This window comes from Xenopus laevis, chromosome 4L (assembly GCF_017654675.1).
Source record: "Xenopus laevis strain J_2021 chromosome 4L, Xenopus_laevis_v10.1, whole genome shotgun sequence".
Lineage (NCBI taxonomy): Eukaryota > Metazoa > Chordata > Amphibia > Anura > Pipidae > Xenopus > Xenopus laevis.
This window is the reverse complement of record NC_054377.1, coordinates 113,009,067-113,152,400: the sequence shown is the minus strand read 5'-3', so window position 1 is coordinate 113,152,400 and position 143,334 is coordinate 113,009,067. Positions and strand designations below refer to the sequence as shown.

Genomic DNA, 143,334 nt, shown 5'->3' with positions numbered 1-143,334 from the left:
TCATTTTATCTTTCTATACTGATGCTCAAAATGGCAGGTAAAGGATACATCACACTTTATATTTCACATGCTCATTGTCATCATGTTATATTAAAGGACTGGAAACACCACCGGGAGAATTTAGGATTGCAGTGGGCTAAATGTCATTTAGAGTGTGACTCCACTAGTCCAGGGTAATTGTGGTTGCCAGGGAAGTTGCAACCGATGCAGTTCCCTTGCACTTTGAAACTAATTGGACACATTTCGCTGAAAAATTCCTTTTCAGTCGGTGTCATTTCCAGCGTTACAGTGCTACTGTATGGGGTATAAAACTGCTGGGTCTGTATATTATCCATGTAAGGGTATGTAGCAGACCCAAGTGGTTAATTTCCCTACAAGCTTATAAAGGCCTGGTAGCTGTAACCTATGTCCTGGTAGAGGGATGTGTTCCTATAGGCCCAGGTAGGATTGCCACCCGGCCTAGCTGGTAAAACACCTGCCGGGGCAGGTAAATTTGTAATACCCTAAACAAAAGACCTAGGCCAGCCCCCGATCTGCCCGAAACGTAAATTTTCTCTGCCTTCTGGCCATCGCTTCAACTGGCTCCACCCCGTTTTACGTCACAGTCCACCCTTTTTGTTCCCGCCTCCACCACCGGCCGGTATAAATTTTATGAAAACATGGTAACCCTAGGCCCAAGGGCAGAGTGAGTTGTTCCTAGCCATAGTTTATTTAAAGCAAAAGAGCACATGGCTCTTCATCTTTGACCCCACTTAATTTGATACACTAAAAAACTCTTCAAAATATCAATGTACAATGATACATGTAAAAAAAAGGTTTAATTGCTGGTGTTGCTGGTATCTCTTGAAGAATGGGGTGGGTTTGCAGGGGAGCCTGGAGTATAAGCCCTTAGTGAGAAGCTCTGTGCCCTAAGGAAGGGAGGACACGGGGAGGCACATTCATCAAAGGTCAAATTTCTAATTCATGTGAGTTTTTAAAAACTCCCAAAAATTTGAAATTCGACCAATCGAAATTTATTAAAAAAAATCAAATTTTTAAAACTCTGATGAAGTAAATCAACCCGAAAACTCGAATCGATGTCTCCAAAAAAACCTTGAATGTGAGAAGGCTACAAACAACTCAAAATTGATCCCTGGATGTCTCCCATTGACTTAAAGGGAAATTGTCATGGGAAAACATGTTTTTTTTCAAAACGCATCAGTTAATAGTGCTACTCCAGCAGAATTCATGGGGCTAGACATATTGTCAGTTACCCAGCTGCCCCAGTCATGTGACTAACAACAGAACAATGGGAAGGTAACGAGATAGCAGCTCCCTAACACAAGATAAAAGCTCCCTGGTAGATCTAAGAACAACACTCAATAGTAAAAAACCAAGTCCCACTGAGACACATTCAGTTACATACATAAAGTTGGAGAAATAACAGCCTGCCAGAAAGTAGTTCCATCCTAAAGTGCAGGCACAAGTCACATGACTGGGGGCAGCTGGGAAACTGACAATATGTCTAGCCCCATGTCAGATTTCAAAATTGAATATAAAAAAAAATTTGTTTGCTCTTTTGAGAAATGGATTTCAGTGCAGAATTCTGCTGGAGTAGCACTATTACCTGATGCGTTTTGAAAAAAACTCATGACAGTATCCCAGTAATTTGGCAGGTTTTAGGTGTCGAAATTTGAGTTCTTAAATGGCCAGTGTATGATAAATCTTGAAAATCTCATTCAAATTTTTTTAAAAAAACTCAATAATCAAATTTGAATAATTCCCTAGTTGAATTTGACCGTAAATAAATTTTGAAAATTCAAATTTTGGATTTTCAATTTTGCAGATTTATCCAAGGATCGAATTGAGAATTCGAATTTTCAAAAGTGTCATTCAGCTAGGGAGCTATTCAAATTCGATTTCGAGTTTTCAGGTCAATCCTATTCACCTGAGTTTAAAAAATTGCATTTTTATAATTATTTTGATTGGTTGAATTTCGAGTTTTTGATAAATGGGCCCCCCCAAGAAATGCCCCTGGTTGATGTGCCTGAATTACTGAATGTCGTTGCCATCTGTTGATAAATCATTCATTTGGTCCAAGAACCATTGGTGTTCTTTATTCATATGTGTTAAGAGTTACATGTAAAGCTCCGATCGTTCGGTGACGTCGACAAAACAAGCAGATCGATATTGGGCTGATCCAATTATTTGCTCATGGGGCCCAAGATCAAATCACAATTGATGGAAATGTAGGCCATTGGATTGAGGACCGAGTCAATGGCCGACCAATGCTGCGATATCTGGCGGTTTTTTCAGACAGATGTAAGTTGTGTAGGACTGCTGGAAGGCCTCATACACCATACACTCACTTTAGCAGCTTTTATTGCCCATGTATATCCACCTTAACAGTGTTTTGCCTGAGAGTAGTTGGATTTAGGCAATACAGTCAAGAAAGGGTTACAGATACCTTGTGTTTTCTATCAGTACCATAAAAAATTGTTACCAGTTTGGAAATGTTCTCTTGCTTCTGTAGAGCAATGGCACATGGGGAGATTTTTCACCTGGCCAAATCTTTTTTTGGTGCCTGTGCATTGCAGACAAAGTGAATTGGTGCATGCAAGCCAGTCCAATAGTGTCAAAATATGCATTAGTGCATTTTATCTTGATTAGACTGGTTTGTATACAGTTCAGGAATCAGGCAAAAGTTTTATAACTTAATTAGAACATTATCAATTGTAAGCTCTTTGGGACAGGAACCACATGCCAACAGTATATTCCTAGCACTTAAACATATGTATAGTTGTACTGTCTAATTGTAATATTTATAACACTCTTTGGGTTTACTCTTTGTAAAACGCTGTGTAATTTGTGGTGCTATCCAGGAACAAGCAGAGCAATGTTCAGGATACAGGTAGGGTCGGACTGGCAGTCTGGCTGATGGGCCACTCTACTTTATGTTAAGTGGGCCACTTTAAGGGAGCCGAAGTGAAGCTGCCAAAGGGACCTGAAGCCACCAAAAAGAGCCAAAGCCGCCAAATACAGCCAAAATTAAAACTGCTGAAGGGAGTCAAAAAATAAACTGCCAAAGCCTCAGAGGAGAATGAAGATGCTTATGTCACCAAGGAGAAAGAAGAATGCCTGCCAAACTTTAAAGGTAAGTTCCACCGAACACCAATGGAACTTTTTTATTATTATTGTTTCAGTTATTGTTAAAACTTACAATTACTGCAATATTCACTTGGAAAACCGTCAATTACACTTTTTTTTTTTTTGCTACCGCCATTTAACCTGAATGTACCACTTTGTAATCCTGATGTAAGGGAATGACACTGATATGTACTATGTCAATTTACTTTTATAAAAAGGCAATGTTTAAAATATATATATTTTTTTTTTCAGCTTTGCGCCCTAGGCACGCGCCTACTCTGCCTACCCCTAGTTCCGGCCCTGGTTCTGGCCCTGTGTTCCTGTCTCTGGTGTTTGAGTCTATCAGCTCAGTAATTCAAGTGCAGATTCTGAACTGTTACATTTTGCTACATTAGTAAAAGAAGCAGTTAATACATTTCTTAGCAAAAATTGTATCCATTTGAAAAGCTGCTTTTCACAAACTATCTGCTCAGCGGGAACAAAGATAGGAAATGTGTCAACTAAATGTATCTATTAACAACAGTTACAGAATCGGTGACCCCCCTCCCACAAGCTGCTTTAGAAAGGCATAAGAAATTGAAAAATGAAACGTTAAACTTCTATATTAGAAAAAAATGGAAAATAATTGAAAAAAAAAAAAAGTTAATTTCTGGTGAACTATCTGAGACCAACTGAATTGAAATACGTTTTTGTAAGGTGAACGATGCCTTTTAGGTGGGCGATACCAGGCTGATCCAATAGTTTGGCCGAGACCCAAATGATCAGATCTTAATGCAATGTAGGCCATTGGGGCGAGGACTGCATCAACAACATGATGTGGTCCTCATCCAGAAAGGGTTTTTAAACCTGCCTAATCAATGGACAATTTTTGGCCTGATATCAGTAGGGCAGATCCATTGAAGGAGCCCAGGCATGCTGCCAACTTAAAGGCAGCTTAAATTTGCTTGTGTATGGTCCCCTTAATCCTTGCCACTGAAATCACTGTGATAAAGCAAAATAATGCAAAAAAAAAAAATGCATTTTACCACAGTATGATTGAACTTATGAAAAATAATGGGAAAAAAATTTAATTTTGCAATCACACAAGGGTATAAAGGAGAAACTTAAATCTCTGATCTGAGAGCACAGAAAATGCTGGGAGCTGAGAAACATTCTGCTAACAACACCCACACCAAACCAGCCAACTATAATGCACAGACTGGGTGAACATACATATAAAGAAAGTCAGAAAATATCCAATTAACAGCATTAAAGTGCACCTAAAGCCTACATTTGCAAAACGATTACAGTTAGAGATAAGCTAAAGTGAAATTACTGTGCATAGAGTAATCCTTTGTGGCCAAAGTTGTTACAGTTTTGTATAAAAAATGTTCGCAAGGGCCCTTACATATAATGTAGGTATTTACAAGCTCAATTCCAAGCGCTGGCTTTTTTGTGCTGCATGTTGCATTTCATCTGCATGCTCCTTTTCAGTGTGCTTTTGTTGGTACAGTCCACATAGAGTGATCAGTTAACTCACAATTTCCCATGATGCTCCTCCTCTGCCAATCTCTGCACTGGCTTCTGCTACCATTCAGAATACAATTCAAACTAATGATCCTGAAATTTAAAGCACTTCATAAATCTGCCCCAGCATACATCTATGAACTCATGTCTAGACACACCCCTAACCACTTGTTACACTCCTCTAGTGACCTGCTCCTCAACTCTTCTCTCATTCCCTCCTCACATGCAGGGTTGGACTTGACATTGGGGGGGGGGGGCACCGGGTTACAAACCTCCGAACGCTCACATGGTCATATTCAAGACTGTGCAAGAGCTGCACCCTTTCTTTGGAATTCGCTCCCATAGTTGGTCCGACTCTCTCCAAATCTTTCAGCCTTCATAAGAACTAAACCCTAAAACTGAATATGGCTAAAAATGCCATATTTTATATACTGAACTTATTGCACCAGCCTAAAGTTTCAGCTTTTCAACAGCAGCAATGATCCAGGACTTCAAACTTGTCACAGGGGGTCACCATCTTGCAAAGTGCCTGTGACACTCACATGCTCAGTGGGCTCTGAGCAGCTGTTGAGAAGCTAAGCTTAGGGGTCGTCATAAATTATCAAATAGAAAATGAGGTTGGTCTGTAATATAAGCTGATGCTACAGGGCTGATTATTACATTCTGATGCTAGTTGAGCTGGTTTCTGAGCTGCCATGTAGTAATTATCTGTATTAATGATTAATCAGTCTTATAATGTAACATTAATATTCTATATTTACTGTATATTGTGAGTGGGTCCCTAAGCTCAGTAAGTGACAGCAGCACAGAGCATGTGCAGTGAATCAGCAGAAATAAAGATGGGGAGCTACTGGGGCATCTTTGGATACACAGATCTTTACTACTAAAGGGCTGTGGTTGCCTTGTGCTGGTACAGAAGCCCAAAATATAATGTTTCTGCCTTAATTCTTTAGTTCTCCTTTTAAGCACATCTATTTAGAGTAGCTTAAACTCACTTCATTTAGCACAGGGGTGTCCAAACTATGGCCCGCGGGCCAACTGCGGCCCGCGATCCATTTTTAATTGGCCCGCAGCAAATTCCAAAAAAATACTAGAATATGTTAGCAGGCATGGCCTGGGCAACCAGCTCCGCCCTTTTCCGACCTAGTACCCTAGCCGAGCCCCCTTGCCTCCAAGTCACGTGATCCTGACATCACAGCAGTCCGTTCACTCTCCCAGCGCTGGAATATGGTTAAAGAGCGATGTCTGCGCTGTGTGCGTCCCCACTGTCCGAGTCTGTGGGCGCGCACTGGAGCGTGCACTGGAGCGCGCACGCAAGGTACGGATCATGGGAAACCTTCCTTCATGTTTCACCTGACGTTGGTTCCATTGCTCAATTTAGGAACATAATGCAAATGTCTTCGCATCTTCCTCTGCTCTTTCGCAGTGAATGGGTTGGGCTGAATCCGCACGGTGGGGAAAGGCAGCAGCGGTCAAGGCGAATTATTTGCCCGTTAGGGGTTAAAATAGAGAAGGGGGCGGGATGATAAACCAGACCAGGGGAAAGCTAGAAAAGGCTTGGCCTAACCGTCAGCCAAAGGCTGTCAAAAGTCCTATTTGTTTTTTGCCAAACCGCAGGTTGGTCATCCTAAGCCCTAAGTAGACATATTGTTCAAAATGTGATGATGGTTGAAACTATTGCAAAAATATGCTATACCTGAAATTGCAATTGTGTCATTGTGCTATGAATTCTGGGGGTATTTATAAATGAAATTGCCATTGTGCGGTGTTAGTGTTAATGTGACCTGTTGAAACTAAGTTGTTGTGATGTTAATAAACATGGAAATAGCGAAATGGTTTTGAATTAAAGTGGCCTTAACTAGAAAGTATTGGTGGGCGAGGCTTATAATAATGGTAGGCATGGCTTATATTTGTGGTCGGCCCCCACACATTTTCACCTCACCAAATTTGGCCCTCGTTGCAAAAAGTTTGGACACCCCTGATTTAGCATAACTTCAATGTGCTCCTAATATGCTACTTCTCTCGCCATGCGCAGCTTACTTCTGCTCTTACCTATTCCCGCACGTTGTGTCTCATTCCCTTCTTTTAGATTGTAAATTCTTTTGGAAAGGGCCCTCTCCGTCACCTCTTGTATCGGTTATTGGTTGCTTTGTATTCAATTCTGTATGTTTAGTGTATGAACCCATTTATTGTGCAGCCCAGAGGAATATATTGGTGCTTTATAAATAGATGTTAATAAAAATAATATTACTGAGGTGAATTGCACAAAAAAACCACCAAGCAAGATAGCAGTTGTAAAGATCCACGAGTAAGAGTCCTAAAGGGGCAAGAACATAACCCAGAATAGTGCTGAGTATTCCCAGCTGAAAGCCCAGCTTATGATATGTTTATAATGAGAATACAAACAAATGACATTGATTACAGGGGATGGGGGAGGCATACAATTAAGCCTTTTATTTGCTGTGTTCGTGTTTAGGGCATGTGTAATATATTAATAACACTTTAATTACATGGTATAAAATGGAAGGCAAGTATCTTGCTTTAACAGAAAATCGCAGCTCATTACTGAAAAGGAACAGTCACAAAGGACTATAAAGCAGTAAATGTTCTTTTCCCCAGGGGGCATGCGTCTACGCCTTTAAATAATTTCTCCCTTACGCTACACACCGCAGCTCTTCCTTGTTACCGTCTTCCGCCCCCACACACTACTGACCCGCCCCAAACTCTGCGCCTTTAACGGCAATCACATGATCAAGTACCACGCCATCACATGGCGCATGCGCAATATAGACCCGGAATTTCCTCTTTTCAAAATGGCAGCCGCAATGGATGTAGACACACCAAGCGGGGCGAATAACAGCGCTGGGAAGAAGCGCTTTGAGGTTAAGAAGGTAAGTTTTGCTTCTTGCGCATGTTATTGACGTAGCGAAAGATTGAAACAGGTTTTTAAAACGATACATAGATCAGCGCAGCGGACTATTCTGATAGATTAATTGATCCCACCTTTTAGTATGGTTGATTGACGTGTTTTCCGCCGAATCAATCTCTGAGGGCGGGAGCATATTTGCTGTTTCGACTGGCCAATAGCCGACAGCTGCTCATGTAGCAAATGATTGGATACAGTATAACCAATACGAGTGTCCCTCTCAGCTGCTGCCTGGCAGGCGAGATCCAGTAGCCGCAATTGCAGGCGGAATGTTTGCTTTCAGAAGTTTCCTGTCCTTTGCTCGCCAAACCCCGACTCCTTTGTTTCCCTGGTTACAACATAAGGGGAGCCGGCAGGGAATGTGGATAGGGATTGTAGTGGTATGAGAATGGGGAACAGCCACTTTCAAGTTGCAACACAAGTATATATTATATGTAACAGACAAACGTGTGTGGAGTGGGCTCAAATGAGGTTTGAACTTCTAATTCACAGAAGCATCCCTGCTGCATAATGTCCCTGCCTCCATATTACTGGTGTGTAAAAGGGGAACTCCACACAAACAAGCTTTTTGAAAAGTAAACCTAATATTAAGCTACTTTGCAATATACATCCATTAAAAAAATATGCAGACTTTTCATGAATTTTATGGTTTCTGACAGTTCCCTAGGCCTAGCCCCCTGTTCTTCTGCTGATCTGTCTGACTACTTTGCTGAGCTGGCTGACTACTGTTACTTTATATCAACAGCCAGCTGTCCTCAGCCTGCATCCTCCAAACCCCACAATTCCCTGCACACATGATATCAATAAGGAAAGGAACATCACAGTGCAATGCATTGTGGGTCATGTCGTTCCTGCATGCTGTCTGTAAGCTGTTTTAGTTTATCCTTCTGTGTCAGGATTTCAAATGACGCAGAAAGAGAAGAACTTAAACAGCTGGATGTCAGCATAGAAAATGGCATTTATTCATACTTTTTGAAGAAACTGGTAACAGTGATGGATATATTAGGGGTTTCTGGGTTATGTGGGCCTCTTTATCAAATTTTGGTTTGGAATCTGGAGTTCCCCTATAAGCTTACAGCTCCTGAAGGGGTGTTGGGTACATCCCTCTTCTGTGACCTGTCCCTAGTCCAGGCCTTTGTCCCCCACACTGCTTGCTGGTCTTTCCTCAAGCTGTCCTGAAGTCAATGCACGAGTATTCCCTGGGTGTGCAGGTGGCCAGCTAGTTTGCCTAGGGAGCCCAGTCAGCTTGGCCCAGCATTAAATCCTTTGTGATTCAATAAAACATCCATAACCACTTTATATTTATAACCACAGTGTATATTACAAAGGACCGTAAGATAGTTTGATGGAATTACTAAAAAGTAAATGGTTATTGTGATGGAATTATGGTATTGACACAATTGTGTATAGGTTTCTGAATAGGTAATCTCCACTCTGGCTCACCAAATGAAGTAGTGCTTATCAAGGGTGTCCCAAAAACCCACTGGGTGCAGTCTACTCCAAGCATCCCAAGCTGTACTTGCATCTAGGGTGACTGATGCTGCTGTTTGCATTTGCTTCATTTACACCGGAGCTTTAGAGTTTGGAGACCTTCTTTCTGATAGAATTTAAATAGTCCTATCCAAGATCTGACATTTGTCAGGAAAGGAACTCTTGTATGGTGCTATGGGGGAAGTGTTTTTTTTTTTTTTTCACTAGAATCCATAATTCTATCAAATGTTTTGCAATGCCAAGGCATTTCCCCAAACAAGAAGTCTTAAACTCCCTGTTTTAAGGGGTTGTTCGCTTTCCAAACACTTTTTCCAATTCAGTTGTTTCCAAAATCTAAGTTTTAAAGTTGAATGTTCGTGTCGCAGGTGTTTCAGTCTGGCAGCTCAGTAATTCAGGTGCAGACTCTAAACTATTAAAATTTTGCAACACTTAGTTGATACATTTCTCCACAGCTCTGGAGTATTAGCAACTATTGTATCAATTCTAACAGCGGCCTGTAATGCATCCAGGACCGCATTGGCTAGTTAATGAGGTCTTACAACCCGTCGGAGCCCATTCGTAGGGCCGAGCGTTCACATTCATCCGATATCGCCCAGCCGTTAGTGGGCATATCGGGTTAAGATCCGCTCACTTGGTGACCTTGCCAAACTAGCGGATCTTATAGTGTATGGCCACCTTAAGGCTATAAAGCCATTGTCTGGTAAAACGGGCTAAACTAGTAAATAGAATATTATACTCTATGCGTAAACCTTCATTGAAAAATATTCAATACAGCCTGAGTCATTCGATTATTTTTAAAGCATATTTAAAGTATTGCCAACATTTACATTTCTGACTTTTTTTTTTTTTCCGCAGTGGAATGCAGTTGCTCTTTGGGCCTGGGACATTGTAGTGGACAATTGTGCCATCTGCAGGAACCACATCATGGACTTGTGTAGGTTTTCTTTACTGAACTATAGCCCATAAAACAACTATTGTCTGTGAGCAAATTGTTAGTTCTTCTCCAGTGCTTCTATAAAAATATAACCACGTTTTTTAACTTAAGAGACCAAGGTGGAGAATTCCAATATGGAGTGGAGAGTGAAAAGGGTAGTAGTAAGAAGAAAAAAAAAGGTGTACTGCCAAACAGAGCCTCCTGTAGGCTGCCAGTCCATATAGGGGCCACCAAATAGCCAATTACAGCCCTTCTTTAGCACTCCAGGAAGTTCTTGCATGCCTGTGTTGCTCCTCAAATCTTTTTATTTTTGAATGTGGCTCACGGTTTAAAAAGGTTGGCGATCCCTGATATAGAGAGTAATATTCTGAGGCAACTGGTTTTCATTTTTTTATTTGCGTTTTTTGACTTAGCTTTTCATTCAGTAGCTCTCCAGTTTGCAATTTTAACAATCTGGTTGCTGGGGGTCCATATTACTTAGCAACCATGCATTGATTTGAATATGAAACTGGAATATGAAGGGAGAGGCCTGAACAGAAAGATGAGTAATAAAAAGTAGCAATACATTTGTAGCCTTACAGAGAACTTGTTTTTTTTTAGATGGGTCAGTGACCCCCATTTGAAAGCTGGAAAGAGTCTGTTGAAAAAGGCAAATAATTAAGAAACTATTGAAAAAAATGAAGACCAATTGAAATTTTGCTTAGAATTGGCCGTACTATAACATACTACAAGTAAACTTACAGGTGAATCACCCTTTAACTAATGGCAAAGCTATAATTGGATATTGGGAAAAACCTTTTGCTTGTTGGTCAGCTTATTGATCTGCCACCGTCATGTAAAAATCTACGTGGCATCAATCAAACAGCTGGTCACAAATATAAGCTATAGATTTTATGATGCACAGCAATACTATAATTGGGGAGATATTAACCTTTGGAAGCCTTTTTTAATATTGGCACAAGTGCAACCAAGTTTCTGCTTGTTTTTCTTCTAGGCATAGAGTGCCAAGCAAACCAAGCTTCTGCTACTTCTGAGGAATGTACTGTGGCGTGGGGTGTGTGTAATGTAAGTAGCTTTCATGGATTACCAATAACTCGCCAGTACCAAATATGTGTAGTGTTTTGGAGATTCCTGACTTGTGCAGATCAAAAACTCAGAGCAGTACAATATGGATTTTTTTTTTTTTTTTTTTAAAATATGAAATACCTTAAACGATATGAAAAGATATGAAATACTTTAAAATATGCCAAAGTGGACTCCTACACTCAGCTGACCCTAGAAAACCATGTACTTTTGTACATTCTGATGTCTTCACAATGGGTAAAGATTTCTACCCCAAACTGAATTATTACTAAAGCTCGTCGCTTTCACAGACTTGCACCTGACCTCTCGCATGATCTTCAATAAAAAGGCAAAACAACATACACTGACAGGTTGCGTATTGAACGATTTGATGCCCAATATACATAGTATAAGTATGAAATCTATTATCCGGAATGCTCAGGACCTTAAATCTGTAAAAATAAATGTAAACATTAAGTAAACTGAATCAGTTTCTTCTGCTACCAATATGGATTCATGCAGCTTAGTTATGACCAAGCAGAATTCTTTGCTTAAAATGGACTCTCTGGGAGATGGCCCAGGAATCCCAGAACTGTATTTCTCAACTATGTGGCATGTAGAGACCTCAAACTGAAAATAGTAGTACATACTGTATATACTGTATATTTTTTAGGGATGCACCAAATCCACTATTTTGGATTCAACCGAACCCCGGAATCCATCGCAAAAGATTTGGCCGAATACCAAACCTTAATTTGCATATGCAAATTAGGGTGTGGGAAGGGGAAACATTTTTTCTTCCTTGTTTTGTGACAAAAAGTCACACGATTTCCATCCCTCCCGCCCTAATTTGCATATGCAAATTAGGATCCGGATTTGGTTGGGCATGGCAGAAGGATTCGGCCGACTTCTGGATTTGGTTCATCCCTAATATTTTTATGATTGACCGTCAACTCCTGCAGACACACAACATTGCCTGCATTTTATGTTTTTTAAAAATAAAAACCTTCAAACTAAGAAACATATATCTCCACATTTTTGGATACAAAGATTAGCATTATAAATATAAATGACAGGAGTCTTCCAGGATCAAATAACTGGTATGTAAAGACCTCAAAATCATGGAGAAAAGCTTTAAGGCAAAAAACAAGTAATCAGAACAATACAGAATGCAGTATAATCACTAATAATTCTGTAGCCAATAAAAACCCCTTGCACATTGAGATAGGTGGTCACATTTTTTGGAACATGTATTGAACAAGACAGAGTTGACTTGTGCAGAGTAATTGGTATGTGGGTAATCTCTAAATTGACTTGAGATGGTCAGGCTACAACTGTATATACTGTCCCTAATACTATTCTTTGTCTCTTTACAGCATGCATTTCACTTCCACTGCATTTCCCGCTGGTTGAAGACTCGGCAAGTTTGCCCACTGGATAATAGAGAGTGGGAATTTCAGAAGTATGTAGGAGTTTATTTTTTATCCCATAGGGAAAAGTTTGAACTCGGTCAGGGAGGAGACCTGCATATTAATTTTTTATGCCCCTGGGGCAGCTATGCATCCCCAACAGCTGCTTTACTATCATAGAAGCTACCTAAAATGCATAAAGATTCCATTTATCCAAACCTGCCTCGAGCTTCTTAGATCTCATCAGTGTCCTCTCCTCTACAGAGGAATCAAAGAGGTTTGGCTGAGGAAGGCTAAAAGCAGCCATAAAGCCTATCCACTATGCAATAAATACAATGAAAACCTCCTTGTAACAGAATGTATTCCAGTTGCCCTATGGAATATACATATCATATTAAAACCAAGTGAACTCTGAGAGAATATAGGAAAAAGGCTTCCATCTTAAGGGAAAAGATTTATAACTGTATGGGGCAGATTTATCAAAAGTGAGTTTAGGTTTTAATAAATAAGAACTCACCCACATTCTTTTCATCTATATGGGATCTTTGGAAGCGTATTTATCAAATGTTGAGTTCTAACTTTTACCTATTGATAAATATGCTTCTAAAAATCCCATAGGAATGAATAGAATGTTGTTGACTTTTTATTTATTAAAATCTAAACTCACCTTTTGATAAATCTGCCCCTAACTGTTAATTTTCAAACGGGTAAATTACTAGCCTAGAATGTACTAGCATATTCACATTGTCAGGCTGGAGTTGATGGAAGCAACAATACACATAAGCCTACTGCCTGCCTTGCATTTTTTATTCTGACGAATTCACCCTCAAAAGACATCCACTCATTTACTATAAGGACAGGAACATACGTATGTGGGGCTAAGGGAGCATCAGCCAAGTAGTGACACTTCATATTCACCACCAGCCTCACCATTACAGTGCCTCACAGACGTTTGTATGTCTTTAAAGTCCATAAACTACTATAGTAATAATAATAATCAGGTTTTATGCTGTAGAAGTTTAGTATTGGTGGAGATGCTTGCATGCCTTGCATATTGTAAGTGTTGCTTTTCTTTCATAGGTATGGTCATTAGAAGCTCAGCATGCAGGGATGTGTGGCAGTGCTATGGCTGCAGCTTTCTTCAATGAGGCAGAACGATCAACTGCTTTCCAGCGCAGTACCTTGTTGATCCTGAAATTTGAACTTTTCCTCATGTTGACACACAACCCACCCTACTTTTTTTTTCTTTTAAATAGTTTAATAGTTATGTGTTTAATATCCAAATAAACTATTGGAATGTATGCAAAGCTGCCTGTATTTTATATTGATTTGCTTTAAAGGGGAACAAATAGCAGGTATAATATCTAGTAGAGCCCCCCCCTCATACTGCCCTGTTTTGCACGTAGTGCAGTGGGGTTGGTGGGTGCCATCTCTCATTAATTAATCTCTCTAAAGCAATCACTCTCATGGATACCTGTCAGTTGGGAGCTCATTTTTCATTAAAAGTCTTAAATGGCTTTGCAAGAATGTTTTCACTGTAGTGCCTTGAGCTGACAATATAACAGTTTATATAGTGAAGTACCCACTCTTGTAAATTATAAGGATATTATAAGTCACCGAGGAGTTTCACGACCATATAAAAACATGATGCCGAGTGCTTTTATACAGGTCATGGAACTCCGAGGTAACTTCTAATATCCTCATATTTTACAGGGGGTGCTTTATCTATTATAATACACAAGTTTCAGTGAGTCTTGGGACAGAAATGACATCACTACTCACCATTTATAACTGATGACATTACTACTCACAGTTAATAAGGATATAATTTACAAGATATTCATGGCTTTTGTGTATTATATACAAATATATGTATAATAGCAGTTTATATAAAATACATGTATAATCGCATATTACAGACTCCAGAAACACTGCTTGAATATCTTGTTTTTTTTTAATCATAAAATCATTTTAACAGTGTGCCAACACAACTGCCAGACGTGAGCAAATAACTGTGAAGTTTTCTATATGTCTCTTCATGAAGGGCAATGAAACATGCAGAATCTTTACATCTAGAAGCAGGTTAAAGACTTTTTGTTCACAAAAAAAAAAGTCCCCCACCACATTACTACAGATACAGACTCTGCAGCACATATAAAACGTATGCCTAGGAGATTTTTTCAAGAGCTTGGATTTGCTGTCCATTTGGCTTTAGATTTGATTCATTTTCAAGGTAAAGCTGGGTGCTGGTCTGTTGGCCAATTGCACAAATGAGACTGAACTATGCAGTATTCTATTTGGAGAGAACTTGTGGTGGCGGGGATAAGCTTCCCTAGATGGTGATCTCTGGCAGCTGGAAAAAAGACCAGCTTTGGGCCCACATAAAGAAAGGTCTGGGAGATGGGGATCACTGAAAGCAGCATATCTGTTTCAAGCTTCTTATGAAGTAAAATAACTACTAACATAGACACATACTTGACTGCTTTACTGGGAGCACAGGGAACCCATTTATCTAAGCAGATAACCCAGTAGAAATTAGGAAAACAATGGTAAGGCTTGTGAAGCAGCCTGCTATGCTTTCTGGCTGTGCTTGATCAGGAACAAAAGATTAAACAACCGCTCTGTAAGGTTTGTATGGGAGTCAGTACATTCATAACTGTGAAACTGGGGTAAAACACATAAAGAAGCCTATATAGTTCAACAGGGATGAAGGTCTTCTTTTATTCTACAAAAATAGATTGATTCACAAGCAACTGGGAACTATAGTAAAACAGGACAGGTCATGAACATGACCACGGTATTAAATTCCATTTATAAAGGTGAAGTAGCATACAATGTTTCCTTCATACATAGGTGACTCTTGCACCCTCTGACAGGGTTCCTTGTTCATGGTGGGTGCAGAGAAAGACAAACATGTTTAGAATTAAGTTGACCATATACTGACCGTTTCGGGCCACCCACACACAGCCAAATTGGGCTTATTAAAGCATTGGCCTAGGCCCTAGGCCTAGAGGATCATATGCCTGTTATACTGAGGCCTGTCAGACAAGGAATGCACCAATGTGGTATGCCCAAATTTTTGGGCCAGATAACAGTTGGTGGGCCGATATGGATAACAGGTTCTGGAAGGGCAGAGTCAGCAGCTTTTATTTTCCCTTACGGAAGGACACCATGGAGCTCCCAAAAAAGAAACAACCCCATTAAAACAAATTTGTCGGTTGATGGGACAAAATAAGTACGTGACCCATACCTAGAGGAACTCATTCCACTTTCTTATACTATATACCCATGTCGCCCCTGCAACAAGAAGAAGTGTGGAAGGAAAATACGTAACTCTGTCTGTTAATTGGCTCATGTGACCTATCTAGCATGTATGATTTGTTTGTGTGCAGGGTCAGTCCAGGTAGAGTTCAAGCACAGTCAGTATACAAGCAAAGAAGACAGCAGGAACTATGAAACAAACCTACAAAAGGGCACTGACATACTGCTGAACTAAGTTTAAATAACCAAATTTTTACATCAAGATGATGTCACTGTGTGCTGCGAAACGACGTTACTTACGCATGAACGTATAGAGGAAAGAAACGTTCATGTGCGTATATGTTGTCGTGAACAAACAGACTGAGGGTGTCACCCCCATTGGGGTCCCTGTTGCTGCCCCACAGAACCATCAGGTAACCTTACATAAGCATCCAGCACATCGTTCCAAATTCCACCTGGGGCTTACCATCAGTCATAGTCCATTCTTTTTGTATAGGTATATGTAGTCCTGAAACAGATACAAATAATCACAATATAACTATAAAGACAGGAGAAATGCAGATTGACACACAACAAGGAAAATCACTGAGTCGAACATAAAATATCGAAAAGACATCCTATCCAAACACTGTAATTGGATTCTCCAAACCACAAGATAAGAGAACGGATACTTGTGTCAAAGTTATAAGGCAGACTAAATAACAAAAGTCTCAAAATATTTCTAGCAACATCAGGCCCCAGTGAGCATCCCACATTATGAAGAGTTCAAAATAATGGTGAAATTGGTAATGTCTCATTTAGTCTAATTGGCAAATTCACTTAAGGGTAAGTTGCCGTCGCTAGCAAAAATTCCCCAGAAATACCATGCACAGGCACATCTGCAATTTACTAACAGGCATAGAGTACATTTCACTAGCGAAAGAGACCATCGCCAACACAGTTTCGCACCCTTTCGCCAGCCGAATTTTTGCTCAGGCAAACCATTACTTCACAAATTCACTAAAGTGCGAACTTTCCATTACGTTACCCCTTTCGCCAAAGTTTGCTTTGCCAGGTTAAACCTGGCAAACTGATAAGATTAAGCTACACCCTCCTCAATCTTATATCAGTGACATCATATCCTGTATGCAGAAAAGTCATTAAAAAAAGACAAAAAGCTGGCGGTTTTTTCATATTTTAAAGGGGAACTATCCCGAAAATTAAAATTTTATATAAGCTTCCTTATACTGAAGTAAGAAACTTTATAAATACAATCAATTAAAAATTCTGCAAAATTCAGTATATCTTATAGGGGGGCTCCCTTTCCTAGTAGATGTATTAGAGCTCACTCAAATAACTGATTCCAGTGCAAACAAAATTTTACAAAATAACTGCCTTTAGCACAAATTCTGCATGTAGAGACACCAGGGGGTATATTTAGAGTGAAGTTAAAGATCACCACCGTTCTCTAGAGTGAAATTCCGCCACTCTCCATTCGTTTCTATGGGATTTTTAAAAGAGTATTTATTTATCAATGGGTGAAAGTGAAAGTTCCTTTGGTAAATACTCCCATAGAAAATCCCATAGAAATGAACGGAGTGTGCCGGAATTTCACTCTAGCAGACCGTAACAATCGTTAACTTCCCTCTTTGATAAATATACCCCTTGATGTCTGGTGATTTTTGATAGAGTGAACTCTAATACATCTTCTAGGCAAAAGAAGCCCCCCTATAAGATATATTGGATCTAACTGTCAATGAATATCTGACACCCAACTCCTGCATGTAGAGAGAATGAAGAAAAACAGATGCTGAGAGAAATAGTGAAGATTAACTTGATTATTTCAGAAACGGTACAGAATATTTAATTGTTTGTATTTAAAAAGTTTCTTATTTCAGTATGCTGGAGCTTATATTCGATTCTCATTTTCGCGATACCCCCCCCCCTCCCCCCCCCCAGCCTAGCTGCTACCCTGGGCAAATGCCCCTAAAACTTTACTTACCCCCCGGTGCAGATTCTGTAAAATGGAGTTCACAGAGTTCATGGTGTTTGGAAGGTGAACAAACCATTTAAGGTCAGTTCTTTGCCTTGGATGACCGACTTTATGTTTACCTTTAGCACTGTATATGCCTGACTAAATGTTGGACTGAATACAGAAAGTTTGAAATAGTCTTGTTTAGAGATGGGAACTCATGTCTATTTATTTTCCTGTGCTCTGCAGACTGCTGAGTTCAGTTGCAACTGTATTTGAACTTTCTTTTTTGTTTTGGTCTCGTGCCTTGTCTCCACTTATGTTCTGGAAATGTATTCTAGGTTACAGCCTTCAGTTTTAATTTAGGAAAATATACTCCCTTATTGACATTAGCCCATTCATTTGGCTTATGTAGAAAAGGTACATTAATACTTTTTTGCAAAAAAATGTTTAATATACTGTGCGGAATGTAAACTGTTACAATTTGTTACATTTAATTGATACATTTCTCAGCAGCATCTATGGAGTATTAGCAACTATTGTATCAATTCTAACAGCTGCCTTTAATGATACTCAGGTATTCTGCTCAGCAGGGACAAAGATAAGAAATGTATCAACTAAGGGGCAGATTTACTAGAGGGCCGAATTTCAAAGTTAAAAAAACTTCGAAATTCGACAATCTAATTGAAATCCCTCGATTTTTACCGTATTCGATCAATGGAACGATTCAAACAATTTTTAGCGATTGATCGAAGGATTTTTATTGGACCACAAAAAACCTTCCAGATCAAAAGTGATCTGGAAGGTCCCCATAGGCTAACACTGCACTTCGGTAGCTTTAATTTGGCAAAGTATGAAGTCGAAGTTTTTTTAAAGAGACATTATCAAATGGTCGAATAGTCGAACGATTTTTACTTCGAATCAAAGTCGAATGGTTGAATATAGCCTATTCGATGGTCGAAGTACCCACAAATTTACGTCGAAATTCGAACTTTTTGAAATTCGAACCATCACTCGAGCTTAGTAAATCTGCCCCTAAATGTATCAATTTAGAACAGTTTAGAAAGTCCGTGAGCCCCCCTCCCCAAGCTGCTTTAGAAAGGTGGAAAATTAGACTTACACTTCAATATTAGAAAAACACATAATCACACATAGGATTGTCACCTTTTTTGGAAAAAATACCGGCCTTCCTATATATTTATCTTTTTTCCCTATTAATAACATTGGCAACAACCATGATTTTTACCGGCCAGGCCGGTAAAATACCAGCCAGATGGCAACCCTAGTCACACATAGAAAATAGAAAGTAATTGAAAAAGTCTTTATTTCTGATGAACTGTCTGAAACCAACTGAACTGAAAAGTGATGGAAGGTGAACAACCCCTTTAAGACTTGGTGGCCTATATCACTGTTATTCACTGTTTTGGGCATAATTAAGTAGGGCAGCCGCACAGTTTGGGGAACTCTGACATATCCCCGACTTGAAAAAGAAGCACAAGAGCACTAAGGAGCACAAGTGGGCAGCCAAACACAGTGAGCAGTGTATTAATGCAAAATGTGGGAAAAAAAAGTGTGCAACGTGATGTAGAATTGTAGAGTTCATTGCTACAATTTAAGTTCATTGCTACAAGTCCATCTCTAGATACCTTAAAGGAGTGGTTCTGTGATACTGACACTTAAAAACGGCTTCCTAAAATATGAATGTACGTTAAAAGTTACCTATAGGTTTTTGTTGAGAGGTCCGTTTTTGTAAGTAATTGTTAGTTGAAGTTCCTAAACCTGACTGTTTTGCCAACATGACTGTCCCATCTCAGCCTGTCAGTTAAAGTTTCTAATTCTAATGGACTCCTGCTGCACAAATATGGCAGCCCCCTCATAGACAAACACAGGGAGTCAGACAGGTAATGTAAAAGCATAGGGAAAATACTTTTTTGGTAAAATTATAAGTAGCATGCAAAGCCAATAGTATGATAGATGTAAAAAAAATTCCGGTATCAGTATCTCTTTAGGTTACGTTTTAGTATGTTTTAGGTAGAAATAGACAAATTCTAAGCAACTTTTCAGATAATTTTCATTGCATTTTTTTTATAGTTTTTTTTCATTTCTTCTTCTGACATTTCCCAGCTTTGAAATGGAGGTCACTGACCCCATCTAAAAACAAATGCTCTGTAAAGATACACATTTATTGTTATTGCTAATTTTCAATTACTCATCTTTCTATTCAGGCCTCTCCTATTTATATTCCAGTCACCTATTCAAATCAATGCATGGTTGCTAGGGTAATCTGGAACCTAGTAGCCAGATTGCTGACATTCAAACTGGAGAACTGCTAAATAACTCAAAAACACAAATAATAAAAAATTAAAACCAGTTGCAAATTGACTCAGAATATCACTCTTTACATCATCATAAAACTTAACTCAAAGGCATGGGCGTCCACAGATAGGGGCAGGGGGGCACTTACTAATAAATGATATTCTCTTGCCATATGTATGCATATATATTGTTTTGTTCTCTTTTATATGAACACATTTTGTAAAATTACCAATGAGAACCTGCAATAAGCTTATGAAAAACATACATCTTGTCTGGTCAGCACCCCTTCAAATAATGGATCATCCCAATGCCTATTCTACTGAGCAGCAGTCTGGATTTAGCTTCCACCATTCCCTCTGTGAGATGCTTCCTGCTTCTCAGGAATGAGAGAATCAGAGTAGAGAATCTCCACCTATCAATGGCCTCACTCTTTTCATTCTCCTCTTTTACCCTTTCCCTTCTCATTCTGCTGAGTTACCCCCACACTCACCTTTCCATCTCTTATAAACCTCTGCCTCACTCTATATATATATATATATATATATATATATATATATATATATGTATATATATATATATATATATATATATATATTAGTATAATGTATATTTTTGCATCTCACCCCTTTCCTGCTCCTGTCCTGTATCCACCTTCTTTTGGATGACTCTGGTCTTTTAACCCTTATGCCACTCTGGGAAAAAAATTTAGCTTTCCCCTAGATTGAAATAAACTGTATAAACATATATTCTATGATAGTGACATATTGTTGTGCACAACCTCTTCCAGCTGTTGTTACTCTACTTTATGTACAGTAGAACTCCCATTTTACATTTTTCAGGGGACCACAAAAAATGGTGTTAAGTCAGGGAAATGTATTTTGCATTATATATATTGGGTGGGACCACAAAAAATAATAGAACATATGGGAAACCTTAAAATTAGGGTAAGTAAAATGGAGGCTTCACTGTATGTATCCAGCTGTAACTAGAACTCTAGAGGGAATAACATTCTACAAACTGCTGGCTAGTAACTGTGCTAAGAAATAGAAAATACTGCTGTCCTGGAAAACAGGAGTTTGTGTCAATAATAGAATGCTATACATGTGCAACACTTACTACTTTATATATTTATAGAAAACCTGTTGTTAGGTTTGTGTGGAAACCAAAATATGGGTGCAAGTAATTTGTTTATTATGTTTTCTTCCTTGCCCCCCCCCCTGGAAATTTTTCTGCGGATGCCCATGCTCAAAGATGAACAACCCCTTTAATGTACTTGAGTCCACCATATGCAATCAAGACATTTTATGCACGTGGTACGGAAGCCAATCTCCCTCATTGTGGACTCGAGAAAAACAATTGAAATATTGCATAAAAAGATTGCTTGATTGGAAACTCGGAGTCTCTATGATATAAGGCCCATAAGAACTGTACCGATGAGGAATATAAAGCCCAACTGGAGTTGAGATGAGATGAAATTAGAGCCTTTTGGAAGAAAATGGTATTGCTTACAGGAAAATATAAAGCCTTCAAAGAAAATAACACCATCTCAAACACTGAAAGGCTTTGGTAATGTCTTCAAGTTGCATTGCTACCCCTGGAAATGGGTGCTTTGAGTTTATGAATGGCACCATTAGATCAGAGATTACCCAGGTATATTGGAAGGAAGTATTGAATCCAGTGTCATAAAGCTAGGTGTCTGTTGCAGATCATCTCCCAGCAAGTTTATGACCTGAAGTACACAGTAATGGTTCAAGACAAAATGTTGAACTGTTCTGAAGTGGCCAGTAATGGGTTCAGATCTATGTTCGAATAAACACTTATGGAGAGGTCTGAAAACATCTATTATTATTATCCCCTAAGGTTAGGGCTACATGTAGTGGATCTTGGGCTGCAGTGAAATTCAGAAAGAGAATCTGCTCGTCACGGCCGGCACCCGATACCAGAAAAAATGCTAAGTACCCTGGTCTCGGCTCGGCTTCACCAGTAGTGTGACCACCATTGGGCTTCGGGAGGAGCCCTCAGCTTACTTGGGTGCCACCTGGATTTAACGAGGGGTGCAAGGTGAGATGTTCTGGCTGGCGTCTTTAGGCCGAAGGTCACGGTACAAAGTTCAAGGCAAGCGGATGGTCAGACAGGCTGGGTCGAGGCAGGCAGATAACAGAATCGTCAGGCAGGCAAGGGTCAAAACCGGGTATCAATCAGGTAGAAGGGATCAGGCAAAGAGTGGTCAAAGTTCAGGCTGGGTCAATATTCAGAATTCAGAGTAGTCAGTATACAGGCAGGGTCAAACACGGATAACAAACAAGAACAAGGTTTTAGGAACAGAAAGCACAAGGCTAAGAAGCACCAGGATACAATCCTATCACGGGCAATGTCTGTACACTGAAATGCCCTTAAATAGGATTCAAATTTCGCAACAAAAACGTGCTGGCGCAGGTATTCTTACACTACCCCCCTCTCCGGGGGGGGGGCACTGGACCCCCAGGCTTACCGGGAAATTTTAGATGGAATTTCTTCCTAAGTTTGTCAGCCTTGATGTCCCCTACTGAGACCCAAGAGTTCTCCTAAGGGCCATAGCCCTTCCACTTAATAAGGTATTGTAGCTTAACTCGTACGAGGTGGGAATCGAGGAACTCTTGGATCTCAAACTCAGGCTGACCTTCAACCAACACTGGGGGAGGAACAGACAAAGAACGAATAACAGGAGCAGGTTTCAGGAGGGATACATGAAATTAATTGGAAATCTTAAAATTAACAGGTAATTGCAGGCGAACAGAAGATGGGTTAATGATTTCAGAAATGGAATAAGGACCGATAAACCTGGGTCCCAGTTTGAGAGAGAGCACCTTTAACTTGATATTTTTTGTAGACAACCAGACCTGATCCCCCACTTTATACTGGGGTGCCTCTCTACGTGATCTGTCAGCAGCCTTTTTTTTGAGATGAAGTAGCTGCTGACAGGGATTCATGCACTTGTGACCAAACCTTAGAGAATTGTTCGACAGAAGAATTGGCAGAAGGTACAGGGGAACCAGACCCAGAAAAGGAAAAAGCTTTGGGATGTAACCCATTTACAATAAAGAAAGGAGACTCCCCAGAGGAAGAATGGGTAGCATTATTGTATGCAAATTCTGCCCAGGGTAACAGTTCCGCCCACGTGGACTGGTTGTCAGACACATAACACCTGAGGTACTGTTCTAGGGACTGGTTTACCCTCTCAGTTTGAACGTTGGTTTGGGGGTGTTAAGCAGAGGAAAAGGCTAACTCAATCCCAACCAAAGAACAGAATGCACGCCAAAACTTAGAAGCAAATCGAACGCCCCTGTCGGAAACAATATTTTCAGGAAAACCATGAAACTTAAAAATGTGGGTAACAAATAGGTCAGCCAAAGTCTTAGCAGAAGGGAGGTGAGGAAGGGGAACAAAATAGCTCATCTTGCTAAACCTATCCACTTCCACCCAGATCACCGTTTTCCCCTGAGAAGGGGGTAAATCCACAATGAAATCCATTGACAGATGGGACCAAGGTTTTTCTGGAATGGGTAAGGGGATTAACAGACCCTGGGAAGAATTTTGAGAAGACTTTGATGTTTGGCAGACCGGGCAGGAATTAACGAAGGCCTTCGCATCCTGTTTGAATGATGGCCACCAAACATGACGGGATAACAGGGACACCGTCTTTGAAATGCCTGGATGCCCTGCCATCTTAGAATCATGAACCTCCCTCAATACTTGCTCCCTTAACTCCTGTGGTACAAAACATCTCCCCGAAGGGGTATCTGTAGGAGCAGATGTTTGAAGGGGAAGCAAAAGAGAAGAAAGGTCAGATTCAAGGGTTGCTATGATCATTTCCCTGGGAATAATGGGAGTACACTCACTAGAGTCAGAAGAAATGGATTCGAAACTCCCCTAGAGAGTGCATCCGCCTTGGTGTTTTTAGTCCCAGGCTTGAAAGTCAGAGAAAAATTAAACCTTGTGAAAAATAGAGCCCACCTAGCCTGCCTAGGATTGAGCGTTTAGCAGACTCTATGTATAGTAAATTCTTGTGGTCAGTATAGACCGTCACCAGATGTTTTGCACCGGAGGAGGTGCCGCCATTTCTCAAAAGCCCATTTGACTGCCAACAATTCCCTGTTACCTATATCATAATTCACCTCTGCGGGTGAAAACTTCCTGGAGAAGAAAGCACAGGGATGCAACTTGTTGGTAGTCGGGTGCCTTTGAGAAAGGACTGCCCCAGCTCCCACCTCAGAGGCGTCAACCTCCACAATAAAAGGTAGTGCAGTATCGGGGTGTCTGAGAATGGGGGCTGAACTAAATTCCTTTTTTAGGAAATCAAACGCTTGAACGGCCTCAGGGGGCCACATACTGGGATCAGCGGCCTTTTTAGTCAGATTAGTGATGGGGGCCACAATGAGGGAAATTTTTTTGATAAACTGACGATAATAATTAGCAAAACCAAGAAATCTTTGGGTTGCACGTAACGAAAGGGGTTGGGTCCAATCCAGGACTGCTCTCACCTTGCCTGGATCCATTTCTAGACCCTTGCTGGAAATGTTAAACCCCAAAAACTGAACAGAAGAAACCTAAAGTACATTTCTCTAGTTTCGCATAAAGATTATTTCCCCTTAGCCTTTGTAAGACTTCACAAACATGATTTTGATGTTCTTTCATGTTGGAGGAAAAAATAAGAATATCGTCCAGGTAGACCACTACGAAGATCCCCAGCAAATCCCGGAAGATGTCATTGACAAACTCCTGGAACACTGCGGGGGCATTACAGAGACCAAAAGGCATAACAAGATACTCGTAGTGGCCATCCCTGGTGTTAAATGCAGTCTTCCACTCATAACCCTCCCTGATTCGAATCAAGTTATAAGCCCCCCTAACATCAAGCTTGGTAAAGACTTTTGCATTTTTAACTTGATCAAAATGTTCAGAAATTAGAGGGAGAGGATAGCGATTTTTTATGGTAATCTTATTGAGCCCCCTATAATCAATACAGGGGCGAAAACCACCATCCTTTTTCCCAACAAAAAAGAAGCCCGCCCCCGCAGGGGAACTAGAAGGTCTGATGAAACCCCTTTCTAAATTTTCTTTAATATACTCTCTCATTGCCTGGGCTTCGGGCAAAGAGAGAGGGTAGGATCTACCACGAGGAGGAGTTGACCCAGGGACAAGATCTATAGGGCAGTCATACTGCCGGTGTGGGGGTAAAGTTTCTGCTGCTTTTTTAGAGAAGACATCAGCAAATTCTGCATATGCAGCAGGTAACCCCTCAAGAGATGTAGTTGCTACTACAGAGGGAAAGCATACCCCACCACACATAGTGCCCCATTGTACCACCTCCCTTGAGATCCATTCAATCAGAGGGTTATGCCTCTGGAGCCACGGTAACCCCAAAATAAGAGGAGAGGAAGCACCCTCAATAAGGTAAAAAGCTACCTCCTCACAATGCAAATTATTAATACACATAGAAAGAGTTATCGTCTCCTTAGAAATTACACCCTAAGGGTCTTTTGTCTACTGCCATTATTCTCATCGGGGCACTTAAGAGGAACTAAAGGGATACAGAATTTAGCTGCAAAGGCAGAATCCAAAAAATTACCCTCTGCCCCTGAGTCCACAAATGCAGACACCTTGACAGAGCCCGTAGGCCAGGTTAGTTTAACTGTTAACAAAACCTTAGAGGCAGATTGGGGAGAGGAAACTCCTGCACCCAAATGGGGCTCCCCTTCTCCATTTAGGCTTCGGAGTTTCCCGGCCTCTTAGAACATTGGTTCAGAAAATGTCCCTTTTCACCACAGTACATACAGAGACCCAAAGAACGCCTGCCTATGCCTAATTGCATAGGCTCCTCCTGAGGTAGAGGCACAAAGGGGTTAGGAGATTTTACATTGGTCACAACATTGGATTTTAAATTAGTAACCCCAGAGAAGTTTGAACTCCTCTCACCCCTTCTCTCCCTTTGCCTTCTATCTACCTGGATGGCGAGGGACATGAGACCATCCAGGTTAGAAGGTAGGGGGGTAATTAACCAGACTATCTTTTACAGAATCAGATAACCCCAAACAGAATTGACTCCTTAGAGCCAAATCATTCCACTCAGTTTCCACTGCCCACCGGCGGAATTCGGTGCAATACACCTCTGCATCCCTTTACCCTTGGCGCAACTTAAGAAACGCGGTATTGGCAGACGATGCACGATCCGGGTCATCGTAAAGAATGGCCATGCTGTTAAAGAAAGTATCTAGGGAATAACGAGCTGGGTCTGAAGAAGGCAGCCTGAGGGCCCAAATTTGGGCGTCACCCAAAAGCAGGGTCATTATGAACCTTACTTTCTCCTCATCAGATTGGAAAGAATGAGGAAAGAAACTAAGGTACAGCTTACATGCCTCTTTGAAGACAAAAAATTTAGTGCGATCCCCACTGAACCTTTCTGGGAACACAATTTTGGGTTCATGGGGTTTAGATGAGTTACCCCAATTGGCAGAAGAACCCACAGGAGATGCAGGAACAGGATTAGGCGGCTGCTGCGAAGGCCCCAACTGGCGGGTCAGATTGTGGAACCCTTGAAGCAAGTAGTTCTGTTTTTGCTCTTGCTCTTCCATACGTTGCAGCAAGGTAGTGAGCAACATCTCAGTGGAAGTTTGAGGAGATGGTGTAGCAGAGGCAGCAGCAGCTTCGTGACCGTTGTCCTCCATTGGCCCGTGATAATGTCACGGCCGGCACCCGATACCAGAACAAATGCCAAGCACCCTGGTCTCGGCTTCACCAGTAGTGTGACCACCGTTGGGCTTCGGGAGGAGCCCTCAGCTTACTTGGGTGCCACCTGGACTTAACGAGGGGTGCAAGGCGAGATGTTCTGGCTGGTGAAGGGGCACGGCAGTTAGTAGAGTCTTTAGGCCGAAGGTCACGGTACAAAGGTCAAGGCAAGCGGATGGTCAGACAGGCTGGGTCGAGGCAGGCAGATAACAGAATCGTCAGGCAGGCAAGGGTCAAAACCGGGCATCAATCAGGCAGAAGGGATCAGGCAAAGAGTGGTCAAAGTTTAGGCTGGGTCAATATTCAGAATTCAGAGTAGTCAGTATACAGGCAGGGTCAGACACGGATAACAAACAGGAACAAGGTTTCAGGAACAGAAAGCACAAGGCTAAGAAGCACCAGGATACAATCCTATCACGGGCAATGTCTGTACACTGAAATGCCATTAAATAGGATTCAAATTTCGCGCCAAAAACGAGCTGGCACAAGCACGCAAGCAACATGGCGCCGGCGTTTAAAGGGACCATGCGGCGGGCGGGTATTCTTACACTGCTCCTCTGCTATCACCAGAATACATTGCCTCTGGTCGAGTGCAGGCAGACACAACAGATTTTGATTTTGAGTGGAGGAATTGTATACGGAGGCATAGAATTTTGTCCTGCAGTCCGACATCAGCTACATTTGTCCATAGCCTTAGAAGCCATGTTCCATTGTCTTGCACTGATAAGATCAAAATAGATTGAACAGGTTATCTGGCTTATATTGTAAGCTCTACTGGGTAGGGACCTCCATCCTCTTATTTTGTTCTTAATCCTGAAAGGGAACGTCAACCCCAATAAAAAATTTTGCCTTAAAAAAGAAACATAATTGTAAGCAACTTTGCATTATACTTTCATTACAAATTATACATTTGCATTATACCTTCATTAAAATGTTTTTTAAGTTATGTGTATATGTATCGCTGAAAACAGGGAAAGCAGTGTTTGTCTGTCCCTCAGACTATTGATACAATGTAAGACAAGGCAGTTGTTTAACAGACCTGTCTTTGCTAGGGAACTAAGACTTTTGCAACATTGTTTAGAAGGTAATGCTCTGTTGTTTTTAGATACTGGTCTATAGGAAATATGTAACTAAAGTGCGAAAGAGGAAAAGAGCCTAGTTTGCCTGGGTTTAGTTCTTGTGGTGTATATTAATATGGGGTTGGGTACTTTATTTTAATGTGATTGCTTATTAATTATGATACCTGATAGCTATATTTCCCGATATCATAGTTCTGCTCTGATTAGACAGTTTTCTATAGATGGAGGAATTGGCATGTGGTCTTAACACTGGATCTTTGAGAGAAGACATGTTATACAGTCAGGGTCGGACTGGGGGGGTCAGGGCCCCTCTCCCCAGTTGAAGGGCCCCCTCTGGGGAGGTCAGGAGGTCTAGCAGGTCGGCCCAGTCCGACGCTGTCCACAGAATCCACCTCATGAATAAAAGTTTGGGTGGGATTCTGGTAAATAATAAGAACACTGTGAATCTCTTTTCATGAGTTTTTTTAATAGGCTGATTAGTAAAATGAGTCTTTGAAATAAGCTCAAAAAAAAAAAAAAATACAATTATTCTGAATATTCAGGCCCAGGATTTATAACATATAAGTCATATTAATTTAAGTATGCCAATAAGAATTAAGCCAGTGTGTTCCTGATGGGGGTTCTTGTTTAAAACAGATTATTTGAAGGACACAGAACTCAAGTTTATAGGCATTCCACTGGCCATTTGGATGAGCATAGGCTGAGATTTCAAATGTAGAAGAATATTATGGGTTTTGACACCCATCTTTAATGAAAGCTTTAATCCATGTATTCTATCTATCTGCTCTCTAAAACAAAGTACAGAGGCCTGTGTCTATCTGCGTAATGTTTCTTCCTTAGACTTTACTTTGGCATGTAACTTGGCATGGCAAGCTAAACTCCATTGATTCCTTTATCTCCAAGGTAGTAAATCGGATGGCTGGTGAATCTCATGGCATAATCCATGACATTTGGGAATATTATTATATATAATAAGATATTTATAAAGCAGTAACTATGCAGCGGAACTGTGCAATTACTCTTAACATGGCAATCTATATAATCTTGCATTTTTATGGAAGAGTGGCAGAAAAAAAATATTAATAACTAAAACTCACATGAAATCCTGCTGGGCTAATGACACCACATTGAGCTTTTTGCCCGATGAACACCATGCTTGGCATAGGGAGCAAAACACTGAACATCATTACAAAACACAACCCCCACCATGAAGCATGGTGTTGGCAGCATCATGATGCTTCTCTGCAGCAGACCCTGAAAGGTTTGTGAGGGCAGATGGCATGATGAATGCAGAAAGCACTGATACATGCTGCAAGAACCTGAGCCTTGGGAGAAGATTTATGTTCCAGCAAGACAATTACCCCAAGCATGAAGCCAAAACTACACAGGAATCGCTTAGGGACAACATTAATGTCTTGGAATGGCCAGATCTGCATCTAACAAAGGGGTATATTTATCAAGGAGTATTTATCAAAGGATGAACTTTCACTTTTACCCATTGATGAATACTCTTTTAAAAATCCCATGAATGGAGAGTGGTAGAATTTCACTCTAGAGGACTGTGGCGATCTCTAACTTCACTCTTTGATAAATATACCCCAAAGAATTTGTGGTTGAACTTGAAAAAAGACAGTTCCCTAACATCCCTCATACAGCTTGACAGCGGTTTAGCAAAAAAGACTGGGGAAAATTTGCAGTGTCCAGATGTGCAGATGATATAGAGACCAATCCACACACCTATCTACCAATGGCCCACTACTAAAAACTAACTTGAAGGGGGTGTAAGCTTATGCAGTCTATTATTTTGCATTTTTTTTTTAACTGAAATTAATTTAAATAACTTTGAGCATATTTCCATTTTGATATAACAGAGCCCATAACTGTTGATCAGTATAAAAAAAACGAATTCACTATAATTACATGCTCTTTGGTAATAAAACATGAAATTATCTGCCTGGGACCACTGTCCCCTTAGGCTGGCAGAGTCATTCAACCCCACCCTCACATTGTACCATGTTGTTGTGGAATCCTGGTATTTAAAATGTCTCTGCTTTCCATAGTGGGTACTAAACAGATTATTTGGAAAGCAGAGAAACTTCGAGTCCAAAAGTCATCACTTCAGCATTGAACAGAAAAATGGAAGGGGTGGATGATTGAATGCCAGTCAAAGGAGGATGGGGATGTGGTCCAACGCTTCATACCATTTTGGCTGTTTCCTATTTCAGAACAAGTAGCTCCATCACAGTTAATGAACTGCCCATTAACTTAAAGGGACTGTCAATCCAACATTGTTGATACAATGTAAGACAAACAGCTGATTAACTGTCAGGAGTGCCCAATGGTGCTCCCATTTCCGTCGGTACTGCTCCCAAGATGGCGGCACCCATGGCCGCCATGTGGGTAGTGGCGCCGGCGAGATGACGTCACCCGTCCAGCGTGAAGATTTGAAATAAAAAGAAGCCGAGGTCACGGGTTCAATGCCCGATAATAGGATTTTATTTCTGCATTCCTGGGTGTTCTATATTTCTTCCTGAATTGATTCCTGGACTCCGGCCTTGCCTAAACCTTGACCTTGCTTCTAATCTGCCTGCCCATTGAACCTCTGCCTGGAATTTGACTATGTTTACTCTTGATCCCTATTGGTGCCGCGAACTTGGACTTTTAACCCTAAGCTTCCTTCTTGGTCCTGACTACTCCCCGCTGCGAACCCCTGACATTAACAGACCTGTCTTTGTTGGGGAACTAAGACTTTTGCAACATTGTTTAAAAAGTAACAACCAGGAGTTAAGCAAAAGCTGCTTTCAATAACAATTGTTTTTATAAACAACTTTAAAAGCACTGGAAATTTTTAATAAATATATTTTGTAAAGTTACTTAGCATTATGTTTTCTTTTATTAGGTAGATGTTTATTTTGGGGTTGACCAAATCGCGTGGCCGTAAAAACAAAAATACTAACTAGTTAATTCATATGGTTGCTGCACATACTACTCATGGCATCATGCTAAGATTTTATTCCACTTCAAAAATACATCTGTGTGGCTTTCCCATGTTGGCATGATCCCAAAGAAGACCACCTTCATCTCTACTACAAAGTGTTCCTGGAACAAGCAAACCTAGGACCCTTAAAAACAGATGGCCTTATAGAGGTCCTCTACCCCATAATGAAAAAATGTTTATGCCAATGAACTTTCCAATATAAATTAAGTACTTTTTTCAATGGTTTTTCACCTTGCAAATACTTTTTTTCAGTTCAGTTGGTTTCAGATCATCACCATTTCATCAGAAATAGAGGCTTTTTTTAAAAATTGCTAAAGTTTTATTTTTCCCCTTCTTATGTCTCCCTGGAGCAGTCTCCTACTCTCTCTCTAGATTTTTTATCTTTGGCCCTGCTGAGCAGAAGCTCTGAGTTTCATTAAAGACAGCTATTAAAATTCATACAATAGTTGCCAAAATTCCATAAAAGCTGCTGAGAAATGTATCAACTAATGCAGCAAATAGTTCAAAGTCTGGTCCTGGATTACCAAATTGCCAGAATGAAACACCACAGGGAAGAACGTTAAAAAGAAAACATGTTTTTTTCAAAACGTTAATAGTGCAACTCCAGCAGACTTCTGCACTGAAATCCGTTTTAATTTTGAAATCTGACATGGGGCTAGACGTATTGTCAGTTTCCCAGCTGCCCCTGTCATGTGACTTGTGCTCTGATAAACTTCAGTCAGTCTTTACTGCTGTCCCCCTCCCCAGCAACCTAACAACAGAACAATGGGAAGGTAACCAGATAGCAGCTCCCTGACACAAGTTAACAGCTCCCTGGTAGATATAAGAACAGCCCTCAATAGTAAAAATTCATGTCCCACTTCGACACATTAAAGGGATACTGTCATGGGAAAAAAATTTTTTTCAAAATGAATCAGTTAATAGTGCTGCTCCAGCAGAATTCTGCATTGAAATCCATTTCTCAAAAGAGCAAACAGATTTTTCTATATTCAATTTTGAAATCTGACATGGGGCTAGACATTTTGTCCATTTCCCAGCTGCCCCATGTCATGTGACTTGTGCCTGCACTTCAGGAGAGAAATGCTTTCTGGCAGGCTGTTGTTTTTCCTTCTCAATGTAACTGAATGTGTCCCAGTGGGACATGGGTTTTTACTATTGAGTGTTGTTCTTAGATCTACCAGGCAGCTGTTATCTTGTGTTAGTGAGCTGTTATCTGGTTACCTTCCCATTGTTCTTTTGTTTGGCTGCTGGGGGGGGGAAAGGGAGGGGGTGATATTACTCCAACTTGCAGTACAGCAGTAAAGAGTGATTGAAGTTTATCAGAGCACAAGTCACATGACATGGGGCAGCTGGGAAATTGACAAAATGTCTAGCCCCATGTCAGATTTCAAAATTGAATATAAAAAAATCTGTTTGCTCTTTTGAGAAATGGGTTTCAGTGCAGAATTCTGCTGGAGCAGCACTATTAACTGATTCATTTTGGAAAAAATTTTTTTTCCCATGACAGTATCCCTTTAAGTTACATTGAGTAGGAAAAAAATTAACCTGTAAGAAAGCAGTTCCATAGTGCAGCACAGGCTCTTTCTGAAAACATATGATCAGGCAAAATGACCTGAGATGGCTGCCTACACACCGATATAACAACTAAATAGGGACCGAAACGTCGGTTTTACATGCAATACAATATATTGCTTTTTTGATGTAAAAAGACCCCTGGTGCTGGTGTTTTCTTTCTCTACAACTAAAAAATATATACTTGTTTGTTCAGGAATGAAATTGTACATGGTACAGTGAATTAGGTATAATGTATGCAGTGTAATTTAGAAAACTACACCATAAAAATTATGACAGAATCCCTTTAAAGTTTAAAGACCAATTTTTGAAAGCCATTTAAGTTATTTGTAAATGTACCTGCAGTTGAAAGCAGTATCTGATTTTATGTTTATATTCTCTGCATTCCTGGCTCTGACTCCTCCTGACTATGATGGAGGCTGATATTTTGAGATAATTTGCAACTGGTTTTTATTATTTGTGTTTTTTGAGTTATTTAACTTTTTATTCAGCAGCTCCCCAGTTTTAACAATCTGGTTGCTAGGAAGAAGGCAAATAACTATAAAAAGGAAAAAAAATGAAGGCCAATTGAAAAGTTATTAAGAATTAGCCATTCTATAACATGCTAAATCTCTAAATTAGAATTAGAATTAAAACTCAAATTGAGTTTGGATAATTCACAATTCGAATTTGAGAGTTTTGAATAAAAAATAAATGAAAATTTTAATTTTCACTTCTACCCTTAAAGGGGTTGTTGCCCCATGAGTTAACTTTTAGTATGATGTAGAGATTGATATTCCGATGCAATTAATTGTTCATACATAGAGCACTTGTGTCAAGGGCAATAGCTGCTTTCTGTATCATGTGCCAAATTAAAGCTCCTGCACCTTATGGCCATTCTGTGCATCCTGGCAAGCATGTCTAAATGACGTGCTAACTAATGGGTGTTCCTGGGGACACCCACCACCTGTCTCCTCTGAATACAGTGATGTGAACACAGGGTGATCCATGCTGTTTATTGCACCATGCCCATTTTTTAGTAAATGAGTCTTACAATCTCTGTGCATTTTGTTCCCTTGTTAAAAAGGAATTTAGCACCCAGTGGAGCAAGGCAGCAATGCTATCTCCTGCTCCACCATACTCTCCAAACAGTCCATGTTTTCTCTACATGAATGAATAATGGTTCGGCTGCGTCGTCTAAAATGAAAAAATGCCGACGCTAATCACTTTGGGCGACTTCTGAAAAAAAATCACCGCGTGTGATTAGCACCGGCGTTTTTCATTGGCTTCAGAAGGGAGAAACTAGTAAATAGTAAAAGCCTCTTTCAAAGACCAAGTAGCCACTAGTATCTATGTATCAGAATTGGGGAAACGCTTGCATATACTTATTTTCAGATCTTTTATTTTAGTGCTTAGAATATCAGTCAGGGAAGGCGTTTGGGGAGATTGGTCGCCGCAAAAACGAGGCGATTAGTCGCCAGGCAACCAAATCTCCCCAAAACGCCCTGTGTGGACTTACCTTAAGGAATGGTGGCTTAATTCTGATATTGTATGATGTCCTACTTGTCAACAACAGATGTCATTAGCTGTTTTTCAAAGAGTCATAGAACCAGGAGCTGGACAGCTATGAACAATGTGTCCTTGAAATGCCAACTATCAAAGCAGATAAATTACATGGATTTCACTGAAGACACACAGAGCTACTAGTAGCAGCTACTTGTCACGGCTACGAAATAGACAATAGTGATAATCAGCTTAAACAACATATGTTTTAGCAGAGGCAATTGTCAGCATTGCCTATGACAGGGTATTTTGAAGCATCCAAGGTATAAGCAAAATTCACTCTGGAGAGCCAAATTAAATTCAGTGTACTTTATTCAGACACAACATGTTTCGGACAGACATGTCCTTCATCAGGTGCTAATTTGATGATGGACATGTCTGTCCGAAACATGTTGTGTCTGAATAAAGTACACTGAATTTAATTTGGCTCTCCAGAGTGAATTTTGCTTATACCTTGGATGTTGTGTGGCTGGGACGGTGCCACTGACTCTGTTTGATAGAGCCCTGATGCCTTTGGAGTGAGGGACCACCCGACAAACAATTGAAGTATTTGGGTATTTTGAAGCCACAATCAGCTGCTACTAGTAGTTCTGTGTGTCTTCACCCTAAACGTTTCCTGAGATAAGGTCCATGAACACTTCTCACATTCCCTTGTACTCACCCATATGCCCAGGCCCAGCAATCTGAGAGTTCTGGCAGATCCCAGAGGGGGCTGCTGTAAGGTGCCATAGACAGTCACTAATTATTGGGCTGGCAGGGACTCCGTGGTGTAACTATATACACAGCAAATTATTTTTCAGGCCCCACAAATGTCTAGAGGTTGACTTGTTTTACCAGTATTTATTCAAAATGTATATGAATTAGGACCTCATTGGGCCCTCCTGCAGCCACAGTGTCTGCTTCCTCTATAGTCCTGTTTGGGCCTCTATGTACTTAAAATGCCAGGGCCTATTTTAAATCCCAGTCCAGAGCTGTATATGCCTGTTTGCCATTCTCTCTTTAGTAGTCTCCCATGCCACTGGTATGTCCATAATCTTACCCATCATTCCTGCCATGTGCACAGCTTAAAGCCTGCTGAAAAGATATACAATAGCGATTGCACCCTCGGTTCCATCCTGGTGTGAGTGAGGATGGGACCATTTTTACAGGATTTCTGACAGTAATCACAGGGTTTCCTCTAAACCTATTGGTTCAACATACACGACGACACACTAAAAGTGCCTTCATTATTACCACCCCTAAATTCAGCTAATTTGGTCTGGCCAGGCCTCGCAAAGTATACGGCAAGGAGCACGGGATTCCATTTAGCGGGGGGCGTGCATCTCCTGTTTTTATTTCCCAGCGGGATTCATTTGGATCCACTTAGTGTAACGCCATTCAAACTTGGTTTATTGCTTAGTAAATCCGTGCAGCGGAGAGCGGATTCAGACGCCACGGCCCTCGTGCTCTCGCAAACGCGGCGGTAAAATAGTTGTAGGCCAGGGCCGCAGGTGGATTATCCTAAAATGCGCCACGATACAGACATTTAGTTCCCTGCAGGTGATGCTATATACGTCTTAAACGAATTCGCTGCCCTTCTACTGTACGCGACTCCCCCCTTTCCCCCAGTTATTGAGCTGACGCAAGCTTAATGGGCTTTGTTGTAGCCCTGTTTGGCACGATGGCTTACATTTTCCTCTTTTACTTATTAGTCAAACTTGTTCGCCGACAGAAAATGACCAAACTAATGGGGGAGGGGTAATGAAGGAGGATACATTCCCCCTTTGCCCGCTCACTTGCCTTTAAGGAGAAAAAGCAGCATGACGTAACGACACGGTGGAAGCAAATCTAGCCAATAACACAGCACTTCCACTGCGTGTCGCCCACCCACTGCTTCTGAGCCGCTCTGTTTCATTGTGCGCCGTAACCAATGGGATGATGTCTTTCCGAAGCCCCGCCCTTCCATCGCTTCACCTCCCCTTTCAGCATTACACCGCCCCCCCGCTAGAAGCTTTGCGTCGTTTCCGGCTGCTGTACTCAAGCTTCCCTCAGCCGAGTGAAGAAACAACAGCCGCCATTTTGTTTGTGTGTGAGGGACGGAGCCCCGGCCGGAGTCCGGCACGAACCGCAGGACAACCGGAGGAGGTAGAAGGCTGGACACAAAGACAAGCCTTCCCGTAAATTATCTCTGGAAACAGATACACCTCGGGCCTGTGCCTCCATGACTTCTTTCTAAAGCAGTCTAGGGCTACTGCGACCCCTTTAACTCCCCCGAGAGACAAGGCGGTAACACCGGCTACTGTGGGACGAGGATTTCCGGTTGGTATAGGCCTGACGACATCTAGCGGCGGCCTCACCTGTGTTGGCCAGATCTACCGTGAGCTGAGTGTTCAGAGCCGGAGACCCTCCCTCCTGAGAGACTGCGGGAGAGGCCGCGGGGGAAGGGAGCAATTATACCGACAGGCCGCGAGATCTTGCTGTAGGCCTGCGCCGGTACTAAAGCGCTCACCTATACACAAAGGTTTTCCTGAAGGGGAGGGGGATGCGGCCGTGGCTGAGTTTAAAGCAGTGACACCGGCAGATACGTTCGCTGCGATGCCGCCCTCTGAGCAAGGCGAGAGCCCGAGGCTGTGTTGCTGAGCCGCCTAAAACACTATTCCGTTTTCGATGCTCTAAGCACCTTTACACGCAGCTTTGTGCTTCTCTTCCCGGGCTTGTCTCATCTGAGCCCATTTAAAAGACCTACAAGATCTTCTTACTGGTGGCAAGCTACTACTTGGCCTTTTCATCCAATTTTACCCGTCTCCACCCCCCCCCCCACCACAACTGGGGGTAGAGTAGGACGATGGGTCAGAAGAGGCCCAGGTATTTGGCGGAGGTTGGCGTCCTGATCGTTGAGGACCGCATTTGTGAGGGAAAGGAGAACGTTAGCACCTGAAGCGAGGAAGGGGATCACCTACCTACATTGAGTGTTCAGTGAGTGAATTTATAGGAGTAGGGGAGGGCTCACCTCCTGGCACCCAGGCCTTTTTTAGTGACTGCAGCATAATAGTGAGCCTTGGAACGTATTAGCGAATCCCCACAAGTGGCAACCATGGCTGACAATTTGGTGGATCCTGGGCCCCCTTCTGCTAAGAAGCCCAAGATGTCTTCTCCTTCCCTGTCTTCCAGCGATGTTCCAGGTCAGTTCTTGAGTTATATTGTGCACAAACCCATAAGGTTCCACTAACATCTTTCATTCAGAGCAAGTTACACACTACTATGGTTGCATGCACTTAGTTAGAAACTGCAGCACTACTATCAATATGTTTCTATGCATGCTTTCCTTTTCAACTAACCTTCGCATCAGGGATGCCCAAGCCTTTTCCATTATGCACTACAGTTTTCAGCATCATATGGTCAAGGTTTTGGTTCATCCGCTATATGACTGCAGTTTGTCTTTGGCATCACTGCAGTTATTTTTACCTTGTTCTTTTCTTTTACATTACCTGTATCTGAATTTTACTGCACTGTTTTAACTTTCCTTTGATTTGGTGTTAGATTGTAGCTGTGTAATACATTTTAAGCACCTATGTTTCTTTTTTCACCAACCTTGTCTATTTGTTTCATGTTCTGCACTTGTTAACAATGTATCATTTTTGCAGCCTTTCTGTTTTGTGTATGAGTTATTGATCTCTGTCTTTTCCTACTCTGTTACTGCTGAAGTTACTGGGCACTTCTATAAACTCATGTAAACCCATTGACACTTTTCCTTTGCTAAAATATAGCACAGAATAGTGACCAGCAACCAGTAAATATCCCTTTGATTCCTGCTCAATTTTATTTTTAAGTGTGAGCGTAAAGGGTATTTGGGTTCAGCGAGTGCTAGAGATTTAGGACACGTAGTAATAGAACTAGTTTTTTTGAAATGTTGCAGTTACTTTTAAAGAACAAAGTCTTTTGTATAAACTTCTTTTGTAATCGGACATTTCTGGATTTTATTTCTCTCTTGGTCATTTTTGAGATGTAACCAATGATTGATAATCTATATTTGAAATGTTTGTAGAGGGTGCAGGGTTACTGCCCTTAACGTTGTTTCTGCTTTATTTGAGCTGTCATTTGCTGCACTTTCATTTTCATTTAATTTTTTTGTCCCAAGTTAATGCACCTGATTAAGGACAAGGAAACTGGCAGAAAGATAACGCTATAAAATAGCCGCGTTTATGTAAATCATGCTGTTGAGGTAACAAGCAGCTTTCCCAATACAGCATCCTGTTAGAATTGTTCACTCCCCAGTGTGCAGCTGAGATTGAGAAGGAGCAATAATTCAATGCTGTTTTTCCTGTCTTAGAAATTCTTATTGACGACTCTTGTGGAATTATGGCTTTTTCTGGTTATGGCTAAGAGATTCTTTAATGGTATCCATGTTTTAAAGTTGCCAGGAGAAGTCCGAAAGTAAACTAAATAGCCAGCAATATCTGGACGCTCCTCAATTTTCATGTCCGTAGAGTCTAGAGCACTCTCTGCGAAGTACCAAACTGTCCCTGAAAGTAATGTCAGTGTAGTAACGTCAGTTGCGAGTAGCTGAACAAAAGCCCCACACTGCCGTTGCAATCCCAGTATCTGGCTGGAGTGGTTTAAAGATTGCTGCCATTGGACTCTGGAGCAGTGTAAACTCATGCTGTGTAGTGATGTGTTGTACTTCGACATCTGGACAGACAAGTATGGGTATGTCTGAGTGTGTTATGATGAGCGTAAAGTTAGATGGAGGAAGAATAATGGTTTGGTAAGGCAAACCTGAAGGCTACAGTGACATTTTTGACAATTGCATACTTCCTAAGGCTATACCCAAAATGACATTTCTACAGAATTAGTTTGCTGAGATGGGAGTGGAAGAAATTTATCATGCAGAAAGCTTTAACCTGAAGATGATTTTGTACACCAACAATTAGCCAGGCCTGATCACATAATTTCACTGCCTTACCAGTGCCTTTGTGGCAGGTTAAAATCCAACTAGCAGTGTTCCAACATAACTTGAAACCCCTTCCTATAAGAATAGAGGTTGTTTGAGCAGCAAAGGATTGGCCAACTTAATTTTAATAACCTTTATTTTCAGATTAAAATGTTGGGCAGGCTGTAGTCTAGACACGTTTGATGCTATAGTGTATTTTGCATGCTCTTGTCCTGTTGAAGAATATCATAAGAATGGACGTTGCAGTAATACTATACAATCATTTTAGCCAGTGTAAGGAATTATGGTAATAACAAACCATTGTATACTTTGTAGCTCCTGTGTTCCTTTACAAAGTTGCATGTTGCCTTTTAAAATGCAATATGTTCTGTTGCCCTGCACTGGTAAAACTGATGTGTTTGCTTCAGAAACACTACTATAGTTCATATAAACAAGCTGCTGTGTAGCAATGGCGGAAATTGGAAAAAAAGGCTATATGGCACAGGTTAAATAGTTGATAACGGATAACACCATTATATTCTACAGAGATTATCTGATTTCTGCTGTGTAACCGGAGCCTTTTCTCTCTTTGAATGGCTGGCCACATTGCTACACAGCAGCTTATTTATATAAACAATAGTAGTGTTCCTGACATTTTACCAGTACAGGAAAACACTGCATTGTATTTGTATTACTTTAAAACACTTTCATTTTTTGAATTTACACCTCCTCGAAATGGGCCAAAAGCTTAAGGGGTTAATGCTATAGATGGGGTAAACCTTGCCATAGGAAAAACAGTAATGCTTAACATTTTTATGCATAGCGACTATTCATTTAGAATCCTTATGTTTTCAGTACAGAAGTAGAATACTTGCCAGTTACATATTCCCCAGGTTAAAGAGATGATGCTTGTGATAATTACTGAGTGCACAGCTGCATTATTTAAAGGAACTTCTGCCAAAAACCTTTATTTTTGCATAAGTAAATAATTTAATTTCCAAAAAGCTTTCATTAAACATTTCCAGTGGTTTTCAACTTATTTGTAATGTAATTGCTATTAGATTCCTGTGTGGATGGTGATGTTCTGACTCCTGAAACTATGATGCAGAAACCATCTGATTAATAGACACAGAGGAGAACTGACTGCTTGCTACGCTCTAACAGTCAGAACCAAAGGACAGAAAGGGATAAACAAATATTGCTTGCAGTGGTATTTACAGCAAAATATAGAAAGTTTTAATGTATACTGGAAAGCACCTTAAAATCACCTTTCCTTACGCTATTCGTGATATAGGAAGGGGTTACTTTAGGAATTAAATCTACATCTCTTTGTGGTTTGTAGCATATTGCAATTTATTAGTGGATACAAGATTTTGAAGCTACAGCTTTTGGGTTGGTCACTTTGTCAGGTATTCCTGAATGTGTTCTGCTTATTGGGTTTCAGTGTGCCGTGCTTTCTTCTTATAATTATTCTTGTGCACACTTACTAATAAGCTTTCATGTTTTAGTGGCAAAAGTGATGCAGAACAATGGTGGAAAAATTGAGTAAATTATAGGAAAACATCTAACCTGTAAAAGAAAAATAGCTATATATTAGCATTAGGTAAATGGTTTCTTTCCTATGAAGATCGCTTGGCAGCATCAAAAATACTTATACTAATAGGTAAGTAAGTGAAATGCACGTTCTCATTCACTCAAAATGTATTGTGTGCCCATATGCAGCTCACATTTGTTTGGTATATGCAGAGGGACTATGGGTAAGGGGTTGCATATTTCTCTAAATTATGCTCCCCATCCCCCCTCTTACATCGGCTGGTAGTGTGTTTTCTGTTTTTTTCTGTTGAAGGGACTCCCCTTTGTCATTGACTTAAACACCCAATGTTATTACTATTCCTGCTTTATAGCACATAATAGGAATATTTGAACATAGAACTGTTTTGAGAAGGTTTCCATATTATGGAAATTAGTATTCCCTTTGAATACTGCAGTTATTTTACATCCCTTTTTCCAGTAATACAGTTGTCAGATTCAGATGCAGAGTGCTTATATTTAAACTTGGATAATTACAGAAAAATACTGCTTAAATTACTTGTGCCTTTAGATTACTTGTCCACCTTTTCTTTTTGCTGCAAAGATAACTACCGTAGAATTGTTTTGCATAGTATACACATTATGTAGCGTTCAGTGAGCGCTGGCCAATTTGGTCGTTGTAGTTGAATTTGGATGCTGGGCATGGTACAAACACGTTGGCCATATTCTGCTTTTCTGTCTTAGAGAAATTAATGGAAATCAAAACTTTGGAATGGTCTTCTCCCAGTTTCAATTTAGTTCACTGAATTCAGTGAAATATTTAATTAGGTTATTCCAGGAAAAACATATGTTTATAGATAATTTGATTTACAGGCAGAAGTGATAAAACAGTTAAGGGTGTCATGGTATGGCCTTCTGTGTTGGCAGCCGCATGAGCAATTGCCTGCTGATACATTAACTGTCATGACCAATTGTTAAAACTCCTCTTGTGCCAATCGCATACATGGTTCCAAATTATTGTTCCACAGGCAGAACAGACAGAGGGTAAAAGGGGCCACACAAGGTATGACTACATTTCTAGTGTTCTCATCTTTCGTGCAAAGAATACAACTGATAGGGATAGCGGAGAGTGAAGGTGAACTGCAGCTCCTCACATCCTCATCTGCACGTGCTCCATGAATTGACTCATGTGACATCTGTAGATATTTTCAAACTGGACAATTCCTTAACTAAATGTACTATGTAGCCTATGGTTATTGATTTCCTGGGATGTGTGGGCCACCATACTAATACTTGTACAAATCGGTTTATATTTATATCTGTGTATATTATTGGTTTGTATGGCCAGCTGTTAGTTGGTCTGCATCCATTGCTCAAGATTGTAAATCCAGGTGTCTAGTTATCCCTATTTGTGCTTGTCAGAGGATGTTGTTGGATTTGCCAAAATATCGGATTTTTCCTCTGCCATCCTAAAAAATAGTTTTAATTGAAGCCGATAAGACTGCGCTTCTGGAAATAAAGCACACAGTCCTACCGGTATGTATAAGAAAATGTCCTGTGGGGGCTTGAGCGGATCTGAGTGGCCAGGGGAGAACCCTGCATGGGTTGGATCTTTTTTTAAAATTTTGCCATCTTTATGTATGGTAAAATCCACCGTGTTTTAAGCGGTTCAAGAGTTCAGATGCATAAAGAAAGTGTGCGCGTGACCAGCAGCTTTGGTTGATGTGTGGTTCTTAATGAAATGTTAAATTTGTTGGTTCATTATAAACGTGAAAATAACCACCACTTATCAAATTTTTTTTTTGTAAAGTCATAGTTTCAGGAATATGTAGGGCAGTGGATATTTATTCACCCCAAATCTGACACTAACTTCAAGCTGGGGAATAAACTTTGCTTCCAGATCAACTACACATAAGAGTGAACAAATGTTTTGTCTTCTCTTGTAAAGTTTGCAGATTCTATTGATAAGTATTAAGTGTTTTTCTTTCCCACTGAATGCTATTCAAATTAACCATTTGTATTTTTTTCTTAGATTTTGGGTCTCTCTTTGACCTGGAACAGGATTTACCTGATGAGTTGATTAACTCAAGTGAGTTTGGTCTGACTAATGGTGGAGATCTCAGTCAGCTACACAACAGCATGAATATGGTGCCTGATGCAGCAGCCAAGCATAAGCAGCTTTCTGAGCTTTTGCGTGGTGGAACCGCCTCAAGCATGAGCATGGGCCTTGGGCAACAAACACAACAAAACAGCCCAGGAATAAGCTTACTAAACAGCATGGTGAAAAGTCCTATGAACCAAGGAGGACTTACATCGCCAAACATGGGTATGGCAGGCAGTGGAAACACTGGACCAACAGCTCAGCAGATAAATCCTACTTCAGCAGCAGGAATGATGCCTGGTGTAAATAGCCCTGTAAACCAACATGGCATGGGCATCAACACAGGGATGATGACTGCTGGAAATGGACAAAATATGATGCATGGTCAAATGATGAATGGGTCTGTTGGATCTGGTAGAGGGCGTCCTAACATGCAGTACCCCAATCCTAACATGGGCAATACAGGCAACATACTTGCCGAAACACTTCAAGGTGGGCCTCAAATTGGAGGACAGCCCGGAATGAGAGGTCCGCAGCCAACAGCTATGAACAAGGTAAGAGACGGGTCTTGTTTTTTTATGTCTTTTATGTTAACATATATACACAGTAAATAGTAATTTGGTCAACTTTCCTTCTACATGAAATTTGTAAACATAAAAGGCTGGTAATGACAAAAATAAGTGAACCATTCTCATAAAGCCATAAATTCACCAAACTTTATTTGAAAGCAGTTTGTTGGACATGTAGACAGGGTATGTGTACTGTCAAACACTTGTCATTCTTTAACTGAAGCACAAAGATTTTGCACACCCACACTCCCGACATATTCTGGTGTTTTTTTTTTTTTTGTATGGCTGATTTTCTGCACTTCTGCTTCTTTTCCTAAGACAATGTAGCCGAAGCTGAACTGATTAGTAGCCCTGAGAACATAAAGTCATAAACAAAACTTTAATTGGAATTACATTTACAAATAATTTTTTGCTGAATATTCTGAAAGTTGTTTATAATCAACTTTTTATTTGTTATCCAGAAAAAATCAAAAGGTTTGTGTGGCATTCAGATTTAAAGGGGATGTTTATATTATTGTAGTTGTACCTATTTCAAGCAACTTTTCAGTTATAAATTGACTTCGTTACAGGGCATAGTTTATATTCTTCCCTAATGGTAATATCAATTATGGGGTAGGTGAATATGACCTACCAACTGCCCCCATGGCCTTGCCCTCAAGTTTTAAGACAACTCTGTGCAATACTATTACCCGCAAATATGATTAGTGGTTGAAAATGTATGCTAGCACATTTTCAATTGTTAATCACTGCTGACCTTTGGATGAATGGGAAACATCCAAGGACCGTACTGCAATCCATGCCATGTATCACTTATTATTAAATTGTTGCTGGTTTCCACCTAGCAAGTTCTTGTGCCGGGCACACTTACTCAAGTGCGTTGACATTGGTTCATTGATGTCGTAATATGGCGGTGGACCACTGAACTTTTGGGGCCACCCAAAATGCATGGCTACACACCTAATTCTTAGCTGCAAAAAATTGCTACTAAACCCCCTGTATTGCTTAAACCTCGTATTTGACTTGTTAATTAAAAAAAAAGCTGGCGTCAATCAGAGAAATCCAAATAAAATCATTTTAAAATACACACTCATGCTGGAGTCTGTCAGCTATTCACAGCATGTGTGCAGTTTACAGTGCACTGTTGAGAAACTGCTTGACTGAGGAGTTTGCAGGAGGAGGAGAACATGTTGCAGAGGAAAAAAACTGATTTCTGTCCCAGAGATTATTTAAGTAGTCATATATGGATTTACACTAATTGCTGACTCAACCATTGTGGGCTAATTGTGGCCATACATGGCCAATAAAAGCTACCAAGTTAGCCCTTCAGACCAAGTCAGTATGTTATTGGCCCTTGCATGTGGTCCTTGGGAAGACTCCCATTACTCTTACACGGCCAATAAAAGCTACCAAGTTAGCCCTCCAGACCAAGTCAGTATGTTAATGGCCTGTGCATGTGGTCCTTGGGAAGACTCCCATTACTCTTGAAATGGGCAGAAATCTACTATGCAGGTTTGAAAATCCTGATGTAGTTTTGTCCTTGACTGACTGCTCTCCATAGGTCCACAGTATGATTTGATCAACCCAATTTCGCCCAGCTCATGGGTTGTCCGCGATAAGCCCATTTGATGGCCTCTCAAACAAGTGAATCTCTGTGTACAGCCAGATATCTGTCAGGCACATGTGGAAGTCCTGTTGGAAAAGGAGCAAATCAGGTAGTGGATGCTGTCCTCTCCCAGTGGCCCTGAAAAGGTGCACTTTGTTGGTCCATGTATCTGCACAGTTGATACATCTATTAATCTGATCTGGCCCATTGCCAATGGAGCAGATCTTTTCATGTGTTGCTTTTGGTAAGACCTTTGTAAGACCCACCCCCCCCATACAGACAGATGAGTACTGCCAACAGATTGAGTCGGCCACTTATTGGGCAGTGTAAGGGAGCCCTTAGACTGCTTCCCTGATCAATATCTGGCCAAAACTCGGCCATTGATTGGAGTTTTTAAAAAATCCCATCGGATTGAGGACCGCATGAGTTCAATGATGCGGTCCTCGATCCAACCTCCTGTATTCTTTTCAAGGTGGGCATATCTGGGAAAGATCTGCTTGTTTGCCGATGTCCCATAATGTATGGCCAGCATTAGTCTTGATGATCAGCATACTGTTTTTTAATGTATTATTTTGCGTATTTTGGTGTAGTATTATGGCATGATATAAATTTTGCATTAAATCTGTATACTTAAACCTTAAAGGGGTTCTTCACCTTCAAACAACTAGTTGTTTTCAGATAGATCACCAGAAATTACAACTTTTTCCCAATTACTTTGTTTTCTATGTGTGCCTGTTTTTCTAATATTGAAGTGTAAAGTGTAAATTTTCACCTTCTAAAGCAGCTCTGGGAGGGGTGTCGCCAACCATGAAAACTAGTGATGTGCGGGTCGGAATTTCACACACCCGAACCTAACCCGCCATAGCGCGGTTCCTGCGGGTATCGGCCAGCCTGCACATCCCTACTAGAAACTGTTCTAAATTGATACATTTAGTTGATACATTTCTTATCTTTGTCCCTGCTGAGCAGAATCTCAGGGTTTCATTACAGGCAGCTGTTAGAATTGATACAATAGTTGCTAATACTCCAGAGATGCTGCTGAGAAATGTATCAACTAAATGTTGCAAAATTGTAACAGTTTACAGTCATGGAGGCATGGACATTAAACTGTAAAAAATAAATAATGGAAAGTAAAAAAAGTGAAGGTGAACAACCCCTTTAAGCCACATGGCTTCAATGGGCTTCTATTGAAAGTTGCTTTTGTTTGCAGCTTGCCACATTGTTGCAATTTAAGTGCAGGGGTATGTCACTGGAACAAATCTCTGCAGCATAATTTCTAACATAGATGCAAGGCTGATAATGTGTTTTTGACTGCACTGTGATGCTTGTAGTCTGCTTTCCACATACATGGTAGCATGGGGAATCTGTTTCATACACACTGCAGGCAGCTCCGAAAACACTGCCAACTACTAACACTTGCCCATCTTGCTGCAACATAGTTGTATCATGTAAGATACCACAATGGCTACACTTTCTTTGTGAACTAAAGTAGTATATGTGCTGATATCTGTGAAGGAGACAGCCATGTCTTTCCTATAGTTTCTATGGCCTTGCTGAACCTAGGCAGCATATGTAGTCCTGTTGCAGTCCACAGCTGTTTTCACCAGTGAGATGGATTACTCCACGACAATGGCATTTTATTCCTTGATGAGATGGGGGGTTTTTTTCACCTCTTATTTGGGAAAACTTTCTCATTTTTATTTTCTAACCTGCAAGAGGTCAGTACATATAGTGCAGCAGTTTTACAATGGGTAAAAGCTTTGTGTCCCAAACCTGTCATAGCAAGGCAATGCTGCTTGGAGTGTGCCGGGGAGGGGCCGGCTGAATTTCAAGAGTTGGGGGTGGGTAAGACTTGCACTTACATGGGGGAGGGAGCCACGTTACCTTTTGTTCCCTTTTCTGGACTGGTGCTTTGCCATCTGCTCTTTTTACTTTGGTTCTGATTTCTTATTAGGCTGTTGCCTTTTTCCTTAAGATGTGTATATAAAATGTATCTGTGCAAAGCCCCGCTGTTCCTCCTAGGGTGTGTTGCTTTGTTGCCTGTAAAACTGTAATCTCGCATGTACAGAAAAACATAAACATAACATGACATGGGGCAATAAAATAGAGCAAATATAATTCCAAGACATTGTTGCAGTTATAAAGACAATAAACCCTCGATGCTAATGAAGTCTCACAGGTGTCTGTTTATTATTGATTCAGACAACTGTTTAGTAATCCAGTCAGACCCTAGTATTTGTCAAAATTTTAATTTGCTTTATTGCAGCCAAAAATCTTTTGTTACTTTTAACTGAAAGATTTATGTCCATATATTCTTGACAGTTTAGGTATGGCAGCTATTCTACAGAATGCTTGGGACCTGCGGCTTCACACACCTTAAGTCTACTAAAAACATTTTAACATTAAATAAACCCAATAGGATTGTTTTGCCACCAATGTGGGTTTATTCTAGTTATGGGTCATACATAATTCCATAGAAAAACTCCTATATTCCTAACTTTGATAATGCAAATTGTATTAGATCTAAATATTGATACAGTAAAGAATATTTACAGTCATTTTCATTTTAGATTTGTTTTATCACAGGCCATCAATGTTGTCTTTAATGCATTGCTTGAGCATTTTGCTTTACAGAGATGGTTGAATTGCTTCTTTGTTTTGCAGTCCTAAAGTGTTTTTCTTTATCCCTAGATGGGTCTAATGAACAATCCTAATCCTTATGGAAACGCGTATGGACAAAATGTTGTTCCCCAGATGGGAGGCAATGTTATGGGATCACAAATGCAGAACAAGGCAGCATTACAGAATAGCCTGTCTCAGTTTCCAGTGGACAAAAAACCTGGAGTCGGCATGCCAAATATGGTGAGGATCGCGGTGTCATATTGACATTTTTGTTGTACAGGTATTAGGTTGGTTATCCGGAAACCCGTTGTCCAGAAAGCTCCAAAATACGGCAAGGCTGTCTACACAGACACTTTTGTCCAAAGAATTCAAGTTCATGTAATAATAAAACAGTGCCTTGTAATTGATCCTAACCAAGATGTACTTAATCCTAATTTTTCAATGATTTTTTTAGCAGTATTAAGGTACTGAATATCCAAATTACAGAAAGATCTGTTTTCCAAAAACCCCAGGTCACAAGCATTTTGCATAACAGGTCCTATGCCTGTACTTTTAGAAGTAAAGAATAAGTAAAGTAAAACTAAACCTAGGAAACGCATTAGGCCATGAAATTATAACCCTTAAATTGTAGGTTTCTGTACCAGCCTGAGGACACTACAACTCTGGTAGCACAGATTTTCTACAAAGATACCTCCATTATTGCTCCCCATCGTAGTTTCTGCTGACTCACAGCACATGTTTTGAGCTGCCTTCATTTACATGAGCTTAGAGACTAAAACAATATAAAGTGTTTATAAAAGTTCCCAAGCTAATAAAGTATACAGTCATATGAAACCGTTTGGGAACCCCTCTCAGCCTGCATAATAATTTACTCCACTTTCAACAAATAAAGTTAAAAGTGGTATGTATTTCATTTCCCAGGAACACCTGAGTACTATGGGTGTTTTCTGAACAAATATTTTTAGTAAAGCCGTATTCAGTTGTATGAAATTACATCAAATGTGGAAAACTGGCTGTGCAAAAATTTGGATACCCTTGTAATTTTGCTAATTTGAATGCATGTAACTGCTTAATACTGATTACTGGCAACACCAATTTTGTTGGATTAGTTTGTTAAGCCTTGAACTTTCCAATCCTTAGAAAAGGTATTTAAGGTGGCCAATTGCAAGTTGTGCTTATGTTTGACTCTCCTGAAGAGTGACAGCATGGGATCCTCAAAGCAACTCTCAAAAGATCTGAAAACAAAGATTGTTCAGTATAATAGTTTAGGGTAAGGCTACAAAAAGCTATCTCAAAGGTTTAAACTGTCCGTTTCAACTGTAAGGAATGTAATCAGAAAATGGAAGGTCACAGGCACAGTTGCTGTAAAACCCAGGTCTGGGAGGCCAAGAAAAATACAGGAGCGGCATATGTGGAGGATTGTGAGAATGGTTACAGACAACTCCAAAGACCTGCAAGAACATCTTGCTGCAGATGCTGTAACTGTACATCGTTCTACAATGCAGCACAATTCACACAAAGAACATCTGTATGGCAGGGTGATGAGAAAGAAGTCCTCTCTGCACTCACGCCACAAACAGTCGCTTGTTTAGACAAGCCATAGTCATTTTGGAACAAAGTGCTTTGGACTGATGAGACAAAAATGTAGTTATTTGGTAATAACAAAAATCGCTTTGCATGGAGGAAGAAGAAACCCACATTCCAAAAAAATCACCTGCTACCTACTGTCAAGTTTGGTGGGTGTGCTATCATGCTGTGGGACTGTGTGGCTAGTCCAGGGACTGGGGTCCATGTCAAAGTCAAGGGTCGGATGAATTCAACCCAATGTCAACAAATTCTTCAGGATAATGTTCAAGCAGTTAAAAAGTTAGTTACGCAATGGTAGGATATTCCAACAAGAGAGTGACCCTAAACACACTTTGAAATCAAAGCATTTATGCACAGGGATAGCTACAATAATTTGGATTGCTCGTCACTGTCCTCTGACTTGAATATCATTGAAAATCTTTGGGATGTTTTGAAGCAGGCTGTCTATGCTCGACAGCCATCAAATTAACTAGAGCGATTATGTATGGGCGAATGGTCAAAAATACCGCCATCCAGAATCCAGACACTCGTCAAAGGCTATAGGAGGTGCCTAGAGGCTGTTACATTTGCAAAAGGAGGCTCTACTAAGTATTGATGTAACAAATTTATGCACCTGTATAATTTTGTTATGCATATTGCATATTTTTTAGGGATGCACCGAATCCAGGATTCGGTTCGGGATTCGGCCTTTTCAGCACGATTTTGCTGAATCCTTCTGCCCGGACTGAACCAAATCCTGATTTGCATATGCAAATTAGGGGTGGGAAGGGAACTCATGAGACTTTTTGTCACAAAACAAGGAAGTTAAAAATATTTACCCCTTCCCACCCCTAATTTGCACAAGCAAATTAGGTTTTGGATTCGGTATTTGGCCGAATCTTTCACTAAGGATTTGGGGGTATGGCCGAATCCAAAATAGTAGCATGTCAGCAGTAATAAAGTTTATTAGATTAACAAAATATTATGGATGCACCGAATCCACTGTTTCCAAAAGGCATGTTGTAAATTAAAAGGAAGTTGCTACTTTGAAAGCTCAGCCAATGATAAACAAAATTCAAAAGAATTAAGAGGGGTTCCCAAACTTTTTCATATGACTGTAAGTAGAATAATACAAAGTATATCGGTGACCGAAAAGCTTGGTTTAAAATAAATAATTTATTATTTCCGAAAAGACCTGCCGAGAACTATACTTTGCAGTCTTCTCTGTCTTTCTGGAGCCAAACTTTCTGTGAATATATTGATTAGTAATCGCACTTAAGCTAGCATTTTGGCAGCAGCACAGAGCACACAAAAACTTTACAAATTTCGAGCCAAAATCATTATTTAGGCTTTATTTCTAGTTTAAACGGTAACCAGTATAATGCTACATATGCACCTCCCAGAAACACACTTCTCTTCTTTGATCAATGTGTATGCTTAATTAGAAAGCTTGTTGTTTTTCTGTAAAAAAGGCTGTTTGTGCTTGGTGCAAAGTTCTTCCTATCCCTGTATATACTAAGGGTGTGTATTGGCACCCTGCACATTGGGTTTATCTCATTAGTGTTTGGAAGTAAGTCCACACAACCAGTTCATGCTTATGCTTTTTACAAAATGTTGTGTGTGAGAGCACATCTGATATTGTGTAAATGTCTTCCTTTCCTTAGAATCAGCAGACATCGACCCAGGTTCAGCAAGCTGGAATGGTTACTGCAGCTCCACCAGGTATGGGAGCAGGTGCCCCCCAGGGCATTGGCTCAGGGGCGCCTACAGCAGATCCTGAGAAAAGGAAACTGATCCAGCAACAACTGGTTCTTCTCCTGCACGCTCACAAATGTCAGCGGAGGGAACAGGCCAATGGAGAAGTACGGCAGTGCAACTTACCGCATTGCCGGACAATGAAGAATGTCCTTAATCACATGACACACTGCCAAGCTGGCAAATCTTGCCAAGGTGAGTGGGAATCAAAATGAGAGAGGATACATTTTCATGGTTTTCTTTTATTAACATTTCTTTTTAATTTTCAGTTGCACATTGTGCCTCCTCGCGGCAGATAATTTCGCACTGGAAAAATTGCACACGACATGACTGTCCTGTCTGTCTTCCTCTGAAGAATGCAGGAGACAAACGTAATCAAAGTAAGTGTAACTAAAGACAGTAGTCATTGTTTTTTTTCCCTTTGCTTAAATAATATTTGCATCACGTTTCAGATCACTAATAATATTTTTTCTCTACAGCTTTGCTGGGTGGTCCAACAGTGGCAATGGGAGCTACTGGTTCTGTGGGGGCAGTTGGCCAGCAACCTGCTCCTTCAATTAATGCCACTAACCAAATTGACCCAAGCTCAATAGAGAGAGCATATGCAGCACTTGGTCTTCCTTACCAGGGCAATCAAATACAGAGCCAACCACAAGCTCCAGTTAAAGGCCAACAGTCAGGACAGTCACCACAGGGAATGCGCTCCCATAACACAATGAGTAAGTGCCTTATTTTCAGAAAGTGCCAGTTTTCAAACTGTGTACATATGGAAACAAATGTTTTCTTAATTAAACCTGTGGACAAGCAAAGTAAGTTTCTTGTTTTTTCCCTATTGCAGATTCAAGCACAATGGGAGTCAATGGAGGAGTAGGTGTCCAAGCTTCCAGTTTGCTTCCTGACTCTCTGTTGCATTCAGGAATGAACACTCAGAGGTATGTGTATCTGTTATATGGGAAGAGCTATATTAAAGGGGTAATATACCCCAATGTTCAGTTTAATTAAAGGGATTGTTGACCTTTAATTTCACTTTTAGTAAGGTGTAGATGTAGCGAGTGATATTCAGAGACAATTTGCAATTGGTTTTTATTTTTGGTTTTTGAGTTAACTTTTTATTCAGCAGCTTTCCAATTTGCAATGTCCGCAGTCTGGTTGATAGGGTCCAAATTACCCTAGAAACCATGCATGATTTGAATAATAGACTGGAATATGACTCCCAGTTTGAAAGTTGGAAAGAGTGAGAAGACAAGTCAAACCATCAAAAATGAATGCCACTTGAAAAGTTGCTTAGAATTAGGCATTCTGTAACATACTGAAAGTTAACTTACAGGTAAACCACCCCTTTAATAGGGATTGGTGCTGAACATTTTGCAAATATTTTTGGTGTTTTATTTCATGAGGTAAACAGATTGAGATTGAAACTACATACAGTAGCCAATAGATAGACATACAGTTCCAATAGATAGAAAGAACTGACCTTAAGATTAGTGAAGTAATAAACTCATAATTTGTATATACTTTTTAAACTACTAACAATCTTCTTATAGAAGAATCCATAATGTTCTGAGGATCAGGTTGTCTCCTTCCCTGCTTGTTTTGCATTAAGAAAAACATGTTCGTTTTTTGATATTTTTTTTTCTTCCCCTTTTCTGCTGCTGGATATTTAAACATTTTCATCCAAAAACTGTCATTGAGTATTAATGCAAATAGCGTTTAATCTCTGTAAAGTGCTGCATTTCATGTTGGTGCTATATAACCAGACTTTCGATGCATCATCACTTGTGCAGAGGGCAGCAGCTTTATTACCTCTACAAAAACAAGTATTGCTCCTCCATTATTTTGACATTCATAAACTAGATAGTTTTTGTGGTGGTGATACAGCATTCACTGCAGGGCTAGGTTAGTAAAGCTTTTTACTTTGTGTTTAAATTCCATGTTTTCCAATTCCTACTTTTTTAAAAACCATATTATATGATGTTTTTGTGTTCGGTAAAACCAGCCTGAAAAAAATAAATGTATAACACCGTTTAAGTAATTTGTTTTTTTTGTTATTGCATCTGCAGTGCAATGATGAATGAGAGTGGTGGCATTCCTAACCTAGGCTCAATGCCTATAGCGGCACCACCCTCTAGTACTGGAATCCGCAAACCTTGGCATGAAGATATCACACAGGATCTGAGGAACCATCTAGTCCACAAACTGTAAGTTGTGCTTCAGCTTCTGATCTTCTGTTTACTCAGTGGCAGACCAGATTTTCAAAGGAAACATGAATAACATGCAGTGTTCACGGTCTAGAGGGTTTTGATTGAAAATACAGAATTGTATCAGTTTTTAGGCATGCAGATATTGGAGACAAATACTCAATTGTTCCAGAAACATGCGTAAAATTGTTACTGCAACAAATAAAAATAAAATTTTCATTGTGATACTCCTGCCATTCAGCACCATAAAAGTACATCACAATAAGTGATTGTATTCTGTTTATCAACATACTGAATGTCACAAAATATGGGCTATAACTGAATATGAGAAACCTGTTTGTTTCATTAGCTTTACCACAGCTAGAAAGTAAATCACTAACCAGCCTTACATGAAGTTGTCCTTTATTTTGTTGCATGCCTTTTTGTTAGTGAGCTATTTATTTTAAAGGAGAAATAAACCTCCTGGGAAACCACCCCGGGGGGGGGTGTAGTTAGCCTGGGGGCAGGAGGGAGGGAGCTCTACCTGGGGTGGGGGGTAGGGGTTTTTTCCCCACAGGTTGATTTCTCCTTTAAAGCCAGAATACCAATCAAAACATCTTCCAGAGTACTTTTGTAGACAGTATGCCCATGATAAGTCTCTCTAGTCACATCCTAATACATTTAGTGAAGATCCACAGGATTGGGACTGGGTAAACCAAATTTCATTATTTGTTTCAGTGTTCAAGCCATATTCCCAACACCTGATCCAGCAGCATTAAAGGATCGTCGAATGGAGAACTTGGTAGCTTATGCTCGTAAAGTTGAAGGGGACATGTATGAATCTGCTAACAGCAGGGTAAGACTCAATTTCAAATGATCCTTTTATATTAAATATGTTATGCTTCCCATTAAAGGTGCTGAAACTTGAAGCTACAAATTTCTAATATATAAATCTCTTTACATATACAGGTGTTTTAGTAAAACACGTTTCATAACTTGGTAGAGGTTAAGAACTAAATGCATTCTGCACAGAGCATCACTCTTTCTGATCATTTTTAAGTAAAGGCAATTTAACAGTGATTAGTGATGAAAAGCCAATTTTCAGAAGTAATTGAATTCAATCTGCATTGTGATATATATGTATAGAAAGCGTTCAATTTAAAGGCCAACAAATGAATATCAAAAAATATATTTTTAAAAATCCATTGTCAGGAGAAATCTCATAGTGGTGAATATTTAGAATTTAACTATAGAAACCATTAATGGGTTTTAGGCTGAGATTGGCAAATCTAGTTCATACACTGATACTGATTGGATACCTATATGCAGATTACAGGACATACCTGCTGGATAAATAAAATAACTTTTCTAAAGCTTACCTTTTACATTAATGACTTCCAGGCTGAGTACTACCACTTGCTAGCTGAGAAGATATACAAGATTCAAAAAGAGTTGGAGGAAAAGCGTCGAACCAGATTGCAAAAGCAACATCTAATGCCCACTCCCCCTGGCATGCCTCCTACACAAATGAATCAAAGCCAAGGAATGCCCCAGCCACAAACTGGAATGTCAACTAGTACGTGCATTTGTTGTATATGTGTATATTAATAGTAAAGCAACGTGTATATTTTAGTATAGGGCCATAGATGTTTTCCTTATATATTCCTTTTGTGGGAAAGGATGTGTTTCCCCATGCAAAGTACTGCATACAAGATAGATAAAGGAGAAAAAGGCTGCACTTTGTTCTTGGTTTCTGTACCAGCTCAAAATTAACATGGCTCTTTAGCAGTATAGAACTTTACCTCAATATGCCCCCAGTAGCCTTACATCTTTTTTTGCTGATTCACAGAACTTCCTCTGTTCTGCTGTTATATACTTTATATATACATTATAAAAGTCATGTTTGCCAACAGTGGAGTCTGTATCAGAATTTAATTATCCGCTTCTATGACCCCCTACCTAACAGTTCACAGACTACACGGAGCATGTTCAATGTCAGTGACCCCCTAATAAAGTCCAAGATGTTGAGCTCCCATACACAACATTGAAGGCCTAAATTGTGACAGGAATTCACCATCTTAGATGCAAAACCTTGTTTGTACATTAAGTTCAATAGATAAAATACAACTTTTCTAGCCATACTCATGGTTATTGCCATTTACTTTTGCTGTAATATCCTGTGTACTACACACTGTTTTTCTTTATCCCATATATAGACGGCCCTTTGCCAGATCCAAGCAGCATGATGCGGGCTAATGTGCCAAATCAAATGATGAATCGTATGCAGACACAAACTGGTAAGAAACCGTCTTCCCTGTTTTAATACCATAGTCGGTTATTTCTAGTATTACAACATTTTGGTAAGCATTTTGTTTTTTCCCTCCTCTGTTCAAAGGAATGAACCAATTTGGGCAGATGGGTATGCCAATGCAGTCCATGGGCCAGAGACCGCCAGCTCCACTTCAGCACCCTGGGCAAATGGGACAAACGGGCCCTATGAATCAGGTTAGTATTTAAAGGGGTGGTTTACCTTAATGTGATCTTTTAGTATGTTATAGAATGGCCAATTCTAAGCAACTTTTCAGTTGGTCTTCATTATTTTTTTTTTTTTTATAGTTTTTGGATTATTTGCCTTCTTCTGACTCTCTTCATCTTTCAAATGGGGGTCACTGACCCCATCTAATAAAAAACTGCTCTTTAAGGCTTCAAGTGTATTATTACTACTTTTTATTGCTCATCTTTCTATTCAGGCCCTACTACATATTCCTCTCTTATTCAAACCAGTGCATGGTTGTTAGGGTAATTGGGTCCCTAGCAACAAGATTGCGGACATTGCCAACTGGAGAACTGCTAAATAGCTCAAAAACCACAAATAATAAAAAATAAAAACCAGTTGGAAGTTGTTGCAGAATATCGCTCTCTACATCATACTAAAAGTTAACTCAAAGGCGAACAACCCTTTTAGCCAATCAGATCTAACACAAGTGGTTTATTTTGTATAGGTGTTGTTGGATTTAAATTCTGACCAACTTTTTGAAGTTAGATGTTAATGTTTACATTTAACATTGCTATATACTTTACTAATATGAATGGTATAGTACTTGCATTATGAATCTGATTCTCCAGCATTATTAATGTTATTAATATCCTCTGCAACTGCTTTGTCTTTACAGACTTGTGTTTAATTTTACCCTGCCACAAGTTTTTGTCACTTGTGATTTAGGGTTCCTCTAGATCAGTATTGTCCAACTTCTGTGGTACAGAGGACCGAATTTTTGTTGGCCTACTTTGTTTGAGGTCCAATAATGGTAGTCTGTTTTGAACACTCCCCCTTTTAAACCACACCCACTGTAAACCACACCCACATTACCTCAAGAACTATCCACATTAATGGGAGTAACACACCAAAAAAAAACAAAAACAAATGGTTGGTGCTCACTGCAGGGATATCCCTCATCACTGATATGTGAAAAATGTGTCATGTTAAAACATACCCTTAAATCCATATGCCTCCTTCTTCCCTGTGGATAATACAAGCCCCCAACACGTGATTAAATACCTTAGGGGCCCCTAACAACAATTTCCAAATGCTAACACCCCCAGAACAAACCCCTACCAGGCTTACATCCCATAGATAGCATAGGGCAAACAGAGAATGGCACACACAAGCAGCACTGGGCAAGCAGAGAATGGTACACACAAGCAGCACTGGGCAAGCAAAGAATGGCGCACACCCAAGCAGCACTGGGCAAGCAGAGAATGACACATGCAGGGAGCATAGGGAAGGCAGAACAAAGCAGGAGACGGGGGAAACCTATCAGGACTCTAAAATGAGCAGTTCATACTGTGCTACATTCAGTTTGTATGAGTGTGAACATGTGGGTAGTTTCAGTCTGTGTCTCAGGTGTGGACGATACAGTGCTTTAGTGGTGTGAACAATAGAGGTGTGACAAGCGTGAACAATGCAGGGGGAATTACATGTGTGAACAATACAGGGGATTACAGTGAGAATTTGAGCTTTAATGCTTTCAGCTGTGCCATTATTTTCATTTATTACAATAAAATGAGATCGGAAACAAGGTAGAGCATTTTTTTGTATTTTAACTTTTTTTGTTTTTTCCTGGTAGATGGGATTTCAGGCCCGCATGCAGCAGTCAGGTACTATGCAACAAACTGCACAGAACCAGTTTCTGTCCCAAAATCAGTTTCAGGCATCTCCTCCTGTGATGAATACTGGAGGAATGAATACAGGAGGCTTGAATGCATCTGGCATGTCCATGTCCCAGCCTGGAAATCAGAACCCTCCATCTCAGGTTAGAACACCACAGATAAGCCTGTATTTCCAATTTCTGAAAAGTAGACTTTGTTCATAAACTGACCTTGTTTTGTCTTTTGTAGGCACAGATGTCTAATCCCAATCATCCTGTGAGCTCTCCTGTGATGCCTCCAGTGGCAGCAGGGAATCAGATCCACTGTTCGAGTCACGTCCAACCCATGCACCGCAACTCACCGTCCCCTGCTCCAAGCCGCACACCAACCCCTCACCACACGCCTCCAGGCTTAACTCCTCAACCCGCCCCAACACCCGCACAGCCTATCATACCAACAGCAGCACCAACTTCACAAGCACCACTACAACACAGAGAAAGCCCTACCCCACCACAAGTGACCCCTTCATTATCCATCCCTACCCCCGTTATGCCTACCACTGACCAGCAAATCCCTACACCACCTCCTCAGCAGCCTTTGCAGCAGTTTCCATCACAACAACAGCCATTACCACGGCCTCCTTCACAGCCAAGCCTAACCACACCTGTACCCACGCCAACTGCACAACTGCCAATGCAGCTTCACCCAAGCACTCCGGTAAGTGACATAATAAAAATGCCACACTTATGCACCGAATCCAGAATTTGTTTCAGGATTCGGCCTTTTTCAGCAGGATTCCGATTCGGCTGAATCCTTGTGCATGGTTGAAACGAATCCTAATTTGTATATGTAAATTAGGTGTGTGAAGGGAAATTACATAACACAAAACAGGGAAGTAAAAACATTTTTTCCCACCTTTTCCTTTCCAGACCCTAATTTGCATATGCATATTAGGATTCAGGTTGTTGTTTGGCAGAATCTTTCACGAAAGATTTGTGGATTTGTCTTAATTCCAAAAAGTGGATTCGGTGCATCCCTACTTGTTTTGCAGTGTAGCCTCCAGTATAGTATGAAAGAAAATAGCTTTCAACAACCTGTGCAAAACTGTGCATGCTGTTTTAGTATATATCAATTGTTGAATTATTTGCACAACAATTTTGCTTTTCTGCAGTTATCTTTCCATTCCTTTTTATTTATTTATTTTTTTTTGCATTCTCAGCCCGCAGTTTTACATTTTCGGATTTTGTATGCAGCCTCAATTAAAACAAGAGATACCCACTTAATGCTTACTGTCTTCTTGTAGTCTACAGTCAATCTGGAATGCCCATCTTCCAATCCTCCCTCTACTAATAGCCCTGAAGTTCGCTCTCAGCAACCTGTTCAAGAGCCGCCACCTCAAGAGGTTAAAATGGAGATCAAGCAAGAAGATGATTATCTTGAGCCTGAGCCTATGGAACCTCCAGCAGAGGAGAAGCCTGAGGTAACCAATGATCTCAGTATGAGATACGGCTGCGATAAATAGTGTTCTTGTATCTTATTATTGACATGTTTTAGGCAATGGACAGTGCAATGTAACACGTCACTTTAATAACATATCTGATTCACAGGTTAAAGTGGAGGGAGCAGTTGAGGATTGCAAATCTGAGCCAGTTGAGCTGGAAGAGAAGAAAGAAGAAGTTAAAACAGAAATCAAGGAGGAAGATGAGAAACCAGAAACCCCTGCTTCCCAGACATCTCCTGCTCCCCCTGGGCAGTCCAAGAAGAAGAGTAAGCAATTGGAAATAATATATTGCTCTTTTTAAAATTGCTTTCACAAACGATTGAAGAAAGTAAAGCCAAGAAAAATGGGAGTGATGGGATATATTATAGCATAGTTTAGCCATAGGACATGTATAAATAATAGTGGGTCTGTTTTATCTAATAAATAATCTTAAAGTTTTAATCTGATAAAACTCTGTAATGCTTTTTGTAGTCTCTGGGGGGCAAAGGGGGGGTAGAGCCCAGCCCTGGTTGCACACTTTCCCCCTCAGTCTCTGCCTCCCTTCTCTCATCTTTCCCTTTCTCCAGGGTGACTCCTGTACCTGCCACAGGTCTCCCCCGCCTCTCCTACCTGTTTGCTTCCTCCTGTGGCATCAGACCCCTATCTGTAGGGCCTGGGGGAACAAGCTCATCTGTATACCTGCAATGCTGGCTGTTTTCTGGCGCCATATCCAGGTTTGTGCTGAAAGTGGAACGCATATGCATTCCAGGCGCCATTTTATATTGTGCATCCACCAGCATGGAACCACAGGAAACTCACTTCATCAGCTAGTACCAATCCAGCTATAACATTCACTGACTTCCTTGCAGAGTTTACCCTCCATAGCGGACAACCTGGGAAAAGCCTTAGCCAAGCTGGGTCAGAAGTCGCAAGAGTGGATACTACTATCCACACCCCCTCTTGACGCTTCATCAGCCGGAACGAAATCTCGGTCAGAAGGCAAGCTTCCACTATCTGAGGTTTCCTTGGAGGAAGAGGAAAACAATGAGGGCCCTAAAGGGTCGTGAAGTACAGCACAATATTGATATCATCAGAAGGAGTTTGAGTACTAAAAATCTCTAATTCCACAGACCAGCAAACACAAACAGTGGGATTGTTCAAGAGGCAATATAAGTCCTCAACAGTTTTTCCGTCACACAAACAACTGCTCAGCATCATATGGAAGGAATGGAATTCTCCAGAAAAGAAATTCCAAGCTACTCAAGTTTTCAAAATCCTATGCATTCTCAGAGGACTTGGAGGATAAATGGTCTCTGTCCAAGGCCACAACGTTATCAGTCACAGATCCGGCAGCGTTCAAAGATCCGTCTGATAAATGACTTGAAGGTTTCTTGATGGCGGTTTATTCTTTGGCCGGGTCGTCCCTGCGCCCCTACTGGCTTCTACCTGGGTAGTCAGGGCCATTCAAGCATGGTCTGAATCCCTGCTCAAAGATATCCAAGAGGGAGTGCCCAGATCAGAAGTTTTATCTTCAGCATAGGCGATAGCAGAGGCCTCAGCTTATCTATGTGACGCCAATTTAGTCGCTACACATTACCGCTCGCACATCCGCATTATCATTAAACCGAGATCGAGCATCCAGTTCTTGAGCCAAATATGTCGCTTACCTCACTACCCTTCAAAGGGCAGCGACTTTTTGGTGAGGAATTGGAGAAGACCTCACAGGGGGGGGATGCACCTTTCTTCCTCAACACGCGCACACACGCAAAATCTCAAGCATTTCTAGACTGCATTTCCAAGATGTAGCAAAATGGAGTGATTGTACCAGTTACCCCTTTGCAAACATTCTCCAGTTTCTACTCCAATCTATTCCTGGTGCCCAAGAGACGGTCCTTCAGACCAATTCTAGACTTGGAATACTTTAACAAGCATTTACGTTCAGTGCGGTTCAAAATGGAGACACTGCGTCAGTAATTCAGGGAATGGAACCCGGGACAGCCCATGATATCCCTGGATATCAAAGATGTGTCCCTTCACATACCGATATATCTGAGATTTGCTTTCAGGAATCATAATTACTAGTTTGTGGCTTTCCCCTTCGGACTATCATCAGCACCCAGAGTTTTAACCAAGTTGATGTTGGTAACGGCAGCGTCCTTACATCTTCAGGGAATATCGGTGACACCATACTTAGACAAGCTTCTACTAATTCCAGGACAAGAGAGGACGGCACAGAGGACCTCCACAAAGCGATAACATTGCTGCACAATTTCGGATGGACAATCAATTGGGACGTGTCCAGTCTACTGCCTAGCAACCAGATGGCGTTTTTTGGGTCTAGAATTCAGCACCCTAACCCAACTGCTGAGTCAAACTCAAGACAAGCAGACAAAGTTAAGGAACCAAGTCAGTTTGTTGTTCGGCTCCCAGCGTTGGACGATTCATCTAGCCATGAGGGTTCAAGGATTGATGGTCTCATGGATAGAAGCGGTTCAGTTTGCTCAGAAACATGTACACCCTCTTCAGGCCAACAGCCTATCCGATTGGAAAGGGGGGTCTCTGTCACAAAGATTCATGCTCTCCCAACTGACAAGGGAATCTCTTGTCACTGCAACTGGACAATCTGGCACAGGGACAATCTTGGGCGACCCCAGATTGGACAGTGATAACAATAGATGCCAGCCTACAAGCGTGGGGGGTAATATGGAACAATCTATCACTACAGGGACCATGGTCTTCCCCCCGAGACCAAGCTTCCGATAGTCATCATGGATCTCCGACCTGTAAAATTGGCGCTCGATTGCTGGACACACTAGCTTCAAACAAGTAGTTTGATTTCAGAGTGACAACGATACAACGGTAGCCTACATAAACAGACAAGGAGGTGCCCGCAGCAACGCAGTGCTAGCGGAAGCCCAACAGATTCTATTCTGGACGGAGCTCAATTCAGTGGGACTCTCAGCCATTCATATACCAGCAGTGGAAAATACAAAGGCGGATTTCCTCAGTCAAAATCAAATAGATCCCGGAGAATGGGAGCTTCACCCAGAGGTATTTGTGGAGCTGGCGAGACATTTGGACAGCCTCAGATTGATCTCATGGCATCCAGAACCAATCACAAAGTGAAAAGATTCTTTGCCAATTCACAGGATCCGGTGGCAGTGGATGCCATGACTCCGAATTGGAGCTTCAATCTAGCCTATGTCTTCCCACTGTTGCCCATGTTGCCTTGGGTTCTGAAGAAGATCAAACAATTGCCCACCACAGAGATCATAATAGCCCCGTATTGGCCTCTCTGGAGCAGATCTGCAGAGGGGCCACATGGTCGTATGTCCACACTTTGTCTTTTACCAAATTCTACAATCTGACACGTCTTTTCATCACCAGTAGTGCAATAACGTGTCAAAATCTCTTGTGCTCATCTGTTGTTTTTGGGGCTGCTTTAAGTCAAGTCCCCAAGTGTCCCCCTGGGACGACAGAGAAAACAGGATTTTTGATACTCGCCGATAAATTCGTTTCTCTGTAGTCGATAGGGTGACACAGGGCTTCCCGCCCTTCTGTGAGATGTTGACCAAATTGGTCCATGAGGGTTTAGCCCCTGAAATACCAGTTCTGCAAGTCAAGTATTCAAAAACATTATTCTGATTCTGTTCAGCAGTCTCTTTGGTACAAACTAAATAGGTTGGCTGGTGTGGGGGTAAGCCAGACCCTCTGGCACGCACCTTAATTAAAATTCCAAGTGTCCTGCCTCCTAGATGGTGGAGCTTAAACTCAGTGTCTCCCCCCTATCGATTACAGAGAAACGGATTTAACGGTGAGTATGAAAAATCCTGTTTTACTGTTGTGGGTCTGCAGCACACACAATATTTACACACAAAGGTGGTACTTCAAAAAGGTTTTGTGGTTTGTTTTTGTTTTTGTTTTTTTTTTTTTTTTTTAGATCATTTATCATACAAAAGTACATATTTAGGAATATACATTGGCGTCAAATTTGAAAAACCAGTATTCATTGTCAAATACATACTACCAATTTAAAGTGAGAATTGGTAGTAGGAATTCAAATAACACTCTGTAATGCCCAGTTGCTCATACAGGATTATTGGTTAAATGCTAAACTGAGTGTGTGTACATGCTTTTTTTTCAAAATTATTTACTGTATTTGCAGTTTTCAAACCTGAAGAGCTTCGCCAGGCTCTCATGCCCACTCTGGAAGCATTATACCGGCAAGATCCAGAGTCCCTTCCTTTTCGTCAACCAGTGGATCCTCAGTTATTAGGAATCCCGGTAAGAGTCCTCTTTGATGATTGGAATGATTTGTATTCATGTATGAACAGCGCTTGCATAACGTTGTACCTGTTAACATCCTCAAAGCTGTATTTGCGTCTGCTGTTGGCTTTATATGTCTTTCAAAGCAAAACGCATTTGGTGTTCCTGGTCCTCGGGAACAATGCTTGGCTTAGGCTTATACTGTAGTTTGCGCTTTAAATGCTTTTTTATACCTCAGTCTGCCATATCTGGTTACATCTGTTTTGGGAGTTTGTGTTTACGGTTGACCTACCAAAAATTTGTATTAATGTCCTCTTAATGACAGCATTCTTAAACGTAATTTTATTAATATGGTAATACAATGATAAAAATCCATTTATTCTTGTTGGACAATGTTCATGATTTTATTTGTTTGATTCTGGCAGTGAGACAATTGGACATTCTAAAATTGGTTTTTCATTTGTAACACAAGGGTTTGGTTAATTTGACTATATCAAACCGTAGCACTCTTTCCATTCACAGAAGAATCAGCACAATGCTTAATTTTATTGCTTGAAAATACCCTGTATGTCCAAACATAGTATTCTTGCCAATCAGTGAAGCTCACTTCAGCACAAAAATGAATATTCTTAGTGCTTTACCAGACCCTGTATTATATATGAGATGGGGGGGGGGGGGGGGTGACTGGTAAAGAACGTTTTAATAAATGTACCAGTCTGAAAATATTTAAAAATGTCATAAAATACTGAAGAAAAATTTTTGAACTACGTATAGGGACTACTTTCCCTGATTGGTTAAGAACACTATGTATTTGCTTTGTGTTTGTGTTTTTTTTTCTTTTTTGCCATGCATCCTCACAAATCTGTAATGCATTATAACTTCTTGTGATTCAGAAAAATACCTCTGTCCTGCAGGATTACTTTGAGATTGTCAAGACTCCCATGGACCTTTCAACTATTAAACGCAAGTTAGACACAGGACAGTACCAAGAGCCCTGGCAGTATGTGGAAGATATCTGGCTGATGTTCAACAATGCCTGGCTATACAACCGTAAAACTTCTCGTGTCTACAAGTACTGTTCCAAGCTGGCTGAGGTGTTTGAGCAGGAGATTGATCCAGTCATGCAAAGCTTGGGATACTGTTGTGGACGGAAGGTGAGTTTGTATGACTTTAATATTTAATAATCTTTTGAATAAGATGTCAGTCTTTTGCCGTTTTTGAGTAAAGTTAATTTCCAATTGTTCAGACACAGCTTATTCTTCGATTAAGGCTAAGAAGGCCATTTTCTTCAAAATTCTCCATTATTTATTTTAGGAAGATATATCAATATTTTTTTTAAAGTGACCTCAAATGAAAGCCAATGTATTGTGGTCACAGTACCATAAACTTTTGTTGTTGTAGAACATGTCCCATGAAGTGTTCATTTAAGTGTATTAGATAGTTTGAAATGATCAGTGTTCAATTATCATGCTGTACTGTAAGGCTATATTCACGTATTAGGGTAACGTTCTCTTTTAGGAGGCTGTAAGTGACATTTTTACTTATTTTGAATTGTCTTTGAAAGCCTCCTAAATTTACTGCTGGTAAAACTCTTCCCTTTCCCTTCCCCCCCCAACTTCCAGCTCGAGTTTTCTCCTCAGACCCTTTGCTGTTATGGAAAGCAACTCTGTACAATACCCCGTGATGCCACTTACTACAGCTATCAAAACAGGTAAGACTTTCCACTGTGACCTTTCAGGATAATCTCTTATTTACCCCCAGCAAAGTGTTCACCTCACCCCTCCAAGCCTATAGTTTGTTTGTGACTATGTAGGAAATAGTGTGCACAGTAATTTAACCTATTCTTGCTGTAATTTTAAATGTGCAAATGGTCCTTACTGTGTCGCATGTCATCTTTGAGAAAAGGAGTGGCATTTTTTAACTGTTTTATGCAATTTTAAACACACACTGAATCTGGTTTGGGTTGGAATGTACTGCATTATTAGACTGTTCCCATTCACCCTATTTCTGCTGCTGTTTGTGCCCTGCCTGCAATCAGTAGGTGTCTGGCTTCTATGCTGTGTCTATTCAGACATTACGGAAAGGCACTTGCAACTTCTAAGTATGTCAACCTGTAACATGTCACAAAACATTACATTGATGAATGTTGATGGACAACTGATCAATTATTTGAAAAGCTACATTTTCTAAATGGACTATACAGCAGTTACTAAAGTTTGCCCTTAAAATATCCATGGGCAGCCTGTTCATTTGCATTTCCAAATCACCAGCGACATTTAGAATGTGTATCTGTAGGAAGTGCATTATTTATTTATTTTTTGTACAGAGGTAAACAAAAAGCTAATTAGATCCATGACATGTTTTCTAAACGTAACGAAGCTTAGATTTAAACTGCTTATCCATGAGCATGTTTGAATAGCTCCCCATATTTGAGTAACCAAATCAGAAAATTCATTCTTCCTTACTTGGAACAGAAGAGTACTTACTGTAAGTGCCCCTGTATGTCTGAATGTGGCTTTTCATAGACCATTTATTCGTGTTGTGTTACAGGTCTGTCATGTTACAGATTTGTCATCCTTCATGCTCTTATTTTGCTAATAAGCAGAATTTGTAAAGTACATTTCATTTAATGTACTTTGTTTTCCTTTTGGACAGTATAAACATATTACCATGCGTCCTTCCCATGTTAGTGAGCTACTACCCTAGCCTTTCCCGTTGTGCTAAGCAACTAGCCACTTTGTAGTGTATCTGTCATAACACTGTTTATCCCTTTAGTTGAAACTTATTAACACTCTGCTTAGGTGTCAAATGTAACTTTTCTTCATTTGAGCAAAGCAGGAGGACAAACTGTACAATCCCAGTTACCCTTTATTTTATTTTAACCTTCCTTTTGATTTGCTGTAATGATTTTTGCTGCTTGTGATCCCATATGTAGAGACAATCCTTTGCTAATCTGTGCTTTGCATTGGCTTTCTGCTTTGTCTGTCTTGTCTTGCTTCTGTTTGTCTTGCCCCATACCCACCCCTGCTTTTTCTCTCTGTGTTCATTTCTGACCCTCCCTTCCCTTGCTTGTTCCTGTGGTGGCTTTGATTGCAATGAAATCCAAACCAAAACCAAATCACACACAAACAAACAAAAAACCAAAATCAATCCAAAATCCAAATTACTTGGGCTCCTGGCTCTGCTTGATGATCTGCGCACACTGTGTCCCTCACGCGACGTCCTCTGGCTGATGTCTTCCCGGCTTGTGTGGTTCGGCTGTCGTTATGTGAACATACAGTTCACCCAAATATGGCCTTCTCGCTGATAGGTACCACTTCTGTGAAAAGTGCTTCAATGAGATCCAGGGGGAATGCGTCTCTCTCGGTGATGACCCCACCCAACCTCAGACGTAAGTACCTTTTTCTTTAACTCCTCCTTATTCTAAGTTTTCTCTAGATTTAATAACACAATGTGCTAACAGCTTGTTATACCATTGGTACAATATCTATTTGTGGAGGAGTGATGTATAACTTTGTATTTACCATATATAAATAGTGCATGTGTGTAGGCACCATGCAATCGACTGCATACGTGACTTAGGTACCAACTAGTGTTCGGCATTAAGTCTGAGGATTTTGTAGTTGATTGAGTATTCTGCATTTATGCCATCAATAATTATACTATCAAATAAAAGGTTTTATACCAAAATTGTTTGTGTTATAGTTTCAATAAAGGCGAGTTAGTTTGTTGGTGCTATAAAACTTGTCTTTCCACTATATAAGGTAGTGTGTTGCTTTTTACTCATTAAGGTATCATCATGTTATGAATACTCCTGCAGGTGTGTGCATTGTATATTAGTTGATTTGTTGGTGATTAGGGATAACAGAGGCCCCTTACTGTTTCTGTTCTCCCACCAGTTTTCCTGTTTCTTTTTTCATGCTCTTCTGCTTATGCCTGATGTCTTTCTCTTTGCTGTTCCTGAGTTTACAGATACTCTGCCTTTGATTTAGCTGCTTTTTTGCAGCCTCCCAGCTTTGCTCTAGCTCCACTTTGCTGAGCCCTCCACTAAAATGTTTTTTTCTCTGCCAGTTTTCTTCTCAAACTTGCCTTTTTCCTAAAACTTTCTCCGTTTGCTTTGTGCTCTTTGGTACTTGTAAACAACTGTGAAAAGGCATAAAAAGCCCAGTAAAAGAAACTTGTCCCTCCGTGCTTCAAGTTTCTTCTCCAAATGCTGGGGAAATGTAAGCAACTTATGCCTTTTACCTTTTTATTTTCCCCTATTCAGCACCATCAGCAAAGATCAGTTCTCCAAAAGGAAAAATGACACACTGGATCCAGAACAGTATGTAATCCTTTCTATTTGTCCCACCACAGATTTAAAATGCATATCTTGCTCATAGTAATTCTTTTCATTCTGTTTTGTGTGAGTTTGTACCCACTGGAGCGAGCATCAATAAGAAATTTTGAAAAAAAAAACCCTGATACTGATTTTTGTTATTGTCCTCTCCCACTGGGTTGCACAGGCAAGCACTTTGTACTTAAAATGCCAGGGCCTATATTGAGTCAAAGAGGCCAAAACAACCTCCCTCCCACATGCCACTAAATAGTGACTGTGGCAGGGCCCCCCAACTTTGTTTTTGCCGTGAGCCACATTCAATTGTAGAAAGAATTGGGGAGCAAAACAAGCATGAAAACATCCTGGGGGTGCTATGATTGGCTGTTCGGTAGCCCCTATGTGGACTGGCAGCATATAGGAGGCTCTGATTTTATGCAACCAAAACTTGCCTCCAAACCAGCAATTCAACAATAAGCACCTGCTCTGCGGCAACTGGTAAGCAACATGTTGCTCACGAGCCACTGTTTGGGGATCACTGATCTATGGCTTCTTACAGCATTTCTTCTGGCATTTGCCAGAATCCACAGGTTGACAGTCCGGCCCTGGGTGTGCAGTAGTATGTATACAAATGTACCACATGGCTATACATGTGCTAAAACACAGTTTAGTACATACACTTTGTAAATATTGTTTGTCAGGATACAGTTTCAATATTACGGACTATTCCCTAGGTTAAAAGTCTGGATGTTCAGATGGGAAATTGGATGTGGGGGTGGGGAAACTTCCTGAAGACTGAGTTGTATCTTCTCCCTTCTAGATATGTAGAATGCTTGGATTGTGGCAGAAAAATGCACCAGATCTGCGTGTTACATCATGAAACCATCTGGCCCACAGGGTAGGTGTCTTAATTCAGTATTAACCAATATGTTCTCTTTGCTGAAGGACATTCTGATTCTGACATTATTTTTATTCTGTCCATAGCTTTGTATGTGAAGCCTGTCTAAAGAAAGCAGGCCGATCTCGGAAAGAGAACAAATTTTCTGCCAAACGTAAGTTCTTCAATGTTTTGTTTGTTTTGATGCTGAAGTACTTGTAATATCTTAGTTTAGTCTGTTGCTGTTCTTGGAGATTAATCCATTTACTTTATCCTAGGTCTTCCAACTACGAGGCTTGGCTCTTTTCTGGAGAACAGAGTGAATGAATTTCTGAGAAGACAGAATAATCCTGAGGCTGGAGAGGTAACTATTCGTGTGGTCCATGCATCTGACAAAACGGTGGAAGTGAAACCTGGCATGAAATCAAAGTAAGCCATTCTTTTTTTTTAATTGTCATGTCCTACCTTATATTGGTTTCAGGGCATTATTATGTATAATCTGTTTTCACAAGTTAATATCCTTGTAGTTGCATTTTGATAGCTACATGCTACACTTTTATGTGTAGTAGAGCTCTGCTATTTATATAGAATAAACATCAGTTTCTGAGAAATATGTTTTACCCTCTAAAAGACTGTAGAACAATTTGGGCCACCCTGTCCTATTCATATTCCAGTTTCTTATTCAATGCATGGTTGCTAGGGTAATTTGGACCCTAGCAGCGCTACAGTTTGCTATTTTAGCAATCTGGTTGCTGTCTATAAAGCTTAATAACTCAAAACCAGATAAAATGAAAACCAATGGCAAATAGTCTTAGGATAGCACTTTCTGCATTGTAGTAAAAGTTAACTCAAAGGTGAAAACTTCCTTTAAATCAGCTGTCACACCTGTTTTGATAAAGCCACTTATCCATATATCTTGTGGAAAAAAAATTATTTTAGACTGTTTGTAGTTGAGCTTGACCAGAAATGTGGAATGGAAAGCTCTGTACTCCTCTTATGCTTTCTAGTAGAGCTGCACCGAATCCAGGATTCCGTTTGGGATTCGGCCTTTTTCAGTGGGTTTTGGTTTCAGCCGAATCCTTCTGCCTGGCCGAACCAAATCCTAATTTGCATATGCAAATTAGTGGCTGGGTGGGAAATCTCGTGACTTTTTGTCATAAAACAAGGAAGTAAAAAATTTTTCCCTCCCCACCCTTAATTTGCATATGCAAATTTGGATTCGGTATTCAGGCAATCTTTCGCAAAGGATTTGGGTGTTCGGCCGAATCCAAAATCGTGGATTCAGTGCATCCTTACTTTCTAGGGAGGGAATGGCTTTACCCTAATGTAGATTGCTACTGCTTTAAAGTGAAAGGAAAAGTATAAAACAGATTTCAGCATAAGTAAACAGTTTGAATGGGTCATACCCTTCGGCTGTATCAAATGTTTACAAGTTTTCTTGAAAAGATGCTTCACTTAAAAACGGTTTTGTTTTTTGGGGGGGAGGGATATATATATATACATATACATATACATATAATATATATATATATATATATATATATATATATATATATATATATATATATATATATATATATATATATATATATATATATAGAGATTTGTCTGCAAGGATCCGCACACCAAAATTTTCATTTAACAAAAGTGTTTTATTTCGTACATAGCTCCGACGTTTCGGCCCACATTAGGGCCTTTTTCAAGGATAATGCATGTACGACAAAATAGTGAATTTATACCACTCCCCCATTTGAATTTGGCGCCCAAAATGACGTCATTAACCCCAGAAAAAACTTTTTCAACATCCATAGTCTCTGTATTCCATGTGTATAACTTTTCACCACTAGGTGGCATCAGTGTTCTGTGTGGTTAATCCATAGTGTATCAGGCTGTGCTGCTATCTGCAAAAAGTGTATACAAATTATATACATAGTATCAATTGAACGACATTTTAAAAATAAACAATATGGCTCTATTTAAAAAAACAATGTTGCAATAAATCAGCCTTGAATCTACATCTTATCTCATGTCGTTTTTTATCAATTCTTATCCACTGGTCCATTCGTATAAAAGTAAGTTGTTATTATAGAAAACAGTTAAGCATCAATTGTCCATTTAGCCCCCGTGGAGCCACACAATCCAATTCGAATATCCAAAAGGCCTCCCTTCTCAGCAGAGCCTTGTTGTAATCACCACCCCTTGGTCTCATGGGTACATGGTCTATTGGCATACATCTAAAGGTGGACGGGCTATGCCTAGCTTCTGCCCAATGTTTCGCGACTAGCTGTTGGGATATGTCCTGTTTCCTTTCCTTTTTACCTGTCTCATTCGCACTTGGGTCTAGTGCTGCTCTGATGCTGGATCTGTGCATCCCAATTCGCTCTTTCAGTTGCCTAATAGTCTTTCCACAATACACCAACCCACAGGGGCATTTGATGATGTATATTACCATAGTGGTGGTGCACGTCATCCTGTGTTTTATCGTGTACCTTTTGCCTGTTTGTGGATGATGAAAGTCACTTCCTAGTATTAGACTGCTACACATGACGCAGCCACTGCATTTGTAAACCCCTGGTTTTTGTGTGAGAAAATGCGGTCTTTGTGGCTTTATGTATTTTTCTAATGGGTCTGACGGGCTCAGATTCTCCCTCAGATTTCTCCCCCTTCTGTAGCTAAGTTTAGGTTTACTGGGTAATTTTTTATTTAGGCTCTCATCACTAGTTATTAGCGGCCAATGTTTGTTTAAACATTGATTTATATAGCCGGATTGTGCCCCAAATTGGCTCACATAGTAGACCTCCTTTGGAGCACCACTGCCCTTCTTATCCACTTTGTCGCTGTCCCTCAGAACAGTTTCTCGATCTAGATTTAATGCCCAGAGTTTTGTATCTGTGACTAATTTCAAAGGGTATCCTCTTTCCAAGAATTTATCACCCATGGCCTCTAAATCTTGGGCTCGTTTACTAGCCTCGCTATCAATTCTTACCACTCTTAGCATTTGTGACTTGGGCAATGAATTAAGTAAATGGCGTGGATGGTTGCTGTGGTAATGGACAATGGTCCAACGTTTTGCAAAAAGTGGTGCCAAGTGCTCGAGCGTTGTTCCCTGGAGCTCATCCTACTGGTAATTGAGGAGGTGGGACGCGAGCTGAAGGAAGTGAAGAGCGACTTGTCCAGCTTTGAAGCGGCGAACCGATTGATCCTCCAGACCGATAGACTGACTGGCTTGGGCGCATTCAGGAACAAACTGAACAGTACCGCGCTGAACTCCTAGCGTTTAAGAATACGAAGCGCTTAAAGGTGTTGCAAGATTACCGGGAAGGCGCAGTTTACCGGTGGCAGCAGGGAGGAGTATACAAGGCCAGAAGACGCAGAGATCTCCAGGACGCCGCACAGACAGCGCGCAATCAGAGAGTGAGGGGGAGACAAGCGCGACAGGAGCAACATGCCCATCTGGTTCTTTTTTAGAAGAAGGCACACGGCCCAGCAGAGACCCTGGAAGGCCACCCGCAGGGGCAAAGGACACCACGCCAGCGGCGACACGTTCCAGGATGAAACAGGCCAGGGAGAAAAAGAAAACCTAATCTTCAACTTGTCATCATATCCATTTTCAGGTGCTGACAGATCGCTGCTGGAGAAAGGACTGGGATTCGTACCAGCGGTGAGTGCTAACCCATTTATGCACACTGTTGACAATTATAAACTGACAAGACAAATAAGACTTAAAGAAAAATTTGGACATAATTTGGAAAATGTTGATGTGGGAATGTCTGCATGTAATACAAATGTTACCCCCAGTACAATGGCTACCATACCTAGTAACACAAATACGGCCCCAGAGGGAACTAGATTCAAATCTAAGAGCACCTATGACCCTTTTAGCATTAACCCCTCAATTAAAACATTCAATCGGATGCTTAATGTGGATATGGCTAAGTGGTATAAAACTAAGCATCGCTGGTATGGGAACTTGTCAGGTGCACAGAGGGAGGCCATAAAAACACTTAAAGGGGAAGGAAACCTCCTCGGCGCTAACCCCCCACCCCCCCTCCCGTGTATTGCCCCCCCTCCCTCCTCCCCCTGGCCTACCCCTCCCGCTGGGCAAATGCCCCTAACTTGTTACTTACCCTTCTGCGCAGGTCCAGTCCAGGGAGTTCACAGCCGACATCTTCTTCCACGCGATCTTCTTCCTCCTTTGACCGGCGCATGCGCAGTAGGATCATTTCGCCGGTACGATCTACTGCGCATGCGCGTGACTTTTGGCGCATGCGCAGAAGATCCGTACCAGCGAAATGCTCCTACTGCGCATGCGCCAAAACGCCGGTCAAAGGAGGAAGAAGATCGCGTGGAAGAAGATGTCGGCTGTGAACTCCCTGGACTGGACCTGCGCAGAAGGGTAAGTAACAAGTTAGGGGCATTTGCCCCGCGGGAGGGGTAGGCCAGGGGGGAGGGGGGCAACACACGGGAGGGGGGAGGGGGGTTAGCGACGACGAGGTTTCCTTCCCCTTTAAGGAAAACAGAGATATATTGATTAGAAGTGCAGATAAGGGGGGTGGAGTAGTAATACTTGATTATAGCTATTACAAAGAGGAACTCCTCTCCCAATTGGATGACGCCTTGAGTTATGGGAAATTGCCCGGTGACCCTACTGCTAAATTTCAGGAAGAATTAAAAAGCATTTTGAATTGTGCAGTAACCAATCTCTGGATTACTGAACCCATGATGGAATACTTTCTACCAAAATTCCCCACCAGGCCAGTCATATACACCCTACCCAAAATCCACAAAAATATCTCTAAACCACCTGGACGCCCAATCATATCCTCGAATGGGTCCCTCAATGAGAATATTGCCGAATACGTGGACTTTCTATTACAACCCTGTGTGCAAAACATTGGGAGCTACCTTAAAGACTCCAATGATTTTTTAAAGGTTGTGGAAAGCATCAACTGCGCAATTGAAAACTTATTCCTAGTCACGATGGACGTACAGAGCCTCTACACCTGTATCCCACACAGGGCAGGTGTGGAGGCAGTGCGCAATCTGATCACGGGTAATGCATTATATAACGGGCCCCCCATTGAGTTTACCCTATCCCTCCTGGAATTCATTCTACATAGAAATTACTTCAAATTTGAAAATAATTTCTACATACAACATACCGGAACAGCTATGGGGTCAAAGGTCGCGCCTGTATACGCCAATGCATTCATGCATGTCTATGAAAGCACTAATATATTGAACCATCCCATGTTTAAAAAATGTGGGGCATTTTACAGACGCTTCATAGACGATATCTTCTTTGTATGGCTGGGACCTGCTGATGAATTGATCGGTCTTGTAAAATACCTAAATGAAGTGAATAGCCCAATACGTTTCACTCTGAAATATGATAAGAATGAAATTGAATTCTTGGATGTAAAAATATACAAAATGGGGGACAAACTACACACTAGCTTATATGTGAAACCCACTGATAGGAACACCATTGTCCATTACCACAGCAACCATCCACGCCATTTACTTAATTCATTGCCCAAGTCACAAATGCTAAGAGTGGTAAGAATTGATAGCGAGGCTAGTAAACGAGCCCAAGATTTAGAGGCCATGGGTGATAAATTCTTGGAAAGAGGATACCCTTTGAAATTAGTCACAGATACAAAACTCTGGGCATTAAATCTAGATCGAGAAACTGTTCTGAGGGACAGCGACAAAGTGGATAAGAAGGGCAGTGGTGCTCCAAAGGAGGTCTACTATGTGAGCCAATTTGGGGCACAATCCGGCTATATAAATCAATGTTTAAACAAACATTGGCCGCTAATAACTAGTGATGAGAGCCTAAATAAAAAATTACCCAGTAAACCTAAACTTAGCTACAGAAGGGGGAGAAATCTGAGGGAGAATCTGAGCCCGTCAGACCCATTAGAAAAATACATAAAGCCACAAAGACCGCATTTTCTCACACAAAAACCAGGGGTTTACAAATGCAGTGGCTGCGTCATGTGTAGCAGTCTAATACTAGGAAGTGACTTTCATCATCCACAAACAGGCAAAAGGTACACGATAAAACACAGGATGACGTGCACCACCACTATGGTAATATACATCATCAAATGCCCCTGTGGGTTGGTGTATTGTGGAAAGACTATTAGGCAACTGAAAGAGCGAATTGGGATGCACAGATCCAGCATCAGAGCAGCACTAGACCCAAGTGCGAATGAGACAGGTAAAAAGGAAAGGAAACAGGACATATCCCAACAGCTAGTCGCGAAACATTGGGCAGAAGCTAGGCATAGCCCGTCCACCTTTAGATGTATGCCAATAGACCATGTACCCATGAGACCAAGGGGTGGTGATTACAACAAGGCTCTGCTGAGAAGGGAGGCCTTTTGGATATTCGAATTGGATTGTGTGGCTCCACGGGGGCTAAATGGACAATTGATGCTTAACTGTTTTCTATAATAACAACTTACTTTTATACGAATGGACCAGTGGATAAGAATTGATAAAAAACGACATGAGATAAGATGTAGATTCAAGGCTGATTTATTGCAACATTGTTTTTTTAAATAGAGCCATATTGTTTATTTTTAAAATGTCGTTCAATTGATACTATGTATATAATTTGTATACACTTTTTGCAGATAGCAGCACAGCCTGATACACTATGGATTAACCACACAGAGCACTGATGCCACCTAGTGGTGAAAAGTTATACACATGGAATACAGAGACTATGGATGTTGAAAGTTTTTTCTGGGGTTAATGACGTCATTTTGGGCGCCAAATTCAAATGGGGGAGTGGTATAAATTCACTATTTTGTCGTACATGCATTATCCTTGAAAAAGGCCCTAATGTGGGCCGAAACGTCGGAGCTATGTACGAAATAAAACACTTTTGTTAAATGAAAATTTTGGTGTGCGGATCCTTGCAGACAAATCTCTATATGAACTTTTGGGACCCTGCACCCGCAAAGAGAGAACTAAGTCCGGTCTTCAGAGTGCGGTCGTTTGTTACAGACTATATATATATATATATATATATATATATAATATATATATATATATATATATATATATATATATATATATATATATATATATATATATATATATATATATATATATATATATATATATATATATATATATATATATATATATATATATACTATTTTTTTAAAACCATTAGGCGGGGGTGCAATGAGGGTGTGACCACAAAATACATATAGTCAACTACAAGAGGTCCTCTGCACTCAACCCATTATCAATATATTTAAGACAGCGACATTTTGTGCATACTGCTACTAAAAAAATGTCTTACCCTTTAAACAACACAGGGATTGTTTGTCCATATATTGCAATATATTTAAGCTGGCCAACTACGTCAGTCATCCCATATCTGGCCAGTCCTACGCTTAATTTTCATCTGATTCATTAAGAATTCAATTGCTTAATTATACATTTTACAAAGGGACTAAGTTTTACCTGCAACTTACTAGCTGCTTTCAAAGTAAAACTCCCAAACTTGGCTGCCCTTTTATTAGACACCAGTGGGATAATGGGTTGAGTGCAGAGGATCTCTTGTAGTTGACTATATGTATTTTGTGGTCACACCCTCATTGCACCCCCGCCTAATGGTTTTAAAAAATAGTGGTGAGCACAACTTTCCCTTGTTTGTTATAGTTATACAGGAGCAGTGACCAGCTCCATGTTGTAGCTCCCACCCTTCCCAGCTATAGTCAGGTGATCCCACTGGTGTCTAATAAAAGGGCAGCCAAGTTTGGGAGTTTTACTTTGAAAGCAGCTAGTAAGTTGCAGGTAAAACTTAGTCCCTTTGTGAAATGTATAATTAAGCAATTGAATTCTTAATGAATCAGATGAAAATTAAGCGTAGGACTGGCCAGATATGGGATGACTTTGACGTAGTTATATATATAGTTAAACAGTATGAAATTTGACTTTTTGCAAGTGTTGCTTATATGTTGCATGAAAAACGCGTTACTGGAACAATTACTTAAAATTCTGAGTTTACAACTTAATATTTATTAATATTAATGTTTCTTACCGTAAAAAAGTGAACAGTTATTCTTTTAACCACACGTCCCTACCACTTCGTAAAATGGAGCTCTACAAAAACATCAATAGCGTTTTTTGACATAATGGTTGTGTTGTACAGGTTTGTGGATACAGGCGAGATGGCAGAATCCTTCCCTTACCGAACAAAAGCCTTATTTGCGTTTGAAGAGGTTGATGGAGCTGAATTGTGTTTTTTTGGAATGCATGTGCAAGAATATGGCTCTGACTGTCCTCAGCCCAATCAAAGGTAGGCCTTGTGTGTCCCTCTTCCTTCCTCTAACCAAGATATGTATTCGTTCAGTTAGTAACCTTTCTGTTTTTTTGGGGGTTTTTTTTATCTCCAGGCGTGTTTATATTTCCTATCTGGACAGTGTACATTTCTTTCGTCCAAAGAGCCTTAGAACAACTGTCTATCATGAGATTCTCATTGGCTATCTGGAGTATGTCAAGAAACTAGGGTAAGTCTATTTTTATAGTATGTGTGTGATTGTGAGAGAACTAGGACTTCAGTTGGTTGCTTACAACATGAACCACTCCTCTGCATCATCATATCTTCCTGGCCCACCTGCAATAATGTATCTAACATCACATTGTGGCATGCATACATGTAGTGTTCGGGCATGCCATTGAACGATGGCTGCTGTCAGATCTGCTTGCTTGGAGAGGTCGCCCAATTTAGCCACCCCAGCACAGAACCACATCAAGTGAAAACTGCATCAACATGCCAATTCGCTCCCTGTCCAGTGTCATTTTCAAAACTGTCCAGTTGATATCTGGTTGATTTTCAGCTAGATACCGATCGGGCAGGCCAGAGTAGTCGACTGTTATCATCCAGTGTATGGCCATCTTTAGGCAAATAAAAATCATCTGTCTATTAAGCAGAAGCAAAAAAAAAAACTGAGCACTGTCTCTGCGCAGTGCTCACACCTGATTGACATTTTATAACATTTGCTTGTGTTTAGAGTGTACTGGAAATACACCATCTTGAAAATATAGCTTCTCTGGCTAATTGGTTACTTCTATATGCTACAGAGACAGTTTATTGTCAATAGATTAGCCACAATAGTGCAAGCTATGCCACTATATTTATTCTGTAGAATGCTTTACCATTCCTGAGTAAACAGCTTTAGAAGCTCTCTGTTAGTTGAGGATAGCAGCTGCCATATTATCTTGGTGTGACATCACTTCCTGCCTGAGTCTCTCCCTGCTCACTCATAGCTCTGATCTCGGATTACAGAAGGGAGAGAGGAGCAAACTGAGCATGCTCAAGTCCGTGCCCTGGAGGTTTAAGCTTAAAGAAGGAAGTCTAATGCAGAAGACCATGTTTACACAATAGGAGGAAAGAAATGCAGTGTTTCTTTTGACAGAGGACTCAGAGCAACATTACTTTGAGGGTTTACTGGTGTATTTATATAGGCCTTTCTGATAAAGGTTACTTAATTTTAACCTTTCCTTCTCCTTTAAACTGTTAAAGAAGGTGAATTCCTCTATACAGTTTCCCATATTTTTGCTATTATTGGAAACGGAGTGTGATGTTTATATTCTTGGTAGATAAGGGATCAAAGTAAAACCCTTGATATTTTTGCTTCTTTGCCTTTAGAGGTTGTAACTAGATATTATTCAGCCTATTTGTGTTCTCCACAGGTATACAGCAGGACACATATGGGCCTGTCCTCCGAGTGAAGGAGATGACTATATATTTCATTGTCACCCAGCGGACCAGAAGATCCCAAAGCCCAAGCGCTTGCAGGAGTGGTACAAGAAGATGCTGGACAAGTCTGTGTCTGAGAGAGTAATTCATGATTACAAGGTCAGTTCTAAAGCAAATCTTATCTTATTTTTTCTTATGTAGTTGTTAGCAATCTTCTAATACTACAGCTACTCTATTTATCTGAAATGAGTAAAATGCCATCACACAGTATTTATTTTGATATCCTTGACTCCAAAAAGCTGATTTAGCTCATTTGGCAAATCGAGAACATGTGTAATTTACAAATTGTATATATTTTCTTTGATTATATGGTTATAGTTAGACATTAGCACTTTTACAAGAAAGCATGCCACCCCATGGTACATTCCACCAAGCATCACAACACTATCTTTCGTGCTCCTTTGAGGTATCCCTTGGGTCACCTTGTTTGTTCCCTGTGCATTATAGTAATTTTTTTACAATTTTTACTGAGCTTTGCATATACCCTGCAGTGGTTTCTTGGGGGAAAATAAAACAACAAAATGGTGGTGCAGGATAGTAAGTTACTTTAGTCAGTAGTGAGGTTTTTGGATATGGGGGTAGTTCATGATTTGGGTTATTTATAAACACATGCCACCAGATTATCTTGCTATTGCATCCCTAATTTCTGTTGAACCTTAAAATGAACTGTTGTTTTACTTGAGTTTATACCTGGAGCTGCCTGCCATTGAAGATCGTTTGGTTGTTTTAAGGGTCAGAATCTACCTGTCCCTGCTGGTTTGACTACACATACTTCTGTTCTCCATCTGCTCACACTTTTACAGGCAAAATGTCTCTCTTATGTAATGTTATACCATTAGATCTTGTATTCCAAAACTCTAATGCTGATCACTGCATCAAAATCCTATATCTATTTTTTTGGGGCCTAATCTTCACTTTGGTTTTGGCCTAGCTCCTGTCAAGATGGGCCAATGTGTCTGTTATGTAATGGATAATGAATACCTGCTTCAAACCTATGAATAATTAAAGCCACCAGGGTGTCATTTATAAAAGAGCAAGACTGCTCGGCAACAGCTTGGTGTGACCTCATATTTTTGCAACTGGCGGGAACATTATGCTGTATAATAATCTGGTATGCTGAGCATTTGTGAGGGTAGTGAAATGGAGGTACAAGAGGTTCAGCGTTTTCATATTTATATGTCTGGTAACTATATCTGGACTAACCTTCATATAAAGGAAGAGACTGAGTCCTTCGTTTGAGATCTTTTTAGAAGTAAGCAGAAGAGAGCTGTTTCAGTCAGTTCATCCTGTTCTCTTATTGACATACATGGTTTGAAGTGGACAAACATTTAGCTCTTCAGTGTAGTTATTCAGGGTGATGCCCTCCCCAACAGATGATCAGAGGTCCGTATTTGGCTTTGTGTGTGTCTTTGGCTGATTTGTTCTGGCTTTCATGTGTTCTAATCATTGGCCTAAAGATGGCCATTCACCGAGAGATCCGCTCGTTCTGCGATGTCGCCAAATGAATGGATCTCTCCCCGATATGCCCACCTTGAAGTGGGCGATATCGGACTGATATGATTGGATCATAACAAATGGTAAACGGGCGATTGGGTCATGGGACCGCATCAAAGAACAGATGCGGCCACGATCCAACGGGATTTTTAGTCCTGTGTAGTAGATACACAAGATGACTTTAAAGTATCTTAACAGTTGAACTCTTCTCTCACTATAAGCCCTGTTAGCCACATAGTTAGTTAGAATGGGTTTAAAAAAGACCAAAGTCCAAAAAGTTCAACCCCTCCAAATGAAACCCAGCATCCATACATACACACACTGACCCCTCCATGCACTCACACAAACTATATATACACTCCTACACTAACTATAGATTTTAGTATCACAATAGCCAGGCTGAATTTGTGGAAAGTGTAGAAAGAACCTCACGGCACACAGGTCTGCATGAAGTTTTCAGTGATTTATTGAAGCGGAGTGCACAGCAACGTTTCGGGGTCACCCCCTTTGTCAAGCATGCTTGACAAAGGGGGTGACCCCGAAACGTTGCTGTGCACTCCGCTTCAATAAATCACTGAAAACTTCATGCAGACCTGTGTGCCGTGAGGTTCTTTCTACACTACTGCTTTGGGGGGTTGCCGAGCCTCCACCCACGTGCACCAGGCATATCTTTGCTGACCTAGATGGTGGGTGTGCTAATCCACACTACATTGCTTTGAATTTGTGGAAAGGCCACCTAGGCCCGGGCCTAGGGCAGCAGGATTTTAGGGGGCGGCATGCTTCCCAACTACACCCACATTTCTTCAAAAACACTGGGGGATGTGCAGAAGATACTATAATTTTGTAAATCTCGCATGCCCAATCCACATTGCTCTGGTCCCGATTCTGAAAATTTGCATGCATAAGGGGGAGAGGGCACGGGTGACCAACGGCAGTGGGCCTAGGGGCGCCTGCTATGTAAATCTGGCCCTGACAATAGCCTGCTATTTGCAGCCACAGATTGTCTTGTTCTGCATTTATAACACCTTGACATCTCTCTTTGCAGGACATCTTTAAGCAAGCAACAGAAGACAGACTGACCAGTGCCAAGGAGCTGCCATACTTTGAAGGGGATTTCTGGCCTAATGTGCTGGAGGAGAGCATTAAGGAACTGGAGCAGGAGGAGGAAGAAAGGAAGCGAGAAGAAAATACCAGCAATGAGAGTATTGAGGTGACTATATGAATACAGTTATATATACACTAACCTACAAAATCTTTATAGAGTTAACTGGTGCATGAGGTGCCATGCCTTCATGCTGCTATGAAATGGACCCCCCCCCACCACCATGGTCTGGACTGTAAGAGTCTTCATAGCAGGGCTGGCTATACGGATAATTGTTCTGTCCTGCCTTTCTGTAAACATACTCCCACAAATCTCGCCTAGACATATGTAATTTCCTTTCTTAAAACATTTGGGTTTTTTCTCCAAATGGCACTGTCAGTGCAGTCTTTCTCTCTGGCAGTGCCATATTGATGACAACATGGGGGAAATTTTAGCAAGTCTACCACTATGGGTGTTTTTGGCCCTGTACTTGCCTCATCTCCTCTGTGGAAGACATGTTGATGCCACTGTAATTCAATGAATGCAAAGTATGTTAATTTTGGTCAGTATAAGAAATATTTATTATTATATAAGTAAATGTTATTGCTTTCACCCATTGTGATTCCTTAACTCATTAAAATTGGATATAGGTTGGGAAAGGAGACAGTAAAAATGCAAAGAAGAAAAACAACAAAAAGACCAGCAAAAAAACAAGCAGCCTGAGCAGAGGGAGTAAGAAGAAGCCTGGAATGCCTAATGTGTCCAATGATCTGTCACAGAAGCTCTATGCTACAATGGAAAAGCATAAAGAGGTGGGTTATGTTACTCCTCCAATATAAACGAGCAGTAGTACTCCATTGACATACCAGCTATGTGTTGCTATTGTTATCATTTGACATTTTGGTTCTTATGGACATTATATATTATTTATTTTACTTTAAACTTTAAATTTCTTTTCTGTTATGTGACAATTGTTGTGTAATGGCAAAGTACAATAAAAATGTATATCTGTATTTAAGATCTGTTTTATGTCTCCGAGGGGTAGATAAATGTTACCAATTTGCACTTGAGTTTTGTAGTTGTTTCTGGGAGTTTTACTGCAAAATTTAGCAGCATATCAATACAAGTTGTTTTGTCTTTTTTTTTTGTTGTTTTTTGTACACAAGGAGGAACTTTTCTGCTCACAGGTGCTCGTGTCTTTATTTATATTTTTAATCTTTTACTTTCCAGGTATTTTTTGTCATCCGCCTTAGTGCTGGACCAGCGGCCAATTCTCTTCCCCCAATTGTAGAGCCAGACCCCCTAATTCCTTGTGATCTGATGGATGGACGGGATGCCTTCCTCACAATTGCTAGAGATAAACACTTGGAGTTTTCATCTCTACGCAGAGCTAAGTGGTCTACAATGTGCATGCTGGTGGAGCTCCATACACAGAGCCAGGACCGCTTTGTCTATACCTGCAATGAATGCAAGCATCATGTTGAAACTCGTTATCACTGTACTGTTTGTGAGGTAAGCAAGACCTTCACTACAAGCATAACCATAAGTCCAATATAGTCTTAATTATTTTGTAATTAATGGGTTTGTCGAGGGGATGAGGTTTAATATTTCATTAGATTGGCTCTAGATATCTTCATAACATCATTTGTATGCAGTATGATTTTTTCTTTAAATGCACAGTGACTACTGTCCATTTTAGAGTAGAATAAATGGAGGACCAAGCCAGCATAGAAGTATGGCATATATTGTTTTTGACATTGGATTTGATTTATTTTCCTAATTTTCTTTTACTAGGATTATGATTTGTGCATCACCTGCTACAACACAAATACCCATGAACACAAAATGGAGAAACTTGGGCTTGGCTTGGACGATGAGAGCAACAACCAACAAGCAGCCGCAACCCAAAGCCCCGGAGATTCCCGCCGGCTGAGCATCCAGCGCTGCATCCAGTCTCTTGTACATGCCTGCCAATGTCGCAATGCAAACTGCTCTTTGCCCTCATGTCAGAAGATGAAGAGAGTTGTACAACACACCAAAGGCTGCAAGAGGAAAACCAACGGAGGGTGTCCTATCTGCAAACAGCTTATTGCCCTGTGCTGCTACCATGCTAAACACTGCCAAGAAAACAAGTGCCCTGTGCCCTTCTGTCTCAATATCAAGCAAAAGCTGCGACAGCAGCAGCTGCAGCATAGGTTGCAACAGGCTCAGATGCTGCGACGGCGCATGGCCAGCATGCAGAGAACGGGTGGGGTTGGCCCTCAGCAGGGTTTGCCTTCTCCAAATTCAGCTGGCCCTGCCACACCAACAGGCCAACAGCCCCCCACTCCACAGACTCCTCAACCACCGCCCCAACCTCCAGTTCAGCAGCAGCCTCCGCCACCTAACATGCCTTCCTACAGCATGGCGCGTGCTGAACCCCCCAGGGGAATATCACAGGGCAAAGCAGCTGGGCAAATGACTCCTCCAACGCCTCCCCAGACTGGACCAATGCAGCAGCAAGTTCAGGGTCCACCACCAGCTGCTGTGGAGATGGCAATGCAGATCCAACGGGCTGCAGAGACACAAAGGCAAATGGCAAAAGCTCAAATTTTCCCTCGGCCCATAATGAACCCACATCAGATGCAACCTATGAACCCAATGCCGCCCATAGGAATGAACCCTCAACAGGGCCCTAGGGGTCCAGTTCATTTGGATTCTGGCATAGGGCCTGCTGGAATGCAGCAACCTCAGCAACAGCAGCATCCACCTCAGCCTCAAACACAACCTCCATGGGTACATGGTGGACTACCCCAGCCTCAATCAATGCAACCTGGCATGCAGAGATCACCCATAATGTCAGTACAGCAACAGGGACAACCTATGAACATGAATCCCCAGCCTGGCATTGGACAGGTGCCTGGATCAAGTCAAACAAAACAAGGCACGCTGCCACAAGTTGCTGTGCAGAACCTTCTTCGTGCTTTGCGTTCTCCTAGCTCACCCATGCAGCAGCAGCAGGTTTTAAATATTTTGCAATCAAACCCACAGCTTCTGGCTGCCTTTATCAAGCAAAGAGCAGCCAAGTATGCCAATAATCCGAATGCACAGGCAGCTGGCAACATTCCCGGTATGCCTGCCCATGGTGGCCTTCCGCAAGTAGTGCATTCTAATCCTGGCATGCAAGGCATGAACCCTATGCAGGCAATTGGCCCTCGCCCTGGCATGCCTCAGCAACCTCAAGCCCCACAACAGCAGCCTCCACAACAGCCCCCTATTCCCCAGCAGGGTATGGCAGGAATAAATCCACAGGGTCAGCCAGTAAACATCAACCATGGTGGGATTTCCCCTCAGTTTCGTGAGATTCTCATACGAAGGCAGCAAATAATGCAGCAGCAGCAGCAGCAACAACAACAACAACAGCAACAACAGCAGCAGCAACAACAACAACAGCAGCAGCAGCAGCAAGGAGCTGGCCCTGGAATGGTTAATCATAACCAGTTCCAGCAGCACCAAGTCATGTCTGGCTACACACAACACCAACAACAGCAGCAGCAACAACAACAGCGGTTCCAGCACCACATCCAGATGCAGCAAGGAAATATGGGACAAATGAGCCAGATGTCACAGGGAATGCCGGGTGATGCATCGAGTGGCCTGCAGAGCTTTCCACAGCGCCTCTTACACCAGCAGATGGGATCTCCAGCACAACAAAACCCAATGAGCCCACAACAGCACATGTTGCAAGGCCCTGCCCAGTCCCCTCATTTACAGGGACAGCAGCTCCCCCCATCACTTACCAACCAAGTGCGTTCTCCCCAACCTGTGCCCTCTCCACGTCCCCAGTCACAGCCCCCACACTCTAGCCCGTCTCCCCGTATGCAGCCCCAGCCATCCCCACATCATGTTTCTCCTCAGACCAGCTCTCCTCACCCAGGATTGGTGGGGCCTGGCCAAGGGAACCCTATGGATCAAGGACACTATGGAAGCCCGGATCCTACTTCTATGCTTTCACAAATGGCAGGTCTTCATGGAGGGGGGGTGTCAGACCTTGGTATGGGTGCAGACAACTCGGACCTTAATCCCAACCTCTCACAGAGTGCACTAGATATCCATTAGAGGTATTGGGGTATAAGGGATCTATTGCTACCCATGGGCAGTGACTCTTAAGAACACGCCGTTCTGACAAACTTATTTTCTGCTCAGACTGACTTTTTATACTGAAGAACGGCTGTTTTTTTGTGGGGGTGGGAGGGCGTGCGGGATTTAAGGTTATTTTTCAAGTTTTTGTTTTTTCAAGTAATGTTATCTATTTTTTTTTGTTTTTTTTTGAGTTCTCTAGAGCTGCTGTGCTCAGAACTATAAGGATCTGCAAAGAGTGGGGAAGGGCAGATGATATTATTATAAAGAGTATATTTCCAGTGGCTGGGCCCATAAAACAGCCTTCTGATCTCTTCCTCTGTTAAGATGCACAGTGCATTCCCTTGATCCTAACTCCCTCATGTCCAAAATACACTTAACATGACTTCCTATGTTTTTATGTTTTCTGTATTTTTTTTTTTTTTAAATTAATGAAAATGTATAGTATTGACTGTTTTTATTTACTGTTGGACGGTTTCTGTATAGGCAAAAATGTATGTTCCCATCCACCTGCCATTTTCTGTCTGATCCCCTTGTGAACCTTTTCACTCTCCCCGAGCCACACTCAGCACAGGGCCCCCCCCCTCCCTGTGATCATAGCCATAAGGTATATATATATATATTTTTGCTTCCTTTAAATTGTCAGCTTGAATCACAGCTGGAAAGGGCTTTTAAGGTCCGTTGCCCTAATTTTGGGCATGAATGGGTTATTTTGGTGAGAAGGGGCAGTTGTGCTCCAAATACAGAGGTTTTTCAGAGGATGGTTTAATGTTGCTTTAAAACAGAAGATATATATACATGATATATATATATATATATATATATAAATATAAATCTATATATAAATAAAATAACCCCATTCTTTATCCCTACCTTGCCCTTTCTTTGCCCAAAAACCTTTTGGTTAACTGGCGAGAAATAATGTAAATTCTTTTACCTTTCAACCTCTTTTACCCTTCAAAAGAACCCCATGAAATTATTATGTTCTGTTTAGCCAAGTATTTGCAACATTAATGGTGTTATTTCTACACATTGGAGAGGGGCTACGGAGAGAGATTTGTTTATTTTGCTATATCACGGAACCAGCCAGATGTACTATATTTAATGGATTGTAAATTTTGGAGGGGGTGTATAGGGGGCAAACTTGCATTCTTTATTATTATTTTTTTTCCACGTTACTGTAACATCCAAGTAAGAACATGGACTGGCCAAAAGAATGGCCTGTTCTTACCGACTCCCCACCATGCTGGTATTGACTCTTTTCTATCTAAACCTGTTTCTTCTGGAACTCGGGAAGCAGGAAACTGATCAGACGCGATCTCCTCCCCTCAACAGTGTGGTGTAAACGGTGTAAATCATGCAATGAACATGGGGTCTCCTAAATATGAACTTTAAATCACTGTACAAATTGTTACAATTCATTTCTTATTACTTATTGTTAAATAAACTGTGTGAGACAGATGAAGCCGCCTGCTGCAGCGCCTCTTTTATATCATGTCAGCCCTTTCATCTTTGCCAGCCAATATGTGAAGATGATGATGATGATCATCAATTATTGATGTTACCGGATTTAAATGACACCTTCTGTTGCTGGAAGTTCATGGCCCAATCGTTTTGGCAGCAGGGTTTCTTATTTAAAAGAAAAATGGGGTCTGGAGCTCAAGGAGGTTGGTTGTTGTGTTTTGCCAGTAATAGTAACATTTAGGGGCCGATTCACTAAATTCGAGTGAAGGATTCGAAGTAAAAAAAACTTCGAATTTCGAAGTATTTTTTGGGCTACTTCGACCATCGAATGGGCTACTTCGACCTTCGAATCGAAGGATTTGAACTAAAAATCGTTCGACTATTCGACCATTCTATTGTCGAAGTACTGTCTCTTTAAAAAAAACTTCGACCCCCTAGTTCGGCAGCTAAAAGCTACCGAAGTCAATGTTAGCCTATGGGGAAGGTCCCCATAGGCTTTCCTAAGTTTTTTTTTGATCGAAGGATATTACTTCGATTGTTGGATTAAAATCCTTCGAATCGTTCGATTCGAAGGATTTAATCGTTCGATCGAAGGAATAATCCTTCGATCGTATGATCGCAGAATTTGCACTAAATCCTTCGACTTCGATATTCGAAGTAGAAGGATTTCAATTAGTAGTGTGGTTGTTACAAAATTGGAAAATCAAAGTAAAACATTTGGAAAATTGTATTAAATACAGACATATTCATTCTCCTGATGTTATATGGAAACTATACCCCCCCTCCCTTTTTGACATTAGTACACACCGTTTGAGATATCTATCTATCTATCTATCTATATATCATAGCAAATGGACCCGCACTCCTTGTTTATCGTGAAGAAATAGATGTGCTTTATTCACAATGCATTTCCAACGAAAAAGGCCCCAGTATGGGCCGACACATTGGAAATGCGTTGTGAATAAAGCACATCTATTTCTTCACGATAAACAAGGAGTTCGGTCCATTTGCTATGTTGTATTATAAGGTTTGACCTACGCACCCATTTGTATTTTCCGAATCCAGAAAGAGTACTGAATGGCCAGAAAAAAGATACAAAGTTTCTACTAAATAAGTTTAACTAAATTGGCTTTTGCCAGAGAGCCCAGAATACATGGCAGGTACACTTATTGATACTTTTGTAACATTTTAAGATAAGCAAAAAAAAAAGCAACTGTAGCAGTTTAAGATAAGTAGGTCTCATTGGGAAACTGACTTGCAGCATAAAGGAGAACTAAAGCATAACTAAAGAAGTAGGTTAGAAGTGTTTTACATTAGGATTTGAGCTTCTGTACCAGCCCAAGGCAACCACAGCCCTTTAGTAGTAAAGATCTGGGTTCCAAAGATTCCCCAGTAGCTCCCCATCTTCTTTTCTGCTGATTCACTGCACATGTTCTGTGCTGCTGTCACTTACTGAGCTTAGGGACCCACTCAAAATATACAATACACATAGAATATAAATGTCACAATATAAGGCAGATTGGTAATTAATACAGATAATTACTACGTGGAAACACAGGAGCCAGAGCAATTATCGTCGGAATTTAATAATCAGCCCTGTAGCATCCGCTTATATTACAGACAACCCTCATTTTCTGCTGGATCATTTGTGATGACCCCTAAGCTTAGCTTCTCAACAGCTGCTCAGAGGCCACTGAGCATGTGAGTGTCGCAGACACTTTCCAAGATGGTGACCCCCTGAGACAAGTTTGAAGTCCTGGATCATTGCTGCTATTGACAAGCTGAAACTTTAGGCTGGTGCAGTATATAACATATGGCATTTTAGCCATATTAATATTTAGGGTTTAGTTCTCCTTTAAAGGGTAATTCATCTTCATTCGCATAACTGCAATAACACATAAAAACCCGCTCCAACTCTTTTTGTCCCTCTTTCTGTTTCCAAAATGGTGATGGTGGGGGTTGTGTGTTTCTGGATTACAGATCTTTCCATACTTCGGCTCGTCATACCATAAAAGTCTACTAGAAAATCATGTAAACATTAAATCAACCCAGTAGGCTGGTTTTGCTTAATTATTTTTTTGTTTGGATCAAGGACAAAGTACTGTTTTATTATTACAGAGAAAAAGGAAATCGTTTTTAACATTTTGGATAAAATGGGGTCTATGGGAGACGAGCGTTTCCTTAATTCAGAGCTGTTTAGGACTCCACAGTTCTCTGACCACTTTTCTTTGGCAGAAGCGATGCCATTTTATTTATTTATCCCATTTTACAACATCTCCAGTCATGCTGCATTTAATGTGGCTTCTATGAGTAGCCAGTCAAACAGCATGCATCAGGAGTGATGACCCTGCAGTGTTTATGCTCAACACACACGAGTGGTGACCCCATGTTTGTTTTGGGGTGGCTTTTCCCTAGGAACTTTCCCTTTATCAGGATGTGTCCAGGCCTGGACTGACAATCAGTGGTTTCTGGGGCTGCTGAAAGTTGCCATGGAAAGTCACTATGTAGTGGGCTGATGAGGAACTCTTTGGGTGCTTGAAATGCCAGGGCCATTTTAAAACCCAGTTCGGGCCTAGATGTGTCGCTTCATTGAGGTAGTTAACATGAGGCTAGCTGCCTTCATCGGACCAACTGTTGACTATAGACTCCTGCTTATTTCTCCTGTAGCAGCTCAGAGTTAACTAACACAGGGAAGTGTTTCCACTTAACCTTCATTGTAACATAGAGAATGTGTTCTCTTATTAGAAGCTTGATCTCAATTTTATTCCCAGTACAAGGTGACTTCTGATTGGTTGCTGGATGGTACAAACTGCCCATGTTACAAGATAATCCCATCGTGAATAAATGTTTGTTGCTGTTTCCATCTTACCTGACACTAGGAAGAAAGGGCAGAAATGTAAGCCCATCCTCATCACAATAAGATGAGTTGTGTAAAGCGTCTCAAACACACAAATTTACAGAAAGTCAGAGGAGTCCTTAATAACCCCCCCCGTCCTATTGCAACAGCCTGGTCAGTTGATGGAAATTTGCTACAATTGATATTTACACAATGTTTAAAAGTCTGTCATTTTTATTTTTAACAAACCGAATACAAGTCTAACAGTGTGTGTACTGAGGTTATCTTGTGCAAATACGTGTGGTCTCTTTAAAAAAAAACACCTGTCTCTTTAATTGTACTAAATGTGCCCTAAGTAATACGTGAGCTTTATTATTTACCCATTTAACAACCAGTGACATAGGAAGGCAAAGCTGATTTTGAGCTTTTACAGATTTTCTGCGTTTGTATATTCACCTGATTTCTAGAGAGAGCGAGAAAGACAGAGCACTGCAATGCTGCTTTTAAGACAATCATTTTAACATTGACTAACCGAGTCTATAAGGGTGAATAATAGGCACGCGTATATCTTGTTCATCTTTTTGCAGTAGAACTTGCCCAGCTTCAAGCTCATCCTCAGGAAAACACTGCAGCCTCTCCACTTCAGAGAGACAATTCCATAGTTTCACTGTGTTGAAACTCTAATGACATATTCCATAGTATCAGCTCAATGTCTGGGATACAATGGGTGCTAACGTCCCCTCTTCTCTTCCATAAAGTTCTCAATCAATGGAAAACTTTCACAATGATACTGTTCAATATTCATAGGGTTTCTTCTTGCCCCAATGAACTGGATTTTAGGGATAATCTGCAGTTTTTATATTGGCAACTTGTAAAAGCAGGATAACCATTCACATTTTAAGGGTTTATTGTATGTATTCAACATTGGTTGTTCACTCCCTACAATGTAAGGGATCCATTCCCATCTGTAATAGTATGTGAGAGAAAGTGATTCAACATATTGATCCTGGGCACACCAATTACTTGTTCAACTCCCAAGCTGCTTCCAAGCCAACGACATACTCAAGCTCCAAACAGAAAGGAAACACACAATACATACTGGGAATGCCTTTAAAAGATTTATTCAGCAGAAATGTGACACAAGCTTTCAGGGACCAACCCCCCCTATGAATTGGTGTGTGTCCTCCCTGTTTGGAGCATGAAAAAGTGATTCCAGCAGCATTACTAATAAGAGCGTGCATTCCATACAATAATTAGATCTATAAGCAGCAGCCCTATAGGACGAGGATCTTTTCAACAATAGGTGAGCCTTGCCATGTTTATTTGCAGACACAATTCAGCTTGTACAAACGACTATAATAAGTTTACATGGCAATCAGACCTCACCTCCGGTACCTCTAAGGCTTTGCACTGTCTGCTTGTATCTGGACAAACATGAGCAGGAACTCTCCCAAACGTTCTACCAGAGAGGTGTCAGCGCATCACACACGCAACCCTCTCTACACCATAGCTGCAACACTAATGCAAGGGGAAACTAGCCAATCACAGTTTGAATATACCCTGTGACCATTTTCTGTGCCTCTGGACTTTTGCATGTGATTTTTATATATACAGTCACAAATGTGCAGGAGGCCTGAGACTTCTCAGCATCACTTCTGACTAAATACCTGGTAAGTTCCACAGCAGCCACTTGACCATTCTCTGTAAATATTAACCGAGGTTTCCAAAGAGGAAATGGTGTTACCCATAAGCCATGTATTGCTTTAGTGCATGACTATTCAACATTGGGGTAGTTTACACCCGTTCACTCCCTTATCTATTTATTTAAAATCCATTTTATTTTTTTTTTATTTTTTTTTGCAAAATAGGAATCTTGCACAGTTTGTAAAACCACAGTACACAGTACTCCTATTTCTGAAAATGTCCCGGGGCTCTACTTTCCCAGCCTAAATCCATAAGGATCCATGGATCAGGATCCCGTACTGAACAGCTGCTGCATTTCATAGATCTCTTTAGGGCAGTCGGCAGAGAGGATTAACGGGCTTTGTTCTGTGATGACCACGTCATCTTCAATACGGATCCCAATGCCTCTGTATTGCTCAGGTGCTTCAGTGTCATCCTCAGGAATATATATCCCTTAAAAAGACAAGTTATTATACCATACAGTTTACTGACATTTACACGTGGGTTGGGAAAAAAGATTAAAACATTGATAGGAAACAGAGTTTATATAAGGGAGTTAAGCTAACTAAGGCAACTTTATTAAAAGGTATGTAAGATTTAAACTCCCAGTTTGCCCCCCCCCTACAGACTAACCTAAACAACCAGATCTTAACATGTCACTCTTAAGTTGGCCATGTGTACTATTATTTAGCATTTTAGCCTGGGTACTCATCAGATCCTTACTATTTGCACATAAACCTGTTGCACCCAACATAATTATTGTTCTAGGCGCTACAATATTATGGCACCATCCTTAATTTATGGGCAAGGGTTTGGTTCAGTCTCTGGAGTGGATGTGTAATCCAGGCCAGCTAGCCAGAATGGGTGTATAGTATGTTAGTTACATTACACTAGTAAGAAGCAGTGTACGCATAATGAAATTAAAGTAAAGAGAGAGACACTAGGGAGGTGGGCTTCAACAGTCCTTGATACTGAGCCCTGCTGCAAGTTAAAATGATGAGAAAGTTCTGTTACAGATACTGGTAAAAGGGACAGTAACACCAAAAAATCAAAGTGTTTTAAAGTAATTAAAATATAATGTAGTGTTGCCCTGCACTGGTACAACTGGTGTGTTTGCTTCAGAAACTCAACTATAATTCATATAAACAAGCTGTTGTGTAGCCATCGAGGCAGCCATCCAAGCTGGAAAAGGAAAAAAGGCACAGGATACACAGCAGATATAGCACAGCAGAATTCTTCAGAACTGATCTGCTATCTACTGTGTATACTGTGCTTGAATGTCTGCCCCCATGGCTACACAGCAGCTTGTTTATATAAACTATACAACAGTACATTATATTGTCATTCCTATAAAACACTTCTATTTTTAGTGATACTGTTCCTTTAAGATGAATGCACAAATAATATAGGTACTCCCTCTTTAGTAGAAGGTAAAGCTTTTCATCTTCCTCTAGAAACCACAAAAGTGGCAAAGATGATGCCAGAGCTATATGAATCGGCATGAGAATGTTATTAGAGTTGATTACAGAAAGCTTCAGCCTTCCATTCATCTTTGCTTTCTATACCGATTGTTGTAATGACACATCAACCTTCACTGCAGTGGCCACAGTTGTGGTATTTAATAATGATTCCATAATTATAAAATAGTAATCTTCATTTTCTCTATTAGGTATATGTAATATACCAGGCCAGTAGGTAAAGTAGGGTGAGATTTGACATTAGAACATATTGAAATAAGATAAAATGATGGAAGATGAATGATACATATATCTGTAACATTGTCAAATTTGGACCACAAAAGGCAAGGGAGGGCTAAAAACCCCAAATGCCTTAAAGGAACAGTGATACCAACAAATGAATGTGTATTAAAAGAATGAAATATAATGCACTGTTGGCTTGTACTGGTAAAATTGGTGTGTTAGCTTCAAAAAGACTACAATAGTTTATATAAACAAGCTGCTGTGTAGCCATTTATAAAAAAAACAAAAAAAAAACCACAAGATCCACAGCAGATATCAGATAAGCCCTGTAGTATTCAATGTGATTCTACATAGTTAATCTGTTATTTTACTATTTGTCTTGTACTTGAATGGCTTCCCCCATGGCTACACAGCAGCTTGTTTAAATAAACAAACTAATCTTTCTGAAGCAAACACCCCAGTTTTACCAGTGCAGGGCAACAATGCTTTATTTATTCATTACTTAAAAACACTTTCATTGTTTGATGTTACTGTTCCTTTAAGGGCTGGGACACACTGGGAGATTTGGGGAGATTTAGTCGCCTGGTGACTAATCGCCGCGACTTTCCGCGACCAATCTTCCCCAAATGCCTTCCCTCGCTCTACGTCTGGCTAAAATGGAAAACCGCCTGCGCTAATCACACGCGGCAATTAGTTTTCCGATGTCGCCCAAAGTTTCCTCGTGAGGCAACTTCGGGTGACTTCGGAAAACTAATCGCCATGTGTGATTAGCACTGGTGACTTTTCATTTATTTATCCAGGTGCACAGCGAGGGGAGGCATTCGGGGAGAAAAGTCGCGGCAATTAGTCGCCAGGCGACTAAATCTCCCCAAATCACCCAGTGTGTCTCAGCCTAAGACCACTAGTCACAAGTCTGACTCATGCTTCTAAATCATCTGATCATGTAAAGATATAGGCAGTAGCAATTACCTGGTTCCACAGTGATCACCATGCCAGGCTGCAGAGGCACTGAACGAGACACGCCCGGTGTATCATGCACATCCATGCCAAGATAGTGGCCAACATGATGTGGGCAATATGTGCGGGCAGCCTGTTGAAAATAAAAAATTATAAAAAAGCCAATAAATTGGCGCATTTGCACTGCACAGAAATAGAGAGACAGACAGCTATGTTATAATACTTGGGTGCAGAAAAAGAAAATACAAACATTTAAAGCAGCTTGGTGTTGCTGTTCCTTTAAGACTGAGAACAAACTAATAAAACATTATTGACTTTCTAATAGAAAGTATATTGGTTGCCAGTGTGTTTCTGTTACATACCAAGATAAGACAATAAAAGCAATATATGCTCAATGACTGTCCTTAAATGGGTTGTTCACCTTCCAACACTTTTTCCAGTTCAGTTGGTTATATATTCAAAAGGAGAATACACCAGGCCCTGCTGTGGACTTCTTGATATTTAAGAAGCTACTCTCATAATAAAAATGGGGGGGAAAAAAAACCTGGTCTGTGCCAATTAAATGAATAAAGGCATTATTATATGAAGTTATCAGTTTGGAGTGCTGTCCAAAATCTAGAGACTGTATGACCTGTGGAGTGAACACACCGCACCCAGTTGCTGACTTCTAGCCCTATCCTACCCACAATAAATAATACAATTACTGTAGATTAATTTATAGTTTACAATGAAATAATATTGCCATCATTACTTTTGCAAGTCTATAAATGAAGAGGTATGGAGGTAGTGTCTTGTCACAGCTCTGGTCATAATGGTGGAGGCACATGACTGATGATTGTGCGGTGATATTGTGCTAATGTATAATCTTTAGTAAGCCAATGTTCAGTGAACAGCTGTTCTTCTTTACCAGCTAAGCTATAATTATTCATCCTTTCTTGGATTATAGTTGAAGTTTGACCCACCTAATACAAGCCACCGAGGCACCAAAAGCTACATATACTACAATGTACATAGACTACAAAGTCTGTTACACATGTAACCTGCTGCTTAGTCTACAACATTTGTTGTAGTTTGCTTTAATAAGAAATCAGACTGGGGGTGTGTCCAGGGGTACATCCCCCGCCATATTTGTATCTCTGTGTTACAAAAGTTACCTTGAAGAGCTGACTATCACTGCATCCTCTTGGCACGATCTTCAAGTCTTTAAGTTTTCTTGCTATCATAGCTAGCATATGGCTGTAGATGTTTTCCAAACTTGTGCCAGGATAGCAAAGCCTCAGGCAAGACTTCTGTACATCCAGTACAGCTTGATACAGAGCCTCCTGTGGAGCAGTGAACCTGGAGTTCCAATGACAGAGGGAACAATCATGATTTTGTTAATAAATAATGGTTTATCCTTACAGTATGTACACACTTTTCCTATTAATATGCCCATCTTCATTTTTCTGTAGCTTTTTCTTCATTCAATTGCTTATTAAAGTCCACAGTCCTTCATGGAATAAACAAAGGTAAATCCCTCATATACAGTGGTGTGAAAAACTATTTGCCCCCTTCCTGATTTCTTATTCTTTTGCATGTTTGTCACACTTAAATGTTTCTGATCATCAAACACATTTAACTATTAGTCAAAGATAACACAAGTAAACACAAAATGCAGTTTTTAAATGAGGGTTTTTATTATTTAGGGAGAAAAGAAATCCAAACCTGTGTGAAAAAGTAATTGCCCCCTGAACCTAATAACTGGTTGGGCCACCCTTAGCAGCAATAACTGCAATCAAACGTTTGCGATAACTTGCAACAAGTCTTTTACAGCGCTCTGGAGGAATTTTGGCCCACTCATCTTTGCAGAATTGTTGTAATTCAGCTTTATTTGAGGGTTTTCTAGCATGAACCGCCTTAAGGTCATGCCACAACATCTCAATAGGATTCAGGTCAGGACTTTGACTAGGCCACTCCAAAGTCTTCATTTTGTTTTTCTTCAGCCATTCAGAGGTGGATTTGCTGGTGTGTTTTGGGTCATTGTCCTGCTGCAGCACCCAAGATCGCTTCAGCTTGAGTTGACGAACAGATGGCCGGACATTCTCCTTCAGGATTTTTTGGTAGACAGTAGAATTCATGGTTCCATCTATCACAGCAAGTCTTCCAGGTCCTGAAGCAGCAAAACAACCCCAGACCATCACACTACCACCACCATATTTTACTGTTGGTATGATGTTCTTTTTCTGAAATGCTGTGTTACTTTTACGCCAGATGTAACGGGACGCGCACCTTCCAAAAAGTTCAACTTTTGTCTCGTCGGTCCACAAGGTATTTTCCCAAAAGTCTTGGCAATCATTGAGATGTTTTTTAGCAAAATTGAGACGAGCCTTAATGTTCTTTTTGCTTAAAAGTGGTTTGCGCCTTGGAAATCTGCCATGCAGGCCGTTTTTGCCCAGTCTCTTTCTTATGGTGGAGTCGTGAACACTGACCTTAATTGAGGCAAGTGAGGCCTGCAGTTCTTTAGATGTTGTCCTGGGGTCTTTTGTGGCCTCTCGGATGAGTTGTCTCTGCGCTCTTGGGGTAATTTTGGTCGGCCGGCCACTCCTGGGAAGGTTCACCACTGTTCCATGTTTTTGCCATTTGTGGATAATGGCTCTCACTGTGGTTCGCTGGAGTCCCAAAGCTTTAGAAATGGCTTTATAACCTTTGAAATTGAACTCAGGTGTGATAAACCACAGTTAAGTTATTTTTTAACAAGGGGGGCAATCACTTTTTCACACAGGCCCATGTAGATTTGGAGTTTTTTTTCTCCCTTAATAACGTAAACCTTCATTTAAAAACTGCATTTTGTGTTCAATTATGTTATCTTTGACTAATAGTTAACGGTTTTTGATGAGCAGAAACATTTAAGTGTGACAAACATGCAAAAGAATAAGAAATCAGGAAGGGGGCAAATAGTTTTTCACACCACTGTATTTACCTGGCATTATACCACATTGTTTAACATGGGCTGCATTGTGAAGTCCCTAGGAGTCTCCAAACTCTGGATAGGTCAGTTGATGACAGTAAAGAAGTAGTAGGTCACAAATAAGACTTGTGACCTTAGCCTTACCAGAGGTACATATCCGCTTTTAAAAAGAGCAATGCTTGATAAGTTGCCTACAGCTATCCATTTGTTTGTATAATGAAATATATACATGGTTACACAATTTTATGTGTAACGGTGTGTCACTATCTGAAGAATATCATAGGATGTCAAGTGATTTTATAATTTTCACAATGCATGCATGAAACAGATACAGTCGATAAAGAGGCTCGGCTTATTATGGCTTACAATAGCTATAGGTTCAGTGGTCAGTACTGAGGGCAATAATTCTAACACAAGAAACAAACACACTTTCTAGAATCAAAAGGTATACGCGTATATTTTTGCTTCAGCATGAACAAGATAAAGCAAACAATCCCATAAATGAATTGTCTTGAGAAATTTACCAAAATATTTGGAACTGCAGAGAATGGACTGCTAATGCAGTGATGAGAAAATGTAGCAGCACAAGGCAATGTTAAAGGTCAAGTTAAGTCTGGGGAGATGCCCTTTGGGTTAAGCATTTAAAGGAACAGTTCAGTGTAAAAATAAATGGATAAACAGATAGGCTGTGCAAAATAAAAAAATGTTTCTAATATAGTTAGTTAGGCAAAAATGTAATTTATAAAGGCTGGAGTGACTGAATGTCTTACAGAACAGAAAAGAATCCAACTCTGATTTTCAGCTCTCTAACAAGGAGTTAGTCAGCGACTTGAAGGGGGGCCACATGGGACATAACTGTTCAGTGAGTTTGCAATTGATCCTTAGCATGTAGGTCAGATTCAAAAGCAACAGTTATGATCCATGTGCCCCTCCCTCAAGTCAATGATTGGTTACTGCCTGGTAACCAATCAGTGAAAACCAAGAGAGCTGCAAAGCAGGAAGTAGTTTTCTGTTCTGTTATGTTAGACATCCAGTCACTCCAGCCTTTATACATTACATTTTTGGCTAACTAACTATATTGGAAATATTTTTAGCACAGCCTATCTAGTCTATTTACTATTTATCTAGTCTATTTACCCAGTTTTAATTATTATTCTGAACAATTCCTTTAACATTGTCTGATGTCGGCTGTGTTGTAAAATTAATTCTTCCTACAGAATAAAGAAGTTTGGCGTTAAAATTGATCTCAGTAATCATATCTCTGTATAAATATAATTCATCCTTGTTATTATTGTCTTTATTGTGTTTGGTAGCAGCTAACCTGCGCTTTGTCTATATGCTCATAGCCAACTACTTCACACCAAGTAGATGGATATATATATTATTAGCTCACTTTGCTGGTTATATTGGTCAACAAACTCAAAGAATTTGCTTTTTTAGAAACTTTATTGTGTGACATAGAGTGCCCTCTTTATACCTGTATACTCCTCTAGGATTATTTTTTGCATAATGCATGCAGCTCTTTGACAGAATCATTACTATTACCTGGTGGATCAAGACACAGAAGCACCCAATATATGCAAAGCACATTCCTGACATAATGCAAATCAATTATTATTTCTGTCATACTCACCGGCCATTCACTGGCCATGTACGTGTGATATCACTGACATAGCAGGATGCTTCACAGCCACCGTCGAGCAGAACCATCTCTCCAGACTGAAAGCACAAGAAAAAGACTTGTCCATTTTTAGAACTTTTATGTACAAACCTGCATGTTGACTTATGAATAAGGCAATACTATGTATGCATCTAACATCCAAGATATGGATGAGAGAGAATCTGTGTTACATTATCACCCCATATGTTTTTTGCCACTAAACAGCAGTTGGCAAATTGAAGATTACATTGCAAAATATCTGACTTTCTCTCAGCTCTTAGGACTTAAGGACAAGTTTTATCCAAACTAACCTTTATTATTTGGTTGTTCTTAACATAGTGCAGAGTATTTGCTCTGTTCCCACCAGCCACCACCGGAGGATAAGCGAGAATATCTGCACCTCGAGCTCGGCATTCAAAGTCAAACTGTATGGAGTGCAAAAACATTAGTTACAGATCCACACCAAATTCATGTTCAGCAAATTTATTATGTTGGTGACCATACAAATGTATGCTAACATACACTATACCTTTACCCTTAGACAGATAAGACTGCCTCCAATATAATAACAAACAAGGGAAAGTTGTGCTCACCACTATTTTTTAAAACCATTAGGCGGGGGTGCAATGAGGCTGTGACCACAAAATACATATAGTCAAATACAAGAGTCCTCTGCACTCAACCCATTATCAATATATTTAAGACAGTGACATTTTGTGCATACTGCTACTAAAAAATGCCTTACCCTTTAAACAAAACAGGGATTGTTTGTCCATATATTGCAATATATTTAAGCTGGCCAACTACGTCAAAGTCATCCCATATCTGGCCAGTCCTATGCTCAATTTTATCTGATTCATTAAGAATTCTATTGCTTCAGTAGCAGTATGCACAAAATGTCGCTGTCTTAAATATATTTATAATGGGTTGAGTGCAGAGGACTCTTCCAATATAATAAAACATGAATGTTAATAGCTTGCCCCATTTTACCAATATTAGTCACCTCACACCTTGGCATATAGGAAAGCTTCTTCCACAGGAGCCTTTCGACAGCTCATGGTTTCTATGAAGGCCTTGAAAGGGAAAAAGAACAAATATCTTGTAATGCATCTGATAAGAGTACTGCAGCTGGGTGTCTTTTTTCACAAGAAATTTGCTGCCTGACATGTCATAATAAATATGGGCCACAGAAAATAAAAAATGGTGACAGTTTGACCAGTCCACATTTTATTATAATTTTGCAATTACACCCCAAAACACACTAACTTATAAAAGCATCATACCTGAGATGATATATAACCTGCTTTCTTCATTAGCTCGACTTCAGCCGGTGACTTAACTAGCCGCAGTTGCTGGACTAGATGCCGTAAAGACCTGATTCTGTTCTTGCTCCGTGATCGGAATTCAACCAGTGGCTGCAGGGAACTGGTGTGAAGGGCAGGGTGGACTGGTGTTGTGCAGTCATACCACACTGTTACTCCCTCATCTAAGCAAGATTCAGAAATAAGAAACAGTTACATTAATGACATAGTATAAGCTCTAGATCCTAATAACTCACTAAGTACTGGATACTATTAACGGATACCTGTATGTTTGCAGCATTAAAAGAGAACTAAAGTCTAAGGGGCAGATTTATTAAGGGTCGAATTGAAAATTCAAATTTTTTTAATGGTCAAAACTGTCAAATCTGACTAGGGAGTTATCCAAATTTGATTCAAGTTTTTCAATTCGATTCTATTTGAGTTTTCGGGTCATTTCAATTCGTCAGAGTAGGAAAAATTATAATTTAGTAATAAAATTTTCAAGTAATAAAATTTATAAGTAATAAATTTTGATCTTGTTCGACCATTATTTGAGAGCCAGTGGCACTGCACATGCTCAGTGTACTCTGGGATGCTATTGAGGAAGCTAAGCTTAATGGTCGTTGGATGCCATCAAAACATTAGCAGAAAGTGAGGTTATACTGTATCTGTCATAAATACTGATGCTACAGAGCTCATTATTAATCAATTCTGAAACATAATACAATGATTTTTAAGGTGACATTTAATATCAATCTAAATTAATTATGAATCAACCTTGTATTGTGAGTTTTATATTGTACATTTACTTTATTTTGTTTGCTGTTCCTTAAGCTCAGGTCACAACAACCTAGAGCAAGTGCAGTGAATTGACAAAAAATAATATGGAGAGCTACTGGGGCATCATCAGAGACACCAATCTTGACTGTTGGGGAGTTCTGGTGATTTCTAGTCTACTTTGTTGAGTTTTAGTTCTCATTCAACTTTTACCTTCAGACCTGAGAGTTGTAACTAGAGGCCATAGGGCTTTGTCCAAAACAATATGGCACGTTCTTAGGTCCCAAGGCTCTGTAGTAGTTGCATACTGAGCCTTGACAGGCCTTAAAATGTTTTTGAAATCATACATGCTATTTTTTTTTTAAATGTCAATGTTTTAAAAGTTGTAAATACTCTTGCTTTTCTTGGTTCCTATAAACTTGCCAGGCTGTTCAGTGTTCAGGAAGCATTTGAAATAAACACCCTATATTGACAAAAAACAACACAATCACTTATACTTGTATTATAAAAAATAATTTCTATTTATTATATATTTCTGCTTTAGCCCCAGCTCTGTGTTTCTGTGTTTTCCAAGAGCAGAATGAAACTTGAAAGATAAAGCTGTTGGTTTTGCCGCAGAATTAATGCAGAAAACATATTTACTTGAGTGTGTTTCATACCATACAACCTGGGCAGGACATGTTTAAACTCCTCTGTGGTGAAAGCCTCATCCACCCCAGTAAGAGAAACAGCTCCATCTGTGCCAGAACGAGGCCCGTCCCACAATTCTCGTCCAGGATCTCTGCGTGGCACATATAGCTTGGCAGTGTGAGAAAGTGATGATTGTCTGGATTGGCTCTGCAGTAATAGGATGCTATCAGGCTCCAAAAACCCACACAAATAGAGGAAATCATTATTCTGGTGAAAAGGGAAGGGGATGTCACTGGTCATATACAGAGTAGGGTTGGACAAGATGATGACAGCATGGTCTGTACCACAACCCAGGACTTCAGATTCCTTCTGGATAAGGGACATCAGCTTGTAACGACGGAGAGCATATTCTGTCTGTGACAAACCTGGTGTCACCTCTCCTGGGGGGAAAAAAATACACACACACAATATGTAGGCGTTGATGCTGATTTGTCTTGTAATTACAGCTGCAAATTTTGCCCAAGACTAGGAATACTTTGACTACTGGAGGAAGAAAGCCTCATAACTGGGACGATCCCTAAAAGCAAAAAATACATAGTGAATAAAGTACCCCCTCTTGTAAAATATAAGGATATTATAAGGAGGAGTTCAATAATCATATAAAAACACTTCTAATATCCTCATATTTTGCAACAGGGGGTACTTTATTTATTATAATACACAAGTTTCAGTGAGTCATGTGACAGAAATAACCACTAAAGGGGACCTGTCACCCTAAGAAATAATTTTAATTCATGTTATTTGAGCAATATAAACTTTACCTACACTTACACTTACCTGCACACCCAGAAAAATCTTCACCAATTTATTTTGAAACATCATATTTGAGTCCAACGTTTTAGTCCTCATTAGGACCTTTTGCAAGGAAATAATAATGCCATCTCAACAAACTTTAAATACATGCGCTTGTTTAAACCAACCAATGAGTCCTCAGTATCCAAATCAATCAGTTAATTAAGTGTCCATTTGTGTTAGTGACCAATTTGGTGAGCCGGGTGCTAACCAAATTCATAAATATCAGTCCAGCGAAAGCACTCACGGCATTGACTCCTCAAATATATATCAAAGGGCTTCTATTAGTGCATGATGCACCATACACTAATAAATGCCCTTTGATATATATTTGAGGAGTCAATGCCGTGAGTGCTTTCACTGGACTGATATTTATGAATTTGGTTAGCACCCGGCTCCTAACTATATGAATGGTGAGTGCCGATTTATATATATATATATATTATTTTTTTTTTAAAATATTGTTTTCAGTCTTGGAATCACAGCAAACAGGCAGGTGCCATTTTGTGGAGACTTGTATATGCACCAGAATGGAGGACCTAATGCCCATGCACAATGCCCTACAAAAGTACAGAGCGTGAGGGGGGTGTCGAAATGTGATGAGTGCCATGACATCTAGGAAGTTCTGAATGGAAAGTGAAAGTAATTGACTGCCCCACCTCTATGCCTGAGGAAGAGAGGTGGGGCAGGCAATATGAGATTGACAGCTCAGATATTTAAATACAAACACATAACAATATATTGTTTGCCTGGGTTCTGATAACAGATAATGTAACAGTTCCACGAAGTACAACACTTAGCGGGTCTTGTGCAAACAAAAACAAGTTTTTTAAAATTTGATTTACAAACCTGTTGTTTCGGTCACTGACTGTGACATTGCTCAAGGGAATACAACCTGTACAAGCTGTATCTAACTAGTTTGAGGAACAGAATGACAGCTTCCACTCAATAATAAACAAAGATATGCATACAACTATGACTGTGTTTGCAGAATAACCTATGTCAGTTTTAGTTCCCTAAGTAAAGGTTTCACTTAAAATAAATTCAATATATAACTAGGTGAAGTGTTTTTTGTAACCCTGGTCCATGTCAAGTAATGTTAGACTGTGCCACTTACCTGGTTTCAAGCATTGAGGATGAGTAAAAGGGCTTGGTTGACCCAGATATCTTTTTGGGTAGTTTAAAAGTTGTTTGGGTTTTACAGAGAACCTTCGTCTAACACAGGAAAGACAATCTAAAAAAAGCAAAGGAAGGAGTCAATGTTAAAGCCTACATTTTCCTATCATGTATATAAGTTTGGCATATCTTCCCCACCCAAGCCACATCATTTGTACTGCATAAACACCGGCCAGCTCCATCACATTTTCCTAAAACAAATAGCAGCTTTCACCAGGCAGCCATTTTCCTTCTGACACATCATCAATAATAATGAAACATGTATGCTGTAAAGTTCATGCAATGCAGAATGCAGCTTTCCACAAGCACAACATAAATTGGTAATAGTTCTGCTGGGGTTAAGCACTGTAATGATTACTCTGAGTTTAGGAGAGGTGGTTAAAAGAAAAAAATATGATCAGACAGCTAAAGCAGAGTTTTTATGGGAACCAGTAATGCTATATCTTCATTCGCTGTTAGACTGGAGGGTGTGTTTAATGAGCTGAGAAGAACATTCTCCCAAATTCCTATGGGAGAAAGGCTGAGGGGGTTAGAGGAGTAGAAGGGTTTCTAAGTGATTAAGGGGAAGCTGCAGCCTTACTGTTAACCTTTTAACAAAGGGAGTGGCATTTATCTAAAGATTTTAAAGAGGATGTTCAGTGATAAAATTTCTGTGGAGGGGGTTTACATGTCCTTTAATATAATATGTATTTCATATGCAGAAACATCAATGATGGGAAAAAAACCCTTGGCCAGCTTGCATTTGATTTCCCTCAGATAGTACAAGCAAATACCTTGGTGCATATGTCTCTGCAACCAGAAGCCCAAAGCCATTACCTGTTATATGATTCAATACATCTACTCAACATTGTAGCGTGGCTACATTACACACTGGGGACTAACAGTCAACCAGGAAAGTAATTTATGCTTGGGGTGCCAAAAGTTAGGCACCCCAAGTGGTTGTATTTGCTTAGCTGACACTCTGGGTCAGTGCACCTATCAGCAGAAACCTGCTCTGGCCCTGGGTTCTTTCAGCATGCAAAATTGTCTCGGGAGTCAGAACCAGGAGTGCAGAGAATGTAAACGGACGTATTCCTACAATTACATTTTCAACTAACTCTAAAACCATAGAATCTTCGTAATGAATATATATATATATATATATATATATATATATAGTAATCCACAGAATCAGGAATGCACACTGGGAATTTAAAATATCTTCATCTTTAAAAAGAAAACAGGTCAACGTTTCGGTCCCCTGCTTATCGTACTGAAATTATTACTCAATTAACTGATGTGTCTGTTTATAAACGCTTGTCAGGTAATCCTATAATTAACTTTAAAAAAGAGGTTGATAGGATGCCTTCAATGAGGGTGTGATTACAACGCAGATTAAAGATTATTTAACAATGGACCACCCTAAATGCCCAATCTTGTATACCCTCCCTAAAGTACATAAGAGCTTATCAGCTCCACCCGGGCGCCCTATAGTGTCGGGTCGTGAGTCTTTGCTATATCCGCTGGGAAAGTACATTGATAGCATCCTTCAACCTGTAGTTCAAAGCACTTTCACCTATTTAAGGGACACCCCACATCTTCTTAAATGTCTGGACAATATAACATTACCAGAGGATTGCCCTATTTTTTTAGCGAGTATGGATGTGGTTAGTTTGTATACCATAATTCCACACACTGAGGGTATTGATTGTGTGAGACGCTCTTTGCATGAATTTGAAGCTTAAAATGGCCCTCCCATAGCTTTTGTCCTGGAACTATTACAATTAACCTTACATCTTAATTATTTTCGATTCGAACAGGATTATTTTTTACAGGTTGCAGGGACAGCAATGGGAGCGGCCATGGCACCAGCATATGCAAATTTATACATGCATCAGTTTGAGACTACTAACATTATTCATGATTATGGTGAGAAATTATTGTTCTTTAAGCGCTTTATCGATGATATGATGATAATATGGCGGGGGTCCCTTGCTGAATTTAATGATATGGTAGAGTGTTTGAATGGTCTACCATCCCCAGTCAAATTTACTTTTACTATACATGAGGAGTATGTTAATTTTCTGGATGTGCAGATTTTTCGCAAGGGGACAAGGTTAGGGTATACTCTATACCGTAAGAAAACGGACAAAAATGTCTTACTTCACTACAACAGTGACCATCCCTGGGCCACTAAGTGTTCCCTACCAATTTCACAATTTTGTAGGGTATTGAGAAATAATACCGAGGAGGGACGTAGATCTAGTCAGATCAATGATATATGGGAGCGCTTTAGACAGAAAGGATATCCTATTAAGGTACTCAAGCGAGCTCTAAAAACTGCTAAGGATAGGACGAGTAATCCAGTTACAACTAATAGGGAGCCTCCAAATTTAATATTTAGTACCACATACAATGGAGCCTCTAGAGAGATTTGTAAAAGCATTAAAAAGAATTGGAATATTATCAAATCTGATCATTGCTTATCTGCAAAAATTCCAAATCCACCGATGGTTGGATATAAGAGAGGAACTAACTTAAAGGATTTGTTAGTTAAAACTGACCCATTGAATTGCTACCAAGGAGCGAATAATAGTTGGCTCCCAGACAGAAAACATGGATGTTTTAGGTGCCCTACCTGCACATCATGTCGATTTATGAATCCGGGCAGTAGTTTCACACACCCACATACAGGTGAACGATTTGCTATAAGACATCATATCACTTGTTTAACAACTCATGTAATTTATTTGATCACCTCTCCCTGCGGTTTGTCATATGTAGGGAAAACTGATCTAACGCTCAGGTTGAGAATGGATGGACACAGGTCTGCAATAAGTGTGGTGTTTAGAGATGGTAAGACAAACAAGCCTGTAGCGAAACACTATTTTGAAATGGGCCACAGACTCCCTACATTTAAATACATTGCGATTGATCATGTCCCCCCCTTAAGTAGGGGAGGAGACAGATCAAAGGTATTGCTACAGAGGGAGGTTTTCTGGATCAAAAAATTAAATACTCTTTCACCATATGGATTGAATGAATATTGCTCCCTCTCCTGTTTCCTTAGCCAGAGATAATTTCTGTGGTTGCAACATTTCAACAACATTGTAATAAAACGATATAGTATGTGTTTTCTAGATACTTTTGTTGCATAGATCTTTTAAAAAAAATACATATGGATGTAATTAACCTATTGTAGGATAGAGTTTTTGTGATGTCATGCACCAAAATGAGGCTCACTGATTGGTTAATTTTTTTTGCTTTTAACTTTTTAAAGTGATTTTAAACAAGAATCTGGGTCTTGATAAAGGTCCAAGCAGGGGACCGAAACGTTGACCTGTTTTCTTTTTAAAGATGAATAAATAAAGATGAAGATATTTTAAATTCCCAGTGTGCATTCCTGATTCTGTGGATTACTGAATATTTGGCATGGAATAGCACCTGGGTATATTATACCTCAGCGTCAGTGTGCTGGAACCATTGGAACCTATATATATATATGTCAAACGACCGCACTCTGACGACCGGACTTTGTTTAATCTTTGTGGGTGCAGGGTCCAAGGTCCAAAAATTCATATAGAGGTTTGTTTGCAAGGATCCGCACACCAATATTTTCATCAAAATAAGTGTTTTATTTAGTACATAGATCCACATCATAGGCCGGGTTTACATAGCTGGCTCCCCTAGGCCCGCTATCATTGATTGCCCCAGTCCCCTGTGTAGCATTCTAGTAAATACTTTGTATCTGAATGGACCTAATAGTACAATTTCAAAAGGCAATACATGTTGCTGAAAACTGTATCAGTGAACAAAGCTACAACAGTAGTGGTCAAGACGCCCCCTGTCTGCCTGTGACTGTAATATCAATGGCAAGTCACCTGCCTAAAGAACATGTAGTAGAGACAGATTAAAGGGTAACTCCAGCTTCCAAAACAATAGAGGCCCACATAACACAGAAACCCCTAATATACCCATCACAGTTACCAAAAAGTATGAATAAATGCCATTTTCTATGCTGAAATCCAGCTGTTTAACAGTTCTCTTGGATAATCCTATCACAGTAACTACACAGAATCAACACCTCTGTAAATTTCAGATGTGACCTCTTTGAAGAGTTACACTGTGCCATTGTGATTGGATTAGTGGAAGAGAACTTCCCACACCGGTCAGTTGAACTGAGGAAGCTGCTCGGATGAGTAGTGAAACTTCTTCATTGATTACTTAGCAAGTCCAGTTGTTTTATATTTACCTATACTAGATAATGAAAATCTTCATACTCCTAGTTCTCTTCCTGCATCATTTGAAATCAACCTTTGTTCTAGTGACAGTGGATGACACAGGTATGGGTAGAAATCATACATTTTGCTACAGGCCCTGGGATGTATACAAGTACTGTAGTGTACCACTGCAATGGAATCATTTAGGCAACTGTCTATCTGAAATACATCTCTCTCTGATCTTCATTTCAAAGGTTTCTGATATTGGCAATTTTTTTTTACATTTTATTTTGCTTAAATCCCCATATGGGAACATTGACAGTGATTATTGACTGGTAAATGTTACAGGACAATAAATGACCTGACACTTTGCACAGATTAAAGACAGAGTTAGACTGGCAGCAAATAATAGTGTTAGTTGCAAGTGGTTAAAGGGAGTCTGACCTGTAGTACAGCCAAGGAGGAATTTGGGAGAAGGGCACCACATCACTGTAAGGAAATCGGATTTATGGCTTTATCTGTGTTTTACACTGTTCTACCCGGTGACACACACTGTATAACACGAGTGGCAGGTCGGTAGACAAAGAGTCCGTAAAACTTCATGAAAAACAAGCAGCAAAGGCACAGACTTCCCAAGCAGCGTGGGGTCCTACCCTTTTCTGGCACATGTTGATGGCGTCACCGCCGGGATTCGACCGACGCGTCGCCTGAGCGCAGAGTAAATTATCACCACTTGCCTGGCAGCGGTGTTTTGTTATTGTTTGTAGCTCAGCTCTGTTTATGACTGTAGTAAGAATATAATATAACGAATAGAGTGTTTATAACGCTGGCGCTCTCACAGGCAGCTCGCGAGTGCAAGGGTCAATAAGGGACGCAGGGCGATTGTATTGCAGCCGCTTGGGGGCGGTGCATAAAACTGATTTACACTTGACTCTCTTCGTAAACTACACAGAGAATGACTGGTATTAAATCAAAAATTCATTAACACCATAACGACTCAAATGAACTTGGTTTCAATAGATATATTCATTTCCAGTGCAATTATTATTAATGGGTGTAGCAATGTGGATGCCGTCCCGTGAGAGGGGGTGTAGCAAGATGTCCGACTTCCTGTCGCAGCTGAGTATTTTGCGAAGTTCCGTGACGAGCTCCTCCTTCGGCTCCTTGTCACTCCTTCTAGTTCTTTCTAGTGTGCGGTTCTGTTGAACGTGTCTCCTTCATTATGGACCCGAGGAAAGTGCAGGAGCTGCGGGAGTTCGTGCGGTTGTGTCAGAGTAACCCAGACGTGTTGCACTGCCCAGAATTTAAGTTCTTTACGGACTGGATCATTAGGTAACGGCTTGGCTGCCACCTTGCACCTGAGGTGTCACTTGCGGGAAGCCCACGAATCGCATGTTTCGTTTCAGATACACCTGGTTGCATGGAGTCTGTTCACCTTATAGATGTGCCGTTGTTAATGTATATACTGCTGCCTTTCATTTCTTCTACTGGGGCTGTCAGCTTTGGAAAGGCCTGGCCAATAGTAGGTTAGTAGTCCAGTGTAAGATGCTGGCCTGAGCTTTTGGCACTTCTGCCCCACCGTAGCGCTCAGTTATGGAACCACTGGATTATTTTAGCACAAATAATCAGTTAGTGCCCACAGGCAGTTCTTTAAAGGATTGTTCACCTTTGAGTTAACTTATAGTATGATGCACCTAGTGATATTCTGAGACCATTTGCATTTGGTTTTCATTCTTTGTGTTATTCGGGTTATTTAGCTTTTTATTCAGCAGCTCTGGAGTTTCAACATTCTGGTCGCTAGGGTGCAAATTACCCTAGCAACCATGCATTGACTTGCAGAAGAGACCGGAGTATGAATAGGAGAGGCTGGAATAGAAAGAGGCGTCATAAAAAGTAGCAATAACAATACATTTGTAGCTTTACAGAGCATTTGTTTTTTAGATGGGGTCAGTGACCCCTATTTCAAAGCTGGAAAGAGTCAGCAGATGAAAGCAAATAACTCAAAAAACTATAGAAAATAAATAATGAAGACCAGTTGCAAAGTTGCTTACAATTGGCAACTCAGTAACATACTAAAACTTATAGCAGACATTTTGCGTAAAAAAAAATAAGAACGTACCAGTGCATTGTAGTCCTTTAGATATAGAAGAATTTGGCTTAAAAAAGTAGTGTTTCAGGCTGATATATTGAATATTTCTGCAAAAACCCTAATAATCCTTCTCTTCCACTTCCTGCTCCCTGAATTCCCTGACTGTCCAGGGGAGCTGATGGCTCTCAGCTCACTGCACTGTAGGACAGGAACCAATCAGCAGCTAGCAGGACCTGATAGGGAACTGAAGCCTGTCTGCTTGTGTGACTGCAGGGCTGTGATTGGCTGTCCCCCTCCTACTGTGCTTCTGGCAGGGACCATTAGGACTCTCACCCCTCATTTGAAACACAGACAGGGACCAGAGAACACTTATAGGGAGCGCCAATAAAGGGGCTATTTTTAAATATAATATTAATTTTTAGCACCATGTAAAAGCAACAACATATATTACTTATACTTGCCTACAAAATTAGGGTTTCTACATCCTATATGTCTCCTTTAACGTAAAGGTGAACCACCCCTTTAAGTTAACTTTCATTATGTTGTAGAATGGCTAATTCTGAGCAACTTTGCAACTGGCCCTAATTTTTTTTTCTTTTTATAGTCAATTGTATGCCTTCTTAAGGTGGCCATACACGGGCCGATAAAAGCTGCCGACAGACCAAGTCGGCAGCTTATTGGCCCGTGTATGGGGGCCCCCGACGGGCTTCCCCGATCGAGATCTGGCCGAAAGTCGGCCAGATCTCGATCGGATGGGGTTAAAAATCCCGTCGGATCGCGGCCGCATCTGTTCGTTGATGCGGTCCCGCGATCCGACCGCCCGTTTGGCGAACGCTAGGATCCGATCGTTGGGCCCTAGGGCCCACGATCGGATCAGCCCGATATTGCCCACCTCAAGGTGGGCATATCGGAGGGATATCCGCTCGTTTGGCGACATCGCCAAACGAGCGGATCTATCCGTGTATGGCCACCTTTACTCTCTCCAGCTTTCAGCTGGGGGTCAGTGACCTCCTCTAAAAACGTATGCTTTTTAAAGGGCAAGCCAACCCCAAAATCAAAATGTGCCTAATAAAAAATTATTAAACATTTTCATTGAAGTTATTTGTAAAAACAATTGCTATTGAAAGCAGGATTTGCTTAACTTTTAGTTGTTTCTTTTTAAACTATGTTGCTAAAGTCTTAGTTCCCCAGCAAAGACAGGTCTGTTAGTCAGTTGCCTTGTCTTACATTGTATTAGTCATAGGCTATAACTAAGTGTCTCTGGTAGACACGAAACGTGTCAGGCCTTGATTCTTAATTATGGAGAATAAAATGTAAGATTTTTAACCTTTTACAATCTGACTCTGATCTTACTACAGTGTGGGTCCAGGCTTGTGCCAGCCTCCTTTGATATCTACTGATGGTTATAGCACAACAGGTTGGACATGATCTAAATCATGGTTTCATATAAGTAACAATTTTCATGTTTTCCTGATTAAACTGAATATTTTTGTCCTTTCTACAATTACATAATTTATGGTTCTCACTTTGACTAGCCTTGTAATCCGGTCTCCTCTAGATTTAACCCATAAGGGGCATAGTTTTTATGACTCTGCTTTAAATGTATGTCCTTTGGCAATTTTTTTTTAAATTAATTTGGCAAAAAATGTGCTTTTACTGGTAGTTGTTGCCTACTAAAATTTATAGCTAGATTTCTTCCTCTCATTTCTGTCATTGATGCTTTTGATATATATTTCAAGACTGTGCCACTTCTTTCATTTAACTTATTTGACATACTACAGGATTGTAGGTCACATTACGGTAAATAGTCTATGGAGCCCTTGAACAGGTTTGGTGGGTGCAACAATGACTTGGATCGCCCCATTCTGCCACAGGCTTTCGTTCTTTTAACTTCTCGAAGGTGTCCAGCCATAAATCTGTTTCACGGGCATAATATTATTCCTGTTAACTAAAGTTCCCTTGCCAAATGCATGGGTATTGTTATCTGGGCAGGATCTGATTGTTACCATCACAATCTGGCGTGTCCTAAACATTGCGACATTCCATAGGCTTTGCCGTTTGAAGTGGAGAGGCATGAAGATAAATCTTTTTTTCTGACATTAAGGGGCCAATTCACCAAGCTCAAGTGAAGGATTCTAAGTAAAAAAACTTCGAATTTCGAAGTGTTTTTTGGGCTACTTCGACCATCGAATGGGCTACTTCGACATTTGACTACGACTTCGAATCGAAGGATTCGAACTAAAAATCATTCGACTATTTGACCATTCGATAGTCTAAGTACTGTCTCTTTAAGAAAAAACTTCGACCCCCTAGTTCGCCACCTAAACGCTATGAACCCAATGTTAGCCTATGGGGAAGGTCCCGATAGGCTTGGCTAAGTTTTTTTGGTCGAAGGATAAATCTTTCGATCGTTGGATTAAAATCCTTTGAATCGTTCGATTCAAAGGATTTAATCATTCGATCGATGGATTATTCCTTCGATCGTTCGATATTCGAAGTCAAAGGATTTTCATTCCCCAGTCGAATATCGAGGGTTAATTAACCCTCGATATTCGACCCTTGATGCATCGGCCCCTAATAGTCAAGGTTGTTTGCAGAGTAGGAGAGGCAAGCTATCATAGGGTATTGATAGGTTAATGACTGACCAAAGCATTCCCTGCTCACCCATATAGCTGCTATAATCCATTTCATCTATATGTAATTAGCCTTTACTTGCTGCCAGGTTTCCATTGAGCAGGATTCTGCCTAGAAGAAACAGGGACCTGGAACAGAGAATCTGTGGTGTGGGCATAATTTGAAAACCAAAACCAAATTCCAGTTTAACTTAAAAAAAAGTAATCTAATATTTGCGTATGGGATTGTTCTATATTAGAGAGCCCATTGTTAAAGACTATAATACTTTTAGATTGTAAGCACTGTTGAGCAGGACCTTTTCAATATTTACCTTTTCAATCTGTATGTTTGCTGCTCACTTGCAATTGCCAGTATATATATGTTGCTTATGTCTGTACCGAGCTATGCCTTTAAAGTTTTTTTCCCATTGTCCTGTCACTGTTTCTAGTAATTACTTTTACTTAACCCAAGGAATACTAGAAGGTAAAATGTCCCCACACAAGGACCCAGGTCAGCCTATTTATGTATCTAAATATAATTTGTTTTTCAGCATGGGGGCTTCAGTTCCAGCAGCTTCAAGCAAAGAATCACCCACTTCTACCAAAACGGTTAGTGTTCTTAATAGATGACTTTAAAAAATGTCATTCTCCCTGATTGGTTGAAATCTTAAAGGGGTTGTTCACCCTTTTAGGGTAATGGGTAGACATTCATATTCTGAGATCATATAGCTTTCTGTTCAGCAACTATCAAGTTTGGTTTTCAGCAGCTATCTGGTTGCTAGGGTCTTGTTTAGTCTGGCAACCAGGCAGTGGTTTGTATCGGCACTAGAATATGAATCAGTGAGGTACACAGTAGAAAGTTAAATAAAATTAAAAATGTAGCTTCACAGTAATAGTTTGTGGCTTCTGGGGTCAGTGATTCCCATTTGAAAGCTGGAAGGAATTGAAAGAAGAAAACCATTCAAAAACTATATTAAAAAAAAAAAGATAATGCAGACCAATTACAAAGTTGCTTGGAATAGGACATACTATAACACGCTAAAAGTTAACTTAATGGTGAACCACTCCTTTAAGAGGAGTTTTTTGCCGTCCTCTTGATCAACTAGCAGGTAGGCAGGTTATACTGTAAGTAGACTTGAATGGATGGACATGTATCTCTTTTTCAACCTAACTTACTATGTTATTATGTTACAGTTTTGCACACCTCCTTCCTTCTTTACTCCGAAAAGAAGACTAATCGTTTAAGGTTCATCAAATGTTAACCAGTTGTAAATTCAACTTACTGCATGTATTGGGATCTGAAGATGATAAGCTAGTTAAGAGCTCATGCCTCTTGGTACTACTTATGAACAATAGGAATCAGGCGGGGAACACTCTGAATAGCATTACCAATGTTTGTACAGGCTCTTAAAGGAACAGTAACACCAAAAAAGTGTGTTACTGGAATGATAATATAATAGTGTTGCCCTGCACTAATAAAACTGGTGTGTTTATTTCAAAAACACAACTATAGTTTATATAAACAAGCTGCTGTGTAGCCATGGGGGCTGCCATTCCAGCACAGGGTACACAGTAGATAAGATACTTTCTGAAGAAGCCCTTTACATGCTGCAGAGCAGAGTATATGTTTGACCTTTGCCTGCTTTAAAATGGCTGCCCCCATGGCTACACATCAGCTTGTTTTTATAAACTATAGTAGTTTTTCTGAAGCAAACATACAGTTGTACCAGTGCAGTAGAGCAGTACGTTATATTTTCATTGCTTTGAAACATTTTCATTTTTGTTGTTACTGTTCCTTTAACTGACCAATAAGTATATAGGTTAAATACATATCAAAAGTGCATTTGTTTTTGTCTGTTTTTACCACAGACTATACATAAGTTAACTTGGTAAACCTTGTTGTTAAACCTTGTATTTCAAAATGACCTACAAAATAATATTCATGTAGATGACGCTGCAGCATGATCTAAATAAACACATCTTAGCTTGGGCAGAAATAAGCCAATATTTACCAAAAAGCTAACGCGGATCTGGAAGATGAGCCTTCTGCCTCATACCACATAATTTACCATATTGGCCTTAGAGGGAAATCAAATACCTGGCAGATGTAGTTATTGGCTTGGAATGAAGCACATCCCTATATTGGGTTTTGTTTGCGTTGTGAATTTTTCATTGAAGTTAGGATGAATTACAATCCAATATTCACAAACAGACTTTAAAGTGGTGGTTCACCTTCAAACAACTAGTTGATTTCAGATCACCAGAAATAAAGACTTTTTCCAATCACTTTTTATGTGTCGCTGTTTTTCTGATATTAAAGATAAAGAGTAAAGTGTTAATTTTCACATTCTAAGGGTTGGGCCAGATGGGGAGATTTAGTCGTCTGGTGACTAATTTCCTCTTCTGCGGGGCGACAATCTCCGCCAACTGCCTTCCGTCTGCGCTAATGCACTTTGTGGTGCTTTGAATTCTGAAACCACCCGAAGTTGCCTTACGAGGAAACTTCGGAAATCAAAGTGCCGTGAGTACATTAGCGCAGGCGATTCTTCATTCAAGCAGGTGGAAGGCAGTTTGGGAAGATTGTTGCCCCGCAGAAGAGACGATTAGCCAGACGGCTAAATCTCCCCAAATCTGCCCGTCTGCCCCAGCCCTAAAGTAGCTCTGGAAGGGGGGGACCCTGTAAACTGCTCTAAATTGATGCATTTAGTTGATACATTTCTTATCTTTGTCCCTGCTGAGCAGAATCTCTGGGTTTCAGTACAGGCAACTGTTAGAATTGATACAATAGTTGCTAATACTCCAGAGATGCTGCTGAGAAAAGTATCAACTAAATATTGCAAAATTGTAACAATTTAGAGTCTGCACCTGAATTACTGAGCTGCCAGACTCAAACACCAGAGACAGGAACATTCAACTTTAAACTTAGATTTTGGAAAAACATTAAAAAATAAATAATGGAAAGTAATTGAAAAAAGTCTTTATTTCTGTTGAACAATCTGAAAACAACTGAACTGAAAAAAGTGCTTGGAAGGTGAACAACTCCTTTAAGATTGCTTCTCTCCTGGTTTCAAATTGCTCTTCTCTTCAACAGCAACTCTTTCCCAAGATTTTAACTGTTTTTTCTTTGCGTGAGAGTCTTATTTTCCCATATCCCACTTTTTTGCTCAGCAGTAATGATGGTCTTTGTTCACAGGAGACACCGGTACAGGAAGAGAGAACACCCACGCCACCTCCCAAACCAGAGAGTGAGGAGAGTGATATTGGTAATGATCATTTCCCTTGCTTATAATGTTAGACTGTAGGTATGTAGAAGACTGCATCATAGTGTAGTTCATTTGAGCCTTCAGCTCCTTCTGTGCCAAACATTGAAATAGCAGTAAGGTACACATACATAACGTAACACGTAATATTAAGGTATCCCATCCATATGCCAATGGATTCATTTACAAATTTGTGTGGTTTGGTTTATTTTGGCTCCAGAGATTGATAACGAGGGAGTGATTCCTGGAGATGATGATGAACCACAAGAGATGGGAGATGAATCTGCAGAGGTAATTAGGTGCCCTACTCATTATGTATTTATTATCCCAGACCTTTGGCAGACCTTAGAGGCACATTTATCAAAGGTCGAATTTGGAATTCACGTGAGTCTTTAAAAACTCCCCTAAATTCCAATACATTTGAAATTTGACCAATCTAAATTTATTAAAAAAAAAAATCTAATTCTTTAAACTCTTAATGGGCTCGACCTCAAAACTCGAATCGAATTTGATTAAAATTTTAAAAACTCTGTTTGAGTTTTTTATACAGGAAGGCTGCAAACAACTCAAAATTGATCACTGGACCCCTCCCACTTACTTGAACAGCAATTTGTCAGGTTTAAATGCCAAATAGTCGAATTTTAGTTCTTAAAGGGCCAGTCTATGATAAATCTCGAAAATCGAATTCTAATTTTTTAAAAAGTCGAATTTGACAGTTTTGCCCATAAAAAAATTTCTAACTTCGAATTCGTATTTTCAATTCGACCCTTTATAAATCTGCCCCTTAGTGTTCAGAACGCTTGATTTCATTTTATTCTTACATTTAGGGGTCTATTTTTTTTTATTCTGTGTAAAACTAATCTCCGCATAAAGGCTGTGAAAAAAGGCAGTTTAAAATAAATTGCAAATTTATCAAGGTCTGTGCTGGATTTGACACCATTATTATTCGCTGCTTTGGCCATATTTTCCCATAGCATTTTCGAGCGGCAGTTTACAGTTATATGGATTTGTTCAGAGAGGTATGCGGCCTCCAAAAATCAGTGCAAAGATTGAGATCGATTTTTTTTTTTATATGTGCTGATGTGTGGTCAATTGGAACTGTTTTCTTTTTCCTTTTTTACACTGCATAATAAATAGGCACTTTACTCTTTGTCGTCCCCGCCCCGGTCCAGTGGATGCATTGTTAACGAAGCTTTATTTCTGCAGGTAACCGAAGAAATGATGGATCAGGCCAATGAAAAAAAAGTAGAAGCAATTAATGCTTTGGGAGAAGGTGCGTATTGAAGGCAACAGTGAGTCATTTAGCCAATATAACTGGATGCAGATTAAAATAGGTTTGGTTTTTTTTTTTCTGAATTGGTCTCCATTTCTATTGATACTGAAGGGTGGCAGTGTAAAAATGTAACATTCCATGGCGAAAAGCATTTGACAAATCACCACTGGATATTTATTCTAGATAAAGTATATTTTGTATGAAGTAATATGTTTTTAAATGGAACACCTGCCAGGGTTAATTCACTCAATACATTTACCTAACAGAAAAAAATAAATCCAAATCTAGGTATGCACCAAACCCACTTATACATTAACCTCATTTGAACACTAGTTTAAATAGGTCTTCCACTGAGAAATTACTATTTTTTTTTTTTAGTCTGAGTCAGGGTTGCAGAAAAACAGCCAAACAGATGCTGCTATTAATAGTATTTACATTTACATATAACTTTAAACTCATTGAGAATGCATAACGTGGCCTGGAAAGTTGCTGAGAATTGCATTTTTATTAACTATTCATAAAATAGTAAAGGGATCCTTCAACCAAAAAAACTCACTTTACTTATCTGTAAACAAGAAATGTCTTTTATATTTCACTTACAGATAATGCCGCTGAAATAACACAACTAAGATTTGTATTTAGCCAAATGAATTGTGTACGAACAGGAATCTAACCTCTAATGATATTACAATTTTGGCCCCACATTCCTCATGATTTGATGAATAACAGTTTGTAGTGCTGATGGCATCTTTATTTATTTATTTTTTTATATTATCAGGTGAGCTTCAAAAATCCATTGAATTGTTTACTGAAGCTATAAAACTGAACCCACGGATAGCAATTTTATATGCAAAAAGAGCGAGGTGAGACTCTTTATTTCTAATGTTGGATCAGGTTGAACTTTATGGGAATCTGTCTTTTTAACCTCAACCTCATCTGCTAAACTAAATTGGATTATACAGGATGTTTTTGTAGGGTGGGATTCAGGACTAAAATATGGATTTTGAATGTCTACATAGGCCCACTTAATACAGTGATATTGTGATGCTTAAAATAATGTGTAGAATTCAACTGAAACCAATTTACTGGGGCCGAAGCTAAGACCAAGGCTTAAACAACGTCCACTGAGAAAAAGGAATCTGTGTTCCAGGGAAATGTCACCTTCAGTATCCGCTCATCTTTAAAAGTCAGGTGTGTCAGGGGTATCTAATGCTATGCCTATGTTTTTTTGTGTGAATCGGTGCCTTTGTAGTTGCTCAGACTTGAGGTGGCCATAGACGCAGCGATAATATTGTTTAAAAAACAAAATATTGGCAGAAGATTTGGATATCGGTTGGCTCTTCGATTGGGCACCTTTGAAGGCACCTGAACATCGGCCATTGTTAGTGCTGAATTATCAGATAATGGTATAATTCTATTGTTTCTACCTGTATATCTGACAATTCAGCTCTACACGTGTGTACTGAAACTTCAATCTTTCCTGGAACGTCTATGGCAGTGATCCCCAACCAGTAGCTCGTGAGCAACATGTTGCTCTCCAACCCCTTGGATGTTGCTCCCGGTGGTCTCAAAGCAGTGTTTATTTTTTAATTCCTGGCCTGGAGGCAAGTTTTAGTTGTATAAAAACCAGGTGCACTGCCAAACAGAGCCTCAATGTAGGTTGACAATCTACATAGGGGCTGCCAAATGGCCAATCACAGCACTTATATGGCACCCCAAGAATATTTTTCTTGCTTGTGTTGCTCCCCAACTCCTTTTACTTTTGAATGTTGCTCACTGGTTGAAAAGGTTGGGGATCCCTGGTCTATGGCCACTATGACCATGAGATCAAAATGAGATTATGACTAGGGATGCACCGAATCCAGGATTCGGTTCAGGATTCGCCCAGGATTCGGCCTTTTTCAGCAGGATTCGGATTCGGTCGAATCCTTCTGCCCGGCCGAACCAAATCCTAATTTGTATATGCTAATTAGGGGCAGGAGGGAAATCACATGACATTTTGTCACAAAACAAGGAAGTAAAAAATATTTTCCCCTTCCCAGCCCTAATTTGCATATGCAAATTAGGGTTCGGTATTCGGACGAATCTTTCGGGAAGGATTCGGGATTCGGCCGAATCTAAAATAGTGGATTCGGTGCATCCCTAATTGTGACTGTGGCTCAGTAAGAATGCTTTGAAACAAAATAGTTGGTCTAGGTAAGTCCAATAATGTCTTGAACAAGAGCCGTCCACGTTCCTAGAATAGAGGATAAGGAGCCATTAAATCAGGTTTTTATATCTTAACTTTGTCCTTAAACAGTCTGGTTGCAAGAGGAGAGCTTGGGGTTAATTGAGGCAAGAACAGTGTAATACTCTTTCACAGAGTCGCCAAATGCAAGAGTTTTTCCAGACAGGCTTCAGCAGACGGGGGCAGTTAAGGTTTTTGACTCATGATGGAGGACATTTGGGAAAAGAGGTCTACAGTAAACAGGCATGACCTTTTCTAAAAGTTAGATATTTGGCGCATTTACAGTCTTATTGTAAACCCCGGTCATTAAATAGATGGTATTATAGTAAGGCTAAGCTGCACCCTGTAAGAGAAGAACAACACAAGTCAGGCACCAATGTGTCCAGTCTATTAGCCTTCTTTATCCAAGCTGCACACTAAATACAAGTTTATTTTACACAGCTTAAAGCTCAGGGCAACACAAAGCCCATATTGAAGTTATTGACTCTTTTTCATAGTTGCCCCCCCCAGTTTGTCCATTAATGCTCACTTCCGGTATTGCTAGCTACTGATCACACACTGGGCAACTTCCCTTGTTGCTAAATTGTGCTTTGTTGTATTAGCCATTGTCTTTTATGTGAGATCCTCTTCATAAATTATAACTGGTTGTATCCACACATCCTATTAAATTGTAATCTTTTAAGCAGGGCAGTCTGTCCTTAAAGGCATTTAACATTTGGCTTCATGTTATTCTTTAAATAAAGCATTATAATGTCTCTTCTGTGTAAGTGGATTGTGAACAGTACAGGAAGTGTGTGTATGTATATATGTGTGTGTGCGTATGTACCGTATATACTCGAGTATAAGCCGACCCGAGTATAAGCCGAGGTAACTACTTTTACCTACAAAAACTGGGAAACCTGATTGACTCGAGTATAAGCCTAGTGTGCTTTCAGCTGAAAGAGACTGGCTTCCATTTCCTTTTACAAATAAGATAATAAATCAATGAAAAGATACCGTACTTTGATTCACTATCTAGAACAGGATAGGACTGATTGCAGCCCAAGATTGTGCAGAATAGTTTCAGCAGACCACTCTCCTACACATGTATGCATTGACAAACAGCTGATACCCTAACTGGCCAAAGAATGTTTTACCAAGTGGTTCCTTCCCTTTTCGAGTCTATTAGATAGGGAATTTTAAGTGTAACAACAATGCACTGGTGAATAGGCTGGGTCTAAATAGCATGCACATCAATCATATGATAAATGGCTTCAATAACGGGACGAGAGAGGCCGGCATCCAGCAGTATATTATTGTAACTGTGCAACGAACCTTTCAAGTGCGTCGGCAGAGAGAGAGACCGGCATCCCGAGTATATTACCGTAACTGTGCAACGAACCGGCAGCACTTTCTAGACAATGCGCTGGACGTCGGATGCGGGAGGCTGCTGATCATACTCGCGAGGCCAGCGCGGGGACAGGTGATCTTTTCCTTCATGATAGCCTGGCCACCCAGGTCCCTTCAGCTAGGCAAGCCCTGTACCGGACCCCTAAAACCAGCCGGTTTTCCGGCTAATCCGGCCCTGGCTGCGGCCCAATTACAGGAGAGGTTGAGTAGGAGGGGCTATCGGAAGCATGTAATGCAGGGAAAATGGCTGCCGGCTGAACTAACCAATACAGCCAGGAACGAGGCAGCTGTGTGGGGCACAGGAAGATTTCTTCAGCGCAATTGATGCGGTTTGAGTGAGTGACTCGAGTATAAGCCGAGGTAGACTTTTTCAGCACATTTTGGGTGCTGAAAAACTCGGCTTATACTCGAGTATATACGGTATGTATGTATATATGTATGTATGTATGTATATAGATAGATAGAGATAGAGATAGAGAGAGATAGATAGATATATATATATATATATATATATATATATATATTACAATTCTTTTTCTCTGCCTATTTTTGATACTTATAAGTCATGTTAATTCTTATCTTATTTTTAGTGTGTATGTTCAGCTACAGAAGCCAAATGCAGCCATCCGTGACTGTGACAGAGCAATAGCCATTAATCCTGATTCAGCACAGCCGTACAAGTGGAGAGGGAAAGCACACAGGTGAGAGATTCATAAATAATGGAAGGATCGTGGCAGTAGCAAATTACCTGCTATTGGTGTTTAGGGTAACTAGAGAAGTGAGTGGAATTTTTAAAATGCATTCATTATCCTGTAGTCGTGGTGTATTTGAGACCTTATGTAGGCGTTTCATTACTTTTTCTGACCCAAGCAACCAAGTATGATTTCAATGTTGTGGTGAAAAGGGAACGTGAAATTTATAGAAAATAACATTCTTCTCTCACATTAAATCAGGCTGCTGGCCAGAGTTTTGGGCCTTTCTGCCTCCAGCCACCCCACGTCCTGCTTGGGTAATGCTTGCATATAACTTTTCCTGCATTTAATTGACGCGCTGACTGCATATATATTGCTGACCAAACAGAACAGTGGATAGTATAACATCCACAAATGGATAACAACCCAGTTGTGGACATGAGGTAGATGAGAAGTGTTTTTCCTGGAGATTCAGCACATGGCCCATCCAGGCTAGTTATGAGAGGGAGCATATAAATGTGTGAAGGCATAAGGGCAAACTTTAATCTTATCTGTAAATTCTGAAATTTGAAACAAACCATGACCAGGATATAGATCAACTTTTTTTTAAACTGTTTATTGCTGTATAAAAAAAAACCAATAAAAGACATGGAAAGAATGTTCATGACAGTGATCAAATAATCATTGTGATACACAGTTATGTTGTGTTCAATATACCATTATATATCTTTGCATCTATGTTGCTTTCAATGTCTACTGGGTTTGTCACTGTTGGATTATATTTCAAACAATATAATAAAAAAAAAACAAAAAAACCGAAAGGACAAAAAAGAAATTAAGAAATAACTAGGAAGAAAAAGAAATTATGAGGAAGGAGAGAATGTCGCCATTTATAGATACCAGTAAACAGTATGTGGTATATCCAGCAATTGCCATTGATATTGTCGTCCTTATATCTTTAAGCTCTCCTCTGAGAGAAGCTTCTGCCCACCATTTATTATATTGGAAGGGGATAATTGTTTATTTTGTTTTTGTCCTTCAATTGTGTTTAAGTATTCATTCCAGATATCATAAAATAAGGAACCTTTAGATTCTTTATCTTGTAGTGCCAAAACCTATTGCAGTTGCATCGTGTATAGTAGTTTACGTTCCCATATCTGCTGTGGCGGTGGTCTTGTTTCAGTCCAGAATTCCAAAATCGTTTTAATTGCGATTAGTACCATTATGTCTGCTAATCTGTTACCCTTGATGGTATTATCAGTAGGTATAGGATATAATCCCAATAATATTTGTGGCTTTGTCTGGGTTACTGGAATGCCGCATAGGTCTTTCATTTGTGCTAGAATTATATTCCAGAAAGTGCTTCGTTTTGTACATGACTATAAGGCATGTTCTAATGTGCCATCAGGGTGGTTGCACTTCATACAGTTAGGTGTGATTGTTAAAGACAATTTTATGTGCTATATTTGGTGAAACATATGCTCTAGGAAGTTTAAGGGCCACGTCCTGGAAGTATACTACTGATAGGGTTTTTGTATGTTTAGTATAGGTTGTTATAGCTTGCACTGTTGTGATATTTGGTATGATGGTTTGCCATCTTGATATGCCTTCTGTTCGTGAATTGTAATCTGTTTGGTTTTATAATAGCATACACTCCAGATGCCCTGACAAGTTGTCCCTGTTTTGCTTTTATTAAGATATCTAGTGGGTTTTTTGTTATTTGTGACTTTATGCCCGAATCACTAAATCTTCATAGCTTTTAACCTGTAAGGATGCAAAAATGTGGCTGTTGGGGAGACCATATCTTGACTGTAATTCAGGGAATTTGTATATTGTGTTCGTGATAGGGTTAAGAAGTGATCCAATAGTTGTTAGGCCTTTGGTGTGCCATCGTTTAAAGTGAAGATCTGCCTAAGCGCCTTGAAAGCAGCTGTTATTTCGGATAGGAAGAAAAAGTGATTGTTCCGAATAGTTTAGATTGTTTGCCAGGCTTTGATAGTAGTATATAGAAGTCAGTTTGTTTGACAGTGGTGTGGAACTTCAGAGGGTAATTCGTCTAGTAGATAGGATAAAGAAAGATTTATTTTATTTATGTATTTACTTGGTTAACCCAGTCTGTAGCTATCCTGCTAGCTAAATTGTAGTATTTTAATAATAGTAAATTAAGTCTACCATTGCCCCTAGATTGTGCTAATTTTAATAGTGATATCCTTGGTTTTTTATGTTTCCATATAAAGGATTGTACGTTTTTGTTAAATTTGGCTATGTCTGTGGTCTTAAGCAGAATTGGTAGTACTTATAAAATACACCCTTGGGAAGGCGGTCATTTTGAAAAGGTTGTAATTAATGGGTACATTGTCCCTGCTTCTAAAGTCTTGTAAGGTGTTTTCTATAGCATCTGCTAAGTTTAGTGTATATAATTGGTCAATATCTGCTGCTATTTTTACCCCCAGATTTTTCAAGTGTGAGGTGGTTTGCTGGAACATAACAGCTACTGCTATTGTGCTCCTATCAGGTGGAATCCCCAGCCACAGCAACTTTCATTTATCCAAATTGGCTTGGAATCCTGAGATGGTCCCAAAGTTTTGTATTATTGGTATATCTATTATGCTCGGAATCTCCGTGGCTGGATTGGCAACAAATAGCACTGTCTGCATATGCTGATAGTTTAATTTCTGTGGTGCCAATTTTGACTCCTCAAAAGTCTTGTAGGAGATTTAGATTTCGTATTAATGGATCCAGCCTAAAGGTGAAAGGGGGCAGCCTTGTTCATAACTTTTCATATTCAATTTTTCTCAGCTAATGCAATAAACCTTTTTATACTGAATTTACACGGAAGCTTGAAGTTCTCCGGGACCATACATCTAGGAATCCTAAGGTACCTCAGTGCTTATTGATCATATGAAGTATTTTAATAATCTTCTATCTCTTGTAGACTTCTGGGGCACTGGGAAGATTCAGCCCATGACCTGGCCATTGCATGTAAACTGGATTATGATGAGGATGCTAGCGCTATGCTGAAGGAAGTGCAGCCACGGGTAAGTGACCAATCCTCAAATACTTCCTGTTCTGTATCTGTAATCAAAAACGTTGTATTCAATTATAGAGTTTGATTATATGACAGATGTGCATGTCCCCCTGCTTTTCACTCAGACCCTGTCAATATAAACATTTTCCTTTTCATGGACCCAAAGCTACCAAATGCTACTTGGCCTCATATGAATTGGGTTATTGGAAATGGTTAAAGGAGAATAAAAGCCTCACATATAATTATTTGTGGAAAGCTCTCCCTACCCATCTTGCCCCCCTAAATATGCCCTGTTTTCATTAGCTATTGAAGAAATAGTGTAGTGCAGCAGTTTGTTCTCAGTGTTGATGATTGCTTACAGAAGAATATTCAGCAGTGTGCTATGGCACTTATGTTGGTGCTACTCTGCTTAATTTTTGAAGAGGTAATGGAAATGGGGCATATTTTAAGGCAAACTGCTACAGATTGGGTGGGGGGAAAAGTGCTGTTTACAAATAATATGTTTTATGTGAGGCTTGTGTTCTCTTTTAAATAGATCATGATATAGTGTAGGGATAGGTATTCCATGTGCTGTTGAACAAATTCACTTCATTAATTAGATTATTGATGGAATTCTGAGAGTTGTGGTGTGTAACACAGAAAGTGCTTATGGTGCCTATACCATGGCAGTACACGTGGATCTCAAATATGAATAGCTGAACCTGACTTTTGTTTCAAAACTCCGTTCTCTTACGTTTGTGTGATTCGATTGCTGTTCCCTCATTTTAGGCAAATAAAATTGCAGAGCATCGTAGAAAGCATGAACGTAAGCGCGAGGAAAAAGAAATAAATGACAAAAAGGAGCGACTGAAGAAAGCCAAAGAGGAAAATGAGAGAGCACAGAGGGTGAGTGAGAGTCCCTCTTATTGGAAACCTATAGAATCTGTTCTCTCATCTACGCTGAGCTCACAACTAATGTAACTCCTCTCTGTGTTGTTAGGAAGAAGAGGCTCGTCATCAGGCAGGAGCACAGTTTGGTGGATTCCCAGGTATATTTGTTTTAGCGGACCGTCAGACCAGTGACAAAGAATTTCGTTTAATTTCTTCTAGAATACTTGCCTTTAGATAAAAGCAATGGCAAATGTGACATAACATTAAAGTAATGTTCTGTTTCTATGCCTTTATGTGCCATGAGGGCAAATGCCATGCCTCCAATATGCTCCTTGTAGTTTGATGGAATTAATTCCGTCTGACTTCTGTATTTTATTTCACAGGTGGGTTCCCTGGAGGAATGCCTGGAATGGGTGGCATGCCTGGAATGGGTGGCATGCCTGGAATGGGTGGCATGCCTGGAATGGGTGGAATGCCAGGAATGGCTGGAATGCCAGGAGTCAGTGACATTTTATCAGATCCAGAAGTGCTGACAGCCATGCAGGTAAGGATATAAATGTCTTTAGTAGTTTTCATAGTGAAGGGGTAAGGTTGTATCTCATGGTGCTGTCGTTTCTCTCTGCACAGAATGTGCGTGTTACTTTATACGTGTAAGGATTATGTAACATTAATTACCGGAACATCTTTCCTTTTCTCCCCAGGACCCCGAGGTGATGGCTGCATTTCAAGATGTGGCGCAAAATCCAGCCAACATGTCGAAGTATCAGAACAACCCCAAGGTGATGAACCTAATCACCAAACTGTCGAGTAAATTTGGGGGAAGTGCATAATCTGCTGAGGAGTCTAAGCAATACAGGAAAAAAAAGCCAATAGCTGGGCCATATCCATTAACACCCTGGAGTGGCCTGCTGTATCCTCTTCTCCCTTATTAACACTCTGATGGGATTGCTGCAGTACCACAGAAATCCGCCAGCATTCAGCATGTATTCCTATGGCAAATAAGGAGTATAGAGATATGAAGGTTAATGTTTAATTTTTTTTTTTGTTTTATTACTAGCTTGTCTGGAAGGAGTTTGTGTTTATAGGCAAATTCTGTCCCATTCTGGAGATGCCGTCCCCTTTATCCAAATATACTTTTGTATACTGGTACTGTAATACAGTAGGGCAATAAAAGCACTTGCCTGATATATCCCATTTTCCCTTCAGTTGCACACCATGTCCAAACACATTATGTGAAAGCAAAAGATGGAATGTGTATGAATCCCCCTAAAGCCAGAGATCTCACTGGATTTAATTAATAAAATCCTCTGACGGAATAACGATTTCAGTTCCACTCCCAGCCACCCAATCTCCTTTCACTAATGACTGTGACATAAGAAGCTGTGTAAGAACTTCTGCGTAAACTGGAATATGTTTATATTTGTATTAATTTGTTCTCTGTTCCATTACATTTTGCTACATAAATATGCCTCCAGCTGGCCAAATGACCATATGTTAATTATATTTTCTGCCTTCAAAAATGTAGTCTGTTTAACAGGGGAATGGCAACCGGGGGGGGGGGTCTGGTGGTAAAACTTTGTGCAAACTGTAATAATTACCCACAGGTATTGTATGCAGGTTCTTTAGCCAATGGCAGGGATCCCAAAACTATGGCTTGTGAACAACATGTAGTCCATCCCCTTGTTGCTCCCAGTGTCCTCAAACAGGCGCTTATTTTGGATTTCCTGGCTTTGTTTGGCAGTACATATGGTCTTTATGCAACAGAGTCTCCTATAGGCTGCCAGTTCACATAGGGGCTAACAAATATCCAATCACAGCCCTTATTTGGCATCCCCAGGATGCATGTGTTGCTCCCCAACTCTTTTTACCTCTCAATGAGTCTCCCAGCTAAAAATAAATAAATAAATAAATAAATGAAAAAAAGTTGGGGACCCCCGTACTAAGGGCTAAACTACATGGGAGATATTTGTAGGATGGTGCCAGGCGCATTTCTACAAGTCGGATGTAGTTGCATTAGTCAGCATATAATAGGACTGATACAAAAACCTGATGTGTAAACTGCATGGAACATTTGTCATCTGAAACGACATGCTTTTGTCAGAACACTGCATTCTGTGTCTGCATCCGACCAGATAAAATCTGAAATCAAAGGTCGAGTATGCCGCTTTGGGGCATAAAAAAATCTCAAATTTGAAATTTGAGTTTTTACTAAAACAAACATTGAAAACTCATATTTATTGGGAAAACACAACTCGACCTTTGATACATCTGCCCCAAATGTAGATGCCTGAACAAATCACACCAGCCATCTTTATCTGATCCCACTTAACATTACAGTTATACTACCTATAGGGGAGTTTTTAAGACTAAAAAGAAATTGCTCCTCTGATGAGTTTTTAAGGGAACAAGCTGGAGAGTTAAAGTTGAGACTGAGACAAAGAGGATACTCCGTTAAATTAAGTAAGAAAGCATACGATTGTGCTTGATACACAGATAGATCCCAATTGCTAAGAACAAAAGGGATGCAAGACAAAAACTGTAATAACATAGTAAGTTAGCTTGAAAAAAAGTCACATGTGCATCAAGTTAAACCTTTTAACTTTTTTTTTTTTTTTTTTTTTTTTTACCTGCCTAACTCCCAGTTGATCTAGAGCAGTGATCCCCAACCAGTAGCTCGTGAGCAACATGTTGCTCTCCAACCCCTTGGATGTTGCTCCCAGTGGCCTCAAAGCAGGAGCTTATTTTTGAATTCCAGGCTTGGAGGCAAGTTTTGTTTGTATAAAAACAGGTGTACTGCCAAACAGAGCCTCAATGTAGGTTGAGAATCCACATAGGGGCTATCCAATGACCAATCACAGCACTTATTTGGCACCCCAGGAACATTTTTCATTCTAGTGTTGCTCCCCAACTCCTTTTACTTCTGAATGTTGCTCACGAGTTCTAAAGGTTGGGGATCCCTGATCTAGAGGAAGGCAAAAACTCCCATTTGAAGCCTCTCCAATTTGCCTCAGATGGGGAAAAAATTCCTTCCTGACTCCAAGATGGCAATCAGACTAGTCCCTGGATCAACTTGTACTATGAGCTATCTTCCATAACCCTGTATTCCCTCACTTGCTAAAAAGCCATCCAACCTCTCTCAATTCTTAAAGCTATCTAATGTATCAGCCTGTATGACTGATTTAGGGAGAGAATTCCAAATCTCACAAATCTCATTGTAATACAAAAAAAAAAAAAAACCCTTCTGAATATTTAGGCGGAACCTCTTTTATTCTAATCGGAATGGGTGACCTCGTGTCAGCTGGAAAGACCTACTGGTAAATAAAGCATTAGAGAGATTATTATATGATCCCCTTATATATTTATACATAGTTATCATATCACCCCTTAAGCGCCTCTTCTCCAGCGTGAATATCCCCAACTTGGCCAGTCTTTCCTCATAGCTAAGATTTTCCATACCTTTTACCAGCTTAGTTGCCCTTCTCTGTACCCTCTCTAATACAATAATGTCCTGTTTGAGTGATAGAGACCAAAACTGTACGGCATATTCTAGATGGGGCCTTACCAGTGCTCTGTACAGTGGAAGAATGACCCTTTCCTGCCGTGAATCATTGCACCGACAGCATGGATAGTGCTTGGATAAGAGATATCCTAAACAAACATTGGATTATCCTGTTGGAAGATGAAACTTTAAGCCATGTACTGGGAAATATGGTTCCAGTATGTTACAAGACCCAACCTTAAAGATATGCTTAGTAGGAGTCACTTTAGTGGACACCAATCCGTAAAAAAAAAAAAACAACATAAGAGCGGTTTCCCATGTGGAGAGTGCAACATGCACGATAAACAGTTACATCAATTTTAAAACGAAAGGGGTCATTTATTGCCTAGAATGTTCATATAATAAAAAGTACATAGGTATGACTGGCCAAATGTTGAAATCTAGAATACAACAGCCCTGCAGTACGATCAGAAATGCAGGAAATATGAACAAAACAGAGAAAGATCTGTCTACTGTAGCTAGTCATTTTAAAAAAGCACACAACATGGACCCAACGGTAATTAGATTCTGCGACGTCGAAAAAATGAATTTGGGCATTAGGAGAGGGGACCTAGAACGTGAGTTACTCAAGCGTGAAAGCCATTGGATATTTAAAATGAATATGGTTTCCCCTCAAGGTATATATGAAAATCATCTTTTCACTGCCTTTCTCTAATGATTAATAGAGTAATCATCCAAAGAATTGATATGTTATAACAATGGAACAGGTTCATATTAATCTCCCCAATAAAATTATATTAAAAATCTTATAAATAATGGCCAAACACTAGATGGCGATAGGGAGAAGGTAATCTCTCTCTAATAGACGTCAGAGGTGTCCCCATGGTAATGACACACACAGGTGATAATGAAATAAGATCGTGTTCCTCCCTCTGTGTGTGAAGTAGTGTACTGGCTATTATATTAGACATCCAGTCACTCCAGTCTTTATACATTACGTTTTTGCCTAACTAACTATATTGGAAACATTTTTTATTTTGCACAGTCTATCTATTTACCTAGTTTTTATTTTTACACTGACCTGTTCCTTTAATAGATTAAACATTGCAAAAGTGCCCCCTTCCCCCTAAAAAAGTGAGCAGTGCATGAAGTGAACTGAACTTCTACCTTGTACTTCATGATCTGAAATCCAGCCCAGACTCTATGAAGTGTTTCTCTGAGCTGCCCAGATCGTTCTGTGAATCACATTTCATGTCAGGTGGTTCAAGTCCTTTTTTTAAAGACCCTGCATTTTTTTCCATGTGTGCATTTGCTGGCTGGAGTACTCAATGGGGTACTTTCTGTTGCACCTACTTAAAGGCCACATACTGACAGGTGCCCCCACTGCCTTTAGGGTGGCAAGATTTAAGGAGGGGAGGCAATATATATTTTCAGACACTGTCTCAAAGTCAGGTTCATATTACCTGTACCCACCAATCTACTCTGCATAGCTAATATAAACTCATTTGAAAATCTCAGCTGTCAATCAAATTTTGCCTGCCCCTCCTCTATGCCTTGGAATGACTTTTTCTGGTGACAGGTCCCTCTTTAATTTTTAAAATTGCTCTATTGTGTGGTCACCGTCATACAGTGCTAGTGTTGGAAGCTGCACATACAGCAATGGTGCTATGGACCGGCTGTATGTTTCTTTGCATGTCTGTTAATCAGTTGGCTTTTGCTACATTGATTCAATAATCAGAACCATTAGTAAAGACAATATGCCATACACAACACCCATAACCTCTTTAAATTGAGAGGGAAGCGCTGAGCTAGTGAGTGAGTACTGAGATCAGTTTGATTCACAGCAACCTACTCTGTAATGTTGGCCAACAGTTTTAATACCTGCAATGGGACATCATTTCTGCAGCCCCATACAAATCTCAGGATCACGTGGAGCAATGTTTCCATTCTGCCCTCCTACATCACAAGATGTTGAAAAGTTCCCTGGGCCGGTGCCTTTACTTTCCATTTGTAAGGGAATATAATAGGAGGTGATGATATAAAGTCTGAGCTAAGCACTCCGTTAATTCGGAATATTCTAGTAATCTTATCTAATAACCCCACAATAGAAGTAAGTGGGAAATACAAAGAGAAATATATTGTAACTCCTGAAGTACATGTGGTATAAAAGAAATGCAGCAATATTACTTTTACACAGTTTATTTTACGTTCCAACAGTTTTTGTTAGAAGCGTCTTTAATATTTAAATTATTGGCTAAATCAGTGCATCCCAACTGGAGAAAAAAAAACAACCCAACAAGCACCTAAATGGCAGAACTAAAAGCATTCCCGGAGTGCAGCTGCCTCTTTTTCCATGTCTTCTTCAGATCTCCATTTATCTGGAGTGTCCTGCCCTTCTTTGTCATGGTCCTGCAGCTCCTCATAAATCTGATCATTCCTTTTAAAATCTCCTGCTCTCCGGGGGAGGATGTGTACGTGGACGTGCTTAACAGTTTGTCCTGCTTCTGGACCATCTTGGATAGAGATAGTGAGGGAGGTACCACCAAAATGGGATTCCACTACGCTGGCCACTTTCTGGACAGTTGTAAACAGGTCACTCACTTCTTCGGGTCTTAGTTCTCGAAAGCGATTTGCTGGACGCAGTGGACAGACAAGTACATGACCTGGCACCACTGGCTTTCTGTTCACCAGAGCAAAAGAGAGTTCAGATCGAAAGAAAATGACTGATGGTTTGATAAGGTGCTGGCCAAACCTTAAAGACATTGCAAAGTACAGTAACTAGAATAGGTCTTCCTTGCAAAGCTTTAACTAAATGTGTTTCTTTATAAAGCTCTGTTGTATCGCTTTTCCTTACAGTGATGCCCAATATTTTCAGCAATGCCAGTTTCCTAAAACAAAACAAATATATGAATCAGTATATAAAGCAGTCGCAGCCATATGTCACTTATGCTGTGTAAATAGGCTTTATAAAAAGTATCTTACTACAAACAACTGGTGTTACCTGTGGTGGGTGGAAAAAGTCATTTTTACATGTTTCTTGCTGGATATGAGGCCTGGAGCTTGCCCAAGAGATGTAAAGATTGTCCAAAACGCCCTAGATACAACTCTTAGGGGCCCCATAAGGAAACCTTAAATTTCTGCCCTAAAAACCTCTACATTTTGCGTATTTGTACCCAAACTGTCTTTTGGACAGAAAAACTTTGGCCCTAAAAGCTGGTGAGGTTTTTTTTTGTACCAAAAGCCAAGGTTTTTTTGTCCTGAAATCCAATGTGAGTTAGGAAACTCACTTCCTTAAATAGCCCCCCAATCTAGATCTTAAATAGGCACCCAATCTCCCTAGTTTATCAAAAATTATTGGTATCTGGGTTAGAGCCTACATTAAGGAGGAGCCTAGAAGGGAATAAAACTATTGCATGAGGAGGAGTGACTTGAACTTTTCTGTGTCCTCACTCTGTCTCTCCTGTAAGGCTGGGCTTTACCCAGCACTGCTTGTGCCCCCCAGTACCCTGAAACAAATCAGCTCGAGAGGTACAGTCTGTTAAATGTTCAACCCTAACTCACGTTAGGCATAGTGGAAAGTTGGGCTACTACCTGCAAAATGTATCTGATTTATGAATTTGAAATGTGGTGTAAGGAATGAAAGAGACAGTGTTCATGTGAAAGTGAAGTGTGAAGGCAAAACAATAGAATTAATAATTAGCAATATATTTCCTCAGACTGGTTTAATAAAATGGTTCAATACCTTAATTAGTTTGCATGAGAAGAATGTTAAAGTGCAAGGATAGACTTCATTCATTATGGGTTCCCCCACCCAAAGCTGTTTCCCCTATCCAGAAAATAATGCACCGGCATGGAGGATTTCTATAAAAACTGCACTCCAATATGTTTCTTGTATGTCCCAGGGATCTCTTGCCTAGACTTGGATTTGTGCAGTATAGTAACATTTTCAAGTTCCTACTGTACCACAACTGATGGATCTATAACCAAGCATTCGGCACAATACCAGCAGCATGGGAATAGTATAGCCAGCTAGTTCAAGCTGGAATCAAACCATCAGACTCACATGGAACTGCAATGACCAGACTATAATACAGAAAGTGCAACTTTTCTTTATTTTTACAGTTTTTAAATAATTCCTCTTCTTGAGGGTTGTGGGTCACTGACCCTGACATCCAAACAACTATACTTTTATTGTACACATATAAATCTTGTCTTTCCATTCAGGCCCTCTCAATCAAACCACTGTCTAGCTGCTAGGGTAAAGTGAACCATAGCAACCAGATAGCTGCTGACATTTAAACCCAAAACAAGTTTTAAAAAAACTGAAGAACAATTAGCAAAATGACAGTTTCTTCAGTGACTCTGGTTCCTGCTCTCACCCCATATAGAAGTAGATTAACCGACCCCTGATAAAATTAACCATAGAGGGCATTTATATGCTGGGACAGAGTGTAAACTCAACTGGATCAGAGGTATTATGAGAAACATTCTCTGCAAAGTCCTGCGCAAACGAATAAACATATATTTCCGGACGTATAGCGACAACATACCTCATACAGGAAAGAAATCAATGAAAGGCAGAACGAGGCTTGAAATATGGATGAAATATTAGAAGCGAGGCTTGGTTGAGTGTGACCGGAAGCTAAATGAGAACGTGTGACTGCTACGAACGACAACTGGTACGCAAACACTTATGCTTCCTGTATTTGGAACGCAGTTATGCTTTCTATATTTGGAACGCAAACAGTTATGCTTCCTGTATTTGGAACGCTGCATGAGCGTAACTTGAGAATCAGTAACTATTTGGAACGCAACCCAATAGCAGGGCTTTGAAGGCGGACGTTTTGTGACACGCGGATAGGGCGTGACTAGCAGGTAATATCAAGGCAGTAATTACGATGCTACAAACTCAGTTACAAGAGAAGCAAAGGGTTTGGAGATGGGAGCCGTGGAGTCGGCTGTGCTGTCGGTGTTCACATATGAAAGTTTGGTCCATGCAGTATCTGGAGCGGTGGTGAGTATAAAAGAGAGGCACATGCTAATCAGGCTTGTTGATGTGATGATGTGTGAGTAATAGTGATGTGTAAAAGCAACATATAGTGAGTGTGTGTGACTCCCCGCACGTACATCATGGAGTGGCTGCAACTGGAGAAAGCTGCTTCTATCAGACCTGCCACCGATTTTACTCTAGAATTATTCTCTTAATACTTAATTCTGACAAGTTCATTTCAATACATGGAAGTCTGTCAGTAAGATACAACCAGACATACTCTGGGACACTTTATGCTTTATTTCATTGTTAATTGTCTATTTTGTCTCCTTTCCCCAGCCTCTCATTTCACTGCTAGACCAGTAACTGTAGAACAGCTAATAAACCTTGTTTTTTCTATTATGATGATTATTATTATTATTATTATTATTATACCGTATCATTGTCCCCATCTTACACAAATATAATTTTCAAGTGATCTTTCCAAACACTTTTTTTCAGTTCAGTTGTTTTCAGACTTTTGTTCAATTACTTTCCATTATTTATTTTTTACTTTTTTTCCAAAATCTAAGTTTAAAGTTGAATGTTTGTGTCTCTGGTGTTAGAGTCTGGCAGCTCAGTAATTCAGGTGCAGATTCTGAACTGTTACAATTTTGCAACATTTAGTTGATACATTTCTCAGCAGCATCTCTGGAGTATTTGCAACTATTGTATCAATTCTAACAGCTGCCTGTAATGAAACTCAGAGATTCTGCTCAGCAGGGACAAAGATAAGAAATGTATCAACTAAATGTATCCATTTAGAACAGTTTACAGGGTCGGCGACCCCCGCTCCCAGAGCTTTACATGGTGAAAAATGACAATTTACACTTCAATATTAGAAAAAAAATTACACATAGAAAAAAGAAAGTAATTAAGAAAAAGTCGTTATTTCTGGTGATGTATCTGAAGACAACTAGTTGTTTGAACGTGAACAACCCCTTTAAACCCTGTGTCTAAAATCACCTTTTCCCTTAAAGTACTCCTGTCATATTGCATTAAATGCATTATGTTGCTTATATCGTTTTGTTTACCCTGCAAAGGCCTCACCATGATACAGCTATGAGTTGCGGTTCGGTTACTCCCATTAACAGACTGTGAATACTTCTCTCTCACTCTTTCTATCCATAATTATCTGAATAAGTTGTTCCCTTCAGTGTTGCGCACACACAACATATGTTGTTGGGTGGAAAAATCATGATTATAAAATTCAGCTTGAAGGGCGTCAGTATTTACATTTGAACTGATATTCATCCCAGCAATTTGTATTTGTTCGAAGTGTCTCTGATATTCAGTGTGATAGGATAACCATATGACTACACTGGTATTTAAATATAATAAATTGTATAAGTCAGACTGTCCAGCTGTGACATCTCACTGAATTCTATCAGTTCCTGTGATGGATGGTCCAGTTGTGCCGAAGTAGTTTCTATTTATTTTCTCATAAAGTCCAGTTATAACTGAAATTTACTCCCATCATTTACATTTTGTGAATAGTCACAGTCACAGGGGAATCCCTGGGGTTTTGCTTCCTGCCTGCGAATTCTGAACCAACTGGTCTCAGTGGAAAGGTCTCTCCAGCAAGAAAGGAGTTTTGTATGAATAATTTAGGGTGGAGACTAATTAAGGATTAGGGAGGCTTAAGGTGGCCATAGACTCCGAGATCCGCTCGTTTGGCGACATCGCCAAACAAGCGGATCTTTCCCCCGATATGCCACTAAACTGCGTGGCTATATCGGGGGTAATTCGAACGTTCGGCCGTATGGCCGAATGATCGAATTACGATGCGCCAAGCGGCTCCGACGGGTCGGTTGGGTAAAAATCCAACCTTCCCGATCGATATCGTGGCCAGATATCGATCGTGAAGACCCGTCGGAAGCCCCCATACACGGGCAGATAAGCTGTCAAATCGGTCCAAACGACCGATATCGGCAGCTTTATCTGCCCGTGTATGGCCACCTTAAGACCTGCCTTAGACCCAGTGATGACTCACCTCATTTAGAGCTGCCTTACAGTTACACTCTTCCTCCTTTTTTGGACAAATTACTAAACCGCCTTAGAAGAAAAGAATTTTGTACAGGGAGTCCCTCTTGTCATTTATTCAAAGAGAAAGCATTCTGCTCCAATAATTTCCATTTTCGTGTAATACCGTTTAGGCTGAAGCTGGGCCAGGGCAGCAAAATATCACTCCATTTGGGGTTCATCAGTCTATTGCAGGTTTTTTTTGATTGGCATATCTAAGCCAGGGATGTGATGAGCCTTAATAAGGATGGTCTGTAGTTAGAATCTGATCAGCAGTTACCAGATGGTAGAATGTGTAATAAATGGATGACAATACTTGTATGATCAGTGCATTTGCTGTTTATAGGCAAGAGATTGTTGATTGTCTTAGATAAGCTTTATTATACACAAGAGTCATGAATATTTTCTTAATTATATCCTTCTAAACCGTGCTTAGTGATGTCATAGGTAATAATCGGTGCTCAGAGATGTCATTTCTCTCACGGCAAATTGTGTATTATAATAAATAAAGTAACCCCTGTGGTAAAACCTAAGGATATTATGTCTCCTCGGAATTCCATTACTTGTATAGATGAACTTGGATTTTGGCCTTGTACTTTTATATGGCCATAGAACTTCTCAGTAACTTTGTTAGACTCGTATCTTTATATTTTACAGTAGTGTGTACATTATTCATTTTATAATGATCAGTAAATAAACTCACTGTCTGACACCCATGAAACATGTTTGCAAAGTCCCCCAGACAGTTCCACATGGGCCTGATATATCCCTGCTCATATAATCTAACTAAACAGTATTTGTTGAATGCACTGGTATTGCCTTTGTCTTTGTCTGTGGGTTTGACATGCTAAATAAGCAAGCTGATGAGACATAGCACTGCCTTGGGGGGAAGTTGCTTAAGGGGAGGGATAGCCACATGAGGAAACTTACATTTAAATTCCAACATCACCATCTGAATAAGAGATGTGGAAGTCGAGCCTTTTGATTAAGTCCTTAAGTTTCTTTAACAATGGTTCTAAAAACGAACATGGAACACCAAACACTATATTTTCCATCTCTGATATTTAGTTGGAGGAACCAGAGCTTTAGAGTTGTACATATATCCTCTGACTCCAACTCCGATGACGACTGTTTTTAAAGGAACAGGAACACCAAAAACTGAAAGTGTAATAAATTAGTAATTAAAATATAATGTATTGTTGCTCTGCACTGGTAAAAGCTGCGTGTTTGCTTCAGAAAGACTACTATAGTTTATATAAACAAGCTGCTGTGTAGCCATGGGGGTAGCCATTTAAAAGCTGCTGGAAAAATTTGATTATATTCAGTACTTAAAGTTATTAGGAGTTGGAGTCCAGATACCCAAATTTGCTCCAACTCCACAGCTCTGGGAGGAACTGTTGCCGATGGATGAATCGGAGGGGCGGACTGTGTGTAGATTCCCAGGGTGTGCATTTCCTACAAGTTCATGCTTGTGTGCCACTTAGCGAGTCTTTGATAGAAGCAGTGGGAAGTGAGACCCAACTCACAGTGTCAATTCCACACTAACTTGTAGAGAATGCTACTGACCTGCCTGGAGTCACGTGTAAAGGTGGCCATAAACGGGCCGATAAAAGCTGCCGACAGACCGTGTCGGCAGCTTATTGGCCCGTGTATGGGGCCCCGCGACAGGCTTCACCGATCTCGATCGGATGGAACAGAAAATCACGTCGGATCGCGGCCGCATCTATTCGTTGATGCGGTCCCGCGATCTGACCGCCCGTTTGGGCATCGTTGGGATCCGATCGTTGGGCCCTAGGGCCCACGATCGGATCAGCCGATACTGCCCACCTCAAGGTGGGCATATCGGAGGGAGATCTGCTCGTTTGGCGACATCGCCAAACGAGCGGATCTCTCCATGTATGGGCACCTTAAGTGATTGCTCATATTTGAGTTGCCACAGTAACTTCATAAAAAACTGTTAAGATTGGCTCTGTGCCAGAACCAACACCATACACTGGCTGACTTGCATTTTGTATGCTAGAAGCGTGTACAGATACTCTATAAATTAGGGCAGGGGTGCCCAAAAGGTAGATCAGGATTTACCAGTAGACCTTTAGCTGGTGATCAGTAGATCTCAAGACATTGTCAACAAACAGCCCAACCAAATGACCCTCCTGTTTAATTCCTTTCATTAAGATACTTATTACAGTTTAAGATCACATAATAAATAGTAGTTTGTTAAAAATAGCGATATACATTTGCTCATTAGTCAATATATTTAAGAAATATTTCCATGGAACAGAATGCTAACAATGCTTTTTTTTTTTTTTTTATATAACTGGTGAGTTGTTGAGTAACACAAGCATGAAAATAATTGGAGTGCCAAAATAAGGTCTGTGATTGTCTATTTGGCAGCACTATATGGACTGGCAGCCTGCAGGAAGCTTTGCATATGCTCTTTATGCATCAAAAGGCTGCCTCCATGCCTGCATATTAAATATGAGCACCTGTTTTGAGGCCCCTGGGAGCAACATCAAATAGTGAGCACCCACACTGTTCCCTGTTGTAAATAGATCAGACCTGAACACAATGGCATCTATCGGCCACATACAGAATTACAACCTGTATAGCAGCCTGATTAAAGTTAAACTACCAGTAACATCTCAGAAAATGTTTTTAAAACATTTGTTAGTATACATCGAAAAAAAAACTAGCAAGACAAATTAAACTTTAAAATCACAAAGTCTTTATTAACAAATAACTTACTGAAACTCTGCTTGCGCTTTTCTTCAAAACGCTATCAGGCAATCCATCGTGCTGCAGACGATTTCTCTGCCTTCCTTATAGGAGATAGCCAGAGAGGAGAAATCGAGCGCCGCACAATGGATCGCAGTCATGCCGCCTTTTCTGAAGAGGAGCGAAAGCAGAGTTTTTCGATGTTACTGGTCCTTTAAGGGACTGGTTTAATCCCCCCCAGGCAAAATGGAGAGGCTTCAGATGGGTTGGTTCCACTCTTATCAACCAGCATTTGCACAGGTTCCACTATTTTCCATTAAGAATTGAGGCCTGTTTAATGTAAAATGAGACTTTGGGCCACACACATTCATTTATAAGTATAAATATCCAGTCTGTATCAGTCCATAAGCAGAACTGTAGCAGAGCAGTGTTCTGGCAAGTTGATTTGCTGTTCTCTAAACAGCTACAAACCCCCTGCCCCATAACTGTGATTGATTATTATTATTATTATATTATCTGTTTCCCAGGGCAGCGTGGCTGCGATGACTCTCTTCTATCCACTGGACACTGCACGGCTCAGGCTGCAAGGTAATCACTGGGGTTCTTGTGCTGTTTAGCTATTCTTCAGTTAAAAGAGGTTGTCTACCTTTCAAATACTTTTTTTCACTATAGTGGTTTTCATATTTGTTCAACAGAAATTAAGACTTTTTTTCAATTACTTTCCATTTTTTTTAAAAGGTGCTGGTTTTACCTTTTAGTTAACTTTTAGTATGTTATAGAATTGCTCATTCTAAGCAACTTTTCAATTGGTCTTCATTTATTTACTTTTTAACTATTTATACTATACACCTTCTTCTGACTTTTTCAGTTTTCAAATGGGAGTCGCTGACCCCATGTAAAAAAAAAAAAGGCTCTGTGAGGCTACAAATGCATTGTTATTGCTACTTTATTTTATTACTCACCTTTCAAATCAATGCATGGTCGCTAGGGTTATTTGGAACTTGGCAACGAGATTGCTGAAATTGCAAACTGGAGAGCCGCTGAATAAAAAGCTAAATACCTTGAAAACCACAAATAATAATAAATGAAAACCAATAACAAACTGTCTCTGAATATCACTCTCTACATCATACTAAAAGTTGATTTTAAGCTGAACAACCATTTTAATGTCTTTTGTCTTTGGTGTTTCAGTCTGGCAGCTCAGTAATTCAGGGGCAGATTCTGAACTGTTACCATTTGCTCCATTAGTTGATACATTTCTCAGCAGCATCTGTGGAATATTAGCAACTATTGTATCAATTCTAACAGCTGTCTGTAAAAAAACTCAGGGATTCTGCTCAGCAGGGACAAATATAAGAAATGTATCAATTTGGAACAGTCACAGAATCAATGAAAGACATAAGAAAGTGAAAATTAAACTATAAAGTATTAGAAAAGTGGTGACAGATAGAAAGTAGTTTGAAAAAAAAAGTATTTCTGGTGAACTATCTGAAACCAACTGAACTGAAAAAAGTGTTGGACAGTGAACAACCCATTTCTCTATATTTTTTTTCTCTTGTTCACTACATTCTTCTCTATGTATTCTAGAAATATATATATTTTTTTTTCCTCCCTCTGGATCAGCAAGAGGTTGGGGATGTTAAACATGGACAATAATCTGGAGGGATATGGAGAGGCTTCAGATGGCGGCTTTTTCCCAGCTAAATACTTCTTCTCTCATGTCAACACTTCCACTTAACCATCTTTTTATCAGTAATCACACCTTTCATATCAGAAGGTTACTGGCACGTGTAAATATTCAGGGATGGATTTAAAGTAACCCAGATAGGACGGCTCAATGTTTGTATTTAGATCCAACTTGAATTTATTTTATTTACTACGTTATCAGCCTCAGCAAGCGCTTTCCTAAAGATCAATACGGATTTTGAAGACTGGTCTAAACACTGATGAAAGCAGAAATAATACTCTAAGTCTAGGATATTTTTGCCAGGACAATGTTATATCTATGGAATGTCCATTCACATCCATACAAGCAAATGCACTATTTAAGCTTGACCAATCAGGTAATATGAATAAATGTTCCTTTCATACGTAAGCGAGTGTCCTTCAATTCTCCCTTTTCTCTTGTGTTCCAGTGGATGACCAGAGGAAGTCCCGTTCAACCCCGGCCGTACTGCTGGAGATTATGCGAGAGGAGGGGATGTAAGTCCACTATGGTAGATGCCTTGTAGCTCTCTTCATTTAAAGGAGAAGGGGGCTCCAAATGTTAAGGCACCCCCGAAGATTGTTATGACTTACCTTATACACCGGGCTGGTGCTCCTGTTCGTACAAAACTGCACCAGCCTATGGCACTTGCAAGCGATTCTCTTCCACCCTTCTTTCTGAGAACAGGTCCGCAGGTGCTAGAGTGAAAAGCTCAGTTTCTAATCCAAAAAAACAAACAGCCTATTCTTTCTACTGCACATAGTTGGCTGTTGTATCTTGAAGGGAGGAAGACGATCGCTTGCTCAAAGTAAATCATTACAGTCCTTGGTCTCTAACATTTTGCAGTATCCTTGGATTCAAGATGTTCAGTGAATCAGCAGAAAAGAAGATGGGGAGCTACTGGGGCATCTTTAGAGACACGGATCTTTACTGCTAAAGGGCTGTGGTTGCCTTGGGCTATTATAGAAACATAACATGTATGTAACATAATGTAAAACATTTCTAGCCTACATCTTTGTTAAGCTTTAGTTAAAGTTCTTCTTTAAATGATCATTTGCACAGAATAGAACTGTAACGGAACGTTCCTGCTTCTCTCGTGTATTTAATGATTTCTGAATTCTTTTTTGCAGACTGGCTCCATATCGAGGATGGTTCTTTGTGATCTCCACTCTCTGCTGCTCCAACTTTGTTTATTTCTACACTTTTAACAGCTTGAAAGAGCTGTCGATAAAGGGAAGCGTTCCAACCACGGGCAAGGACCTTACCATTGGCTTCATTGCTGGTAACGACCAATCGGTTCATCCCATGACACACACACATCACTCCCAGGATTTTATATCCAGCTTGTTTAATATTCTGCTGGGAGTTTTATCTTTGCATTTCATGACAATTGACTTAGCCTGTTTATCAATTCATTCAACTTTTGATCTATTATCATAGGCCAGTGTTTTTCTGTATTGCAGTGCTGCCCATGCAGGATAGACCTATTTCTAGCTATTGATTTTTTGTATTTTGTTTGTATTAGGGGTTGTAAATGTGCTGCTAACAACACCGCTCTGGGTGGTGAATACGAGGCTGAAGCTGCAGGGGGCCAAGTTCCGCAGTGATGATATTGTCCCGACGACGTATACAGGAATATCCGGTGAGAAGGATATTTTCTGTACTACAGGGTGGGCTTTACTCCTGCAGTAGTTTCTTGCAGAGCCCTTTCCTTGACAAGTAATGTAGGCTGAAAAATCTGTCTGTGTAATAGCAAAGCTTTTTAATAAACGTGTGCTCTCTCTTAGATGCCTTTCAAAGGATCCTGCGGGAAGAGGGAATCATGGCTCTCTGGAATGGGACCTTCCCTTCTCTCCTGCTAGTCTTTAACCCAGCCATCCAGTTCATGTTCTATGAAGCATTAAAGCGTCAACTCCTGAAAGGCCAGACAGAGGTGAGTATGCGTTGCTTTAGTCATAACAGCAGTACATTTTATCAACCAGTAAACCCAATGATTATATTCACTGGCACATACTGAGCTCATTGGCCTTTCTGTGGGTGGGTGAGTTATTTTTCAGCTATTAGCTGTGTGGCATTCATCTCTGGATACTGATCCTCACTTTGTTTAGAACAAAAATGTAAAGTAAACTTTTGTCTGTATTTCCCAAAAGCTGACAGCAATGGAGGTGTTTGTGATTGGTGCTATTGCGAAGGCCATTGCCACAGCAGTGACATACCCACTGCAGACTGTACAGTCAGTACTGAGGGTAAGTATCTCTTTCAAAGACTGCTTGACAGTGCTGTATGCTGATTGGCTGGCAGAATGTATTGAGGCACCTGGTATAATTAACTGCTGCTCGTTACTGATATTATTTTTGTATTGTAGTTTGGACAGGAGAAACTAAATCCAGAGAAGCGGCCTCTAGGAAGTTTACACAGGGTCATCTATCTCCTTCAGCAAAGGGTCAAGTAAGTTGTGCTCCTGTCCCAAGGCGGCCATATTTGGTGATATCTATACAGACTGGGTAATGTGCATTAGTGTAATATTTAGAGTTTGTTGTCTCTTATGTTACTTATGCTGATACCCACCTCTCCTTTTCCAGGCGCTGGGGAATATTTGGTCTGTACAAAGGACTAGAAGCAAAGCTTTTACAGACTGTCCTAACTGCTGCACTCATGTTCCTGGTGTACGAGAAACTGACCAGCTTCACATTCAGGATTATGGGCTTAAAAGGCTGATATGGACTCGGATTCTGTTGGTGGAAAAACTGTGCTCCTATTTTGTAATGTAATATGTGGGTTTCCCTGAAATGAGCTCCTGTGACACGAAGGATCTATATTTGACGAATCCTTGTCTTCCCAAACAATTGCCAAAAATATATTTATTGACCGTAATGCAATCCTCTGCCAGTGCTGAACTTGGGCATGTGATCTTTTATTTGCAATACTCCATTTCACATAGTGATAGTGGGGGAGACAATGATATATGCAAGCAATGTCTTTTAAAATTCACGTACAATAAACCATTTAGGTATTATGGGATGGAAAGTACCTATGGTTGTCATTGAGGTTAGTGTTGTTGCAACCAATCTCTAACTTCATAGACAGAGTAGGATGTGATTTTGTTGTCTTTTTACTGTTTTAATTACCTCTTCCCTTTCATTTTTTTTCTCTGTCCCTTCCAAACCTCGCATTTACTAGAAAGGAAAATGTTTGCTGCGCTATTGTCAGTCTCCCAAGTCTAAGGGGCCACTCTGGGCTGATTGTTAGTCTGCAAGAATTAGCACCGACCAGGCACATGGAGTGGATTTTGGAGCATAAACAAAAATATGCATTTTGGTCCAAAATATGCTCTGGGTCCAGTACAGGAGAGTAGGGGCTGAATCTCTGCATGTGTTTATCCACAAGCCGAGAATCAGCCCAGTTTGGAGGTCTCAGTGTTTTGGGGATTTTTTTTAGGTCAAAGTCACTGTTTCCATGGGAAATAAGTGGTGTTTGTATGTTTCAGACTGAAACCCTACAATGCATAATTACAGCTGTTCTCTAGCTATAAACTCCAGTAACCTTTTAGATGTGAGGAGTTGCACTTTAATTCCCACTACAAACAGCTGGAAAGTCCAATTCCCGGAATTCCACATCAACTTGCAGGTGGGAGAATAGCTGGAGGGCTATGAGTTTGATACCACTGCTGTCTATGTACCTGGGATAATCAGCAGTGGGTACCAGAGGTTTTTCATGATTGATTATAATAATAAATCAGCAGTACCTAAAGAAGAAAAATGAATACAGTGAAGCAGCAACAGGAGTCAGTGGAAATATTGCATTAGCACCTTCTAGTAATATCTATTAATGAGGACCACTGGTATTGAAAAGAACCAGTAACACTAATACAATATTCTAAGCCACCATTTCTAGAAAGATATTAAATAAAAGCAATGCTCTGTATGGCTTTGACTATATAAATCTGTACTATGTAAAGTTCCAATGAAGACTTACAGTATATTTTATACATGGCTCCTTGCCTATGGATGGGATGCAGGCCTTTAACAATGGAAAGAAAAAAAAAAAAAGTATCGGCTTCTCCAAGTACAATTGTGCCCCAGTCACACAATTAGGCCAGGACTAGAAAAAGACATGACGATATTCAAATGTACAATATGGACAATGTCGCTTAAGGTTAAAGCAGTCAAATAGATTTTTGTTCTACTATATACTCCTGGAAGCTCAGTTTCAGCATTAGTTAAGGCGGGTCTAGGTGACCACTTTTTTTTTTCTACTAGATAGTCTTGGAATTGTGGCTGCACAAAGAATGGAGCAAACAAACGATTGGCTGAAAAAGGGTCTTTTCACATCTTACATTTGCCTTATCAATACCTACAAAGTGATGCAAAGAAATTTGAGAAATTTTCACCAATACATCTA

General features: G+C 40.2%; 6 protein-coding genes across 12 annotated transcripts; 4 read left to right on the top strand and 2 right to left on the bottom strand.

Moving 5' to 3' along the window:
- Positions 1-7,364: 7,364 nt before the first annotated feature.
- rbx1.L (ring-box 1, E3 ubiquitin protein ligase L homeolog) lies at positions 7,365-13,755 on the top strand. Its single transcript, XM_018258769.2, has 5 exons — positions 7,365-7,523; positions 9,905-9,983; positions 10,978-11,048; positions 12,422-12,507; positions 13,535-13,755. Exons 1-5 carry the CDS (start codon positions 7,380-7,382, stop codon positions 13,545-13,547), a joined length of 393 nt encoding a protein of 130 aa, XP_018114258.1. The 5' UTR covers positions 7,365-7,379; the 3' UTR covers positions 13,548-13,755.
- A 22,156-nt stretch (positions 13,756-35,911) lies between these two features.
- Positions 35,912-85,806, top strand: ep300.L (E1A binding protein p300 L homeolog). Of its 5 annotated transcripts, none has more exons than XM_018258767.2 (31): positions 35,912-37,099; positions 42,410-43,032; positions 47,342-47,512; positions 50,503-50,788; positions 50,863-50,973; positions 51,073-51,312; positions 51,432-51,525; positions 52,654-52,791; positions 53,509-53,626; positions 54,172-54,346; positions 54,987-55,067; positions 55,166-55,275; positions 56,898-57,083; positions 57,169-57,636; positions 58,223-58,399; positions 58,527-58,686; positions 62,565-62,683; positions 63,580-63,819; positions 64,288-64,376; positions 65,976-66,056; positions 66,933-66,989; positions 67,801-67,878; positions 67,965-68,032; positions 68,136-68,286; positions 76,037-76,183; positions 76,281-76,394; positions 77,581-77,746; positions 80,187-80,351; positions 80,873-81,034; positions 81,453-81,734; positions 82,017-85,806. In XM_018258767.2, exons 1-31 carry the CDS (start codon positions 37,012-37,014, stop codon positions 84,318-84,320), a joined length of 7,449 nt encoding a protein of 2,482 aa, XP_018114256.1. In that variant the 5' UTR covers positions 35,912-37,011; the 3' UTR covers positions 84,321-85,806. The 5 variants fall into 5 exon arrangements, with proteins under 5 accessions (XP_018114256.1, XP_018114254.1, XP_018114255.1 ...); XM_018258765.2 differs by having other exon boundaries at positions 65,946-66,056; XM_018258766.2 differs by having other exon boundaries at positions 63,559-63,819.
- A 4,685-nt stretch (positions 85,807-90,491) lies between these two features.
- Positions 90,492-107,057, bottom strand: xpnpep3.L (X-prolyl aminopeptidase 3, mitochondrial L homeolog; the record flags this gene model as incomplete). Its single annotated transcript, NM_001093476.1, is given in 10 exon segments — positions 90,492-90,777; positions 92,994-93,114; positions 94,136-94,319; positions 97,562-97,647; positions 97,900-98,013; positions 98,599-98,661; positions 98,872-99,074; positions 100,326-100,736; positions 102,266-102,382; positions 106,968-107,057. Coding segments are annotated over 10 exon segments (1,509 nt in total). The 3' UTR covers positions 90,492-90,610.
- Positions 107,058-107,699: 642 nt separating this feature from the next.
- On the top strand, positions 107,700-125,450 carry st13.L (ST13, Hsp70 interacting protein L homeolog). Its single transcript, NM_001093188.1, is given in 12 exon segments — positions 107,700-107,855; positions 111,776-111,833; positions 114,418-114,487; positions 114,705-114,775; positions 115,691-115,757; positions 116,536-116,620; positions 119,964-120,074; positions 123,001-123,103; positions 123,862-123,978; positions 124,073-124,121; positions 124,347-124,507; positions 124,665-125,450. Coding segments are annotated over 12 exon segments (1,131 nt in total). The 5' UTR covers positions 107,700-107,745; the 3' UTR covers positions 124,794-125,450.
- A 4,195-nt stretch (positions 125,451-129,645) lies between these two features.
- On the bottom strand, positions 129,646-132,158 carry fhit.L (fragile histidine triad L homeolog). 2 transcript variants are annotated; one of them, XM_018256884.2, is made up of 2 exons: positions 132,013-132,158; positions 129,646-130,350 (listed from the first exon to the last, which is right to left on the bottom strand). In XM_018256884.2, the coding sequence occupies exon 2, from the start codon at positions 130,223-130,225 to the stop codon at positions 129,779-129,781; it is 447 nt and encodes a 148-aa protein (XP_018112373.1). In that variant the 5' UTR covers positions 130,226-130,350; positions 132,013-132,158; the 3' UTR covers positions 129,646-129,778.
- Positions 132,159-132,389: 231 nt separating this feature from the next.
- slc25a17.L (solute carrier family 25 member 17 L homeolog) lies at positions 132,390-141,954 on the top strand. 2 transcript variants are annotated; one of them, NM_001088515.1, is given in 9 exon segments: positions 132,390-132,476; positions 137,756-137,816; positions 139,364-139,430; positions 140,064-140,215; positions 140,459-140,575; positions 140,721-140,866; positions 141,084-141,179; positions 141,299-141,381; positions 141,516-141,954. In NM_001088515.1, coding segments are annotated over 9 exon segments (933 nt in total). In that variant the 5' UTR covers positions 132,390-132,401; the 3' UTR covers positions 141,652-141,954.
- The last annotated feature ends 1,380 nt before the right edge of the window (positions 141,955-143,334 follow it).

Coding starts and splice junctions, on each gene's coding strand:
- rbx1.L (XM_018258769.2), top strand. CDS start 7,380: ATGATCAAGTACCACGCCATCACATGGCGCATGCGCAATATAGACCCG. Junction 7,524..9,904: donor AGCGCTTTGAGGTTAAGAAG/GTAAGTTTTGCT, acceptor TTTTTTCCGCAG/TGGAATGCAGTTGCTCTTTG. Junction 11,049..12,421: donor TGGCGTGGGGTGTGTGTAAT/GTAAGTAGCTTT, acceptor GTCTCTTTACAG/CATGCATTTCACTTCCACTG.
- ep300.L (XM_018258764.2), top strand. CDS start 37,012: ATGGCTGACAATTTGGTGGATCCTGGGCCCCCTTCTGCTAAGAAGCCC. Junction 51,526..52,653: donor TCAGGAATGAACACTCAGAG/GTATGTGTATCT, acceptor TTGCATCTGCAG/TGCAATGATGAATGAGAGTG. Junction 76,184..76,280: donor TGTCCTCAGCCCAATCAAAG/GTAGGCCTTGTG, acceptor TTTTATCTCCAG/GCGTGTTTATATTTCCTATC.
- fhit.L (XM_018256884.2), bottom strand. CDS start 130,225: ATGTCTTTAAGGTTTGGCCAGCACCTTATCAAACCATCAGTCATTTTC.
- slc25a17.L (XM_041589190.1), top strand. CDS start 137,771: ATGACTCTCTTCTATCCACTGGACACTGCACGGCTCAGGCTGCAAG. Junction 140,867..141,083: donor TCCTGAAAGGCCAGACAGAG/GTGAGTATGCGT, acceptor ATTTCCCAAAAG/CTGACAGCAATGGAGGTGTT. Junction 141,180..141,298: donor CTGTACAGTCAGTACTGAGG/GTAAGTATCTCT, acceptor TTTGTATTGTAG/TTTGGACAGGAGAAACTAAA.